The sequence below is a fragment of the Acinonyx jubatus genome, chromosome E2, assembly GCF_027475565.1.
Source record: "Acinonyx jubatus isolate Ajub_Pintada_27869175 chromosome E2, VMU_Ajub_asm_v1.0, whole genome shotgun sequence".
NCBI classification, from domain to species: Eukaryota; Metazoa; Chordata; class Mammalia; order Carnivora; family Felidae; genus Acinonyx; species Acinonyx jubatus.
The window spans coordinates 1,142,695-1,275,171 of NC_069396.1; the positions used below are offsets into that span (position 1 = coordinate 1,142,695).

The 132,477-nt window shown below is 65.0% G+C and overlaps 8 protein-coding genes across 18 annotated transcripts in view; 5 read left to right on the plus strand and 3 right to left on the minus strand.

Annotated features, from left to right (window-relative positions):
• TRAPPC2L (trafficking protein particle complex subunit 2L) overlaps nt 1-2,985 on the minus strand; it is a 4,059-nt gene extending 1,074 nt beyond the window's left edge. For 2 of the 3 annotated variants that reach the window (XR_008293741.1, XM_027076418.2), the window contains exons 1-4: nt 2,843-2,985; nt 1,220-1,392; nt 141-228; nt 1-5 (exon numbers count right to left, since the gene is read on the minus strand). The exon at nt 1-5 is cut by the window's left edge and continues 75 nt beyond it. Coding sequence is in view for 2 of the 3 variants with exons in the window: in XM_027076418.2 (XP_026932219.1) it covers nt 1-5; nt 141-228; nt 1,220-1,392; nt 2,843-2,875 (299 nt within the window). In the remaining variant the exon portion in view is untranslated. The remainder of the gene's footprint in view (nt 6-140; nt 229-1,219; nt 1,393-2,842) is intronic. The other variant, XM_053210876.1, reaches the window with a different exon arrangement.
• APRT (adenine phosphoribosyltransferase) overlaps nt 1-30,929 on the plus strand; it is a 50,626-nt gene extending 19,697 nt beyond the window's left edge. The window contains exons 2-6 of the mRNA XM_027076419.2: nt 28,496-28,612; nt 28,743-28,849; nt 29,944-30,077; nt 30,308-30,386; nt 30,630-30,929. Of these exons, the coding sequence (XP_026932220.1) occupies nt 28,533-28,612; nt 28,743-28,849; nt 29,944-30,077; nt 30,308-30,386; nt 30,630-30,772 (543 nt within the window). The 5' untranslated portion in view covers nt 28,496-28,532 and the 3' untranslated portion in view covers nt 30,773-30,929. The remainder of the gene's footprint in view (nt 1-28,495; nt 28,613-28,742; nt 28,850-29,943; nt 30,078-30,307; nt 30,387-30,629) is intronic.
• GALNS (galactosamine (N-acetyl)-6-sulfatase) lies at nt 3,002-28,012 on the plus strand. Of its 5 annotated transcripts, none has more exons than XR_008293738.1 (15): nt 3,002-3,157; nt 7,445-7,568; nt 7,883-7,957; nt 8,827-8,929; nt 11,512-11,655; nt 12,558-12,624; nt 12,713-12,840; nt 13,174-13,313; nt 15,067-15,170; nt 18,140-18,276; nt 18,945-19,047; nt 23,120-23,241; nt 24,940-25,057; nt 27,195-27,594; nt 27,766-28,012. XR_008293738.1 is itself a non-coding variant. In XM_027076414.2 (14 exons), exons 1-14 carry the CDS (start codon nt 3,002-3,004, stop codon nt 27,279-27,281), a joined length of 1,608 nt encoding a protein of 535 aa, XP_026932215.2. In that variant the 3' UTR covers nt 27,282-28,012. The 5 variants fall into 5 exon arrangements, 1 of the variants encoding a protein (XP_026932215.2); XR_008293739.1 differs by having other exon boundaries at nt 27,195-27,428; XR_008293740.1 differs by lacking the exon at nt 27,766-28,012 and having other exon boundaries at nt 23,655-25,057; nt 27,195-27,226.
• A 515-nt stretch (nt 30,930-31,444) lies between the features above and the next one.
• On the minus strand, nt 31,445-35,956 carry CDT1 (chromatin licensing and DNA replication factor 1). The gene is made up of 10 exons (XM_027076413.2): nt 35,603-35,956; nt 34,953-35,048; nt 34,725-34,879; nt 34,003-34,200; nt 33,763-33,908; nt 33,497-33,597; nt 32,870-33,058; nt 32,487-32,627; nt 32,213-32,414; nt 31,445-31,779 (listed from the first exon to the last, which is right to left on the minus strand). Exons 1-10 carry the CDS (start codon nt 35,831-35,833, stop codon nt 31,616-31,618), a joined length of 1,623 nt encoding a protein of 540 aa, XP_026932214.1. The 5' UTR covers nt 35,834-35,956; the 3' UTR covers nt 31,445-31,615.
• Nucleotides 35,957-50,392: 14,436 nt separating this feature from the next.
• PIEZO1 (piezo type mechanosensitive ion channel component 1) lies at nt 50,393-104,725 on the plus strand. Its single transcript, XM_027075801.2, has 51 exons — nt 50,393-51,084; nt 76,864-76,959; nt 81,407-81,529; nt 82,420-82,462; nt 82,589-82,727; nt 85,296-85,464; nt 85,597-85,810; nt 86,000-86,171; nt 86,271-86,384; nt 86,499-86,592; nt 87,308-87,408; nt 87,716-87,976; nt 88,470-88,581; nt 88,724-88,902; nt 88,974-89,122; nt 89,207-89,389; nt 89,764-89,870; nt 89,972-90,132; nt 90,276-90,452; nt 90,693-90,818; nt 90,980-91,180; nt 91,616-91,820; nt 94,113-94,217; nt 94,772-94,925; nt 95,147-95,390; nt 95,482-95,578; nt 95,680-95,851; nt 96,270-96,359; nt 96,434-96,528; nt 96,793-96,864; nt 97,336-97,436; nt 97,948-98,044; nt 98,124-98,180; nt 98,275-98,447; nt 98,532-98,638; nt 98,806-98,997; nt 99,081-99,339; nt 99,411-99,599; nt 99,735-100,108; nt 100,187-100,387; nt 100,475-100,622; nt 100,715-100,929; nt 101,022-101,180; nt 101,259-101,406; nt 102,790-102,978; nt 103,116-103,208; nt 103,294-103,466; nt 103,540-103,662; nt 103,790-103,869; nt 103,961-104,150; nt 104,232-104,725. Exons 1-51 carry the CDS (start codon nt 51,021-51,023, stop codon nt 104,479-104,481), a joined length of 7,737 nt encoding a protein of 2,578 aa, XP_026931602.2. The 5' UTR covers nt 50,393-51,020; the 3' UTR covers nt 104,482-104,725.
• On the minus strand, nt 104,694-112,409 carry CTU2 (cytosolic thiouridylase subunit 2). 3 transcript variants are annotated; one of them, XM_027076401.2, is made up of 15 exons: nt 112,235-112,409; nt 111,541-111,624; nt 109,160-109,238; nt 108,925-108,984; nt 107,818-107,878; nt 107,204-107,313; nt 106,785-107,080; nt 106,581-106,716; nt 106,293-106,424; nt 105,732-105,823; nt 105,533-105,627; nt 105,314-105,449; nt 105,123-105,189; nt 104,967-105,025; nt 104,694-104,826 (listed from the first exon to the last, which is right to left on the minus strand). In XM_027076401.2, the coding sequence occupies exons 1-15, from the start codon at nt 112,297-112,299 to the stop codon at nt 104,718-104,720; spliced, it is 1,581 nt and encodes a 526-aa protein (XP_026932202.1). In that variant the 5' UTR covers nt 112,300-112,409; the 3' UTR covers nt 104,694-104,717. The 3 variants fall into 3 exon arrangements, with proteins under 3 accessions (XP_026932202.1, XP_053065918.1, XP_026932203.2); XM_053209943.1 differs by lacking the exon at nt 112,235-112,409 and having other exon boundaries at nt 105,563-105,627; XM_027076402.2 differs by lacking the exons at nt 108,925-108,984; nt 109,160-109,238; nt 111,541-111,624; nt 112,235-112,409 and having other exon boundaries at nt 107,688-107,822.
• Nucleotides 112,410-112,482: 73 nt separating this feature from the next.
• Nucleotides 112,483-121,490, plus strand: RNF166 (ring finger protein 166). Of its 3 annotated transcripts, none has more exons than XM_053209947.1 (7): nt 112,483-112,725; nt 117,259-117,415; nt 118,491-118,577; nt 118,777-118,889; nt 119,219-119,333; nt 119,418-119,525; nt 120,453-121,490. In XM_053209947.1, exons 1-7 carry the CDS (start codon nt 112,571-112,573, stop codon nt 120,516-120,518), a joined length of 801 nt encoding a protein of 266 aa, XP_053065922.1. In that variant the 5' UTR covers nt 112,483-112,570; the 3' UTR covers nt 120,519-121,490. The 3 variants fall into 3 exon arrangements, with proteins under 3 accessions (XP_053065922.1, XP_053065921.1, XP_026932209.1); XM_053209946.1 differs by lacking the exon at nt 118,491-118,577 and adding an exon at nt 117,785-117,914 and having other exon boundaries at nt 112,485-112,725; XM_027076408.2 differs by lacking the exon at nt 118,491-118,577 and having other exon boundaries at nt 112,486-112,725.
• A 5,334-nt stretch (nt 121,491-126,824) lies between these two features.
• SNAI3 (snail family transcriptional repressor 3) overlaps nt 126,825-132,477 on the plus strand; it is a 12,611-nt gene continuing 6,958 nt past the window's right edge. Inside the window, exons 1-2 of the mRNA XM_027076407.2 lie at nt 126,825-126,960; nt 130,105-130,662. Of these exons, the coding sequence (XP_026932208.1) occupies nt 126,885-126,960; nt 130,105-130,662 (634 nt within the window). The 5' untranslated portion in view covers nt 126,825-126,884. The remainder of the gene's footprint in view (nt 126,961-130,104; nt 130,663-132,477) is intronic.

Consider the following 132,477-nt stretch of genomic DNA (forward strand, 5'->3'; position numbering starts at 1 on the left):
AACATCTGAGAAGGAATCGATGGTGTTAATTCACGTGCACACGCCGCGGCTGCCGAATTCTGGCTTCTCGGCATTTGGAAACAAAGCGAAAGAGAGAAAACGCACGAGCCCAGGAACATCCTGAGACGCCGCGCACTTACACTGCGGATCTCGTTGTCTCGAAGCGCCGTGTTGGAGGAGTCCACCACCATGACGAACTTCACCTTGGAGTTGGTCACGTAGCCGTATCTGCACGGCGGGTTAGGGAACACTCTTTCAATAGAGACTCTGTGACGGCACGAAAAACGGCACCACCGTGGACGGCGTGTGAGCAGAGGGCCAACTGTGCGCGTCCCTCGGCTCCGAAGCCACTTTGGCAAAATATCACCACCTTGCATCAAGAAGGACCCCGGACCGGACCAGACCTGCCCCACAACAGCGGGAAAGGACCACACGGACCATGCCAGGGGGGACTGCACACTTCCCTGGGGCAGCTTCTGGTGTTTACAGGAGAAGGACGGGCAGCTAAGTCTTCTCCCGATCGGAGCTCTGGGGGGGCCCACACCCTGGGGTACCTCAACTTCGTTCTCCATCACTTCCTGGCCCAGCAGTGCTAACTGCCAGTGCAGAAGCCCAAGAACCAGGCAGACCCTGCCTAAGGCACCCTCACCGCAACGGGCCACTTCCCCTGGTGGGACGGTGGCTCCCGGGCAGATGTCATCGAGGGCAAGCTACAGCACTGCTCGTGGAACGACCTCTGAACTCCACGGATGTCATGCCGTTTGTCCCCAGGGACTGGTCAAAACTTATGGTGACTTGTGGGGCTGGGCCTGGTGACAAATCTAGAATTGCTGTCCTTGCTCAGGAGCACTGGCCCCACTGAGACGGCACGGGAGGCAGTCCTCACAGGCGCTAAGTAAGAGGGCTCCTGCTGCTTCTGCAAACCGGACAAAGGGCAGGTGCAGACTGCCACACAGTTCCAGGGAATCCATGCCCAGGTCTTCCCACGTGACCCTCCTAACTACGTAAAAAAGGGTGTGAAGTCCCAATTAGCCTCAAGCTGCCCTAATTCTCTGCTGGTTGAGAGCTCTCGCTTTCTTTCCGAGTGATATTCCAAGATGTCTTTCGAGATCACCTGATCCCACAGTTACACCTGGAAGCCGGAGGCGGGATCTCTGGATGCAAAGCCCACGTAGGGAGACCGCCCACGGGACCAGCCCCCGCCAGGTGTGAAGGATACACCTTGTAGTCCTCTGTGGGGTACAGCAGGCCCAGGTAGAGCTCCCTCTGGTCCACCAAGGCCTTCCCCATCGCGGAGATCTTCTCATCCACCACGTCCAGGGACGTGTGCACCATGTAGTGGAACTTCAGCTCATTCTCTGTGGGGGCGCTGCGGATGTAAAGAGGGTAATTCTGCAAGAAAGGATGTCGGCAACTGAGGTGACGAGGGTCCGCCCCGTGTGCACAGGCTACGAGGACACGGCCACGGAGCACACGGACGACAAGAACCAATGAGTCACAGGAACATACTCTCATTCTCTAAAACCCATCGCGCAACCCTCCAAGCTGCTGTGGGCACTGCCTTCAGGGAACCCAGGCTAATCTGAGGTTTCCCTGTTGCCTGCATGGGGCATCATCAGCGGGGGGCAGGGGCAGAAGAACTGGGTTTGAGCACAGCCCGACTACAAGCCCTGGCACCTGGAGAAGTCGCTGACCTTTTGTGTGGGGCCCCGTCCTGGAGTGTGCTGTCCTCCCAGCCCACAATACTAGCTGTTTCCCGATTCGTCCTCACTGCTACCTGTCCACCTGGCAGAGGCACTCAGACGCCCTCTCGCTAAACGCTGTCGAGGCTCAGCTCAAACCTTCCTTCATCTCTGCACGGCCAATTCTTACCATTCCAACCCCAGGGGTTAATCGGGCCTTCCACGGGCTCCCACATGCCACAATTCACAGATTCTGTCCTGCTCTTGGTGCCGCACAGATATAATAAACACGATGCTCTCTCTACCCTAACGGAACTAACATCTAGCGAGAAACAGTCAACAAACCCACCCACCAGCAAATAACACGCTATGTGCTAAGACAAGGCTGCCCTTGAAAAGCTTCCCTAAGGATCACCTCCTAAGCCTGGTCTTCTGGAAACACAGAATACAATATAAAACCACGTGGACGGCCGTTCAGCCGTCTGAGGATTCAGAAACAGCCTTCTGGAGGAAAGGAAATCTAAGGTGACCAATGTACGAAGATGGCAGTGGGACAGAGGGAGGAGCGTTCCAAGTGCAAAGGCCCAGAGGTGAGAAAGCTGCAGGTAATTCCGTTGGGTCGGAGTGGTTCGGGGAGAGGGACATGAGACGACTAGAGTATTCTGACGTTCTCGCAAGGCAACAAGCCGCCACTGGCGAGATTTCCGGCAGGGGCGTGACACGGTCCGGTTAGCTTTAAAACTGCACCGTGGCTGCAGTGTGGAGAGAAGGCTGCTGGCGGTCGGGCGGGCGAAGAGGCGGCCGAGCGCGAGCGCCCCGCGCAGCAGGATGTGCAAGATGGGCAGCTAGGCTCGGGAGCGAGAGTCAACGGGGCCCGCGGACTGACGGGCGGACGGAAGCGGGGGTCCGGGGCCGTGCCCGCCCCGGGGCTGACACTCCAGCCGCCGCGGACGCGGGTCTGGGCGTCGCCTGTCCCCGCACCGCCCCCACCACACCGGGGCGCGGCGAGGCCCCCAGGCCCGTGCTCGCGGAGCCCTCTGGGCAGGGAGGGGGCGAGGGCGGGGGCCCGGGCAGGGGTCCCGCAGCCGCGTTCCCGCAGGCAGCCTCTCGGCGGGCGCCCGCCCGGGGCAGGAGCGGGACAGGCCCGCCAGCATACGCACCTCCTTGGCGATCACCGCCACGCACACCGCCATCTTGGAGGCCCGGTCGGGCGTGTCACGTGACCCGGCCGCCAGTCACGCGCTCTCCCTGGCCCCGCCCCGCCGCCCGGCCGGAAAAGCTGCCCGCGCCGGTCGGTTCCTGCCGCTGGCCCGGGCTCGATGGCGCCGGGCGCGGTTGCTATGGCGTCGGTTGCCGCGGCGACGACCTGGCGGCTGGTGCTGCTGCTGCTGCTGCTGCTGCTGCTGAGCATCGGGGGGCTCGGGGCCGCGGACGGCCCGCGGCCCCCCAACATCTTGCTCCTGCTTATGGACGACGTGAGTGCAGCCGCCGATCAGGCTCTGGGGGAGGACCCGGAGTGGGAGGGGCCGTGGGGGAGTTGGGGGGAGGGCCGTGGTGGCGAGAGACCGTGCGAGTGTCGTGGGGGAGGTGATGGGGGGGCCCTGAGGGAGAGAAGGGCCGTGGGGGAAAGGCCCGTGGGCTGGGGAGGGCCATAGGTGGGGGAGGCCGAGGGGGAGTGTGGGGTGGAGGACCGTGGGGGGAGGGCCATAGGTGGGGGAGGCCGAGGGGGAGTGTGGGGTGGAGGGCCGTGGGGGGAGGGCCATAGGTGGGGGAGGCCGAGGGGGAGTGTGGAGGGAAGGGCCGTGGGGGGAAGACTGTGGATAGGCCGAGGGAGAGTGGGGGGGGGGGGAGGTGGGAGGGGTCTGGGGAGAGGTCGTACAGGTGGGAAGGGCCAAGGGCCCTTGAAGGGAGGACCGTAGGTGGGGCAGACAATGGGTGGGGAAGGTGGGGAGGGGGCTGTGGGGGAGGAGGTAGCTACCCCAGGGCAGGAGGTGGGGCTATAGGTGAGGCTGTAGGTGGGGGAGGCCCTGTGGCACCCACCGGGGAGGGATTAGAGCCTGGTCCTGTCATCAGTAGTCTTACTGCAATAAAGTGGAATTGAAGTGGCCAAGTCCAGGCCGGCCAGGGGACGACTTCTTCTCCGCCCTCCCGCTCTGGAAGGACAGAGGGGCAGCCCAGACCGGCTCTCAGCAACCCCCCCCCCCACATCCCGTTGCCGTCTCCCCCTCTGGCAGCGCCTAGGGTGTCGGGGGCAGGGAAGGGGTGTAGAGCTGACCCAGGCCCCCTGCCCTGAGAGTCACTTTCTCTGTGTTTGGCCTGCTGGGTGCGCCCTGCCTGGGGCCGCTCCCGGCTTGCAGACACTTGTGGCCGCAGGTCAGGCGTTTGTGGGTCTGAGAGCGGAGGATGTTAGCTGCTGGGTGTGTGTGCGGGCCCAGGGGCGTGGCCCCCCCGGGCCACTCTGGGGGGCCAGCCCTGCAGGGGTTCGCAGGATTTTTGGCAGCAGGCTGAGCTGTCGGTGCGTCCCCTTGTGACTTTGTCACCTTGCTCTATCTGCAGAAGCTGGCAGTGGAGACTCTGAACTTAGAGTGGGTTGTCAGGGAAAAGCCGGAGCACAGAGGGCAGGCCCAGGGTGCTCGACAGTGCTCAGGCCCCGTCCCTCTTGTGACTTGCGCTCCTCAAACCCTCGGAAGGACTCCGCTTCGGTGTGAGTCGGCCGGCAGCTGCGGCCCTTGGAGAGCTTCAGGATGGCCACGAAGAGGCCGAGGCCAGGCTGGTGAGGGGAGCGTTCAGCCTGGCCCTGACCTCCAGGGAAGGTCAGGGTGTGGAGCTTGAGTTCCATCCCTGACGACAGTGACTTAATCGGTCACGGCCTGTAGCGAACCCTCCGTGAAAACCCCGAGCAGCGGCAGCTGAGGGGTTCCAGGCGGGTACCTCCATGGAGGTGCCGGGAGGGTGGCCTGACCAGGGGGCAAGCAGGCTTCTGCCCACCCAGGCTCCCCTTGGGCTGTTCCGTCTGTCTCATCTGGTGTTCCCGAGTCACACCCTTTAGGACAAACTGGTGTCAGGAAATACGACGCATTCCTGGGCTCTGTGAGACGTGGCAGCCAGTCCTTGGGTTCCGTCAGAAGTACAGAGGCCTGGAACACGCAGCTGGTGTCTGCAGTGGGGCCAGCCTGTGGCACTGAGCCCCTCACCTGTGGGGTCTGATGCCAGCTCCTGGGAGGTGGGGCAGAACTGGGTGGTTGGCACCCAGGAGCTGAAGAAGCAGTTGGTGTGGAGAACCCCCAGAGTTAGTGTCAGAAGTGTTGCGAGTAGGGGCGCCTGGGGGGCTCAGTCGGTTGAGTGTCCAACTGGTGGTTTCGGCTCAGGTCATGATCTCACAGTTCGTGAGTTTGAGCCCCGCATCGGGCTCTGTGCTGACAGTGCAGAGCCTGCTTGGGATTCTCTCTCTCTGCCCCTCCCGTGTGTGTGTGTGTGTGTGTGTGTGTGTGCACTCTCTCTCTCTCTCTCGTTCTTTCTCTCAAAATAAATAAAAATGAAAAATAAAAAAGTTTTTCGAGTAAAAATTGGGATTTCCCCAAAAGGCAGACAGAGACCCTCACGGGACCTTTGGACCAGGGCCATGGGCCTCACGCAGCTGCCGGGAAAAATTCAGGTTTCAGAGATTTAGCTCAAGAAAATGAACGTAAAGTCTCTCAAAACTTTTCCTTATTAAAATCATAATTTTTTTTTATAAAAAAAAAAAAAAAGAGTTCTTCAGCAGTCCTGAAGAAAAATCCCAGACACTTCTGTGGTTCTGCTCTCCGGGGGACACTGAACGTGCTGGTCTTCAGTGTGTGAACTTGCTCAGGGGATGGCTGCTCCTGAAGCAGGTTGTGGCCTCTCGGGAGACCCCGTCCCGATGGCTGTGACGGAAACTCCGCTTCCTGGGGAACAACATGTCTTGCACACGCGCCCTCTGTGTCTCCCTGCCTGTGCCAGCCCCTCAGAGCCGGGCCCGCCAGAGGCTGGTGTGAGCAGGCCCCTTGGGCTGGCCACACTCTCCTGAAGGCTCACCCTTTCGGATTCCTGCCCTCCCCTTCTGTCTCCGGGCAGTACACGCTCTCCTCGCCAGCGCCCGTAGCGTTTTATGTTGTAGTGTTTTGAAATGATCGTGTTTTGGGGACGCTGGGTCGAAATCCATTAACTTCTGTTTCGTTCTGCCTTTTTGAGGGGCTGCTGGAGGGCCCAGACGTGCACGGGTGACTGTGTTTTGTCGAAAGCGTGGCTTCAGGCCCAAGAGGTCCCAAGTGGTGGTGCGTGACCGGCACCGCGGTGCTTTCGCTTGAGGGGACTATGTGGGGAGCCCCCCACCCCCCGGACACCCGCCATGGGGCAACAGGAAACCGTCACAGCTGGCCGGGAGAGTCAGGGCTGGGCCTCTCGCGTGCAGGTTCCTCCTTGTGGCCTTGGGGTTGCTTGGCAGCCAGAAGTCCTCCAGACTTCTGATCCGCCAACGTGGGTTACTTGGGACCTGCTGATGATAATGACATGACACGCACTCGGAGTGACTCAGGCGACGATAGCAATTCCGTTTTTCCCAACCGGATAGGCCCAGCCACTGTGGCTTCAGGCCAGCAGGATCCAGAAGCACGCCCGGTCCCCCCGAGCCGCGTCTCCAGGCCCGGTTGCAGGGTGCGCTGCCTTGATGGCTCAGGTGGCTTGCCTGAGTCAGCCTCGCTGGGGAGGTCCAGTGCAGGGAGCGGGATGGGGGCAGGCGTGGCGGGGCCTCCTCGGCTCTCCCGGGTGGCGCCCGGCAAGGGCCAGGACCACGGACGGACGGCTGTGTCGGTGTCCCTCACCGGGCGGGCGCGCGCCCCAGGAGTTTAGAAGATGTTGGGAACGACTGCAGGGTCGGAGAGATCGAGCCCCGCGTGGGGCTCCATGCTAGCATCGTGGAGCCTGCTTGGGAGCCTCTCTCTCCCCGTCGCTGTTCCTCCCCCACTAGTGCCCATGTTTATGCGCGTGCACTCTTTCTCTCTCTGTGTCTCTAAGTAAGTAAATAAATAAAAAGAGTTATCCTTTCTGTCCGAGTCCTGGAGGCCAGAGGGAAATCGGGGTGGCGGCAGGACTGGCTCCCCCGGGCCTCGGGAGGAGCCTCTCCTGCCTGTCCTCTGGCTCTGGTGGCCCCTGGCCTTCCCGGCTTGTGGCCTCGGCCCTCAGTCTCTCTCCTCCCATGGCTTCCCCGTGTCTGCATCTCCTGCCTGGACAGGAGTCGTTGAGTTTGGGGCCCGTCTCCCCCCAGAGACCCCACATCTTAGCGGACGACACCTGCGTTTCCAAATAGGAGGCGTGCGTGGGGTCCGAGTGGACCTGACGTTCGACCCGGGACCGTGTGGGTGGGCCGCGTTCTGTACGTGCACCCGGCACGTGACAGGCTCTGGGGCCGTCGTGAATCGTGGCGCCGGCTGGCCGTTCCCCGGGTAGACCCGGGAGTGGAACCACGCGGGCGTGGGGCCATGCCGTGGCGAGCTTGGTGGGGAGCCTGGCCGCTTCTTCCTCGGCCTGGCTTTGCGCAGTAGGCTCGGGGGCTCTCGCTTCTCGTTGCGCGTAGATGTGTGTTTTGAGCCGCTGGCCCCGCGAGCGGGAGGCCGCCGGGCGCTGGGGTGGGGTCGGTGGGCTCTGCGGCTCGCGGGGCGCAGCGACGGTGGCTCTGGCTTTCCAGTCGCGGCTCCCCTGAGACGGAAGGAGGTGGTTCCACCTCTCCGTGCCGTCTCCTGCAGATGGGGTGGGGCGATCTGGGCGTGAACGGAGAACCTTCCAGAGAGACCCCAAATTTGGACCGGATGGCCGCAGAGGGGACGCTTTTCCCAAACTTCTACTCAGCCAATCCACTGTGCTCGCCGTGTAAGTTGGGGCTGGGCTGCGGGCATGAGGAGGGTACGGGCACCCGGGCGGCCCTGACTCCGCCGCTCCCGCCTTCCTTCCGAGCGGAGCGCCACAAGGGCTGGCAGGCGGGTGCGGCCTTTTCCCCTGGGGCCCGAGCCCCATGCCGTCATGGGGTTGGGAGGTAGAAGCCGCCTGTGGCCTCCTGGGACAGCCACTCGGGCTGCAGAGACGGCCTAACGTGCGGCCCTGGGAGGAGCAGGAGGGCCGGAGGGGCCGGCCGTGGGGCTCGCGTGGGACTCGGGCTCGCCACGGTTTCTGTTCTCCCCGCACAGCCAGGGCGGCTCTGCTCACCGGACGCCTGCCCATCCGCAACGGCTTCTACACCACCAACGGGAGGGCCAGAAACGGTACGCTACCCACCGACGGCGTCTGTGGGCGCGGGGGGCCCGGGGAGGAGGGCTGGGGCTGGTCACCGTGGTCACATGCGACCTTGCGTGTGCAGAGTGGTGCCCGTCACCTGGGCTCAGAGGTGCTGTTCAGGTTGTAGCACGTCGTTTGAAACAGACCGTTGTGGTGCTTCCGCTCAGGATAGTGCATTTTGGGGGCGCCTGGGGGACTCAGGCGGTTGAGCGTCCGACTTCGGCTCAGGTCACGGTCTCACAGTCCGTGAGTTCGGGCCCCACGTCGCGCTCTGTGCCGACAGATCAGAGCCTGGAGCCTGCTTTGGATTCTGTGTCTCCCCCTCTCTCTGCCCCTGCACCGCTCGCACGTGCACACTCTCCTTTTCTCTCTCTCAAAAATAAACATTAGCAAGAGAAATTTAAGACTGCGTTTTTTTTGAGTTTACGTATTCATTCTGAGAGAGAGGGGGCGCACGCACGTGCGGCGGGGGAGGGGCAGAGAGGGAGAATCCCAAGCCGGCTCCGTGCTGTCAGCGCAGAGCCCAGCACAGGGCTTGAACCCCCAAACTGTGAGATTGTGACCTGGGCCGAAACCAAAAGTCGGACGCTTAACCGACTTGAGCCCCCCAGGCGCCCCCAAAACAGTGCGTTTGAAGAGGAAGGTGGGGGTTGGTGGGCGGTCTTCTCAGGGACTCGGTGGAGGGCCCGCCCAGTCTCTTTCCGGCTGCAGCTGTGACGGGGACAGCCGGGCCCAGCACCCCTCCCTGCTCCTTGTACCCGGGCAACTTGGACGGTCGCGCTGCGGGGATCTCGGGGGGCCCTGGGGGAACAGGGGCATAGAGAGCCCGGGGAGCACATGCCGTATTGCCCTGCAGCCTACACGCCCCAGGAGATCGTGGGTGGCATCCCGGACGACGAGCTCCTCCTGCCCGAGCTGCTGAAGGGGGCCGGCTACGTCAGCAAGATTGTGGGCAAGTGGTGAGTCCTGACCCTGCTCTGGAGCGTGCCCCACGCCAGGGATGCTGGCGAGACGCTTCCAGGAGGCGGGTCCTCGGGTGGGAGCGGGAGTCCGCTGTCCTGCTCCCACGTCACCTTCCCGGCCGCACACCCTGCCCCCTGACCCCTGCTCGTCTCCCCTGGGTGCCTGTCAGTGCGGCTCGTTCGGCACGGGTGACACCGTGTCGGCAAGCACAGGTGCTCTGTGTGTGGGTGGTGTGAAGAGGCAGCGGGAGGTGACGGGCAGCCCCTCGGTGTGGGATCGCCGGGACCCGGCGATGGGACCCCGGAGGCTCGCGTTGCTGTGCGTGTTCGTGTCAGAAGCAGGGTAAACGGCTTCTTAGTGCCCGGGGTCCCCGGGTGCGCAGCCCTGGAGGGTAGGTGTGGAGGCCAGGTGTTCTCTCCTTCCTTTACCGAGTTCCGGGGCTCTTGGAAAAGAGCAGGCCGGCTTCCTACCGCCGGGAGCCTCTCCGGTTTTCCAGCCCTCGTGGCCCCCCCCGCCGCACCGGGGCCCCTCCGGCACTTGCTGGCACTGCTCTGCCCGGGACGGGCGCCTCGTCTGTGCCCCTCGGGGAGGGGGGGGCCGGGTGCACAACACGGTGGTCACGTCGATGGGGGGTCCACGGAAGCCAGAAGTAAGGGTCAGAAACGCAGGAGCTCCAGAAGCTGCCTAACGAACGCGTTCTCGCTCCCGAGTCCAGCCAGGAGCAGAGCTCCCAGCAGGTGGCGGCGGCAGGGCAGGGCCGGTGGGGCCCCGGTCGCCCGCAAGGCCCCTGGTGGTGCCGGGGAGACTGGCAGAGGGTGGGAGCGAGGCCTGCGGGACCGAGTCTGGGCGGCGCCCAGCCCGGCAGCTCCACCCTGCGTCCCCCAGGCCTCCCGGGCGGGGGTCCGTCACAGGGCCATACTGGGTATTGGCGGCCGTGGCCGGACTTCCCTGACCTTCCTCCCAGCGCCCCTTGTCCAGAATTCCTCAGCTCGACCAAGTGCAGGGGTGGGTGCGGCCAGGACTCGAGCGAGAGGCTGCTTGGGCCGCCCTGGGCCCAGGGGGCCGCGAGCGCTGCCACTGCAGGCTGAGCGTGGTCGCCGGACGGCTCCGCGTCGGCAGGACCTCGGGCGGGTGTTGCCGTCAGGCAGAGGCCGCGCGAGCCGGCGCAGGCGGGCAGGCAGGGGTGCCGCAGGCGGCCGCTGTGGCCTCCTCCCCGCTGGGGCTGGAGGGCGCTGTTAAGTAACGGGGCGCTGTAGCGGTGCGCCCCGGGAGGACGGGAGGCGCCGGGAGGGAGCGCGGAGCCGGCGCTTAGGTTTCTGCCAACAGAGAGGTCCCTGCAGAGAGGCGTGAGGTCGGCGCCCGCCGTGTGGCGTTCCGGAGGCAGAGCGTTTTAGAGCTAGCCGTGGGAGCCGGGCCCCGAGACCCACGTTTCCTGGCATCTTCTTAGACTCCGTTGCCGGGCACCTCGGCTCTGGCCCTGTGTGGCTGCCCTCCCCCAGCGCACCGCACCCTCCTCGAGCAGGTGACCGAGCCGTGTAGCGAGCTCACGGTGCCCTGGCATCCGCACGAGCCACCACGGCCCTTCGGAGCAGGGGCAGGGCTCCCCAGGGGCAGCAGAGGAAGGACCCTCTGTTGCAGGGACGCTGTGCGCGAGCTCACGTGGTCACGAGAGCATGTGTGACCCCCTTCCCCGGTGGGGTCGCCTTGCTCCCCAGGAGCACGGGGCCAGGGTGCACCACATGCGTCTAGCTGTGCTCAGGCACTGCCGGCCCCTCCGATGGGCATCTCCCGTTGGCAGGAGAGCCTGACATTCGGTGCCCCAAGAGGGAGGGTTGTCAGGGATGAGCGTGTGGGGCGGGGTCGCCTCCTCCTGATGCCTACAGTCCAGAGCCTGGTCCGGGGAGAAGCTCGGCCGTTGTCCCCCTGTGGACACACCCACCCGCATTTGGGGCCAGGGCGCTGGCTCGGTGAGCAGCCCCGGCGGGTCCTGGCCCTGCCCCAGTGTGTGATGAGGTCAGGTCCCGGCAGTCAGTTCACCCAGGGCCTGCCGGGCCATCTTTGGGGGCGTGATTATCGGTAACCGGGAGAAGAGGCTCTCGATCGATGACCGTATCCCGAGAGGTTGGTAATTACCTCACTGGGACACTGCCTTCCTCATACACTCGGGGAGGCTGAACCTACAGACCTGTCCCAACAAGTAGGAAAAGGCTGGAAGAAGCTGGAGTGTGGAGGCGGGGCTGCAGTCGGAGTTCTGGGTGGTTTCGGGTGGGTTTGAGGCATCCCACCCTGCGTCTTCCCAGAGCCCTTCCTCGCATCCTGGAGCCATGCGTGGGCACGCTGCTGTGCCTGGCACCCTCTGTGGCCAGTGCCTTCTGCCGTTGCCTGTTGTGGGGGGTGGGCCTGGCGCCCTCCTGGAGGAAGAGGTCCTGGTGTGTCTGGGGCTTAGCGCACATTGGGCACGGGAGCCGCACTTGTTTCCTGAAATGTTCCGTGAAGGCAAGGAGTTGTCGTCTGTGGTCAGAACTCTGGGGCACCGCTGAGCAGGGGTCCCTGAAGCGTCCTGGGTTCCTGTTTCTAGGCATCTGGGCCACAGGCCCCAGTTCCACCCCCTGAAGCACGGATTCGACGAATGGTTTGGATCCCCCAACTGTCACTTTGGACCTTATGACAACAGGGCCAGGCCCAACATCCCTGTGTACAGGGACTGGGAGATGGTCGGCAGGTAATGGGTCCCTCCCCCCCGACCCTAAGGACGGTGGCGCCCGGCCCCTGCCCGCCCCCCATGCTGCCATGGGGGCAGGACGGAGGTTCTGGGACCGCCCGCTTGCCAGCGTGCCCGGGCTCTGCTTTGTCAGCTGGTGGTTCTGCCCGGGGCTGAGGGACTCGGGGCCTGGGGTTGCTGCCTGAGCCACACCTGCAGGGGCTTAACCTGGAAAAGGTTAGAACCATGACGGCGACCAGAGCGCCTCCCCCGAGCAGGTGTGTTCGCACCGCAGCCACATCGGTATCCGAGGCTTGGTTCAAGCCTGTCGGCCGCGCTGTTTGCCTGCCCCGGATTGGCCCGCGGCCGCGCGCCAGGGCACCGTGGGGCTCGGCCCTTCCCTGTGAGCCTGCCGGGGGCGCTCTGCTCCAGGAACCCCTGGTCTGGCCTGTCAGGCCCTGGTCTCTCTTGGGTTTCACGTGGCTTCATGTTCCTTCCTTTTTCATTCTGTCGTGTTTTGGGTGGAAATTCTCGTTGCGTATCGTGGGCCAGAAAGCTAGGTGACGTCCTTGCCTCTTTAGTGGCCGTGTATTGAGACAGTCGCGTGGCTCAGAGCGCACAGCTCGGTGGTTACCGGCACGTTCTTGGTGCCGTGCAGACACGGCCCCCGTGAGCTGCCAGCGGCCCCGGGTGACCATTGACCCTCCTCTGCTGTCCTCTCCCCCTCTGACCTTCTCTCAGATGGGGGCTGCCAGGAGCCTCGTCCTCGAGCCGCCGTGGCCTCAGGAGCAGTGCCAGAATCCGCTCTCGTTTAACGCATCTTTGTTTTGAATGAGGCCCGTGACCGCCTGTGAGGTCGTGGAGGAGGAGGAGGCTTCCCTGGGCTGAAGTCTGGTTCTCGTCTGGGTCTGTGTCCTTGTCAGATACTATGAGGAGTTTCCAATTGACGTGAAGACCGGAGAAGCCAACCTCACCCAGGTGTATTTGCAGGTAATAGAAGCCCGGGCTGGGCAGGCTCCGGGGTTGGGGGCGGGCAGGCCGGCCTCCAGGGCACAGGAAGGTGGTGTGTTTTCCTCAGGAAGCCCTGGATTTCATCAAGAGGCAGCAGGCAGCTCAACGCCCCTTCTTTCTCTACTGGGCCATCGACGCCACTCATGCGCCTGTTTACGCTTCTAGGCCTTTCTTGGGCACCAGCCAGCGAGGGCGGTGAGTCCTTGGTCATAGAGACACAGACCCCCCCCCCCCCCCCCCCCGGCTGGAGGGTTCGTCTGTGCTTGATTACCTCCAGGGACGGGGCACTCGGTACCGTTGCATCTTTAATTAGCATTCACAGAGACTGAAGCCCTGTGCTTCTTTGACGCTGTCCCTCGGCCCGGGTTTCGTGGAAGGAGGGTTGCAGTGGTCTGGTTGGCTCTATCCTGGGGTGCCTCTGAGATCTGGAGTTCTCCTCCCCCTCTTCTCTGAATTCGGCCAGGCTGTTGTGTTGTCCGTCCCGGAAGTCAGGGCCTCGCTGCTTGCTGATGCCGTCTTTCCCCGTAGGTACGGGGATGCTGTCCGGGAGATCGACGACAGTGTCGGGAAAATTCTGGGCCTTCTCCAGAACCTGAGGATCGCGGAAAACACGTTTGTCTTCTTCACATCTGACAACGGTGCCGCCCTCATTTCTGCTCCTAAACAAGGTCAGTGTTCTCACACCATCTCCCGCCCGGCATGTCTGAGACTCTGTCAGGGACCCCTCCTGGGGGCCCTCGTCCAGTGGGAACCAACGGGACAAGGCCCGAGAGCCACACTTGGCCCGGGCCTAGTCACACAGGAGACCGGCAGGGGCCACCCGCCACGTCTCACGGCGCCCCCTCCGCCCCTGAAAGGCTGGGGCATCTCCAGGCCTCAGGGGAGGTGGTGTCTAGGAGGGCAGGGGTGAGCCCCCTGCCCCGGAGTGCTGGCTTGGCTCCGTGAGGGGGCCTCCTCAGGGCTGTGGCCCCTGGGGCTGCTCAGCGAGCTCTCGGCCTGCTCCGTCTCGTAGAGCAAGGATGTTCCACCCTGGTGTCCTGTAAGAGTCTCACCCCCCCCCCCCCCATCATGGCACGTCTCTTCGTCCCATTTTCCTTTAAAACACCGGAGCCTCAGCAGGGCCCTGAGTCACTCAGAGGGCTCTGGAAGGAAGGCTGCATGGATCGGGAAGCCCTCCGGGGACAGGCCTGGGTGGGGAGGTGCTGAGGGACCCTGTAGCTGGTGTCTGTGGGGCAGACAGGTGCAGGTTGAAAAGGAATCGTGTTTCGGTAACGGCAGTGGTTGAGGGTCCGGCCTGGCTGGTCTGGGGCCCCAGGCGGGCCATGTGGTGCCATCCGTGGCCCCTGGAGGGGCTCCATCCTTGGGCAGGCTCCCCTCGTACAGCTGATGGTCCCAGAGGTGGGGGCGGGGTGCCAGTGTCACTGTGGCGCCCACCCGGCTCGGCACCCCGGAGAGCCTCCCTGCCGGCCGCCCTCGCTGTGACCACCAGCCTCCCGGGCCCATCTTTGTGCCTGACTTACGGAATGGTTCACGTGCACGCGATCCACGTGTGTATTTATACGAGCGCAAATCTTTGTACTCCTCACACAGCTTGAGGAGCAGGACTGGGTGAGCCGTGGACCCTCGTCGGCACTCTGAGCCCCGTGAGCCCCCCAGACACAGCACATCCCGTCTTCCTCGCCGTCCCGGGATTCGCACGCCTGTGCGCGCAGTGCCTGCATACCCTCCACAGCTCCTCTCCCCAGACCTGCCTGCACCAAAGGGGTGGGGTTCGGGTCCGGCGTAGGAGCAAGCCCCAGGGGTTACTGCCCCGTTTTACTTTCCCCCATCTCAGGGGGGACCAGGGTTGAGGGAGCCCTGGGCAGCTCGTGCTGGCAGCCGTGGTCCTCCACGTGTCCTGCTGGGGACCTTCCTTTGTGCTCTGGGGCTGGCCGGCCGCTGACGCTTCCCACAGGTGCAGTTCAGGGACCACCTGCTCGGAGGGGGACTTCTCAGATGAACACCCCACGGGACTCGGGGTGATGCGTCTTAACTAGACCCCAGCCCCACACACAGGGGTGCTAAGAAGCCCCACGCCTGGCAGGTGACCGTAAACCCCAGTACCCTGCTCTCGGGGAACACGTTTCGTGGCCCTTGCTCACAACACTGCTCACGTTCCGAATCCGAGCGGTCGCTCAGCACCGGGGACACGATGTTCCGCTTTGAGGCGTTCTGACCTCGAACTTGAGCTGTGAACCCTGCGCCAGTCCCGTGTGGAGGTGCCTGCGTGTTTCGGCAGCATCGCCCCGAGGGGGCCGGGAGGATGGGGGGGGGGGGGCGGGCCGTGGCAAAGAGACGCCACCTGAAGGCGAGCGCCCAGCAGGCCGTGTGCCACCCTGGGAACCGGGGTGGCGTCTGACGGGCGACCCCCTGTCTCCCTAGGTGGTAGCAACGGCCCTTTCCTGTGCGGGAAGCAGACCACGTTTGAAGGTGGGGTGAGGGAGCCTGCGATCGCGTGGTGGCCCGGGCGGATCCCTGCCGGCCAGGTGAGTCAGAGCGGCCACCCCCCGGGCCTCCGCGGCGGTGAGACTCCCGGCGCCTCCCAAGGCTGAGGTGGCTGGAGGAGGGCGAGCGGGGCGGGCCGCAGCGCGTCAGGTGCAGTGCGTGGCCGGCCCGAGTTACAGCGAGCGAAGCAGACTTTATCAGAGCCTTAGCGTGCTAACGGATGTCGCGCACACCTGGAGGGCTCAGGGCACGCCGAGTTTCTAAGACCCTCATCTGGCCGCGGAAGCTTCTCCCCAGAGCGTGTCTCCCGGGCCATGGTTCCTCAGGCCCTCCGAGAGACGGCAGCCGCTGGGCGGTGTGTGCGGCGTGCAAGGGCAGACCGCAGCCTGGTGGCCCCTCGTGGCCGGGCCGGTGTGCGTCCTGCCGTCCCCGCTGGCAGCCTCTTCTCCTCGGAGCACCCGCTCTGTTCCTCCTTCAGCTGAGAACCACGCGCAGCGTGCTGTGTCCCTGGGCGTTTCAGTTCAGACTCCTGGTCCCGGGGGCGTCCAGGCTGACCCGTGAAAACACGCACGTCGCCCTGTCTTACCTGGCCTTTCTCCTCTTTTGATGAGCCCCAGTGCTGGTTTCGGGTCTGCCCTCACAGCAACACCACGAGGCCTCCCGTGACACCTGTGGCTTCTGTCACACCTGCCAGGCTTAGTGGTCTACACGACAGCCTCGTCCCTCGGGCGGGGGATCGGGAGACCAGCACGGGCCTCACGGGCCGGCATCGGTGTCACGGGCCCCGTTTCCTTCTGGAGGCTCCCGGGAGGATCCGTTTCCTCAACTTTCCCGGCTTCTAGAGGCATCCACGGCCCCTCCCTCCGTCGCCCAAGCCAGCAACGGCCCGTCGAGTGTCCCCTCGTCACGTTGATTCTGGCCCTCCCGCCCCCGTCCACCGTTAGAACCCTGTGGTGACACTGGCCTTCCCTGGGGATCCAAGGTCAGCCCCTGTTTTCAGGTCGGCTGCTTGGCAGCCTTGGTTCCCCTCTGCCCCGTAAGGAAGCGTGCTCACAGGATCCGGGGATTGGGGTGTGGACGTGGCGGGGGGTGAGTGGTGGCCTGCCTGTTCTCATCACCACCACTGCCACCGTCGTCGCCATCACCATCATCGTTACTGTCACCGTCCTCCTTCTCCTCACCACCGCTCCCGTGCCACACGTTAGCACACCGTGGCCGAGAAGAGGAAGTCACTTGTCAGGACCTCCCAGCTAGGAGGTGGCAGAACTGGGAGCAGAGCCCTGGTGTGGGGCACGAAGCCCACCCTCCGTGGCTCCCCACAGCCACTCCTCCCTGGGGCTGTCCACGGGGATCCCTGTCCCAAGGGGAGGCTCCGGCCTTTGGGATCACCCTCCACCCCTCGCGCGCCTGGCTTCTCACCCGTCTGGGCCCTGCTCCCGGAGGAGAATGTGCCTAACAGAGCCGTGTGGCCCTCCCTGCACTGGCCCGTGGCACGTGTTGGAATCGAACCGACAGCTCGCGGTGACACCCTGTCATTTGTGCCCGCGGCTGCAGATACTCGGCCCCCCTTTCGCGTCTGGTAGCACGACTTGACCAGTTACAGCCTTGTTTCCGGAGCGAAGTCTCGGGGGTGCTGTGAGAAGTGTCCGTGACTTCCTGCCACGTGCCCGCAACAGCCCTTCTGCGTGTTCTCAAAGACGTTCTGTGCACGTCGAGAGTTTCTGTTTTTCAGAACAGCTTCTGTGTGCTCCCGGCTGTCCCGTGCTCCCGAGGACGTCAGACACCCCGTCTTTCCCATCGTGCCACCCGCACGGCACCCTCCTCCCCGTTTTCCGCAGACGGTTTCTTTTCCTTTGTTGTGCCCTAAAAGAAGCGGCCAAGGAGAGAAGCCACAGGAACGAGATAAGGCCGGCGGCCGTCTCCTCCCTTCTGCAGGGAGGCTCACAGGCCTCGCACCAAACGCTGACCATCCTGCTCCCCCCGCACTGGGCAGCGGCACCAGGGACGCGAGCCGCCGTGGCCTGTGTGCTCAGTTGCCACACGGAGTTGCTCGTGGCAATGTCACGTGATAGCCCTGAGGTGGCAGTCCCCCGGGGCGCGGGAAGCAGTGGCTAAAGTCCCGCCAACAGCGTGTGCACGGGGGATGCCTGCCTCGCCAGACCTGCCAGCAGACCCCCCGGGTCTCCCCACGGACCCGGCCGTCACCCCCAGATCGGACTTGAGGAGAGCGGGGGCCGCCGATGGGAAAACTCCGGGAGACTCCAGAAGAGGCAGAGCCGCGTCCGTGGAGACCAGCAGGCGCCCCGATTCCGAGGACGCACCTCTCCTCAGGCCCGTCCTGCTGCTTGCATGGGGTTAGGCCGTTCGTTCAGGGCCAACGTAGCCTCTGCAAGAAAAGTCGCCGTCCCGTCTGCTCGCCTCCCGTCAGCCCCGGCCAGGCGCCCTCCTCCCTGCTGCTCTGGGCCTCGGGGGTCTCTTTTCCACTTGTGCTCAGACCTGATCTGGGAGGTTCCCAGGGGTTCAGTGTTGAGATAACGGTGACGGCCTCGAGAGGGCAGACGTCACCCTGCTGGACCTGCCGGCCTCTCCCCAGACCGTCTTTTCGCTTCTGTCTGGTTCTCGTTGGTAGCCGCTGCAGCTGTGAGGGCTCGGGATGGGCCTGGAACAGGGCCTCGGCCCGCTCCAGGGTCACGCGGGCCAGCTTGAGCCCCCGTTGGGGCCTAATCTCCCAAAGCCACTCTCCCAACGAGAGGGCTCCTCCCTCCTTTGCAGGGTCCCCAGGGGCGAGAGTGTGGCAGCCACGCGTGAGCCCGCCTGACCCCCAAGGACGTGAGGGGTTCCGGGAGGGGCTGAAAAGGCGGGACCCGCGGCGAGGTGCTGGGCCGGGGCGTGTGGCCGTGCGAGCGCGCACCAGGCGTGGAAGGCCGCTGTCTGCGTGCCCCTTGCTGCCCCTGGCGCCGTCTGGCCGGGGCAGGGCATCCTGAGCACGCCGCCGCCACGTCCCTTTCAGGTGAGCCACCAGCTGGGCAGTGTCATGGACCTCTTCACCACCGGCCTGTCCCTCGCAGGCCTGGCACCACCCAGCGACAGGGCGATCGATGGCCTGGACCTCCTCCCTGCCGTGCTGCGGGGCCGGCTGACAGACAGGTGGGTTCCAGCCAGGCGCTGCCTCCCAGCTCCAGGTGACGCACAAAGCAGGACTCCGTGCCTCGCTGGCTCTCAGCAGAGGGAGGATGTGAGGGCACCGGTGGGACTTTCTGTCTGGTGGACGGGATGTGTCCTGGCGCAGGAGCCCCGGTCCTCCTGAGACCGTTCCTAGCACCCAGGGTGCCGGGGCGTTTCCACGTCGGCTCTCAGGGCGGAGGGCCTTCATTCCTGCCTGTGATGGCTGGCACTTGTGCCTCAGGCCGTGGGAGGGAGGAGAGACTGTTCTCCCCAAGTCTCCGGGCACCCGGACCCCTGGAGCCCGGTCCCGTCCTGCGCCCCACCTCTGTCGGGTCCTTCCTGTCCAGGCTCAGCTTCTCTGCAGTGTGACACTGGCCCTAGAGCTCGCGTCTTGCTGGGGAGGGAGCACCAGAGCCCTGGTCCCAGCAGGCTGTCTGCCCCAAGATGCGGGCCACAGTCTCTCCCAGGGCCTGGAACCGAGGCGGCCGACCTTGGGGGCTCACCCCCAGCAGCCTTGTGGACCTGCTCCCCCGCGTGCCCAGTTTGAGCTCAGCACGGTGGTTTCTGTAGAATTTCGACATAACTGCACACCCGCAAGTTTCTCGTGTCACCTGACCTCCTGTCCCCACCCCACCCCCCTCGCCAAACAGGCCGATATTCTATTACCGTGGCGACACGCTGATGGCGGTCACCCTCGGCCAGTACAAGGCCCACTTCTGGACCTGGACCAATTCCTGGGAGGAGTTCAGACGGGTAAGGGGGCTTAGGGCGGCCGTGGGCTCCGCTTCCCACACCACCTTGTCCTTGGGAGGACACCTCGGGACCAAGCGGGCTGGCTGGTGGCCAGCCCCAGAGGCCTCACCGTGGGCCCGCCGTTAGCAGGGCTGGTAGTGACATGGCGTAGCAACAAGGACAGCTCCTCAGGAGCCTGGACTCCCCTCCTTGGCCACCCTACCCTCTCTGAGGCCTCCCAGAGCCCAGGAGAAAGAGTCCTCAGAACAGGCTAAGTAAGCCTCAGGTCAGAGGGCTCGGACCCAGGTGAACCGGGTTGCCTTCCCCCTGCAACCCCCAGCACTTCCTGTCTTGTCCCTTCCCCCAACCTGTCCAGGTGCTCAGTGGCCCCCCTGAACGGGCCGCTGTAGCGTCTGTGTCCCCGCGGCTGCCCGAAGGGCGTGTGGGCGGCTGCCTGGTCCTGCCCCTCCTGGCCCTCAGCCCCCACCTCTTCCAGGCATCACTCAGGGTGGTGCCCCCGCCCCTCTGAGCGTCTGGCATAAGAGCGGCTTTCCTTTTGGAAGGAAAAGCGGCACGAGTTAGCGACACACCCGAATACGAGGGCACTGTGTGCAAGTCAGGGCGCGGTTGCGAACGTAAGGGCTCTGGTGCCCGGCTGATGAGGCAGACGGCTGTGGCTGTGGGGCCACCACGCGCAGCCAGACAGCCAGAGCCCAGGACAGCGTGTGCCTCCTCCCGGGTGGCCCAGGGCCTGGCCAAAGTCCCTGACTGGCCTTCAGAAGCGAGGATCGGCACCAGGTGAGCTCAGCTGGACCGATTGAGCCAGGGCTTCTCTTCTGGACTCTGACCCCGGGGGTGAGCCCAGAGGAGTGTCCTGCGGGCCTCCAGACTCACCGGGGTAGCAGAACGCTGTTGGCACAGGGCATGACAGAGCCCTGTCCCCTGGCTCGTGCTTTTAGCACCAGCTCCCCCAGCACGGGATCTCAGCCCTGAGCCATTCAGCTCTCCCAGCTTGTGGCCTCCTCTCACCTCCTCTCCGTTCGTCCAGGGTCCCTGCCCCTACTCTCCCTGCCCCCAGCTGAGCACCTGACACCCTCTCCCCCCCCCCCCCCCCCGCCGTCAGGGCTGTGTGTGGTTCACCCCTTAGCTGTTCAGAGTCTCAAAGGCCACAGGAGCACCCGAATACCCAGAGCCTGGCCTCGCGGGGACCTTTGGGGTTAGCTGTGTGCTCTAACTTCTCCCTGCCCCCACCCCCGTGGCACACGTTGGCTTCCCAGGGCTTTCTAGGGCCCTGTTGCTGGTTGCTGGAGAGTCCAGGCGGTCCAGGAAACTGCCCCTCGGGCCTCCCTGTGGCTCCCTCCCTGGCCCTGCAGGCTCGGGGCACCTCTCGGGGCAGGGTCCAGTCCACTCTGGCCCAAGTGAGACACATTCCAGCTCCCGCCCAGGCCCAAACCCAGAAGGGCCGGGAGCTTCTTTCAGAAAGGGTGTTGGAAAAGTCCAGAAGGTCCTACAGGCAGAGCAGCCTGTGTGGCCTGTCCTGATTTGACCCCCTTTACAGCGGGGTCAAAAGTGTCAGGAGAGGCCGCTTCGGCATAACCAGGTGGGGGCCCGCCCTGCTGCTGGTGAGTCACACGCCCCTCCCCCATCCACAGTGCTCTGAGGGTTTTTGTGGAAGCTCCCCGGTTGGTTTGGTTTGCACGGCTTCATGTTCTTGGGAGACCAGGCACACAAAATTTTCTTCCCCCCTCCCTGTGCTACACAGGGTAGCGGCAGTGGGTTCACCCATCGGGGCTGCCCACACGGCTGTGCTGATGGCCCTTGTCCCCGCAGGGGTCAGTGTGGCCCAGGGAGCGTGTGAGGGTGGAAAGGGCCCAAGAGGAAGGGGCCCCCTGCCGCCACCGGCTGCCCTCCCTGCTCCCCCCAGCACCAGGGGGACTTCAGCGGCCCACGAGGTAGGACAGCTTTGTTCAGAGGCCACGTGCCCGCCCTGCTGGGGCCGCACAGCCAGGCCTGGGCTCCCGGCCCGAGGGAGAGAGAGGCCTGGGGTAGCGGCCCAGCTGGGGCCTGCGGGTCTGTGGTCCCTGGGTTTGGGGGTCACGTGCATCCACTCACTGGCTTCCCGGCTGTACGCCCGGTCCTGGGGCTCGCGGCAGGCTTGGGGGGAGAAGGGTGGAGGTCTAGAGGGTGGGCAGGGAGGGGGGCGGGGAGGAGAGGGAGAGGTGGGTAGCATCTTCCTAGTGCCAGACCAGGTGCCACTGTCCCTACAAGTGTGTGACCTCCCCAGCATAGAGGTTGGCTGAGGCCCTGGGAAGAGCTGTGTGCAGGGAGGGCGCATGTGTGCACGTGACCTTCTGCACTTGCGGACTGCATCGCACACGGCTAGCCGAAGTGCACGGTTCCAAAGAGCAGGCCTGTAGAGGAGTGCGCCCTGCTCCCCGCTCTGTGCGCTGCGCTGGGCTCTGAGGAGGGAAGGGGCCCCCGGCTGCAGTGCCCCAAGGGCAAGGCCTCCCTCCCAGAACAACTGTCACGAGAGAGATCCTATACTAATTAACGGGATCTTAATTAAATAGCTTATTTGATTTGCATCCAAATGATAAAGGGTGTTCTGTCTAGACTCGGTGCTTCCCCGACAGCTGCCCTGCATTTTCGTGCTGAGGGTGGCCCGTGGTTAAATCCGTGTCTGTTCCCCGTTACTTGTCCCAGAATCCAGAAGGCCAAGGAGCCACCCGCTCTGGAACCCACTTGGGTATCCGTGGATCCGTAATCGGTTGCCTTCGGCAACTTAGGTTGCCCTTACTTTGCCAGCCACTGACTCAGGAGTCAGCTCGGTGCAGATGAGTGGAATTTCACGGGCTCCTGGCCTCTCTGCTTTATTGAAAAGCAGAGTGTTAAGGGCTCCACTGACAGCTGCCCATTCCGGACACGGGCTCAGAGTGTGTGCCCGTCCACCACGCTGGCGCCTGCAGAAAGCCTTCCGGCGGCTCACGGTTGAGAAGCGAGCTCACGTGTCTGTCCCCCAGCCCCTGGTTGTGGGGTTAGCGTGCACAGGTCATGGCCACGTCACGGCCACCTCTCCAGACCCTGTAAAACCGGTCCTGTGTTGGCCGAAGACCAGTGTCGAGCTACCTGCAGGACCCTGAGATCACCAGTGCGTCAGGACGGTACAGCCGACATTTCCCGTCCCCGAGTCCAGGAGTCCCGAGAGGCAGCCTGTAAGCCTTGGGGACAGAGCTGCAGACTGGGCCGCAGATTCTCGGGGGAGCCCCAGGGCCATCCCAGGACGTGGACAGACTCCCATCGCCCCGTGACATCCCCTTTCAGATGCACATCAGAAGCTGCCCCTGAGAAGGAGCCGTGAGGGCAGAGGTGGCCTAGGGAGGGTGTGGGGCCGGGCCCGTCTGGGGGGCCGTGGGCCACACGCCTGAGCTTTGACATACGCTGGCGGCCTTTTCTGGTGTGCTCAGGCGTGTCCGCTGTGGTCTGTTTCGGTCCCTGCCTGTCACCTGGGCATCTGGGCCGCGTTTCCTCCTGGCTTCTCCTGACGCTGACGAGGCAAAGGAGTCTTCCGGGTGCTGAGTGCCGGGCGTGATGTCTGCCAGGCAGACAGGGTGGGGGAGCTTTGCCCCGGGAATCCGTGCCAGTCAAGATAAGAGCCGGGCTGAAGTATTTTGTGTGTTTTTTAAGTGATAACGCTTTTTTTTTTTAAGATTTTATTTTCTAACTAATCTCTAGACCCAACATGGGGCTCAGACTCACGACCCCAATTTCAAGAGTCTCATGTGCTACCAGTTGAGCCAGGCAGGAGCCCCTAAAGAGATTCACCTCCCGCCAGAAACGGGCCTGATTGCTCAGCAGCCCTGAGGCCCAGCGACGGTGGTGGAAAGGTGCCCCTACAGGACGGCCACCCTCCCGCGTGCTCGTCCCCTCAGCATTCCCTCGTGGAGCGTCCCGGGGTGCAGCACGCGGGTCACGGCTGCTGCCGGAACGGGATGGACTGGCCGGCCTTGCGGAGCTCGCGGCCACTGCCTTCCGGGCCCCCAGCGCGCGTGCAGGCACACACAGCACTCCCCGCCCTCCCCGCCTCTCGTTTCAGGGCGTTGATTTCTGCCCCGGGCAGAACGTGTCAGGAGTCACCACCCACACGCAGGAGGAGCACACGAAGCTGCCCCTGATTTTCCACCTGGGACGAGACCCGGGGGAGAGGTACCCCCTCAGGTGAGCCAGGGGCGGAGGCCTTCGGGCTGCCGGGGCCCCGGGCCGGCAGGTGTAGGCACTGACTGGCGGGCTGCGCGCTCTGAGCTCTGCTCTCCCCCACCCCCGCCCGCCCCCGTGCTCCCATCCCCCTGCTGTCTGGCTCCCGCCCCCACGGTCTGCGTGGCCCCGTCACGGGGCCCCCAACCCTAGCTGCCTTTTTGATGGCAACAGTGGGGGGCTGGGGGCCCGGGCGGCGCCGGCCTGGGAAGATCCACCCTGGGCCCCTTCACCCTCCGGGCCAGGACCGCGCTCCTCCCAGTGAGACTCCAGGATGAGTCGCTTCTTGGGACCTTGGTCCGGCTTAGAGGCCCGGGATCACGGGAAGGAAACAGATAGGTCGTGGGTGAAACCACGTGCCCCACGTCTACCTGCAGCAGAACCTCCTGCGTGGTCTTATTGGCAAGAGGGACTCTACAGAGGTGATCGTGGTGAGGGTCAAAATGAGATCACCCTGGATTAGGATGGCCCTAAATCCAGGGAGAGTATCCCTGGGAGACAGAACGGGATACGGACACGGGAGAGGCCACGTGGAAATGAAAACAGAGGTGAGGGGATACGGCCACAGCCAAGGGACACCCGGAGCCCCCGGGAGCTGGACGAGGCAGGAAGAGCCCTCCCCTGGAGCCTCCGAGGGGGCACGTCCCGCCTGTATCTCGGCCTCCAGCCCCCAGAACTGGGAGGGAAGAGATTTCTGTCATCAAGCCCCCTTCCGCGGCCACCGGTTACTGTAGCTCCAGGACACTCACTGGTGGGAGCTGGGAGCCCCTCAGGGCTGTCACACGCCAGGGAGGTCAGGAGCCCAGGGCCGTGTGCAGGTGGGGTCGAGGATCAGGCTCAACCAGGGGGAGGCTCGGAGCAAGCAGTCTGAGCCCGGCTCCTGACCCCGGAAGTAACTTCAGAGCCAAGACGCAGCAGGACCACGGGAGCAGGTGGCAGGGCCCAGCATCGGGAAGAGCCGCCCACTGCACCTCTGCTCCACCTGCAGCGGCCTTGACCGGCTCCTGGTCACCCGGAAGTTACGTGCGTCAGTGTGCACCATCCCCTCGGGCCCTTGTGCCCATGCTCCCGACAAGGAGACCCAGACCCAGGGTGGGACACAGTTCTGGGAAGAAGAGCCTGGAGCCACCGCCCGGCCCAGAAGGGCTCACGGGCAGACTGAGGGGCCTCCCGGGCTTCCCACGTGCGCTGGCACCACGGTGCCGAGTAAACTGACCAGTCAGCCTGCTGAACGTGGTTTAAGCCGATCCTTCCCAGTGCGTTTGGCCAGAATCGCGGAGACCTGCTTTGAGAAGCTTGTGGGTCTGCCCCCGCTCCACGGATCTGGGCCAAAGGGACCAAGAAGGTGGGGAAGGTGCCAGGAGCCTGCCAGATCTGGGTCTGCTCGGAGGTGCCCGTGACCCTGGCGGTGCCCTCGGTGGTGCCGGTCGAGGCTCAGGCCCGGTGGAGTGGGGCAGGAGGCCTGGCTGCTGTACTGTCACCTGGCTGTGCCTGCGGCCTCGTTTGTAGGGAAGGTTCCCCGAGGTGCACGCCTGCCGCGGGCCAGTGGCTCCAGCAGGGACGGCTCCTTCAGTCCCCAGGCCCGTTCCTGGCCTACTTGGGTGGCCTGCCTCGGCCTGCCCGGGCCTCCCTGCTTCTGTGACCTGGCGCTCTCACCTCTAGCTTTGCCAGCGCGGAGTACCTGGATGCGCTTCGCGGGATCACCCCGGTCGTCCAGCAGCACCAGAAGGCCTTGGTCCCCGGACAGCCTCAGCTCAACGTGTGCAACCAGGCGGTCATGGTAAGTGGCTGGCAGGCCACGGGCCGCCGGTGCCGGGGGTGTCCCGAGGGCCCCGTGAGGTCTGCACCCCCCAGGGCATCACTGTCCTCCCCCCACGGAGCCGTCTGGGACGGCCGTGAGTTCCAGCAGCCGGGGTGATCCCTGGGCAGCGTGGCAGGACCCCGGCAGACCGCACGTCTCCAGAGGCTGCCGGAGCCCCCCTGTGGCTCCCGCTCAGGCCTCACAGGTGTGACCGTTGTGCACGACAGAGACGCCAGACCCGTGTGGGGCAGGGACATGCCAGGCTGATGACCTGGAGGTCCCGTCGGGGACAGACCTTGGCTCCTGCGGGACCCGCCTGCAAGTCCTGTCCCTGTGACGGAACGTGTCTGTGCGCGCCCTGCTCCACAAAGATGGGCGATCAAGTGTCCCGGTGTCGGCAGCACCCCGAAACCCACAGAGCACCGTCGGGATGGCTTAGCCTGGCTTCCCAGGCTGTCAGCCCCTCCTCCCAAGCACCCCATTCCCCAGACCTACCACGTGATTTTGAGGAAGCTGTGGCCTGGAGCCCAGCAGGCTTGGGGGAGTCAAAGTGCAGGGTGGGGCCGACAGGGACAAAGCGTGCTGACCTTTCCTGGCGGCGAGAATGATCATGGTGCGGACAAGGCTGCCTCATCAGCCAGGGTCAGTGCAGGGGTGGTTTTGTCGCTGTTGTCCCCGTCTGGGGCTGTGTGTCCTGAGGCTCCCCAAAGAAAGACACTCAGGGCAGGAGCCAGCAGGGCCGCCTCCTTCCCTCGAGGGCACCGGGGGCTGTCCGGCTTCTGAAGTCACAGCAGTGGGGCAGGAAGGTCCCCGTTTCAGGACCACCACGGAGCCTTGGGTCCCAGGAGCCTGAGAGCCCCCCTCACGCCCCGCCCACAGAGGAGCCACGGTGCCCACTCCAAGCCCCGGCCTTAATCTTTCTGTGCAAGCCAGCTGCCCCCACCTGCCACATGCTGTCCACTGGGGAATGCTGTGCAGACACACACTGGGTCTTAGGGTGGCAGCGTCCTTTCCCACCGCCTGGGGGTGGAGGGACCCGGCTGGGGCACTGTCGCAGCTGGCTGCCCCTGCACTGGGGTGAGGGTGACCCTCTCAGCCCCACACACCCCACGAGTGAACCGAAGACAGACTGGAGCAGTGTGCAGTGGCCCCCAGACACCCAAGGGAGCACTGCCCCTGGAACACTGCACGGATCTACACGCCTGTGCAAAGCCCTTGGCCCTCGCCACACCCTGGACGGAGGGGAGGTCCTGCCTTCTGCCCTCAACCCCCAGCTCAGCCCTGCCTCCACTCTGTCAGGCCAGTGGGGACGAAGATTTGATGTGGTGTCTGTCCTCTGACAAGATCAGTCCTGTACAGCCCTTGAGTAGAGCCTTCTGTCGTGGTACACATGAGACACCAAGGTGCCTTTAAGAATCGTGGGTGCTGGCTCCTCCTGGCGCCCCAGACTGGCAGTCTGCACCCAGATTTTCCATTCTGCACACCCTGTCGCTTTGCTCTGCCTCAAAGGTTGAGAAGAGCTGCTTTCTCCAAAGCTTGCCCTGTCCTAGTGGCTGGCCACACCCTGCATGGGCAACCAGGGGCCATGTGATGCCATCTGGGGCAGGAGGGGACTTCCCCGGGGTTCTCCCTGCCATCGAATCTCTGATTCAGTAACACCCTCTGGGGCCCCCTCTCAGAAGAGTGCCCCCAGCATGATTCTGAGTCTCCCTACCAAGGCACAGGAGCACCCCATGGGCAGTGGGAGGACACAGAAAAACAAGGGAGCCTCCCTCTCTGGCGGGTGTCTCTCGCTGGAGAACTATGGCCATAAAGAGAAAGTCTGGACGTGAATACACATGGCCAAGTTGCCACATTGAGTCGTTGTGCTGAGACAGGCCAGCTCTTCCCCAGGTGACAGCTTTCTGTAGAGAACCTTAAGGCTGTAAGGAGTCTCCTCTGTTAGCCCTTCCTGAAATGTGGCGCTACGGCGGGGACAGGTGGCAACCTGGCCCGTGGCCGCCCATACCCTGGACCCTGAGGCCAAGGAGGAGATGGGGCATGGCAGGAGTCTGACACTACTGAGCCTAGAAGTGTTAAGAGTAACTCAGTGTTCTCTCTTAATTCTCCTTGCCAGAATTGGGCACCCCCAGGCTGTGAAAAGTTAGGGAAGTGCCTGACACCCCCGGAGTCCATCCCCGAGAAGTGCTTCTGGCCCCACTAGCACCTGCTCGTGTTGCAGCCAGGCCTGGGCTCTCCTACTGGCCCTGCCAATGCCTGCGGGGAGGAAGGCTCTGGCCCCAGGGCTCCTGAGCTGGAAGAGCCCCAACTGTTCTCTGCCCCGCCTGCGCCAGACAGACATTACCTACAGGTGACAGCAGGACCTGCACGTGCCCGCGGTCTCCCAGCCCTCCTCCTGGCCCACCCCAACTTGCCACGGCAGCCCACAGCCTCGGCCCAGCCCCAAAGCTGAATGCACTTGCTCAGGGCCCTGCCTCCATCCCGGGATCCGAAGGCGGAGCTGTCCCCTCCCATGTGTGAGTGCCACTGTCAAAGTTGGCCATGCCAATCCTGCTTGAGCCCTTGGCACCATCCTACTAGGAGAGAGTTGTGAATGTGGAAGGGGGTTTGGCAGCAGCCAAGGAAGGCCTCCCTGGTCCGGTGAGGACAGAGGGATGCTAGCACCTTCGTTTTAACACCTACCTTAGGGATGCTGTCCTGGTGCCCTGCATGGCAAGCGGGTTCCTCCCTTCCAGCCGCCCGTTACCTGGTGTGGCACGGTGCGGAGAGACAGCGAGCGGGTGTGGACGCCAACCTTACCCGCCCCGAAGGCGTGTGGAGCCGCCTTCTAGTGGGGTTTTCACGTCTCTGCCGTTGTGATGCCAGAGCTGTACCGTTCTAAGACTTGGGAAATGATGGTGAAAAGTTCTAGAATAAAGTTAACAGGCCTTTTTCTTTTTTTTTTTTTTTAATAAGGATTTGACCCTTTGCGGAAGTGGGCGGGGTGGGTTTCCCTCTGCCCCGCCCCGTCGCTGAGGCCGGGGGTGGCCCCGGCACTCCCAACTCCCGCGCGCTCCCGGAGGGTCTGGCGGAGCCGGCCCGTCCCCTCCAGGGCTCGGCACCCCCGCTGCCGTCCCCGTCCACCGGCGTACTCCTGCAGGGGACGCTCGGGCTGGGCCCCTCATGTTGGTGGCCGCGCGCGTCCGCCCCTCGCACCGCGCGGTAGGAGAGCGAGCGCGGCGGCGGCGACGAGCCGGACGGGGCGCGCCTGTTCAGGGCGCTAGAGCAACAACGCGGCACCCAAGATTCGGTGGAATACGGTAGTCCCTGCGGGCGACGGCGGCCCCGCCCACTGGCGCCTAGCGTAGGCGCCCCGCCCGCTCGCGCAGGCGCAGAGCCGCCGGCGCACCCCTGCCGCTCCCGGACACGCGCTCATCCCGCGCTCACCCCGCGCTCACCCCGCGCTCACCCCGCGATGGCGGACTCCGACCTGCAGCTGGTGGCGCGGCGCATCCGCAGCTTCCCGGACTTCCCCGTGCCCGGCGTGCTGTTCAGGTGCGGGGGCGGGCGCGGGGCGGGGCGGGGGGGCGGCCGCGCGGGGCCAGGCCAGCGAGCCCGCCGTCCCCGTGCGGGGCCCGGACCCGACCCGACCCCGGGGGTCACCAGGCCTGCCCTCGCGTGCCAGGGATATCTCGCCCGTCCTGAAGGACCCCGACTCCTTCCGCGCGTCCATCCGCCTCCTGACGAATCACCTGAAAGAGACCCACGGCGGCAAGATCGACTACATCGTGGGTAAGTGGAGGGGGCAGGGGCGGGTCCTCGAATCCCAGGTGGACCCTCCCCGGGCCTCCTGCCTGCCCCCGGCGCCGATGCTGTGCCCTGGGGTGTCTCGAGAGGCCCGGAGAGGTCGCCGGGTCTGTGCCAGGCTCCGCGAGGGTACCGTGGGCGTTCCTCCCCCCTGAGCCCTGAGCGGCGCGGACGGAGGGGCGACCCACGTTAGCTTAGGAGAGGCTTGGGGGGCGTCCGTCGGGGACACGCTGAACGTCGCACCGTGCTTGGCTGCCGACCCTCGAGTAGGCTGTAAGGATGAACCTGCTGAGCGGCACTTGGCCGCCTGAGGGTGGGCGCGTCTTTGCGGTGGCCGGCTGAGGGCAAGGTCACCCCATCGCCGTGCCCCTCGCTCTCGCCGACTTCCTGGTCCTCCGTTCTGGACTGGTGGGGCTACGGGCTGAGTATCCCCAAGGGTGTCTGACCAGAGTCCACTGGGCCAAAAACACTCTTGTTGCCCGTCTGTGTGTTGAGCTGTGGGCCAGGCCCTCTGCCCAGCACGGGGCTTCAGGGAGGACCCCAGCAGGCCGGGTCTCCGTGACCGCGCCATGCCCCGGCCCTCCCATGGCTCCCCGCTGCCCTGCGGGACCATGGCTTTTCACTTGACTGTGTCCTTCAGAGGGTTCCTTCCTCTGGAAGCCCTCCCTGGCAGCACCCCTAGGGGGTGGGGCCTGCGCTTCCCCATGAGTGACCGCGGGAGATAGCAGGCGATAGCCCGGGGCCAGCCCCTCCAGGGCAGATGCTGCTGCAAGAATGACAAGAGCCGTCTGAGTCCGCTCCTTAGTTATTAGCAGCCCAGTGACAGGCTGGCGGCAGGGCTGTGGGGAGAAGGCAGGTAACTTCCCTGAGGCCACACAGTTATTTCCGCTTCTGGGTCCCCGGCTCCTGCCCTGCAGCACCCAGCAGGCTCTGTGCACAGAGGTAGGTGCTCAGTCAAGGACTTTTAGCTGGAGCCAACAAAGCCAGGGGCTTCTTGCCATTGTCCGGCACTGGCCCCTGGGGACCCTCGTGCTCCCGTGCCACACAGCCACCCCTGACACCCCACCTCTGACCAACAGGCCTAGACTCCCGAGGCTTTCTGTTCGGCCCCTCCCTGGCCCAGGAGCTTGGCTTGGGCTGCGTGCTCATCCGAAAGCGAGGGAAGCTGCCCGGCCCCACGGTGTCCGCCTCATACACGTTGGAATATGGGAAGGTGAGTGGGCTGGGCACCGCCACCCGTGACCCTTGGGCTTCCTGAGGATATCCTCTGGGTCGGGTGTAGCTGCCGCGGCTGATGCCAACTCTGCCCGAGACGCCAGCCTAGCTCACGCAGCCAAGCGGCAGCTGGGTGGGTTGGGCTCTCGTCGGCACCACCTCCCAGGCTCCGCACACCAGGGCCGCGTCTGGAGACGTGCAGACCGAGTGCCTGCTTCCCATCTGCAGGCTGAGCTGGAAATCCAGAGAGACGCCTTGGAGCCAGGGCAGAAGGTGGTCGTCGTGGACGATCTGCTGGCCACTGGGGGTGAGGGTCTCCCCGCCCCCTCCCCCCGGCAAAGAGGGCCTGGCGCTAGGACTGCTGGGGGTGCAGGAAAGTGGCTCAGCCCACGTGTGAGACGTGGGTTGGGGCCTCAGCACTGTACAGTTTACGCGTGAGCGGCAAGACCCTGTGTGGGCAGGTGGGAGCCTCCTCCCCAGCCACCTCCTCCCCCTCCCCGCCCCCCGGCTGGGTGGGGCCTCATTGTGTGCCCTCTGCCGACCCACTCAGGAACCATGCATGCGGCCTGTGAACTGCTGGGCCGGCTGCGGGCGGAGGTGCTGGAGTGCGTGAGCCTGGTGGAGCTGACCTCGCTGAAGGGCAGGGAGAAGCTGGGGGCCGTGCCGGTCTTCTCTCTCCTGCAGTACGACTGACCCACCCTCCCCGCTCTGGCCGAGAGGAGTTCCTGCCTCGTGGCTGGCCGATGGCCGCCAGGGGGCGCTGGCCACCCGTCTGGACTTTTTTTTTAAACTTTTTTGCAGTTGCCTTTTTCTACCGCCCGGGGCCCTTCCTGCAGGTTCTGGAGGTGCCGAGGCCTGGAGCCGGTAGCTCAGGCCGGAGCCCCGGCCACTGCAAGGCCACCTACAAACACTGAAAAGAGGTGAATAAAGTGCTTTGCTAGAGTGGCTGTTCTTTATCCGGGGCCAAGAGGTGCGGGAATCCCACTTGGCGGGTTGGGCGGGCATGTGTCTGGCATTCTGTGGCTCTCTGCTCCCAGCTGCCTCTCAGGGGGCAGGTGCTGCCCAAACGGCCTCTCAGTTGCTGTGGTCAGTCACACCAGCAGGGTGGCTCATGACACTGTCAGTGGAGTGGGGCTGGCTCCTGAAGGTTCCAGGAAAAATTGGGCTCCGGGCCCCCCCTGCATCCCCCAGCCCTGCAGTCCGCCTCCCTCTTGTACGGGTCCAGCGGGGACACCGAGCTTACTGGGTCACCAGGGATTCCCATGTGGACATATCGGGGGCATTGTGCCAGCCGCCTCACCCAAGCTTGCACAGACTGCAGAGCCACCCCACTCCGCTATGCCCCAAAGACACCAACGATGACAGTCACCAACAGAAACCAGTTTAATGACAATATTCTGCAGGAGGGTGGGCCCACCACCCACACTAGCCAGGGACCCCGGTGGCGAGTTAGGAGGGGGAGAAAAGCGCACTGTGTTCCTAAAGGGAATGAAAGAGACACGGCAGGCCAAGGACCTAAGCCCAGGCCCGCGAGGCTCACCGTGCCGCCTCGGCACGGGCAAGGTGGGCCAGCCGGGCGAGGACACCTGCCAGGTCAGCAGCCTTGTCCAGCTTGACATAGGTGTCGGTGCGGACGTGGTGGAGGCTGAGCCAGTCGGGCAGCAGCTCAGAGAGCAGCTGTACGTGCTTCTCCATCTCCCCTGCAGACAGACAGGATGTGAGCAGGGCCGTGCGCCTGGGAGGGGGTACTGACCCCTTATGGGGGGGTCCAGACCAGTCAGCGGGCCTGCCTTAGGACCAGCCCCCCAACCCGCCCCGCAGGCCTGTCCAAGCCTCCAAGCAGCAGACCCAGTGGTGGGAAGGTGGAAGGGCTCGGGCCAGGGCAGTGACAGAATGGCCTTGCTGAGGAGCTGACCCTCCCACGGAGCCCAACACCAGGCCTGGAGGGGGGAGGGGGGAGGAGGCAGGTCGCCCTGCAGCCTGGAGGGAACCCACAGTCCCGTGGGGCCCGGCGCTGTCTGGGGGGGGTCTGGGGGCCGGGTGGGGGCTCGAGGACACCGTGCCCAGCCTCATCCTGAGCGGGGAATACAGGGAGGGGGCACAGGGAGGGCCCGGCCCCGCCCCTGCACACACCAGGGCTCAGGGCCGCACGGTAGCTGCCCGCCATCCTGGCGCAGGCCACCTCCATGGTGAGGGCGGGCTTGCGCTCTGACACGAAGACGCCACGCAGCACGCGGGCCAGCTCGGGCAGCCGCTCCAGCCGCTGCAGCCGCCGCTCCTGCTCCGGCTGCCGCGTCATCTGCGCCAGCTGCTTCTGCGCCTGCTTGCAGCGGATCTGCGGTAGGCCCCGAGAACGGTCAGCGGAGAGCCGGTCCCACGGGCCCCTGCCAGGACCCCGGACACTCACCCGCTCCAGCAGGTCCTGGGACACTCCCTTCAGGGCGGCAGGCGGGGTGGCCGGCGGGGTGGCCGGCAGGGCAGGGCCGGGGGACCCGGGGCTGCCGGACTTGGCCGTACGCAGAGCCAGGTCACTCAGGGCCTTTTGCATCTGAGGCAGTTCAGAGGGGAGAATCAGAAGGCCCCCCCCACCCGGCCCGGCCACAGGGAGGTCACCGTCTGCCGGCCCAGGCTCACCCTGAGCGTCACGGCAGGTGGCCGGTGCCCAGGGTGCAGCCTGCCAAGCAGGCAGCGCTCCATAAGGGGGGAGGGCACGTCCCACCACCCCAGAGGCGCATGGCCAAGGATGGAGCCTGTCGGGTGCCCGCCCCGCAAGCCCTAAGGCGGCCTCACCCTGGGTGACATCAGGCTGCGGGCACGGGCCAGCACCTCCTGGGCGGTGGCCAGCTTCTCCGTGGTGGGGGGCTGGGGCAGCTCAGCCGGCTCAATGTCAGGCACTTCGTCCACATTGAAGTGGGGGTGCCAACGTGTCAGCTGGTCCTCAGGCACCACCATGGGCGGGTTCAGGGAGGCAAGGAAGGCCTGTGTGAGGAGACGCGAGTGCCAGGTGAGCCCAGGCACATCTGCATTGGGGGGGGGGGGGGGGGGGGCAGGGCTGCTGCGTTCCTAGCCCGCCCAGTCGGGCCATGTTGGGCTCAGGTGCTCAGCTGGGCCAAAGGGCACGACACCCGGAACAGAGCAGCACTGAGCCCATCACGCGCCCCCAGGGCCTGAGGCTGCAGCCCTGAGCTCCCGGACCTCCACTGGGGAACCAGGAGCGGGGCTCTCGCCCAGCCCTGCACCCACCCCACGAGGCAGCCACGGAGATGGGTGAAGAGAACTCGAAGAGTCAGCCTCTCACGAGGGCCCGTCTCCTGCGGGGTAAGACGGAGCTATGACAGGGACGGTTCGGGGCCCAGCCCAGGGCCTGCCGGGGAGGTGCTTCCTCCGAGGACGGAGCCGGTCACCCCCGTCACTCACCCTGTGGTGCTCCCGGACGCGCTCCACCAGATTCTGGCCGAAGACCTGTCTGCGCCGCAGGAGGTGCGAGGCCGTGAGCTGGGGAGCCGTGCTGCCAGCCTCTGCGGGAAGACTTCAGGCCTGAGCCCCCCGCCCGGGCCCGCCCCGTCACCCAGGCCCCCAGACTGCTGGTCTCCGACGCCTCACGCCACGCCCAAAATCACACAGTGTCACTGGCGGGGAAACCGAGGCTCGGACACGCATGACCTCAGTCAGAGCGCGCTCACCCTGGTCTAGCAGCGGCTCAATGGTAAGCTGGTAATCGGACCTCTTGACGCCGTCCTTGAAGGTGGGGATGTTGCGCTCCTGGCGGAAGCGGTAAGAAGCGGGGTACACGGTTCTGATCTGGCCCACGTTGCGCTCCTCAAAGCGCCTGCGGGACAAGGTGCTGGGTCAGAGCGCGCCGGGAAGGGCACACTCAGACCGTACGGGCAGGGTGAGGCCCCCACCCTCTGCGGGCCACTCACTTGCGCATCATGTCCTGGACGCCCTGCTTAACCTTGGCAAAGGTCGCGGTCTCGGAGCGGTTGTAGAGCATGCCCACGATGGTGTCCATGCTGCGGAACATCTCGGCCAGCACCTGGTACTTGTAGGGCAGCACAAGCCCCGGGGGCCCCGGCTGGGCCAAGGCGTGGAAGCGCTGGTAGGCGGGTGCCTTCTGTCCGCTGCCAGGAGGGGAGCGAGGCCTCAGGAGAAGCACCAGACCCACACCCTCCAACACCGACGGCAGGCAGGCCAAATGGCCAGGGAGACCCCGGAGCCGGGGCCCGAAAACCGTCCCTGTTCCCGTGACACAGCACACACCAGTCCCAAAGCCCCGGCGCGCCCAGTCTCCCGTCACCAGCACTAGGGCTGGAACCAGGAAAGCGTGGCCTCACATCTCGCCCGGTCACCTAGGGAAGTCCTGGCTCCTTATCTCTACGAGGCACATATGACCTCAGGAGCTGGGGAGGACAGACATGGGCGCAGGAGACAAATACCCAACAAATGGCAGCTGTAGACGGCATTCCAAAGTCACAAGGGCCACTGAGGCAAGAACGGGCACCCTCTTATGGATGGAGGCTGAGGTGCAGAGCCAAGTGAGTGGCAGGGACTGGAAGGGGAGCAGCCCCCCCAGCCTTGTCCCGCCTGCCATCTTCCCACCAGCCTAGCCTTTCCCTGGGTGCCTGTCTGCCCACCCAGGACTCACCACGGCCCTGCTGGCTGCCCCTGGTCCTCCAGCACGCAGGGTTCCCCAGCATCCTTCCTCTGGGCACTTGCTTTCAGCTCCTGGGCCCGGGCCCCTAGCTCCCGTGCCCGCTGTAGGCACGACTTGAGTTCAGAAAGCGTGACTTTTGAGGAGGCCTGTGGACACAAGATGCCATCAGCTGGCCCGTCACCCCCACACCACTCTCCCTCCCCCCGGGGCCAGCCTCACCGTGTCCTCCTGGGCTGCCAAGCAGGGCAGCTGACCTGCTGAGAGAGTGGCCTCCTCTGGGGAGCCTGGGGCAGCCAGGGCACTGGGGCTCGAGACCTGGTGGACAGGACCGCAAAGGAGAACGAGTGAGGACACCCTGCGGTAAGAGAGGGTTTCCTAGTTCCCTCAGCGGGCTACACACCCGCTGCTGGGGGCATCAATGACAGTTTCTGCTGGAGTCAAGTCAGAGGGGCCAGGCCTGACCCCTCGCCCAGTCTGCTGGCAAGCTAGACACGCAGCCGCCCACTGCGCTCGGGCCCTCCGGCCCTAACTCCAGTACCTTCTGTCCCCACCCCCACTGACGTGCTCTCCAGCAGGCCGGCCCACCTGCCGGGTCTCAAGCGACCCGGCCCCGCGCTTTCTCTACCGTCTCCCACAGCGGCTCCAGGCCCATTCTCCGAATGGTCGAGTCCTCCCTCGCGAGGCTTCGGTTTACCGCGTGCATGCAACCCCCTAGTCCGCGCCCTCCCTCCAGGGCAAGTCTTTTTGTGGGCCACCCCGCCCTGTTTCCCGGCTCTCCCCTCCAAGTGTTTTCTCCCGTCGGTGCTCATCCACTCACCCCGCCCCCCGCCCCGGCCTCAGTTTCCCCCCTCTCCCTGCCGCGGCCTCACCGTGTCGGCCGGTAGCCGCAGCCGCCTGCGCGCGGGCGGCGCGGGGTGGTCGCGCGTGGGCTCGGCGGGCGGGCGGGCGCGCTTGCGGCTGCCTCCCGGGGTCCGGGCCGGGGTGGGGGGTGCCGGCTTGGCGGGGCTCGGGGTGCGCCAGGCCGGCTTGGCCCGCGGCGGCGCGGCGCGGGGCCCGGGGCGGCGGCGCGCGAAGAAGTCGGTGAGACGGGGCTGTGCCATGGCGGGACCCAGGGCCGGGGGCCGGGGACCCGGCGGGACCGAGACCGAGCAGAGTACAGTCCGGGGCCGGAAGTGGGGCCGCGCTCCGCGCCGATTTTCCCGCCGCGCGTGGCCCCGCCCCTCCGCGGGCGGAACCTTCGGCGCCAGGGCGGGATGCGGGGGAGGCCGGGAAATGGACTCGCCGGGGCGCATGCGCACTGGTACTCTTTTAGCCCGGCCGCAGCGCGCATGCGCCTTAGAGCCGGCCGCCTCCGCAGGGCTTGGGGATTTGACGACTCTCCCCGGCTGGCGGCGGTCGTCGAGCCAGTGCGGTCCCGGAGCAGAGAGACATGCTACGTACTTCCTGCTTGAATTGCAAGCGGTGCGCGTTGGACGACACTGGCCCTCCGCGGCGAGGCGCCCCGGGGCAGCCAGACCCCCGCACGAAGACCCCTGCGTCGGCTCTGGGTGCGAATCGTATGTCAGTCCCGCTGCCATGTTTTTAAAAGGAAGAGTGGCTTTCAGAACGGGATCAGTGGCAAGAAAAGGGGTGTTAGTCCCCAGAGCCTACGGCCGAGGTCGTCTGGAGTCCTGGAGACCCCGCTGCCCGGGAGGCGCGAGGGCGCAGCCGTTGGGGTGTCCTCCGAAGGCCGAGCGCCAGCTTGGGGGCTTTGTTCCTCCGTCTTCTCCAGGCTTTCCGTAAGGATCCGAGCGTTTGGAAAACAGAAACGACCGTTTCCTGTATGTCCCAGGTTCATACTTTGTGAACGGCCTGTAGCAAGTTATCGGCCACCCAGGGATCCGCGGACAGGGTTGCAACCAGCATTTTTAAGGCTAAGTGCTGTTCCATTTCCGTTTTGCTATTTGTGCTCTAGGCCACCACCTAAAATATGTGCCGTGTCGTTTTGTTTTGTTTTGTTTGTTTTGTTTTTAAGACTCTTTATTTTGAGAGAGAGAGAGAGAGAGCACCGAGCAGGGGAGAGGCAGGGGGAGAGAGAGTCCCAAGTGGATGCTAGGCTTGAATCCACAAAACCGAAACCGCGAGATCATGATCTGAGCCGAAACCATGAATTAGACGCTCAACTAACTGAGCCACCCCGGTGGTCCTGTAAAATAGGTTTCTTTTTTTTATTATTATAAAAAAAAATTTTTTTTTTAATGTTTATCTATTTTTGAGAGAGACAGACAGACAGAGCGTGAGCAGGGGAGGGGCAGAGAGAGAGGGAGACACAGAATCCGAAGCAGGCTCCAGGCTCTGAGCTGTCAGCACAGAGCCGGATGTGGGGCTGGAACCCACGAACCACCAGATCATGACCTGAACCGAAGTTGGATGCTTAACCCACTGAGCCACCCAGGCGCCCTGGTGAAATAGATTTTGTAATCAAAACAGTGGTTGGGGGTTAGAGGCAAGAACTGACCTCAGTTGAGGGGCGCCTGGGTGGCTCAGTCAGTCAAGCATCCAACTCTTGGTATTGGCTCAGGTCACGATCTCAGGGTTTTGTGAGTTTGAGCCCCATGTCAGGCCCTGTGCTGACAGTGTGGAGCCTGCTTGGGATGCTGTGTCTCTTTCTCTCTGCCCCTCCCCGCTCACGCAGTCTCTCTGAAAATAAATAAACTTAAAAAAAAAAAAAAAGAATTGACCTCAGTCAGAAGGGAACACTCCAAATGTAAGCTTGCTATGCGTTATAGAGGGAGAGTGTAGGATTCTGGGACTGTAATGGCATCACGAATTCTAGGCACAGCCTCTTCTTCAGACCAATGGTGATAAGGGGACTTTGTAAATATTTCTGCTCATAGCTGCTCATCAGGAGGGAGGGAGCTGTCTTCTCTCCCAGACACTGTGGTTCTCTATGCTCTGTTTCACGTTTAGAAGATAAACAATCCTGGTCTTGGAGAGGTACAGGCAGCTGAATCTAACCGCAGTGACTCCGATATCTGGCTCCCAGCCAGCGGTTTGGCCCAGTCCCTGCCCTCCGTAGATAAGCTGAGAAGCAGGAGCCTTCCCAGAGCCTCCAAAATGCTTAGGAATTTCTGCCAGCATTTCATTTGTCTTGCACCTGCCTACCCACCGGCCTGGAACCACAGCGTGCTGGCTAGGCTCGTGCTTCCCAAGAGAGCTGTGTGAGGGGATGGGAGGCAGGCCCTAGGGTCGTGACAAATCCGGGAACCCCCCCCCCCCCCCCGCCATAAGAGAGCACTCCCTGCCTGCCTGGCCACCACATGGCTGCGTGACTCGGCCACGCACTCCCAGGCACATTCTCCTCAGGGGGACTCCTGGGAGGGACATGCGTGGCCTTGCTGTGCTCTGGCCGGCTCCCTGGGGCACAAGCAGAGGCAGAAGCAGGCCGTGGGAGGCCTGAATAGCTCTGGGGATAGCTGCGTCCTAAAGGACCCTTCACAGGCTCTTGTGGGATCAGGAACGTGAACCTAAAATGTGTCTGCCCGTGTGAGGGGGGAGTCTGGGGACTGAACAGTGCTGTCTGCATGCACTGCCAGCAGCAAAGGGACACATGGTCTCCGAAGGCCAGCCAGCAGCCGGAGGGACACATGCCATACAGCAGGGGCCTGGGGACCACCTCCAGTGCTGTGGCCAGTGTCCATGCCATGGCGCTGCGTCTGGCTGTGCCTCTGTTACTTTTAATGTCATTACTGGAGACTAGGCCTTTTGGGGTGACTTAAGGCTCGGGGCAGCTCCTTCTTAAGAAATTGCCCACCCACCTACAATAATGGGGTCCACAGCCACCTCTGCAAGGTATGACCCCTACCTTTCGGTCACAGCTGATTGGACGAGAGGTGCACAGCTGAACCAATCAGATACTCTCCTGGGACCCAAGACTCTGCGTGGAGAGCTCACCCTTCTGTCCCCTCTGGTTGTGGGAAGCGAGATGGAGTAGGACGGCCACCGCCACCATGTGTGTGGTGACAGAGTGAGCAAGGGACCGTGTGGCCCAGGGACAGGCAGCCACACACAGCTAAATCAGATGGTTTGTAATGGTTTCCAGTGTGCTCTCTTGGGAGACCCACTGCCCTTCGCGATGGCCCAGGTTTTTATGAAGCAGCCTGTAGCCCTTCCCGAACATTTGCCTCTTTTGCTTAAAGTGCCTCTGCCTGGATTTCTGTTTCTTCCAACCCAAGGAGGCTTGACTAAAGCCTGGTCAAAAAGTTGATCCATATGAGGCTACGTTAATAAAAGCATAGAGTCTAGAATAAGGGAAGCGAAGGGCACGTGGGTGGCTCAGTCAAGTGTTTGACTCTTGATTTCAGCTCAGGTCGTGATCTCATGGTTTGTGAGATCGAGCCCCGCGTCGGGCTCTGCTGATGGTGCAGGGCCTGCTTGGGATTCTCTTTCTCCTCCTCTCTCTACCCCTCCCCTGCTGGCATTCTGTGTCTCAAAATAAATATTATTTTAAAAATAAAAGAAAAATAGAATAAGGGTAGTGAAAGCCCTTCTCTGCTGAGTTCTGCCCAGGCTCCACCTGAAATGTCACGTTGGTCTATAGGTATGGAATGCTAAGAGGTTATAGCCTGGCTAAAATGCCAAGAGACAGACCAGATAACAAGGGACTAGAACCCTTGTTTGTGGATGTTTACCCTGGAGAAACTGGGACATTGGCGCTATGCCTTCATTCATGTGATGAGCCAGTTTTTACTGAGTGCCGTCTGGGAGCCTGGCTGCTGAAAGCCCATTACAGGCTGTGCCATGAGGGTCCACTATGTGCCAGGCTGAGACCAAGACTGATGAGGCCCCTGCTCTCAAGGAGCTCACATTCTAGTGGACAGAGACTAGTAGAGAAATTAGTCTTGTTAAAATAATTTCAGAGCCGCCTGGGTGGCTCAGTCGGTTGAGTGTCCAACTCTTGGTTTCAGCTCAGGCAGGTCATGATCTCACTGTTCGGTTCGTGAGTTCGAGCCCCACATCGGGCTCCCCACTGACTGTGGAGCCTGCTTGGGATTCTCCCGCGCGCGTTCTCTCTCTCTCTCTCTATCTCTATCTCTGTGTCCCTCTTCTGCTTGTGCTCTCTCTTTCTCTCTCAAATAAATAATAGTAATTTCAGATAAAGAATTTAAAACCCAGTCATGAGATTGAGTGGGGAGCCTCTTTAGATCTGAGGATTTAGGGAGGCCTCTTGGAGATGACACCTGAATGGCAAGGAGTGACCACAGGAATATCTAATAAGAGAACAGAATTGAGAATAGAGTCCAGAGGGCCACCACCGTCATCATTTTAACCACCCTCCAAAAAATGATCAGAGTTGCGCTAAGTTCTGAGTTTGAGTTACAGCCACGGCTGACCACCTTTAACTTCCCTGGAGCCCATCCCACCCCCTGGTCTGTCACCACATCACACGCATGGCATGAATGGTGTCACCTCCACTGCTCTGCCCCGGAGCCATTTGCACATTACAGCCACCACCAGGGGTGTGTGGTGCCTGACAGTTTTCAAAGCAGTGTCACCAAACAGGGAGAGCTGGACTCTGTTGTGTGCGGCGTGCAGGCCTTGTTCCCCATCCCTGGAATAACCTATCTGTCTCACCCTCACGGCGAACCTACGAGCCACACCCCATCTTTGGGTGAAGAAACGGACTTGCAGGGCATAAAGCTGGGGCACCAAGGAGCCAGCTGCCCACGTCCTCCTCCGCCTCTCAACCGCCACTCTTCCCCAGGAGACCAGACGGGGCTGGAGAGTAATGGTGGCATTCAGGCTTTCGGTGATCCCCTGGACCCTGCAGAAAACCCCACAAGGTTTTCATGGTCTTGGCTTATAATGCATCATCCTTTACCAAGTCTGGAGGCAACTTCACCTTCCTTGAAGGCATTTGGGTCTCAGCCAGGATCAGCCTGCACTTGGCTCACTGTCCACCAGACAGCCAGCCTTGGAATCCGTGACGTGATCGGGCAAAGGGGACTGCTGCCCACTGGTCGAGTGACCTGGGAGGTCTCGGTCTCCCCTCCTCCCTGAGCCTCCCATGCCTCATCCTTATGCGGGGGACCTTATACAGAACGTGCTCTCGGCAGAGCCCTGGGAAAGCACACGTAGCTTCAAGCCCCCGTATGATAGTGACAGACACCAGCAACAGCACACCTGCTTTCAGAGGATGTCAGGGTGGGGATAGGGCACACTGTGTCCCGGTCCACATGTGAGCGTCCAGAGCAGCACGGCAAGACGGAAAGGTAGCGGGAAGGGCGCCTGGGTGGCCCCGTGGGTTGAGCTTCCGGCTCTTGATTTTGGCTGGGGTCGTGGCCCCAGGGTTGCGGGATCGAGCCCCATACTGGGCTCTGCACTGGGCAGGGAGCCTGCTTGGATTCTCTCCCCGCCCTTCCTCTCTCTCTCCACTGCCCCTCGCTGGCGCACGTGCTTGCTCTCTCTCCTCTAATAAAGAAATGTAGCAGGAGCCACAGGTGTAATTTTACATTTTCTAGTAGCTACATGAAGAAAATAAAAAATCAGGTGACAGTAATTTAAAATTTTTGTAAATATGTATTTTTTGTGTTATCCATTATATCTCAAATGTTATCATTTTGACAGGTAACCAATGTAAACTTTATCAACGGGCTGATTGTTCGCCACCATCAACATCGCAGTCAGCTCTAAGTCCTAGTACTAAGCATACTAAGTGCAGTCCGTGTTTTACAGCTTACAGCACATCTCAACTTGGAACGCGCTCAATTTTCGTGGAAATACTTGATCTTTATTTAGATTTCATGAAATTCAGAGTTGGAAATGGGTTCACGTGCCCAAGTTGTTCTAAATAGACTCCAGTTTTCCAATTAGCGACCGGAGCGTCTGAAATTAACCAACAGCGAGTGCAGGGGAGAAGCTCAGGTCCCAGCGGCCCTGTCCCAATCCTCAGGGCAGCAGGGGCGAGCGGCGCGGGCAGGAGGCCGCAGGGCAGGGCAGAGCCGGTGCGCGGCCCTGCAGGGCGGGAGAGCGCGGAGCGGGACGCGGCGGAAGACCCCGGGCCCCCAGCCCCAGGCGGCGCGAGAACGCGCAACCGCGAGACTGGCCCGCAGGTGCAGCCCTGCGCTGTCAATCACGCGAGGGCCGGAGGCGGAGGTACGGGGCGGGGCCTCGCGCCAGAAGGGGCGGGGCCGGAGACGAGTCGGCCGGTGGCGCGTTTCCGGGGACCAGGTTAGGGGCGGGGCTCCAGAGCTGGGTGGGGCCGGAGGGCAATTTGACAGCGGCGACGAGACTTCGGGACGTGGCTCACGGATGGGGCGTGGCCGGGAGGGAGTGGCGAGGCGGTGCCATCGGTGGGGCGGGGCTTGGTGGGGGCGGGGCCGGGACCGGGGCGCGCATAGCGATTTCCCACTCCACCGGCACTGGGGGGGGGGGGGCTGGCCCCGCTGCGGCGCGGGCCCCTGGAGGCCGCCGGGGTCGCGTGGGTCACCTCAGCCCGAGGGTTCGGCAGGTCCCGCTCCTCCTGCCCTGAGCTCTGCTGCCCTGCCCTCCGTGGGAAGGCGACCCTCGTGAATAGAAGAGCCCCGGGGAGAATGCCTGGAACCGCACGAGGACCCTGCGGGACCGTCACAGGCCGCGCCTGAACCCTGGGGGGATGGGGGGTTCGCTCCGCGGGGAAGGCCAGGTCCGCCCCCAGCAGGTGCCCACCTGGCCGAGCTCGCCGCGCCTCCCTGCTCCGGTGCAGAGACTGCCCTGGAGGGGCCTGTGTCACCTAACGATTTTGGGGGGCCCTGCCACAAGCCACTCCGGACCCAGGTGAGTTCCGTGTGTCCTGCGGGGAGCGCACAGCCCGGCCCCGACTAGGTGACCTCGCGGGGGCCGGGGGGGGTGGGGGCACGGCCAGTGTCCACTGGGAAACCTCACAAGGGGAGTCGGGAGGTGGGCAGGGGGCGCTCTCACGGCCTGCCACCTGCAGACCCAACAGGAAGAGAGGGGCTCGCCCAGCACGTGGACGCTCCTCTGCTGCCCCAGCCTGAGGAAGGACCTTTCCCCACCCCTCCGAACAGCCGCGCCAGGGAGAAGCCGCACGTCCACCCCCAGCTTACCGCCACACATTTAGCTCGTCACAGCCCTTCCAGCTTACCCTTTTCTCTTTGAAACCACCTGCCTTTCCTTTGTCCCCACACCTGCCTATGGTTTGGCTGCAGCATGTTTGTCCCGGACTGTAATTCTACTTTATTCCTTGATGTGTCCATCTTTCGCTGGTAACATAGCTGGCATGCTCTGTTTCTAAGGTGAACATCCCACACTTCACCAGGTCTACAGACCGGTGTTGTCAACCACCTTCCCCTGCACCAGCCTCAGCTGGCAGGAGCCCCCTGGGCGGGGGCGTCGCTTCCTCTGGGACCTGAACTTGCAGGGCAGCTCTCGGGGAGCCAGGACTGGGCCGGTTCCAGCAGCCTGGCCGTGAGGGGGCGCCTGCAAGGTGGTTCTGGCCGCACAGAGCACTTTGGGATTCTCTTAGGGCTACGGAAGTCTGCGCTCAGGAGAAGCAAGACCAGGTTTTGTATTTTGAAAGACTGTCCCAGGGGAGCCTTGGGTGGCTCAGTTGGTTAAGTGTCTGACTCTTGATTTCAGCTCAGGTCATGGGTTCAAGCCCCGAGTCCGGCTCTGCACTGACAGCATGGAGCCTGCTTGGGATTCTCTCTCTCTCTCTCTCTCTCTCTCTCTCTCTCTTTCTCCCTCTCTCTCTCTGCTCCTCCCCTGCTCTGCTCTCCCTCCCTCTCTCAAAATAAATAAGTAAAAATTATTTTTAAAACATAAAAAACAAAGACTGTCCTAGCCGAGGCCGAAGCCTGAGAGGTGGGAAGCAGCCAGAGGCTGAGGCCATTACCTGGGCAGAGCCTATGACTCTGGGGGCGCCTGGCTGGCTCGTTCGGCGAAGCGTGCAACTCTTGATCTCGAGGTAGTAAGTTCGAGCCCCACATTGGGTGCAGATATTACTTAAAAATAAAATCTTAAAAAAGGAAAAAAGCCTATGACTTTGGATTGAAGGGGTGGACTCAGGCTCAGGTCAGATGCTGGCTTGTCCACCGACCTGTGTGTGTGTGGCTGTGGGCACGTGGCTACACTTGGCCGCCAGGGTCAGTGGCGCCTGTGCCTGCCTGGAGGGCCGCCCTCAAGGAGCAAGAACTGAATGGTCACAAGTAACAGCCACAGAGCAGAATGGACCCAAGCACGGAAGGCCCAGACCCGGGGCTTTGGGCCTTGATTGGAGGGTGGACAGGAGTACCGTGCGGCCGGACAGGAATGGTCAGCAGGCCACCAAGGGCTTGTAATACCACAGAGCGGGTTGAACTTCCTCCTGAGGCTCGCAGGAAGGGAAGCGGTGAGCAGATCTGTGTTAACGGCCGTGGAGGACAGATGTGGGGCCAGAGGCCTGGAGGAGGCTGTGGTCTCTGCTGAGCGGGGAAAGAAGTGGGCAGGGAGGAAGGGCTGAGTGCAGCCCAGTGGGGCCGCCAGATGACCACGTGGGGCCTTGGGCAGCTCTGGCCTGGGGTGAGGGGACCCGATAGGACCCGATAGGACGGGAGGTCCTGAGCATTCAGACCCAAGAGGCAGGCTCGGGGAGCCTCCCCTCAGGGGCTTGGGTCACCCACAGGGTTTTTGGCACCCTGTCCCAGTGCCCCACTGCCTGTCCACCTGTGTGAAGCACACAGGCCTGCTCGGGTCCCCCAGATGCCTTGCTCTCTGTCACATCTCTGCTGGGAAGGCCATCTACCCCACCCTGGCAAACCTCCCCTCGATCTTGTGGGACACCTGAGCAGCCCCCTCGCCTGCCAGCCCTTCCTGACCGCCCAGGCGGTTAGCAAACTTGCTCCCACCGCACCGGCCCCCCTGGGATGTAACTGCCTGTGACCACGAGCCTGGGGTCCCCAGGGCTCTGGCTCAGGTGACTCTGCACCCCCGAGATCAACACGTCGCCTGCACGTGGAGGGCCACAGAGCCCTCCAGAGTGGGTGCAAGGTCGGCGCCTTTTTCGGATGCCGTTTTACGGCGCTGACCACCAACTGTGGCCGCTGGCAGCCGGCTCGGTGTGGCCACAGACGACAGAATCACACGGGCCCCCAACCTTGATGGTGCCCCTCCCATGCCCACCCTCCACCCAGAGCTCTGACCCCTGACCCTGACCGTGTGCGCAATGCAGAAGGGGAGTGTAGCTGGCCATTGACCCGTGGGTCTGAGTCCTCAGGTCCTCCCGTCTCCTTTCTCTGGTCCCGCCAGAGCCCCGGGGTGGGAGAGGACACCATTGTGCCCGTTCTTCTTTGGTCATGCTCTGCTCTCAGACGCTGGGGCCCTGCTGCCCACCGTCTACTTGCTGGAGGCACGCGGAAGTTTCCTCCCTTCCCTGCACCTGAGCAAGCTGGCGGGTGACTTCCACGAGCAGGACCACAGCTGGGGGCCATAGGTCAATGCCAAACCAGTGACATTAAGGAAACCCAGTCACGCCGAAGGGCCAGCAGGCACCTGCAGGAGCCTGGAAAGCACTCAGGACGGACAGAGCGGGGCCCTCGTCAGTTAACCCTGCACCGGGGAGCTTGCTGCAAGCGAGGGAGGCGTGGCCTTGCCCCGCACCTACTCCCCCCTCAGGCGGGCCCTGCAGTCCCCAGCCCAGAAGTGTAGGCAGGGAAAGGGCCCCGTCCAAGGCCAGCCAAGTCTGTGCACGGGCCAGGCACGCCTCCCCCACGCTCCTGGGAGAGCCAGGGGGCCACGGGCGCAGGCGCGTGAGTCAGCAGGCCTGGAGGAGGCCGTGGAGCACCGAGGAGGGCGGGGCAACCGCGCCTTTGACTGGGGCCAGGACCTCCCCCTGCTCACGCAGCGAAACCCACCTTGGCCCGGCTTGGAAGGTGGACTGCTGAGCCTGCCCTGTCCGGACCGCCTGGGTTTTCCGTCCCTGGATTCCTTCAGGGTGTTGCTAGGGGCAAAGGTCTCAGAATCTCCCCCAGTGACCAGAGGGAAGCAGGGCATTTAGACGTGGGCCGGCCTCTTGGCCGTGAAGAAATACCTCCTCTCCTCTGTGCCTTGGCACCTGGCCGGTGCTCCCCTCGAAGGAACCACGCCCCTGCACAGAGCCGCCCCGAGTCCTCGAGTCCTCGCAGCCACCCGGCCTCCCTGCCGCAGGGCCCCCCCGGGGACCGCGGGGTCCGGTACCACTCTCCGGGCTCCGTCCCCTAAAGTGTTAGAAACCCTCCAGTCTTAGTGCTTTTCTTGAAAACCTTTGGTGCAGCGTCGATCCCCGGCCTCAGATCCCAGCCGACGAATGTGATGACCCGTCCCACCCAGTCTTCGCGGCCCCTCACGGCGTATGCTGGGCACGGGCTCGGGCCGCGGGGTGGTCAGAGCCCGCCCGCCGTGCAGACGGCCCCGTGGGGGCCTCTTGCTCTCGCCAGACAAGGGGTCTGTCCACGTTTGACCTGTTCCCTCTTCTCTCGTTCACCTGCTTTGTGCAGGTTTTGATTTTCCACAGCTCCCCCTCTCACCCCAAAAACTGTCTGGATGCTGGAAACGACCCCATTTCCCAGGGGGAACCGTGCTCCCCGAGGTCAGGCGCCCTCTGCGACGCAGCCACCGGCCTCTGCTGCTCTGTGCCAGCCTCTCTCCCTCACCCTGTCCCCGTGGCTGCCGGGCACCGTCATCCTTCCTGCCCTCGTGGGCAGAGCGGGAAGGGCAGCAGGCACCGATGTGGGGCCGGCTGTGGAGGCCTGGCCAGAGCCCTCAGCCCCTTCCCTGGAGCCTCTCACCCCTGCTTGCCCCGTGGGCCTGTCAGCCGCGGGGACACCGGACACTGGTCCCACTCATTGCTGCGGGTCTGGGGAGTCCGCTGCTCGGGTCCGGGCCACCTGCTCCTCGCTCATCTCAGTCCCTCCCACCAGCCCGTGCAGCTGCAGTCGCTTTTACTGCTGAGGTGGGGGGAGGGCGGGCGGGTGGGAAACTGCTGACAGACCGCTAAATGCCGGGTTCACGTGGAAAATGCCGATTCCTCATCCGGTGACCTTCTCCACCAGCAGGTGTGGGTTTCGGGCCTCACTGGATTCCTGGTAGAAACACGCGAAGGGCCCCCCGCCACAGGCACCTGTGGGCACGTTTGTGCGTCGTGTGCCCCGACTCCCACCCTTGCGACGCAGCCCGGGGGGCCAGCAGCCAGGTCCAGACCCGACTCAGTGCCGCCGCTGACTCTGGGCCAGTCACGTCCCCAGCCAGGACAAAGAGCCGCTCCTCCCCTGGATCGGCCCCTGTTCTCTGTTTCCAGGAAGCGGGAAACTGAATGGGGATGTTCTCAGAGAAACAAAAAGAAATCATAACTCCCCCAAAGTTCATCAAGTCCTTGGCCGGGAGTCAGGAAAACAATATTCAGAAGGAGGAGGGAGGGTGGCTGGCGCTGCTGGGGAGGCTCCCGGGTGGAGGACTTGGGGTGGGCTGCCCGGAAAGCATCCTGCCCCTGCCTGTGTTTCTTCGGTTGTTGATGGTGGTCAACACCCGTGAGACGAGACTCCTCACTGCAGCCCTTTTTTTTTTTTTTTTTTAATGTTTATTTATTTTTGAGACAGAGAGAGACAGAGCACGAGCAGGGAAGGCGCAGAGAGAGAGGGAGACACAGGAGAAACAGGCTCCAGGCTCCGACCTGTCAGCACAGAGCCCGACGCGGGGCTCGAACTCACGGACCGTGAGATCATGACCTGAGCCGAAGTCGGACTCCCAACCGACCAAGCCACCCAGGCGCCCCTCACTGCAGCCCTTTTAAGTGGACGGATCCGGGGCAGCGAGTACATTCACAGTGTTGTGCAATCGCCACAACTGTTTCCTGAACTTTCCCATCTTCCCAGACGGAAACTCTGTCCCCGTTAAATACCCACTGCCCGCTCCCTCCCTCCCTCCCTCGGCCCCCAGGGAACCTCTCGTCTAGTTTCTGTGCCTACGAACTGGCCTCCTCTGGGTGTTTTACGCAAGTGGGATCGCGCAGTACGTCGCCCGTGTCTGACTTGTGTCCTGGGCACGCCGTGTGCATGGTGCGTCCCCACGGCCGTGCGCGGGGCTTCGTTCCTCCTCGCGGCTGGAAGGCGTCCGGTGTGCGGGCGGGCCGCCTGTGTTTATCCATTCATCTATCAAGGGACACTGGGGTTGTTTCCTCTTGAGATGAAATCTTTAGAGGCGCCTGGGTGGTTCAGTCGGTTGAGCGTCTAACTCTTGATTTCTGCTCAGGTCATGATCCCAGGGCCGTGTGACTGAGCCCTGTAGGGGGCTCTGCACTGATCATGGAGACTGCTTGGGATTCTCTCCCTCTTTCTCTCTCTCTCTCTCTCTGCCCCTCTCTCCCACTCGTGCACGGTCTCAACAGTGAGGGTAGCAGGGCTCTGAGCTGGGGGGTGGTAGGACCAAAATGGCTTTGGACTTGGAATGAGAAAGCTGGAATCAAGGCCCGGCTTGTTCGGTGGCAAATGGCCCTCCCACCCACACCCACGTGTCCTCAGCGGCAAAGGATGGGGACACGCGTTCCCGAGACGCTCCGCTGCCGGCAAGCAGGCTGGCCGGGAAGCTCTTTTTCTGAGAATCTGTCCCCGCTGTGTTCAATTTAAATTTCTTTTGTGAAATGTGATACTGTATGTATACAGCAAGAAGTCTAAACGGCCCATTCTGTTTCCTTCCCGCCCTGATAGCGTGGCCTCGCCCCTATGCTCTCTCTGTGTGTCTCTGCATCTCTGTCTCGGTGAGTCTCTGGGCCTGGCTCCTCCTTGCGCCTTGCGAGCTCTCCAGGGATACAGTGTAGCCTGGGCTCCCCACCGCCGCCTTCCTTGGCTGTCACATTGTATCTGAGAGACGGGCCTGTGGAGGCAGAGGGGCTACTCTCCTGCAGGATATGCTGTAACGTACGGAGCGGAGCGTCTCCCGAGGGCGGATAGTTAGGTTCGGTCCAGTCTTTTGCAACCCGCCAGTCTGGCACGCAGGCATTCTGTTCCATGCGGGGGCACACCTGTCCCGCCAGTTCTGAGGCTTCCCCTTCTCCTCGGCGCTGCTGTTTCGGGAGCCAGCCGGGAGGGTCAGCGCTGGGAGCCAGGTCCCCGAAGCTGTGCGGGGGCTGTGGCCCTGCCCGCTCTGGGACACCCCCCCCCCCCCGCCATCCTCGGTGTTCTCCTCACCCCACCTCACACCCTGCTCTTGCGGAAGGGTCTTAAAGCCCCGAATCCTAAGCCTTAGGAGGACTTACTGTAAAGGAGTAAACTTATTTCCCCTTGCATTTAAACCCTTTATACAAACGAGGTTCCACTGACCCAACATACGAAACTGTGGGCTCCCACTGAAGCCCTGGGGTGGGGGTGGGGGCACGCTGGTCTTTCTACCCACGCATAGATTTCAAACCCACTGGTTTAAAGGGTTCCTTAGAGGGGCGCCTGGGTGACTCAGCCGGTGAAGCATCCGACTTCAGCTCAGGTCACGATCTCACGGTTCGTGGGTTCGAGCCCCGCGTCGGGCTCTGTGCTTAGAACCCTCTCGTGCCAGAGTAGAGAACCCTCAGATTATTGACCTCACTGCCCTTATTTTACTCTTGCGGGCAGAGCCCGGAGAAAGGCAGTGGTGGGCCAGGACTCACACGAGGCTGGGGCGCCTGCCCTCTGTGCTGCTACTTTCTGACACGTGGACACTTCACTAGAAGGTGGCACACTGGGGCAGGAATCCTCCCCGAGAAGGTGGGGGGAGCTCGGAGGTTGGGGCTGTGGCCGTGGATGTGGAGACCATCCCTTCCACTGATGGAGGACATGAGTGTCCTCAGCGTGGAGCCCCGCCCCCATCTGCCCCCGTGATCTCCCCAAGCGCTGGCCAGGCTGAGGAAAGGGCGAGGGAAGGCGTCACCCGCCCTTTTATTCTGCCCATTTCTCACTGCTGTCCACTTGCCCTCCCGTCCCCCGTCCACGACCCGGTGTAGGATGCCCGTGTGGGCTAGCCTTTTGGTCATCTCTATTGATCTCGATGCCTGCTCAGAGACCTTGGCCACACCCCCCATCATGGGGTGAGCCGAGGGGGCCAGATTCTGGCTGCCCTTGAAGGTGGCTCCAGCTGTCTCCACTAGAGGCTGGGACTAGCCAGCATCTGCAGGCGGGGACTGGGACTCCCAAAGAGCTGGGCCCTATATCCCAAACCTCCCCAGCCTCCTTGGGGCTCTGGCCTTGGGGAGGAACCCCAGGGCTCCAAATCTCACAGGGTTCTAGAAAAAGGCCAGGGTCAGACGCGAAGCCAGCAGGAATCAGGGCAGAAACAAGCGGGCAGAAGCGAGGCGGGGGACAAAACCAGGCAGCGATAAACAGCGGCCTTCCCAAAGTTGGGCTCCCTGGCTTTGGCAGAGTCGGAGCAGGCCAGTGCTGGCTGCAGGCTGTCTGGCTCCCGACCACACGCACGGGTCCCGCTCCCGCCGCCCAGTCTGGGACTCAGGACCCGGGTCCAGCCACACTCATGTGGGCCCTTCTCCGCTCTCCTTTCCGAGCTCACCTCAGCGGCGGCAAAGGCCAAACTGAGGTGGCCTGGCCGACGTGCCCCGCACGCCCTGGACTCAGACCTGGCTTCTCCACCCGCGGGGACCGCGGGACCAGGCGGCCGTCCCTGCGCCTTAGCACAGCGACCCGGTGGCGGCCCCGAGCCACCCCGCGGTCCCCAGGGGGCGCTGCGCGCTCCCGTCCCCGGGAGCAAAGCGAAAGTCGCTCCGGCCACGCGGGGCCCGCTGGCGCGTGGGGCGCCGCCCGGGGAGCCGCGCGCTGGGGGGCCCTTTCCCCCGCGCACCACCCCCCCCCCCGCCCCGAGAGGCGGCGCCGCGGCTCTCGGGGCGCGGGCTCTTCCCGGGGCGCCTGCCCACGGGGGCGTCCGGGCCGCAGGGCTGGCGCGGCGCGCGGGCCGTCGGGGAAGCGCGGGGGCGGGCACGCCGCGGAGGGCGGGCGGCGGGCGGGGGCCGAGCTTATAAAGGCCCGGGGCGGGGAGGGAGCGCGCTGCCAAGCCGCCGTCCGGCCCTGCTCGGCCTCCGCCCGCCGCCGCCGAGAGCCGCGCGCTGCGCTCCTCCGCGGGGCAGGGCTGGCACCGGAGCGGGCGCCGCGGGCCGCGGGCCGAGGACGCGGAGGAGGCGGAGGAGGCGGCGCTCGGGTCGCCCCCCCGGGGGTCCTGGCCGCGGCGCGCGGCACGTGCGCCTCCCCGCCCTGCGCGCCATGTCCCCCTAGCGCCGCGGCGGCGGAGCGACCACCCCCGGCCGGCCCCGCGGGCCCCCCGGGCATGGGGCGGCACGTGCTCGGCCCGGTCCTGTACTGGCTGCTGCTGCCCTTCGCGCTCCTGGCCGGTGAGTGCGCGCGGGGCGCGGGGGCTCCGGGCCGGACGAGGGCGCCGCGGGCCCGCTCCCCATTCCCGGCGCGGACGCCCAGCGAGGAGATTCCCCGGGACGCGCGGCCCGCGGCGCCCGCATTCCAGACGCATGAGAGCGCCGGGGAGGGAGGGCGGCGGCGGGGTGGCGGGGGGGTGGTGGCACCCGGGAGCCGGGGGGGGGGGTGGGGTGGAGGGGAGGTGGCACCGGGGGGTCGGGGTAGGGGTGTGGGGGGGAGGTGGCACCGGGCGCCCGGGGTCGGCGGGTGGGGGCGGAGGTGGCGCCCGGGGGAGCCGGCCGGCGAGCGCGCGGGGGGCGGCTGGTGCCACCGCCGCGACGTGGGGAAGTTCCGGGCACCGGGGCGAGGGCGTGCTCACGAGGGAGGGCCGCAGCGCTGAGGAGGGGGCACCGATCTCTTTCCCTGTTTCGCGTTAAAAAAAACCAAAAAAAAAAAAAAAACCAAAAAAAAAAACAAAAAACGCGCAAACTTGCATCACGACTTCCTGACCAATCTGGGAGAAGGCGGGCTTCCTGCCTGGAGCTGTTTAATCTGGAGCCTCCCGGAGCCCAGCTAACCTCCCGACGGTTCCCATCGCTCAGATCGGCTCCCTTTCCCCTTCCCCGCCCCACCCCCGCGGCCTGGGGCAGGCCTCTGCTTTGGGAACGATAGTTGTTAAGTTTCTCCCTGCCCTTCCGGGCGCCCTGGCTTACTCTCCAGGGTCTGTCTAGGGCCGGAGGGGGAACACCCCCCAGAAGGCTCCGGCCTTAGTATTAGAGCTGAGGGTCCCCCACCCTGGCGTCCGTGTCCCTTCCGGAAAGGTCACGGGGTTCTTGGTGCCCCTAAGGCCCCCCCTGCCTTCTCTGTGCCCAGGGCAGAGTGCCCAGGAACTCATTCCACCCTTCACTGGCCCGAGGCTCCTCCACATGAGGCCATCTTCACGGGTGTGAGCTGGAAAGCAGTCTGATTAAATTCGTTCTCGGAAACATGGAATGATGTGCATTGTGAAAGTCTGTCTGTTGGGTGGAAATCTGTCCGACCGTGGTGGGTGGGGTGTTTTGATTCTGAAAGTCCTTCCAGGGCCTCTTAAATCGCTCCAGGTAGGCCCCTGCCAACTTTTGTTCTAGGTAGGGGTGCGGATCCCCCGGGGCCGGGAATGTGCAGGAACTAGAGCCCAGCCGCCTGCACTGCACTCAGGCTCCCAAACAGACCGTGTTTTGATTTGTCGCAGAGGGAGACCGTGAAACAGGGGAATTTTGAGGACAGGAATCAATGGAAACCATTGAGGTCGGAGAGGAGAGCTTGAGTCAGCCCTGTGTGGACAGGGCAGCTCGGGGTCTGCTCAGGGGAGAGTTCAGGGTCACCTGGCCTATACACCATACTGGCTGGCTTTCCTCCTCTTGCCTCTGGAAAGCCAGACGCACAAACAAACAGACCAGACCTAGCTAGAAGGGGTGAGGGGTGGTGGGGGGACAGGTAAGCTTCTCCGAGGGCGGGTTTATCTCTGATCGCCCTGCAGCACACCTGTGTCGTCCTCCGTCTGGCCTTGCCAGCTGGGAAAGGAACCCGTTAGGCCTGGGGGGGGGGGCACTGTGGAGGTGGGGCCCCTTCCTGAAGGACACACCTCCCCCCAGCTGGCGAGCTTTCTGGTGCACGATGGCAGACTGGTCCGGGAATGGGCCACAGAGTAAATATTTTCACATCATGAACTCTTCTGATATTTTTTCCACCCATTGAAACCTGTAAAAACCATTCCTGGGAGCCCGATTTCGGCCCACGGGCCAGAACCTGCTGGCCTGATAGTCAGGGCTCCTGGGTTGCCTGGCTCCTGGCTGTTCCCCGTGTGGGTGCTGGATGCTGGCTGTGGCTCAGGGTTCCCACCTGGGCCGTACTGGAGTCACCTGGGGAGCTTGTCAACTACTGATGGTGAATTCACGGTGCCCTTTTCTCAGTTGCAAATGAAGTCTACTTAAGAAAAAAACCCCTGACGCCCAAGCCGTGCCCCACGCCGATTCTGTGCCTGGGTGTAGGGCTTGGGCCTCAGCATTTTTTCTTGAGCTCTGGGGGAGGGTGTTGTGGAACCGACTGAGAGCTCTGCGGATGATACCTGAGACTCTGGAGGCTGGTCTCCTGTCCTGGGCGTGGGCAGCTCCCCGGGGACCCTCCTGCTGTCCCTCTGATGGCAAGACCGGCTGCCATTGGCTCTGCTGCTTTTCTGTGTGCCTCCTCGTCCTCTGCCAGGCTTTGGCTGGAAATGGTTGGTTCCGCGGTGTTCTGGAAGTGTGTGTGTGCGGATGCCGGGTGAGGCGTTTGGATGTTGGTCACGTGTGCCCCGTGCCGGCTCGGGCAACGGCCACAGTGAGGGCTCGGGCCGTGCTGGGGTGCCCCTCCGTTACCCCACGCCACTCCCTGGACAGCCTGACTCTGCCCCTGCACCATGGCAGACGCTCCCTGGCTCTCAGCTCCTCTGCTGGCCCTGAAGCCCTGGGGGTGGGGGGGGAGGGAGGTCCTAGAGCTGGAAGCTTCTAGAGAGATGTCCGGGCAGGACATTTTGTGATTCCCGTAGGATAGGCCACGCCTCCTGGCCCGGTCCTACCGGGGCAGCCAGAAACACACTTGGCTGTCTGCAGGGAAGGTGGCTACACCATGGTAACTCTTCACCAACTACGGGAAACCCACGTGGCGCGGCAGCCTGGCCTTGCCTGTCGGCCTCCCCCTGCACCCGGCGTCACCTGCACCACCCGGTCCCTGAGAAGCCTTGCCGTTCAGAATGGGGACACTTCCTTCTTCTCACCGTCACTGTCCCGACACTCTCGTGACCAGGCAGGCAGGGACAGGGGTGGATTCGCAGTGAGTCATTGTGCCCAGAACCAGAACCTGGGGCCGTCCCGCTCCCAGGCCCGTGCTCCCTGCGGGTCCCGCTAGGGAGGGAAGCACCCGGAGCCGGGTGGCCGCGGAGCTGGGGTGGCCCTGGGAAGACTGAGTGAGTCAGCAGGATGGAGGAGGCTGGGTGACAGGACCCCGGGTGTGTGTGCGCACACGTGTTGGGGGAGCTGGCCAGGGGTCACCTGCGCTCGTCCCACTGGCGGCGGGATGCGGAGAGCCCCCCGCCGGCCAGGAAGGGTCCTGCAGAGGAAGTGTGTGCGCTGGGGGTGGGAGGAGTCCCCGGTCTCAGATCCCGGCCCCAGGGCTGCTTCCTGGGCGGTGTCTGCTCTTCTGACCCAGCACTAAATTTGCTTCTGGGGCTCGGAAGATGGAGGGGAGGAAGAGTGGGCCTTGGGGACTCTGCCCTGATGGGCCCTGGGGGCTCCGAGCGCAGCTGCGGGGGACTGCCCTCCGTGGTGCGGTGCTGACACAGGGCCAGCCCACCAGAGGGCCGTAGACACCCCTGCTGCCGCAGCCATCTTCGGGGCCCGGCGTGAGCTTCCTCTTACAGGCAGCCACCCTTGACCACTCTGGGCCTCAGGAGTCTCCTCTGACTTAGCAGTCAGCAGAACGCCGCGTTTTTCTTTGCTGCCTGTTTTATTTATTTATTTTTAAAATGTTTCTAATGTTTAGTTATTTTTGAGACAGAGGCAGAGCATGAATGGGGGAGGGTCACAGAGAGAGGGAGACACAGAATGCAAAGCAGGCTCCAGGCTCCGAGCTGTCAGCACAGAGCCCGACGCGGGGCCTGAACCCACGGACCGTGAGATCATGGCCTGAGCCGGAGTCGGCCGCTTAACCGCCCGAGCCAGCCAGGCGCCCCTCTTTGCTACCTGTTTTAGAGATTCGTAGGCGTTACTTACGTAGGGTTCTTCCGTAACAGAGACCTTTCTCCTTCTGGTTCCCAGGGCACTTTCGTGCCTCGGGCCGCACACGCCCGCTGTGCAGACCCGCAGAATGTCTGCCTCCTGCTCCTGGAGGGGAGCAGCCGAGTGGCTGGAGCCTCCGGGAGAGGTGGGGCGGGGCGGGACCAGCTTCTCTCCCCTGAGCTCTGTCCCTACCCTCACCTTTGCACTTCTCTGAGTTTTGGGTGGTTTCCGGATGAGGAACCTCAGGGTTGGGGAGCCTGATTTACTCACCTGAGGTCACGCAGGTCGGATGAAGCTTCTTCTGTCCTGGCCTGATGTTACCTGCCTGCAGGGGAACCAGGACGGAAAGTCTCTGGGACCAGGAGGGGAGGCCTGGCTGACTTGGCTGGGGCCGGGTGGGGCGGGGGGTGGGGGGTATGTCCTGCTCTGAACTTGCCAGGCCCTCACCACTCTCTGGGCCTCAGTTTCCTCGCCTGTAAACCGGCTAATAAAAGTTGAAAGGCGGCACCCAGGTCTCTGATCTCGGTGGTGTCTAGGAGCAGGGGCGGGGCAGGCCTCCCACACGGTCCTGGTGGGCCGGAGCCCCAGAGCGCTTTTCCAGATGTGCGGCTCGCAGGCTGAGTGCTGGCGGTCAGCGGCCAGGTCGGGTGTCCGGGGAGCTGGGTGGGAGGGGCCACCGCCACGAGGGTCCCGTGCGCTCCAGGCTGCCGGCCAGCCACAGGCGGTTCCCCGGGGAGGGGGCAGTGTGGTGTCCTGGGCGGGCTGAGGGAGGGACGGAGGCTGTCTGCAGCCTGGCCCCCGGCCACCGCGCACGACGCCCACCCGCGCAGATTCCGGAGTCTTTCCCAAATTCATTCAAACTTTCCCTCATCCAGCTCTCGTGGGACAGAACTCTGGGCAGGAGCCTAAGTTCTGTTTTGGGGCCAGTGGTGGGTGTGTGTGTGTGTGGGGGGGGGTTTCGTTCTTCTCCCTTTCTGACCAGGCTTGCTTTCCTTGGCTGTGAAGGTCACCTGGGGCCCCCCCAGCGCCTGGCACTCTGGTCCGTAAGTGCCTTTGCTGGCTTTGTTCCTGTGGTGCCGGGCTGATCACAGATGGGGGGGAAACGCAGTGCAGCGGAACCCCCAAATAACACCTGTAAGACGCACCCCCCAGCAACGCGGCACAGAGCCAAGGCTGGGCTGGGGGGCTGAGCACCTGCTGGGGAGAGAAGTTGGCGGCCAGGCTGGGGAGGGGGCACCTGTCTGGAAGGAGCTGAGCCGCGGCCTGGAGGACGGGGGTGCAGGGGGCGGGGGGGGGGCGTCTTTTCTAGGCTCTAATCCCTTGATGGCAGCTGGTAGGAGGTGGGGGTGGAAACTGCGGAGTGCACGGTTGAGGTGGAGCCTCCCCGTTTTGATTTCCTGCTTCGTTTTCATGACACAAGTAATAGATGAATGCTTTCCGTGAAACAGTGAAATTTCAGTCAGATGAGGGAAAGTGCCCTTGGCCTCTGAGCCTGGGAAGCCACCAGGCAATGTGCTGTCTGCTCTCGTCCAAGCAGGAGTAGATCCGCCGCGGGGGCCGCGCAGCACTGTGACTCAGTCTCCCCTTCTGTCCTTCCCCGTCAGGGAGTCCCTCAGTTACTGTGGCCCCTGCTCTGGGAGTCCGGGCTGCTCCCAGGTCTCCGGGACCACATCGGTGCTGTCCTCAGGTGTGAGGACGGAGGAGGGGATGGGGACCCAGGGGTTTCTCTTCGTCCCCCGACAGATGAGGCCGAGGCCAGCCGCCCTGCGCCGTGGGGCAGCGCCCGGGCCAGCCCAGCCCGGCCCCTGGGTGACGCCAGGCCAGCCTCAGGCCGACGTGCGTGGCCTCCTGCCTCCGTGCAGCCGTCTCGCGGGGACTCTGCTGAGGGGGGTGGGTCGATTTTTCTGGTGTGTTTTAATAACATAATTATAGGGAGTATTTTTAGGTTCCCTCTAACGGGCTAGCTGTTTACCAGGCTCGACCTGCACACTGTGTTTCTCCCCGAGTATATATAGCCAGGCCACTGCTCCTTCCTCGGGCTCAGGCTAAAGAGGGACCAGGCCGCCTCAGCCACCTCCTGTGGTTTCCTCTGCCAGCAGAGCGGCGGCTGAGATGGCCCTAGAGCCAGCTGGCTCCGCAGGAGGGACAGGGGCCTCGTGGACGGCGGAGGGGGGGGGGGGCTGTGGCTGGGTGAGGGGCACGGTCCTCAGACGGCTCCCCGTGCAGCTGTGTCCCGGCAGCATCTGGGGGGTGTCAGCTGGCCGGTCCCTCCCCCAGCTTGGGAAAGAGCAGAGCTGCTGCAGGGGGGTGGGTACAGAGGGGCAGGGCAGGGGAGGGCCAGGCGGGGGGTCCCCAGTGGCCCCTGAGGAGGAGTCTTGATCTGTCATCCGCTGGAATCAGCAGGGCCTGTGACTGTCAGCTGAGCCCAGGGTCCAGTCCTGCCTCTGTGAGGACGTTTCCACCCCCGCCCCGCTCATTGATTTCTGTTCATGGTTGAAACAGCGTCTAAAGCAACACCTCACCGGGCGCCTGGGGGGCTCAGTTGGTTGAGTGTCCGACTCTTGATTGCAGCTCAGGTCAGGATCTCACAGTTTGTGGGTTTGAGCCCCATCCCTGCTTGGGATTCTCTCTCTCTCGCTCCCTCTGCCCCCTCCCCTGCTCTCCCTCTTTCAAAATAAATAAAGGAACGAGAAAGAATTCATCATTGTAACACCCTTAAAGAGGGTTTTAAGGGGAAACCACATGGTCCATCCCGGGGCCCCACCGAGCTGGTCTCTGTCTCTCTCTGCTCTCCTTTCCTGCGTGCGGTGGCGGGGGGGGGGGGGGGGGTGGGGCACAGCTCCCACTGGCACCTCCCGAGGGCCAGGCTGTGGACCGAGGCAGGTCTGTCTCCCTTGGATGGGGGTGGGGGGGTCTTCTCACACTCCCCAAAGGAGCACGTTGCCCAGGCTGGCCACGGTCACCCGTGCTGAGGTGCTGGGCTCCTCCAGTCTAGGTGCAGCTGGGACGTGGCCTACAAGCCGCCCTCACGGGTGCAGACGTCGCGGCCAGCAGCCCTGCCCCCTCCTGAACTGCCCCCTGGGCTACAGACCTTGTTCCTTGGCCCTGACCCTGAGGCTGTGTGGCCGCCCCTCCCGCTGACCGGTCACTTGGGCACGGACCTCTGTGTCATCTCTCCGACTTCGGTGTTCACTCGTGACATGGGGCCCTGGGGGTGCCGCCGTGGAGGGAGAGTGGCTGTTGGCACAGGTCGGCCCGCCCTGGAGCCGCGACCCTCGGGCCCATGCCTTCGGCCTGTTAGTGCATCACACGTGTCTCCCCTGTTCCTGGGGCTGATCTCGCCCCAGGCCCTGCCCGTCCTTTCCTTTTGCCCCCACGTGCCTGTGGCTGCCCTTCCCCAGGGACTTGGTCACTGCCACCATCTTTCAGTCTTTCACTCGGCAAGTATGTTTGGAGAGCCTGCTCCGTGGCCGGCTTTGCGGGTCCAGACGAGGCCCCAGCGGAAGACGGTCCTTGGTCCACGACTGTGTTTTTCACTGAGGCGTCATGTGACCGAGGACGCGAGCTTAAGGGTCCGTCTGGTGCGTTTGACAGTTGAATACGGGTCACGTGAGCGCCCCCCCACCAAGCTGGTGCTTGTGCCAGAGGCACTTGGCGGTCACCCCCCACGACTGACCTCTGCCCCCCAGGTTACTTCTGCTTGCCTTTGGGGCTCACGTCTGCGGGACCGCCTGCGCTGTGCGAGTGCAGCCCGGCACCGGTCATTGCTTCCGTCCGCTGGTCCTCGATGTGGACGCCCCCCACCCCACCGTCTTTCTGCTCCGGGTGGGTTACGTTCGCTCGTGCACACGGACGTGGGATTGCGGGGCACGGGGCGGTGGGTGCCTCCGGGAAGCCACCGCCGTCCCGGCGTTTCGTGGTGCCCGCTCCCGGGCCGGGCGCCCTCGCCAGCACGTGCTGACCTCGGGCTGTCCCTGCTTCGAGGGCGTGACGTGGGTCCCGTGGCTTTGGACCGCGCCGCCCTGACGCGAAACGGTGCCCCTCACCTTTGAGGTCTCCGTTTGTGACGTGCGTCTGACAGTCACCTGCTTGAAAACGCTGGGTGGCGGGTCTGTCTTTTACGCTTGACTTGCAGCTGTTCTTTGCGGGCCTGGATTCTAAGGTCTTGGTCGGTTTCCCTGCCTCCGGTTGCCGACTCTAATCATGCCCCTGACGAGGTCTGTCGAAGAGCCGGCGTTTGTAATTCCAAGCCCTGGTAGCTCGTGCCGTGCTCTGTTTATGTGGTCAGCTTCCCACCTCCGTCATGCGTGCTGTGGCCGCGGCCTGGGCGCCGGCCACGTGGCGGGCTTCTCGGCGTGTCCTGACCCGTGTCCTGACTCGTCTCCCGCTGCTCCCCGTGCACCTCCTGCTGTGCTCGCCCCTCGCGTGCCCAAGCCTCCCCCGGGGCCCCCGTGCCCGTCTCCAGGGGCCGCCTGCCGTGGCCGGGCCTCTCGCGCTGCCCTGGCCGGCCTGTTGTGAAAGTGACGGACGGTGAACGTGACTGTCCGGGCCTGCCGGCCCGTGTTCCCAGGATGCAGCGGACGCCTGCGGGCATCTTCTCCCGACCGACTCCCCCCCAGGACGATCTCCCTGGCCTCACGGGTCGAGTCCGGGACAGGGCAGGAAGGCTCAGGGCCGTAAGTGTCGCACACAGCATGCCCTGTTTGGTCCTCCCGGGGCCCCGTGAGGTCCTCGCGCGTCTTCCCCGCAGACCGGCCACCCGGGAGTCCCTGCGGCCCCATGTCCTGGATCGACACGGTCCTGCGGGCAGACCTCACCAGCCCAGGGTGAGATGGTCAGGATGGTTAGGGGCAGGGGCTCGGGGTGGGGGGTGGGGGTGCCCTGTGGGCCCAGGACTGGCACCAGACGGGGTCCTCGGGACCGAACAGTTTCTTTCTTCGGCTGCGGGCCCTTGTTGCTCTGACCTCGGCAAGGACCCTCCTGCTCCAGGTCCCTTCCTGGCCGTGGACAGTGTGACCTCCCGTGGACAGAATGACTCCAGCCAGCACGGGAACAACGTGCAGGAGCCTCGTCTGGCCGGGGGCTGGCTCCACGCAGAATCCTGGACATTGGGGGCGGGGGGGGAGGGGGGGCGGTGAGCCACGGATCCCGTGTCTCTGTGTCCTGTGCCTGAGGAAGCTGGGGGGACGCTAGGCCTTCCTCTTCCCTGCCCATCGGTCCTGCCCTCCGAGGCTGTGGGTGGAGACACTAAGGGGTAGGGGCTGTCCTCAGGCCTTCCAGAGTGAGGCCGCACGGGGAGGGGTCCGCACTCCATTCACCAGACCCCTGCCACGCACTCCCCCCTCCCCGTCTCCCCCGAAATGGCCGGGCAGAGCGCTTGCCACATGGCTCCCTGCTCTCCGCTGTCAGAGGGCATGTTATCCACTCGGTCTGTACCCCTAGGTTCCCTGTGTGTCGAGCAAGGGACAAGGATTGGAAGCAGAGTCACGTGCATGTGCCAGAGGGGACACGCCCCTCTGAAGGCTCGCTCTGAGTGGAGACCCCGGCCCCCCAAGCGGACGGCGTGGAGATTGCTGTCTCCAGAGGAGGCCCGAGAAGCTTCTGGGCCAGGCCGGCTGCACCATGTTCTCCAGCCTGGGGGACACCCCAGGCGTCGCGAGGGTCAGGAGCCACTGAGTCTCCCTTTGTGTCTCCAGGCGGTGTTGCCGGCACGTGGCAAGGCCCCGAGGTAGGGCTGAGTCACCCTAGTGCAGGATTTTTTACCTCGGTCCCTGGGGTTCGTTGCCACCCGCCTCGAAGCATGGAGAGGTGGGCACAAGGTCAACGGGCCGCAGGCAGAGTAGAATCAGGACGGAGGAACAGTGAGGAAGGGTCTCTACGGAGGGGGCGGTCGAAGGTGAGAGCCGGGACTGTAGGCGGGGGCCTTGACCTACAGGGTTCTGGTCGCCCCCCTCCCCTCGTTCCTTCTCGGGTCCCACCCCCATTGGCTCGATGGCCCGGATGCTGGGTTGTCCTCTCCCGTTGGCTCGATTCCATCGGGCGAGGGGCGGTCTGTGGCCACATCGTTCCCTGTGGGTCACACGTTTTATGTCCACTCCTTGTGTCTAGTCGGGTCTTTTGTCAGATTCCCGAGGGGACCTGAGGGGACTACGTGCCGTCTGTCACATTCTTAAGAGGAACCCTACCCCCGAGGGGGTTTGCTGTGGTCAGACGCTCCCAGCAGTGTTCCAAGGTCTGCGTTTTTCGCCTCTCCCTCTCTGCCTGTTTTGTTTGGTCCTCTCTCTCCCTGTCACACTAGTGGCCGTGCGGGGACTGGGCCTCCCACTGGGACGACCCCGGGCAGCACCTGTTTGTACTTGCTCCTGGCACTTACTTCTGTGAATCTGTGTCCTGCCTCCCCCCTGCTCTGTGTGCGGATGGAGAGTGGAGGGCCCCCTGGGGCTGCCTTGGGACCTCAGCTGCCCTCTGCCGGTCCTGAACACTGTCCCTGGGGCACCCCCAGGTACAGCCGTGCTGGGGTTCAGGTCGAGTGTGTGTGTCCCGCAGCAAGAGTCCTCAGAACCAGTGGTTTAGGGGCGCCCGGGGTGCTCAGTCGGTGAAGCGTCCGACTCTTGATTGCGGCTCAGGTTGGGGTCTCACGGCTTGTGGGATTGAGCCCCGCCTCGGGCTCTGTGCTGACAGCGTGGAGCCTGCTCGGGATTCTCTCTCCCCTCTTCCTCTCTCTGCCCGTCCCCCACTCGTGTGCGCACATGCTGTCTCCTGTCTCAAAAATAAATATTAAGAAAGCCCCACTGGTTCATGAGGCCACACGTAGGTGCCTGTGGAATGGAGACCGTGGGAGGGGAAATGCCCGGCGAAGCTTCTCTGTGCTGGCTCCGTCAGACCCCAAATCTGGCCCTGCTGCTGCGCGCCCTGGGACACGTCCCACAGCGTCTCTGAGCCTCGAGCTCCTCGCCTTGAGAAGCAGAGCAGACCTACCTGGTGTGTTGCAGGGAGGCCTTGTGGGGCTGCCCTGCCCTCCGGGGGCCTCCCTGTGCCCCAGTCGTAAGGTCAGCACCTGCCCGGCTCGGCCGGTGGCCCTTGGGGTGACTCACTGGGCGACGTGGGCCCCGGGACCTCGTTGAGCTGGCCGCCCCTCCCGAGCCCTCGCTGCCCCGGCACGGGTGGGACGGGGCCTCTGAACCGCAGCTCCCTGAGCGGCCCACGCCCCCCCACGTCCCGCGGGCCGTCCAGGGTGCAGCAGCGGGGGCCGAGCGCTCTGGCGAGGGACCTTTTCCCTGCAGCCCTGCAGGGCGCCTGTGCTCTCACCAGGGAGGAATGTGGGGCAGCTCGGGGACGTCCCGAAGCCGAGGCGGTGGCTGCTGGGGCTGCTGTCCCCTTGGGTGGGGACAGTGGAACCTGCTGGTCTGGCCGAGTCACGGGCTGGTGGGTGCTCCCCCAGGACAGCAGCGGGGACACCTTGCGGCTGACTTCGTGGGCCGCCGGCAGGAGGGTCCTTCCCAGCTCGGGACGCGTCCCGGCCCGGTCCGGGCAGTTGCATCTCCGTCCCCGCGTGGAGCCCGTGCTGGGGGGCGGGGCGCCCATCCTGACAGTTCCTCCTCTGTCCCCTCAGAGCGCTGGCGGCCGGGGAGTTTTCTGGTGCCTTCCCAGAAGGAGGCTCCCTGGCCCCGGACGCTGGGGACCGGCACCAGCCTCGGCTGGAGCCCCGGGGCAGAGGGCCGGGCCCCCTGAGGCAGCTGCCCGCTCTGAGGGTGCGGTTCCAGAGTGGTGATGGACGAGCGAGACGGCGGTGCCCTGCGTGGCCGCCGTGAACCCCAAGCCCCCCCGTCCGCACAGACCCTCCGAGGCGTCAGCCAAAGAATCAGCCTGAAAGAGGATGAGCAGACTCCCGGTCCCACAGCTGGAAGCGATGGGAGCGGGAGGTCGGCTCTGGGGCCCTGTGACCGGTCGGAGGGGCGCGGCGTGGGGCTGGCGTCAGGGCCCAGAGGACAGGTGTCAGGCTGGTCCCTGTGAGGGTGGAAATGTGTGCGCTTGGCTGGCGGTGGGAGCGGGGAGGGGCCCGGCCAGAGGAGATCATGTCTGCTTGTGAGCGGGGATGTCCTCGGCCTTGGGGACCTCCCCACGTGGTCCCCTCCCTGGATGAGGCGGGAAGAGTAGGTTTCCGCGGGCCTGCCGGGTGCCCAGTGAGTGCGAGAGGAGCCGGCAGGCCCGCCCGGCCCCGTCTCGGGCTTCCCTGGGCCACCCGCTCGCTGGGCCTCCGAGGGGCAGTTGGGGGAGGCCCTCGGGGACGCACGTCCCTTCTGTGTGTGAGTGGGAACTCTGCGGCAGCCTGGGGTCGGGGCCGGCCCATGCCCTGTAGACATCTGCCTTCAGGCCCCCTGGAGCCAGCATAGCCCAGAGGTTCAGCCCTGACCCTGAGGAGCTGGAGGGGCCTGGAAGGGCGGTCAGGTCGCTGTGGTGGGCAGCGGGAAGTAAGGCCCGGTCCCGGTTTTCACGGCTTCGGGCAGGTGGCCGAGTCTCCCGTCAGTGTCCGGCTGGAGCCCGGGCCCCGGGTGGGCGTCAGCAGGCACACGTCGTGTGAACGCAGCAGACGGTGCTAGTGAAGGGCCGGCCGCTTTACACCGGGCGTCATGCAGGGCAGCCTCTCGTGGGCGGGGTTGGTGTCCCCCTCGAGCAGGTGCGGACACTGAGGCTCAGGAGTCACATGGGCACAGACCTAGAGCCAGGCTCCGGCCAAGGCTGTGGGGACTCCAAAGCCTCGGGCCCGAAGCCATCGGGCTGCCAGGTCGGGAGGTCCCCGAAGGCTGTGGCATCTCTGGTACTTTCTGACCTGCGCGTCGTGGGCGGGAGCCCCACGGTGACATCTGTCTGCCCCAGGCAGCCTTCCTGCGACAGAGTCCGGCCAAGACGGGGTGGGGGTGGGGGGGCGGGAGCCGGCCTGCTTCTTTCTCACTGCCAGGAAGGACCCGCCGTCCCCGGCCTCCCCCGGGGCGGGGGTATCTGACCCTCGGGTGTGGCGCTGGCAGAGGGCGGCCGTGCCCACCGCGCGGGGCCACGGGAGCCCTCCCGCCTTGCGGGCGCCCCTTCGCCGCGGCCTCTCGGGACCCCCTTGCATGGCCGCTGCTTGCTGCGCCGTTCGGAATTAGATTAGTTTCCATAAAAACAGGATGCCGTGGGTGAGCCGGCAGCGTGTCCCTCTTTTTCCAGGAACTGAACATATAGCTTCAGCCAGGCCTGCCCCGTCCCCACCCGCTGTGTCCCCCAGGGCATGGGGAGCTGCGCCATCTGCTCTCAAAGTGGCCACTTAATCGTTTCTCCTCTCGTCTGGGGAGTGTACTCCGTCACCGGGAGCCGGTGCTGACCGCCGTCCGAGGCTGGCGGGGCGGTGACACTGACCGGCCCCGGGCCCTGCCCCACGACCACACGGAACTTCAGGCCTCAGTCTGGGGGCCCGTTGAACTGAGGCAGGGGTGGGGGGGAGCCGGGCCGGGGCTGAGGGCACGGCCGTCTCGCGTGCGGCGGGGGAGCCGGGCCCTGATGGGCGGTCTGCAGCTAGGCCAGGAGGGCCCGGTCCCGCCTGGTGCTGTCACTCACTGTCTGAGGGGCCTTGGCTTGTGACTTCCCTCCCCCGTGAGCGGGCCGCAGTGGGGCCTCCCTCCACCAAGGGCTTGTGCGGGGAGGCCAGCCCTGCCTCGGCCGAGCTGCTGGCACACACCGTGCTTGGCGCTTGGCGGGGATCTGGCGTACGGATGGGGGAGGGGCAGGGGGTTCCAGGGACGCCCGTTGCTTCCCCCGGGGCCTCTGGCATCTGGCCCCTCGGGAGCTCGGGCCCCCCCCCCCCCTCGGCCAGTGTGCTTTTGTTCTCTCCAGCCCCAGATGGCTGCAGGAATGTCCCCTTGGAACTGACCCCGATGGGATTCTGGAGCTCCAAAGTGGCTCTTTCTGGAAGGATATCCTGAATCCCAAGCGTGTTTTTGCTGGCGGAGGGAGAGGATCGCAGGGAAATGAGCCACGGGCCCCGTACTCTGCGCCGCCCACCCTGTGGACCCCGCGCTGGCGGGAGGCACGGAACTTGGGCGCTTCTCTGCGGACACACCTCACAATGCAGGCGACTCAAGGGAGTGTTTGCGGCCCGGGTTCCGGCCGGGGAGAGCCCCACTGCTCGCGTCCTGTGCCTGGACGCTCGGGGCAGTGGGGGCTGGGTCCCTGCTCCGGAGGCTGGCTTCCTGGGGGTGGGGCCGGGCCGGTTGTTATGAGCGGACCGTGTTGATTTTTCCCTCGGTCATTTCACGAGCTTGTTGAATTTCCAGAGAGCTCCTGGGGCCCCGGCACCCTGTCCTCCCAAGCCTGCGGCCACCTGGGCCCGGACTGCAGAGACAGGTGTTGACCGTCAGTGCCAGGTGGGTCCGTCAGAGGAACGGGAACCAGTGGGACGCAGACGGATGCGACATCCCGCAGGAGCACCGATGTGCCCGCGCGCAGACACGCGAGAGAGGAACACGTTTGCTCCGGGAACTGGCTGGCGCGGCCGTGGGGCACGCGGCCGGCTGGAAATTCAGGCAAGAGAGGAAGTGGCAATCCCCAGTCCGCATTCCACAGGGCAGCCCTGGAGAACGCCTTCTTTCCCAGGGGCCTGCTCTGTGCTCTTACGGCTTTCATCCGGTTGGCTCCGGTTGGCTCCCGGAGGGTCACGGGCTGCTCTTAGGGTTCGCGGGTTTCAACGTGAATCCTCGGAAGGCAAACCTTCCCCGCAGCTTGGCCAGGCTGAGGCGGAAACCACCACACGCCTGGCCCCCAAGGCCCGGTCCCAACCCTCCCGACCGGGCACTCGACCACACAGGTGTGCTGCTTTGCGCATGGCGCGTGTGTGTCTCGTCACATCGCCAGGCGCCCTGACAGCAGGCACAGTCCCTGACCTCCCTGCCTGATCCAGGGAGCAGATAACATATCAGGGTCGCCTCGGGACTGGCACTCGCTCACTAGGGTGGTGCCTTCTGGAGACAGGCCCTCAGCTGGGCGGGCGTCGGCTGGGCAGAAAGGTGGTCATGGCACAAATGCCTGTCGGTGCCCCATTTCACAAAGGGGACACCGGGGGACAGAGCGGAGGGGGTGGAGCCAGGACCTGACATGGTCCCCTGCTGAAGTACACAGACGTGATGACAGCCCCCTTCCTCAGCCTCCGGTGCTGCCCCCCCAAGTTCCCTCAGCCCCGGGGAGGGCCGGGCTCCAAAGGGCCTGCGTCCCCCGCCTCTCACCTGGCCAGCCACCCCGCCCCCCACCCCTGCCTGCCAACAGGAGGTGGCCAGAAGGCATTCCTCTCTCCTGCCGGGAAGGGCCCCCCCAGCAGGGCCAACCGGACTCTGCGGCCGTGTGTGCAAGCCACGCCGGACAGGCTGAGACTCGGGGTGCCGTGGGCTGGCTGAGTCACGGGGTGGGGCTCTGAGTCAGTGCCCCAACCCTGGGTCCTGGGCCCAGAGCTGGGAAGGAGATGCGGGTACCTGGTCTGCCCAGGGTGGACCCCCACATCTGGAAAGGCTGGCGTGGCCTCCGGAAGGTGGTAAGCCGCCCAGAGACTCCTCTGAAGCCTGGGCTGTCCGTGGGCCTGGCTGCGGCAGCCGTCCGTGCAGTGGATGCCGTCCTGGGGTTTGTGGGGAGAAGGCACTCGCAGGAGAGCGGCTGGAGGCCAGAGGATAAGGGACCCCCGCATGCAGGGAGCAGAAGGTCATTGTCCTTGAAGGGTGCTCCCAGGTCACGCTGTGAGGTTGGGTGCTGCCTCAGAAGACAGGATGGCCTCTGGGTTGTGATGCAGTCACATTCCTGGGTTGGAGGAAGGACACCCTGGGTCCTTCAGTTCACCAGGCAGTTTCTGGAGCGCGGGCCTTGGGTCTGTGGGGCGCGTCCCAGTCCCCAGAGACTCCGATCCAGCACCGACCGCGGGGCCCGGCCCCTCGTGACCTGGCGAGCTTGAGAACCTGCGCTGGGACCCCTACCTTAAGGACCCCCACTCTCTAGATGGGTTATGCTAAATGTTGGCCCGACGAGGACCTGACAGGAAAACACGGCCGCCTTGGTTGGGGCTGTGGGAGGACGTGGTCTCCTGGGGTGCTATGCTGCCCTCCTCTGGGTCTTCTGTGAGCGTGGTCACCTCAGGGCCTTTGCACTGGATCATCCTGTGTGGGATCTCCGGGCCTGGGTCCCCCCTGCCCCCAAGGGGAGGGCTTCCTGGAGGCCAGTCCCAGCAGCCCCTCCCTGCTGGCTCCCACGAGACTTGTTCTCATTGACTCATTCATTGTTCCTTTGTGTCCACCATCGTCCCCAGGAGACTGGGCCCCTGGAGGCGGCGCTCTGGCTCCTGTGCCCTCTGCACGTCACTGGGCTCATGACAGCCTGACACACGATGGGCCGGGTCGAGTGTGTTTATTATTTGGGGTCTGTGGCGGGTGTGGACCCTTGCCGCCCTGTCTCCTGGAGCTCCATGGTCCCCTCTGGCATCCGCACGGAGGACCGGGCCTCAGCGGCTCTGGGGGGGCTGTTGTCGAGACCAGGGGAGCGGCCCCCCATCTGGCAGTCTCTGGTGGGTGGTGAGTTCTGCCCGTGTGAGGCGCCAGGTGGCCCAGGGACAGGTGCACGGCTCGCGGTCCCCTGTGTGGTGTGGCCCTGGTGATGTCGGGCACCCCTGTAGGGGCAGGTCAGTCATCAACGAGCCCGGGATCCGGGGCGGTGGGGGGTGCGGCGCCCGCGGAGTCTCCGTTCGCCCGGAGCTCGCCATCAAACCCTGTCTGCTGTAGTCTGCTCAGCCCGAGAGGCCTCTGGACCCTGGGGTCAGCCAGCTGGAGGGCATCGGGACTTGTCCGAGACCCGGGGCCTCTCTGCACACTCGGACAACCAGCGCCGCGACCAGGGGGCAGGACCCCCTTGGGTGTTAGGACTCTGGTTCCTGCAGCCCCTCACCCTCGGAGAGGCCCCACGGCTGACCCCCTCCCCCCACGCACCTCGTCAGACCCTCAGTCACGTGGAGGGCAGGGTCACAGCTGCGGCCCCCGCCCTCTGGGTGAAGTGCCAGTGGGTCATGGAGGAAGCAGGTCCCGCTGGCCCGGGACCACCCACCCCACGGGCCACATCCACTTGGCACCCTAAGCTGGAGCTCCGGGTGTCACAGGTGTCACTCGCCCCGGCCTGAGCTGCCGGCCCGCTCTCTGCCCGGGGCCTGCGCCCGAGGGGCCGCCTGACCTGTGGGGTGCGAGTTGGCCGTCCAGGAAAGAACCCGCGGGGCACAGGGAACCACCAGGGCTGGGTCTCCACGTGGGCGCCCGGCGCAGGCCCCTGGCCACCTGGTCTGCCCTGCTCCGCACGGAGCCCCTTTCCCTGTGGCTGGAGGATGTCCTGCTGGTCCCTGAGAAGTCTTGGCGGTGGGGACTCGGGAGGGCGGTGACCTGAGGACGTGCCGAGGGCCCTGGACGGGGCTGGCCCATGCGGAGACCCACCCGGGGGGCTCTAGCCTGCCAACCCCCACGTGTGCCAGCAGCCCGCTGGGGGACGTCGTGTTGTCAGCTCGCCCCTCCCTGGGGCCCCTTCCCGGGCCAGGCCCCCGAGCTCCGAGTGGCCCCGGTGGGGGTTGTTGCCAAACCCCGTCCTCGCAGAGGTGGGTGGGGGCGCCGCGTGGGGCCCGGTCCCTAAACTCCATTCCTGGGCGCCTCGCCCCGCCCCCGGCTGTTTACCTGCAGCCTGTGGCCTGTGCCTCCCGGGAGGTCCCTCCCTGTGGAATGCGGCCCCGCCCGTGCCTGGAGTCCGGCCTCCTCTCTGGAGGGTTCCTCTGGGCAGGGTGGCCGGCTGCTGACCCTTCACGGGAACAGAGCCCGCGACAAACACGACGTCTGAGGAAACGCAGGTCCTGCCCCTGGGTGGGGCCGCCTGAGTCTGACGTGAAGGGATGCTTTGCTGGTGGCACCGGGCCCTCGGTGGGTGTCTGGGCAGTGTCCCGGGGAGAAGCACGGAAGAGCTGAGCCCCCTCCAGGCAGGGGAACGTGCTCCAGAGCTGGGGGCCAGGAGGTGGCCCCACTTGTGACACGTTGGGGTCAGAAGGCCTGTGAATGGTCGTAGAGGCCAGGCCACCCGCGCCGTGCACCCATCACTGGCTTCGAGGTGCCTGCCGTGCACGGCGGAGGCTCTTGTGGTGTCTGTTGGGTCCCCAAGTCCCCGGACACCATGCAGGTCATACCCCCACCCATGCTGTCCCTCTGTGCCCTGCACCGTCACTCCACAACGCCGTGCTCGCCTCGTTGAAGCCGTCCGCCTGGGGCTGCGTGTGGCTGGGAGGGCAGCTGGGCCGTGAGCCGTCAGGCGCCCCCAACCCGAGGACTGCGTGGGAGGACGTGGCAGGTGTCCCTCCTGTGGGGTCCCTCTGAGTTTGGCTCTCAGTGGCCGCCAGGCCCTCCTCAGGCCAGCCTCACGGAGCTGGTGGCGGAGGGGGAGGGGCCTGGCCGTCAGGTGAGCCGTAAAACCAGTGTCCCGGACCCCACGCTAATTAAACCTCGGCCGGCGGCACGGGGCCCTGGGCTCTTGGCTGGGCTCCAACTAGGTAACACGGTGTTCTTGGCCTTGGCCCGCGGGGACCCTCGCTGTGCCCCTCTGCGGACTTCAGGCCAGCCTTTTCCTGTGAGAGGAGAGGGTCCTCGGTAGGTCCCTGAGTTTCTTAACTTCGTAAACCGTGAGGGGCTCCTGTGGCCGTTTCTCCCCCCACCCGTCGCTGGTGCCCCTGTCCCCGGGGCGGCGTCTGGCAGGTCCCACCCCAGGACTGTGTGGCGCTCTGGGGGCCAGAGGCCCCAACGGCCGGCGTGTGGCCAGTGCTGGAGTTGCTAAGGGACAGAGTGCCAGGCCCCTCAGCAGAGCTCTCTGGGTGGGGTGCTGCGGGGCGTACTCTGGAAAGCATCTCTGGTGGGCAGTGGGCAGGTATTGGGGCGTCTGAGTGGAGCCTGGTCCCAGGAGGCCTGCGGGTGTGGCGGGCACAGCCCTCACTCCCCTCCTGCCCCTGTGCTCCGAGGTTCTGACCTCTAACCCTGCCTTCCTGGCCTTCCTATGACCGCAGATCTTGTCTCTAGAGGGTACGGGGTGCTTGGATGGAGCCAGCTCACTCCCGGGCCCTAGACCCATCCCCCCACCTTCCTCTTCCAGAAAGATCCAAACCTTTGGTCACCCCGGGTCAGGGTCTGGTCCCAGTTTGGGGACATGCTGCAGCCGTGGAGGCCGGCGGGCCCTGCTACCCGGGCAGCTCCAGCAGAGGGCAAGGGACAGCCCCTATGCCACGTCTGTCCTCCTCCTCCTCCTCCTCCTCCCCCACCCGCCCGCCCCTGGCACAGGCCAGCAGGGTGTTACGGGCTTCTCCTCCAAGCCAAGTAAGGCAGGGTGAGCACAGCCTGGGGGACAGCAGGCAGGGGGAGGGTGGCGGGGCTGGGACCAGGACCCCCGCCCTGGGTTGGCAGCTGTCACCTGGGACTCTGACCTCCCGTCCCTGGGCTCCACCTGGCCTCCTAGGGGCTTGGCCCTGCTGGCCACAGATGGCAGACCTGGAGGTGTGGGCCCCGGGCCAGGAGCCCCGGGTCTAGTCCCGCCCGCTGCCACAGTGCCCTGGGGACTCAGGCGACTCAAGCCCTTCCCAGCGTCAGCCCCTGGCGTGAAAGGAGAGCCCGGGTCACACGTCTGTCCCCTTCCACGCTGTTCCTGCCAGGCTTTTCTCTTTGGGGTCACTTCACTTGTGAGCAAGTCCAGGACATGTGAGAATGTTCTCCCTAGGAGGAGGGGACTCCCAGGGCCAAGGACCCTCCTGCACGGGCAAACGCCAACAGCAACTGGGCATAGACCTTTCCGGGACTTTTTGTTCATCTACGAGCCCAAATCGGGTTTCTGTTTCTGTTTCTGTTTCTCTCAAGAGGAATACTGTGCGTGGACGGCCGGCTGCCATGTCCCACGGTGCCCGGCCAGCCCCCTCCTGCCACGTGCTGGGCACCGTGCCCACTGCCTCGGTCCCCGGAGGGGCACAGCGGGATCCCTGTCACGTAGCAGCCGAGGACGCGGGCACAGGGAGGCCTGTCTCCCGTAGAGCTGGGCAGAGCCACCAGATTTCAGACCCGGCCCTTTGGCTCCCATTTTCACCAGGGGGGAGACCGAGGCCCAGAGGGGGGTGGGGACAAGTTTGCTTGTCCATGGCTCTCTTCCTCCCAGACCACTGGGCTGGCGGCCTCAGCCCTTCTCCCTGTGACCCAGCAGCCCAGCCGGGGTGCTCAGGGCCTCACCCCTGCAGGGCACAGCTCGCAGAGGAGGAAGTGCCCCTCCCTCTGCCGTCCCGGCCGCCCCTGCGCCCGCAGCTGCCCCCTCAGACCTGCTGGTCCTGCACCGGCCCCCACCCCCCAGCCCCCACCCCCGGCCCTTCCTGACCTGCACCGAGGGTCACCTGGGCCTGCACCATTTCCAAGTGGCAGGGTGTCAGCGCCGGTCCCCGGGAGCCCCTCAGCTTCCTCACCTGCAAAGTAGAGGCAGCCATCCTGCCCGTCGTAGGTGCCCGGGACAGTGCTGGCTGTGGCTCGTCCACCCTGCCCAGGCCCCTCGGCCTCTCCCTGGGACACTGTCCTTCCAGCTTGTGACACTGGTGTGGGCTGTGGCTGGAAGTCAGAGCCCCCGCCCCGTGTCAGCCATGGCGCCCGTGAGCCCTGGTCCCCGTGCCCACGCCGGCCACCGCCTTCCCACCCTGCTCTGCTCTGCTTGTGTCACCGGCCTGTGGCTCACTGCTCAACCTGGCCATGTTTGTTTCCTCCCCGCCAGTGGTGCCGGCCACACCCCCTGCAGGGTCACTGAGGACCCTGCCGGCAGGTGAAGCGCCCGCCCGTCCCCCCGCCCCCACTTCCACGTGCAGATGTCTCGTCCACCCTGCTTTAGAGATGGGGAGACGGAGGCTCGGAGCTCCGGCTCCCTCAGGAGGGAAGGGGTGGGGAAGGTCTGGGCAGTCTCCTGCCACCTGCCACCGGCCAGCCCCAGGGGACAAGGCCCAAGACCCTGGAGCCTGATCTGCAGCGTGGGCCCAGTGTGGGCCTCCGCGTGGCGTGAGCGGAGCAGTGTGTGATCGGCCCCGAACCTCCCCTCCCCTCCCCTTCCTGACCTGCACCGGCCGAGACCCCACTTCCCTCATTGACAGGCCCAGCGTCTGGTGGACCGCTTGCTGGGTGGGACTTCGGGGCTGTGCGGGGCTGCGTGAGGGTCTGTAAAGGGTTAAGCATGCGCTGGCTCAAGGGTGAGGGGGCCTGGCAGGAGGGAGTCCTTTCCTGCCGGGCGGGGCTCTCTTCCCCCCACCCCCAACCTATTGTTCCTGGCTCAGGAAAAGGCATATTTCCCCCATGAGGTCACAGGCCAGCCAGGGCTGCTCTCCTGGGGAGGTGGGAGCTGCCTGGGCAGAGCGGGGGGCCCTGTCCCTCCAGCCGGTTCTTCCTTCTCTGCTTTAGCCTGGGGCTGACGGGCACCTCCTCCACCCTTCCCCGAGTCTTGGCCGGCCTTCAAGGCCAAAAGAAATGCCACCTCCTCCAGGCCGCCTCCTCTGCGTGCACAGGCACAGTGAGGCCACGTTCACGGCACTCAGCCCGGCAGCCTCGATGGCCGCACGGAGGGTCCCAGAAGGCCCGGATGTGGAGCCAGGAGTCCAGAACTAAGCCCCGGCCGCCACCACCACGGAAGCCTTTCCTCTCTGAGGCCTGCGTCCTCCTCTGGACGGAGCGCATCGCGAGCGCTGGCCCGAGTTCTGCTGTCGAGCCCGGTTTGCCTGTGCTCCCTTGCTGGCCTCTTGCCCCGACCCCGGTCCCTGCTCCCAGGGGAGGGTGGCCGGCCCGGCCCCCGAGCCCCCTCTGCCACTCCGCCCACTGAAGGCAGCGGGCCCGGCTTTCCCCCACTCACGTCCCCTGGGTCGGCGTCACCCGCCCGCCTGGTGCCAGCTTTGGCGGACGAGTGAGGGACGGCAGCCGGGCCTCTGCGAGCTGGCACCCTGCGGCGGGCGGCCGGCTGAGACCTCCCGGCACCTGGGAGCCTCGTCGGTGTGGCTGGAGACGCCGTCTCCCACCTGGCTGTCTGCGGAGCCCAGACCGGACCTTCTGCCAGGCAGATCGTGCGTGTTGAAATCGAGGGCCGCGGTGGGTCCCTCTCGGGCCGGGCCGCCCGGCAGTGCCCCGCCGGCCGCGCCTCTGGCTCTCCATCTCCGATTTCCTGCTTCGGGCAGATAAGCTTCTCAGAGATTCTTTCCCTTCTGCTCAGCCTGGTGTGGGAGAGGCCGGGGCTGTTTCCCACACTCTCAGGCTCCGGCCCGCCTGGCCCTCAGGTTCTGGTTCCTGACATCCTTCGCTGAACTCAAATGTTTATTTTCTTATTTTGGTAAAAGACACAGAACATAGGGGCGCCTGGCTGGTTCAGTCGGTAGAACATGCAACTTTTTTTTTTTTAATTTTTTTAAATGTTTATTTTTGAGAGAGAGCGAGAGAGAGAGAGAGAGAGAGAGAGAGACAGCACGAGGAGGGGAGGGGCAGAGAAAAAGGGAGACACAGGATGTGAAGGAGGCTCCACGTGAATTCAGGTCCCATGTCAGGTGTAGACATGACTTAAAAAAAAATTAGGGGTCCCTGGGGGGCTCAGTTGGCTCAGGTCATGGTCTCTCGGTTCGTGGGTTAGAGCCCCATGTCGGGCTCTGCTGACAGCTCAGGGCCTGGAACCTGTTTTGGATTCTGTGTCTCCCTCTCTCTGCCCCTCCCCCTCTTGTGCTCTTGCTCACGCTCTCTTTCTCTCTCTCAAAAAAAAAAAAAGACCCGGAACACGAAATTGATCATCTTAACTGTTTGTTTGTTTTTTTAACGTTTATTTGTTATTGACAGTGAGAGAGAGACACAGAGTATGGGCAGGGGAGGGGCAGAGAGAGGGGGAGACACAGAATTGGAAGCAGGCTCCAGGCTCTGAGCGGTCAGCACAGAGCCCGGCGCAGGGCTCGAACTCACAAACCGCGAGATCATGACCTGAGCTGAAGTCAGTCGCTCAACCCGCTGAGCCACCCGGGCGCCCCTAACCGTTTATAAGCGTGTGGTGCAGTGGTTCAGGTGCAGTCTCCATACTGTGCAGCCGTCCCCACCACCCAGCCTCAGAACTTTCCATCTTCCCCAAACTCCACATCCAGGAAGCACCACCGTCGCCTCCGCCATCCTGGCCTCGGGGTCCTGCTCCCCTAGAAACTGCTTCTGCCCCCGGGAGCCTCTACCCGGGGGCCGGAGCAGGGGAGCCTCTGGGAGGTCACGGGGTGCGTGGTGGGGGAGGGGCCGAGGACGGGTGCAGGTGGCCGGGGTGTCGGGAGGATGGACGTGGCTTGGCTGGGACGAGGGAGTGCCACCCTCTCTGGGGAGCCGTGGCGGGCCGCCGTGGCTGAGAGAGAGAGAGACGACCTGGGGGCTGGGAAGTGCGGCCCTTGGGGCACAAAGAGGAACGTGAGGAGCCTTTGCCTTAAACTCATTTCCCTCCTGCCTCTTGGGCCGGGTCGGATGGATTTTTTTTAACGAAAATGTGCGCTTGCTGTACAACGTCGTATTTCTGGTCGAGCCGGTGCCACGGCCAGTGTATGATGGAGGGGGCGGTGCCCAGGCTTGGGGTGGCTCCGGGCGTGGAAGGTGACCTGGAGTGTCCCCCCCCACCCCGGGGTTCCTGGGGCCTCCGCGAGGCTGGGGTGATAGGAGGGGCTTAGTCAGCGGTGGGTGGGACCGACTCGAACCCCGGCCCTGCACCTGGTCCTCCGTTCAGTGTGGCTCTTGGATGACCCTTCAGGCAGGACGTGCAAACCCCGTCACACAGACGTGGGAACAGAGGCCTGGAGCTGCCCACGGCTGCACGGTCAAGGGTCTGCCCCCCAGGCCGCGGCCCCCCCTGCCCTCCCCCGCAGCTTCTCTGCTTGCCCAAGGTCCCGGCCTGGGGACAAGGCGAGGACAGGGGACAGGCAGAGGTGTGCGCAGCCCCTGCTGGTGACCACAAGCCTGGGCGTGTCGGCAGGTTCTCCTGGGTCTCAGCGGCCTGTGTTCTCCGGGAGCCCCTCCTTCATCGCAGCCTCCAGGGATAGGAGGGGCTCCAGCTAAGGCCTGTCTGAACAGCAAGGGAGGCAGAATGGACCCCGGAGGAGACCTGTGCTCCCCCCTCCCCCCACCGAGGGAGGAGGGATCTCCGTCGCCACCTGGTGACCGGAAGGTGCAGACCTGGCCACGCCCCCAGGGGTCCCCCTGCTTGAGACTCAGGTCGGGTCAGTGGCCTCCTCCCCGAGGCACTGTTATTCTAGCTTATCCTTTTCCCAGAGCAGATGCCACCCCTGCGCCCCCCCCCGACCCCCCCCAGGAGGCGGTCTGTGCAGCCAGATGGGCAAGTTCAAGTCAGCTTGTTTGGGCTCTGGCTGTCCACACGGCTGCCACCTGGACGTCCGAGTCCTTGCGGGGTCGCGGCTCACGCTTGGGGGCCGGTGGGGGGGGCAGAGAGTAGCTCCCGGGACAGCTTGTAAACTCTGCCTCTGGTGGGAAATAGAGCGGGCTCCGTCGGCTTAGCCACACGCGTCTGAGCCGCGAGGCCGGGTTGCTCAGGAGGGGACGGATTCGTGGTAGGCGCCGCTGCCCTCGCGGGCTGCGCCGTCCTCCCAGGCCGCTTGCCGCCGGAGGTGGTGGAGGAACGGGCGGCAGGGACGGCTCCGCCCCGGGGGCCCCTCCGGTGGTGCCCACCTGCCCTGCCAGCCCGCTCTCGGGCACCCCAGGAAAGGCTGAGTGGGCCCCCGGTTCCCTGGCGACGGCACCCACATCAGGACGTCATCCCCTGACAGGCCTTGGTTCCTGGGGCCCGGCCCAGCCCCGGGTCCCCCGGCCCCCCGGCCGCCCTCGGTCAAGGTAGCGTCCAGCTGTGCCGGGTGGAGGGCGTGGGGTCGAGGGCAAAGGTGGGGACAGGCCGTGGGCACACGCGCGGCTCTCAGAGGCGGAGACAGGAGCCAGGCCGCCGGCTGGGAGCCCCACGATCCCGCTCACGGAGAAGTGGGGCCGAGAATCGGCGGGGTGGCTGGCATGTCCCTGCGAGCATGCGAGTTAGGGCTCTGAGCGCTGACTGCGGAGGTCAGTTGTGCTGTGTGCACCTGAAACTGTGGAATTTTACAAAGGAAGGAAAGTCAGCCACGTTGTCACTGTCCGCCCGTGGGAGGAGGGCACCCCTCGGTGCCCCTGAGACACGGGCGGACAGGACGAGGCCCCAGCATCTATCTGCACAAGAGGATCACAACATGGGACGTTGGTAAAAAGAACTAGTTGTAGGAGGACACAGTGTGACATTGTGTGTGCTGAGTGACAGGTGACACGTGTGGAGACATGGCGTGACAGCGGACATGTGCTCTGACGGGTGACACGTGTTTGGGGACACGGCGTGACAATGGACATGTGCTCTGAGCGACAGGTGACGTGTGTGGTCTGGACACGGTGTGACAGCGTGAATCCTGAGCGATGGGTGACGTGCCACACGCTAAGTGAGGTTGCTCACACGTGGAAGGAGGCAGCCGGCCTCACAGGGTGACAAGCAGGCAGCGTCTGGGGGGGATGCTCTGTGGGGGCCGTACCGAGGCCCGGGGTTAGAGCGATGCTTAACGGGGATGTCCAGTGGACTGGGGGGGATGATGTTGGGGGCTTGATGTCGGGGGGATTACGTCCGGGTGATATTTAGGGGGTGATGTCTGGGGTGATATTTGGGGGGCTGTGTCTGGGGGTGAAGTTTGGGGTGATATCTGGGGGGCGGCGTCTGGGGGTGACATCTAGGATGGTGTTTGAGGGGTGATGTTGGGAGGCACTCTACAGGGCGATCCTTGGGGGGCGGCGTCTGGGGGTGTCCGGGGCACGGGCTGGGCACCCCGCGTGGCTGAGCTGACCGCCCTCTCCTCCCCTGCAGCCTGCCTGTGCCGCTTCAACGCCCTGTCTCTGGTCTACCTGCTGTTTCTGCTGCTGTTGCCCTGGTTCCCGGGCCCCTCTCCGCACAGCGTCCCAGGTAAGGGCTTGCAAAGTGGCTCCTGCTGGGGGGCGGGGAGGGTGGGGTGGGGACTCGTCCACAGGACCAGCCGGGCCTCCAGGGGCCGGGGTGCCGCGTGCTCCCCGGAGGCCCCAGGCAGTTCAACGGCCGGGGTAAAGGAAGGGTGGTCCCAAGCTCCGTTGTTTTCCATTGTCGACCTTTGGCTAAGTTCAGAATCTTTTCTCTCGCCGTGTGTTCTGGGGTCTTGGACGGATCCCCCCTTGTCCCTGGGGCTTCCCGGGCACTGTGAGACGGGCCGTCTTCCTGCGGGCTCCCTCTCCTGTTCCCCACGCCCCCCCCCCCCCCCCGAACCACTGTGCCCGTTGAGGCTGCGGCCAACCTCTTATATCCAGCCACCCCTGCCCCCACCCCCCGAAGTCAGGCTCCTGCCGTCTGCGCGAGCTCCGTGGGGTTTGGGTTATCGCCAGCCACCCTGTCGTGTGGGTAGCTGGGCACTCGAGGCCCCGTCTGGGGTCCTGAGCCCCTGGAGGGTGGGCACGTAGTCTCCTGTGTCCACCAGGCACACAGACGTAGGGAACCCAGCAGGGGCTGTGCCCACAGGAGGGTCTGGAGGCGGGCTCACGGCGCGGAGCCATCCCAGAAGGCCGTCGCCCCGTCTCGGGAGCCCCGTGCGGGAGGGCAGGCAGGCCCGCTGTGAACAGGTGCGGACCTGCAGCCAGGTGACATGGGGACAGATGGAGTCCAAACTCACCCTGGGCTCCTGCCTCCTCTGTCCGCGTGCATCAGTGTCCATACCTGTCCCAGCTGTTCAGGGAGGGCAGCGCTCAGGGACCTGCCCCACAGGCTGCTCTGCCTCCTGTGGGTGGGAAGGTCCCCTTGGAGCTGGAGGGGGGACGGGCCCCCAGGCTTGAGTGAGGGTCCCTGGGAGAAGCGGGCCGTCAACAGCATGAGCGCCAGCGCCCGGCAGAGACGGGTGAAAAAGTAGCCCCAGCCGGGCCGAGGTCCGTGTTGGCCGTGACAGCTGAGGACCCGTGAAGGGAGGCAGACCACAGGTGCCGCCTTCTGAGGCGCCGGGTGTAGCTGCTGGCTGCTTCCGGGCCTCGGAGGCGTCTGAGCCTCTTGTGGCCACTGGAGCACAGCCTCGTCCCTCAGGCGGGGGGTCGGGAGACCAGCACGGGCCTCGCGGGCCGGCATCGGTGTCACGGGCCCCGTTTCCTTCTGGAGGCTCCCGGGAGGATCCGTTTCCTCAACTTTCCCGGCTTCTAGAGGCATCCACGGCCCCTCCCTCCGTCGCCCAAGCCAGCAACGGCCCGTCGAGTGTCACCTCGTCACATTGACTCTGGCCCTCCCGCCCCCGTCCACCGTTAGGACCCTGTGGTGACACTGGCCTTCCCTGGGGATCCAAGGTCAGCCCCTGTTTTCAGGTCGGCTGCTTGGCAGCCTTGGTTCCCCTCTGCCCCGTAAGGAAGCGTGTTCACAGGGTCCGGGGATTGGGGTGTGGACATCGAGGGAGGGGGCAGGTGTCATTCTGCCCCCTACAGGCTGGCTGGTCACCCCTCCCTAGCCTGTGACATCTGGTCCAGCTCAGGCCGCAGGGTCTATACCTCCCACAGGTCCTCCCCCGCCGGGCGCCCCCCTCTTCCTCCCGTCCGTCCATCCGTCCGTCCATCAGGCCCACCATCCGTCCACCCGTGGAGCCAGTGCCTGTATTCGCGGGCCGCCCGATGGGCAGTGGGGGGAGGGGTCCGCTGGGGAAGGGGTAGGGAGCGCTGCGGAGACTTTCCTGCCTGACCTCCGTCTGTCCATCTGTCCACCCTCAGCGGCCCTTCAGGAGCAGGGAGGCTGCCTGGATTTTCCGAGTGGGAGAGAGGAAAGCAGGGAGGTGCCGGGGCGCCTGGCATCGGGTTAGGGCTGGCTCGGAGGCTGGACATCTGGCGGAAGGTCTGACGCCGCCTGGGCCCCGAGGGTGCTGACCCCTGGCCCCGGCCCCTGTCCCCGTGCCTGGGGGTCAGGGCCAGGCCATCTGCTTCACATTTAGGGACTTGACACCTGTCCCGCCTCAGGACAAAGCCCACCCCGGGGCTGGCCCCGCCCTGCAGGTATTCCTGCCCTCTCCCTGGGGGTGGATGGCGGTGTGAGTCCCCAGGGACTCCTGTCACCCTCCTGCGCCTCCTGTGAGAAGAACCTCCTTCCCAGGGCTCGGGGCTCAGGCTCGTGAGGTGCGCCCTGTCCTGTCCCCTTCCTACCCCCACCTCCCTGGAGCCTTCTGGGTGTGACTGCGGGCGCTCCTCCCCCAGCTTCTTAGCACACTTCCTGGAACATCCCCAGGAGCCGCTCCAAGGGTCCCCCCCACCAGCCCCGTGCACCCAGGGGCCGGGTCCCATCAGGAGAGGGGGCGTCTGCAAACAGCTGGCCCCAAGAGGGTGTGCGAGTGAGGCCTTTGGGGGTGGGGTGGGTGGGTGAGGAAGGAAGGCCCAGAGGGCTGAAGGGCGGCGGTCGACAAGGTACCCTCCCTGCTGAAGGCAGGGACGCCCCACAGTGTGGGGGATAGAGCCGCCGCTATGGGGGTCGTTTTGGGGCCGCAAGCCCGGGATTCCTGCTGTGGGTCAGATTCTTTGTACAAACCCCCTCTGGGGAGCCCCTCCCGCTGCCTCTGCCCCCCGGGTCCACAGCCCGCCAGCCCCACTTCCTGGAGAGCCCGACCCCCTGGTCCTTTAGGGTGGGTGGCTTCTGCGCGCCTCTCCCCTGCTGTGGACACGGTGGGGGTCGCGGCCTGTGTCTGCGGGCCTCGAATGGCCGGGCGAGTGGCGTTCGGGCCCCAGGACAGGAGCTGGCGGAACCTTCCGGGCCCCCCGGTGCCCCTTCCCCGCCCGCTCCCAGCTCTCGGGGCCCACCCTCACAATCCTCAGGGGTTGTTCCTCTGCCCGCCCCGCCCCCGGCAGGTTCAGGAGCCCCTCGCCTGCCCCCCACCCCTGCCCCGTCCTCCCGCCGCCCGAGCCGAGCTCAGGTGGGCAGTGTGGGAGATTGTCCAGGTTGGTCGGTGGTGTTGGCCGGATGCGCCGGGCCTCCAGCCCCTCCCTGCTCCTCCCACGTCTGGCTTAGCCAGCCCCCACCTGGCAGGGAGCTACAGCCACACGGCCAGTGCCCTGGCCCCTTTGGCTTGGTGGTGGCCTGTGGTCTGGGACACGGCACGCCCACCCAAGAAGTGAACTAGGTGTGAGGAGGGGCGGATGACGAGGGGAGCGGTGACAGCTGGCGCTTTGCCAGACGTCCAAGAGGGGCCGGACGGGACGACGGGCGGGGGCACCCTCCCGCCCAGGGGTCTCGAGCCTTGGGCTCGCCCCTCTGACCCCCGGGTTCTTGTGTGTGCGAGGAGCCCAGCAGCCTGGTGCTTGAGGCTTCGGCTCCCGTAGCGCCTGAGGCCAGCCTGGGCGTCCACGGGGGCGGCCAGGTGCTCCCCCACTGCCTCCTGGTGGGACCTCCTAGGTGTGCAGGGGAGGGGCTGCCCGGGCGAGCAGGGCAGAGGGGGGCTGGCCCGGAGGGAAGCTCAGCCTTCTCAGCCCCTCGCCCCTGCAGGCTCCTGGCAGGGGGGGCACAGCGGTGGCTCCCCGCAGGCTCCCGCACAGTGCCCACAGGTAGCCCGACCCCTCCTCCTGACGGGAGGCCCGTGGCCTCCCCCTGATCTTGGCCCGGTGCTCTGAGCAGAGCCGGCCCGGCCAGGGCCGACGGCCAGACGTTCCGTTCATTTTCCATTTCTCCTTCCCAGTGCTCCGCGGCCCCACCCTGCCCTCCCCTTCGCTCACCCCTGCCCTACCGAGGGTCGGGGGCCGGGAGGGCCCTAGAAACGAGTGTCAGCGAAGCCGTCCAAGTCCTGCCTGGGCCGCCCCCAGGAGCCCCTCGCCCCCTCTGAGTCTCAGCCAAGCGAGGTGGGGCAGAGCGTGGGCAAGGGCCGGCCCCGGCCTCCCCGGCGCGTGTGCTCACACGGCACTCCAGGGGTCTCACCCGCTGGGGGCCACCCCTGGGCGAGGGGACACAATTGAGCAGGGGCTCCGAGCGTGCCAGCCTTGGGCAGGAGAGAGGGACGCCTCTGTCCCCGAGCCAGGGCTCCGCTGGCGGCACAGTGAGGATCTGGGGCGAGCCACGCACAGCCCGAGTCCTGAGACGGGGCTCGAGCTCAGCGTGGGGCCCTCAGGGTCTCCGTTCCTTGCCCGGAGGGTGAGCTGCTCACCGCTCAGAGCAGGGTGACCCCAGGGCTCCACGAGTCCTCCCCGGGCGCAGGGTCCGGCCCCGGTCGTGGGGCCATGTCTCTCCAGGGGCAAGGCACACGGGGTGCTCGTGTGGGCCTGTCCCTGCCCGAGCTTGGAGTCTCCTGGCCCGGCTCCCAGACTCCGGTGGGATGTGGGTCCCCCAGGACGGGCGGAAGAAGGCCCTGTGCTAGCCTCGCCCCTGCCCTCTCTGCCCGCAGGTCACACTGGTCGCCTCCTCCGAGCCCTGCTGCTTTTCAGCCTCCTCTTCCTGGCAGCCCACCTGGCCTTCCAGATATGCCTGCACACCGTGCCCCGCCTGGACCAGCTCCTGGGGCCAAGCTGTGAGTTTCCACTGGGACCTGGGAAGGGGGTGCCCGGGACAGCTAGCTGGGGGCCAGGGGAGAGGGAGGGGATACCGCGGCCCCAGGAAAGGCCGGCCGCCCCGCCTCAGCAGGCTTTGCCTAATATGGGCCGGCCCCTGAGCCCGTCCACGATTTCTGTTCAGCCCACGTGGCCCGTGTTAAGAGCCAGTGACACTTGGCCTGGGGCTGGGCCGAGTGAGGCACGGTGCTAATTCTGGACCCCGAAATCTGGCCCTCGGGGCAGCCTTGGCCTTCTAGGCCCCTCTCTCTGTCAGCATCTTCCTCTGGCACCTGGAAACGTGGCCATGGGCACCAGGGGCCCTCAGTGTCCTGCACCCCCCCCCCCCCCCCGCCCCGGGCCCCTCATCTTGCGGGCAGTTTCCAGCCGACACCCACCCTCCCGGCTCCGGAAAGGAGTGGCCGCAGCGCCCTGGACTCCAGACATGTGAACCGCGGGCGCCCGGTCCCCACAGCTAGCGTTGCCTGGCTTGGCTCCCCCGCCCTGCCCGGGCTCCTGATTTCGGGTGACTGTGTCCACACCGCCGTCCAGAAGGGGGTGTGGAGTGGAGTCCAGGGCCAGGTGGGCGCGCCGGTCCCGCTGCCTGGGAGACGGGCCTCCCACGCGGACCCCGGGGAGCCGTGGCCTCGGCTGGGGGTTTTGAGTGCCCAGCCTGGGCTCCTGGCTGCGAATCCCCACTCTGCAGACAGACCTCCGGGCCTTCGGCCCCCTGGCTTTGCCTGGCTGAGCCTCAGTTTCCCTGCTAGTAGAGGCAGCATTTTAGGAGCAGCCCAGTGGCCAGGTGTTCGGTGATTCCTGGCAGGGCCGTGGGGCACCGCCTGACCCCGTCCCCCCGTGCCTCTCTCCACAGGCAGCCCCTGGCAGATCTTGTCCCAGCACGTAGGGGTGACGAGGTAAGCCCTCTCCCTGCCTGGGGCCTCCAGGCCCTGGGGTCCCCCCTTCCCTTCCTGTCCCCACCCCCCCGCTGTCTGGCACCTGCCCTCCTGACCGATCGGTGGGCACTTCCTGCCCCTTCACAGGCTGGACCTGAAGGACATCCCCAATGCCGTCCGGCTGGTGGCCCCTGACCTGGGTGTCCTGGTGGTCTCAGCCGTGTGCCTCGGCCTCTGTGGGCGCCTGGCACGGGAAGCCCGGCGGAGCCAGCCCGCCCAGGAGCAGGTGAGGGCCGTAGGTGGGCCGGGTGCCCACGTGCTGGGGGCAGGGCTTCTTGGTCCTTCCGGCCGTTTGAGGCTCTGTGACTGTTTCATTTTTATACAGACGTGCACTTTTTAGTTTAAGGGTCGGTTTGTGTCCATTACGGAGAGCTGAGGCCTCAGGGGTGAGAGAAGGCGTGTGTCCCGTTCCTGGGGCGAGGGGCTACCCTGTGAGCCCCTCAGCCTGTGTGTTTGCCAGACCCGGTCCTAGGAGGGTTCCATCTCGGGGGAACTTGTGGGGATCCCACGCGTGTCTGTGCCTTAAGAAACCGTTCCTGGAGGCCACGGGGCAGTGGGGAGTCAGCAGTGCAGGGGGCCGACCTCCTGGCCGCCAGGGGGCACCGAGGGTGGATGCCACTCCCGAGGGAGTGTCGATGGCCTCTAGGCACGGGGTGGGGGGTGGCGGAGGTCCTGATCTAGAGACTGTCCTTGGGGTGTCCTGCTCTGGGAGCTTTCCCTCAGCATCAGGCGTGAGGGTCAGGGCCCCTGATGTCCCCCACGGCTGAAGCCTGAGTGCCCTTCTGCCCCCCACGAGGGCTGTGGTCTCGAGCCCCGCCTGGCCTCCCACATGTGGCCTCAGCCTTGGAGCGGCAGGGCCCGGGCCCCGGGGCTCCGTGGGATCTGTGACTGTCCGGGACCCTGGCACAAGTGTCCCCTGCCAGGGAGGCCCCAGGGCCTATAGGCTCCTCCCACCCACCTCTGCAGGTCAGGGGTGACCCAGGCTGCCCTGCTCCCACCCCACGGGGCCAGGCTAGGATCCCACTTTCAGAGGGTATAACGGGAGCCTGGAGGTCAGGTCGCTTTTCCAGGCACTTGTGGCGGACGAGCCAGGGTTGGGACCACCCTGCCGCCTGCCCTCGGGTCACCCCTCTCCTGGCGACCCCTCTCTACTCCCACAGGCATGTGGGCCCCAGGGAGCCACGGGTGGGAGCCACTGTGTGGGCCCCAGGGAGCCGTGGATGCCTCCGCTTTCCTTGTTGGTGGAGTCAGGGCTTCCTGGAGCGGCTCTGCCAGGAAGGGGCCAGACTCGATCCTGAAACCTGGGGTAGGACAGGAGGGGGCCAGCCACCCATGTTGCCTACACCCTCACAGCACAGCACTGCCCTGGTCGCTCGGGGGGCCGGACTCCGGTCTGCCCGGCGACCGGGACAGGTCACCTTCCTGTGGGTGTCCTCGGTGGCACATGAGAGAGCCTGTGCCGTCTTGCTGGCCGGGGTGGCCGGTGTAGACAGACCTCAGAGCGAGGGGCTGGGGGTACCCTCCGCAGGCATGTCTTAAAGCCCAGAGCCACCCACACGTACGCAGGACAGCGTACGAGTGCGGCGGTGCATCCTGACACGATGTCATGTGCCTCTGCAAGCACACTCTGAGGGGGTGGCGCAGGGGGAGGGACAGAGAGAGGAAACTTGTGCTAAGCCTCCTGTGGCCGCCTGAGGGGCCTGCCGAGTCGGGGCTGGAGCCAGGGCTGGCCGGCTGGACGCCCCGAGCACCTGCCTGTCCCCCCAGCGGCTGCCTCCGTCCCCCCCTCGCAGATGTTGACTCCTCAGAGGCTGGCGGACACTTTCCCAGGGCCTCGGCCAGCTGTGCGCGGGTGGGAACGCAGGCCTGGCTGCTGTGCCTGCCCGCGAATGCCTCCCCCACCCCTCAGGGCCCCGCGCCCCCTGCTCTGAATTCTGGGGTCCCAGCCGTCCCGCGCCCCAGGTCCCCCTGGGATCACTGCTCAGGGACTTCTCCCTATGGCCTCCCCACTCCCTTCCTGCCCTGTGAGGGCAGCACCTTTCTGGTCCCACCCCCATCTGGCAGACGGGAAACAGACTCAGAGAGGTTAGGTGACTTACCCAAGGCCGCACAGCCAGGAGGCACGAGCTGGGACACGAGCAGGTCACCTGGCTCCTGTGTACTTAGTCTGGACGCCGAGTGCCACCCCCTGGGAGAGGCCCGGGCGTGGCATCCAACGTGCAGGTGGGACATGGGGAGAGCGGGGCTGGGCGTCCAGGAAACAGCTCCGTTCTGGGAAACCTTTGAGTGGAACCGGGGATGGAGGCCCGGTCTCTGTGCGGCCTCCTGCCCCTGGCTCTCCAGGAGCCCCACAGGCAGCAGAAAGGGAGCGGGATCAAACCGGGTGCCCCTCACGGTCTCCTCCGCGCCCCCGTTTCTCTACCCACGAGGAAAGTGCTGCTTCAGCCACAGGACCGTGAGGCACAGACGTGAAGGTGCTCTGTAAACTGTGAAGGGCAGTGACATGGTGTATTTTCCCTAAAAATCAGCACCCGGGCCTTTCAGGACCCAGGGGCTTCGAGGGCGTGTGCCGGAATCTGCGGGGCCTGCCCTGCCCTGGGGGTCCCCCTGATCTAGAAAGGGAGGTAAAGAGGCACTTGCGGGGTTCCGGAATAACCCGGGGCCAGCCGTCACCACGGGCCGGGGCCGGGCCCCACCTCCAGGAGGGCCTGTGAACTCGAGGGAGGCCTCCTCCCCGCTTGTGTGGCCCGAGTGCGGTGCACCTGACCTCTGCCCCTCCCCACGACCTCGGCAGGACGATGAGGACAGGGAAGCGGACGCCGGCTTCCCGGTGGGGCCTCGCGGAGCCCCCGTGCCGGCCCCCAAGCAGAGGTCTCGGCTGGCCACCCGGTTCCAGGTCACGGCCCACTGGCTGCTGGTGGCCGCCGGACGGACGCTGGCCATCCTGCTGCTGGCGCTGGCAGGTACCTGCTGGGCAAGGGGCGGGGGCCCCGGCACCAACCGGCATGCGGGGAGGGGTCTCGGCAGCCCGCCGGGCTCCCCACCGGCCGCCACGTGGCCCGGACCTGACGCCTCCGCCCCGTCCCGTCCCGCAGGCATCGCCCAGCCCTCGGCCTTCTCCGGCGTCTACTTCCTGGTCTTCCTGGCCACCTGCACCTGGTGGGCCTGCCACTTTCCCATCGGCCCCCTAGGCTCCAGCACGCTCTGCGTCATGGTGGGCTGCTTCAGCGCCGGCCACCTCATCTGCGTCTACTGCTACCAGACGCCCTTGGCCCAGGCCGTGCTGCCCCCTGCGGGCATCTGGGCCAGGTGAGGTCTGCCTGCGCTGGCCCCCTCCCCCCTTCCTCCCTCCCCCTCCCTCCTCCCCCCTTCCTCCCTCCCCCTCCCTCCTCCCCCCTCCCTCTCCCCTCCCCCTCCCCTCTCTCCCCCCCCCCCCCCTCCCCTGGCCTGGCCCTGGCTTCCCGCGGCCCGGCTCAGCGGCTCGCCTTCTCTGGGCAGGGTGTTCGGTCTCAAGGCCTTGGTGGCCTACAGCAACTGCTCCGGTCCCAACGTGCTGGTCCTCGATACCAGCCACGACTGGCCCGTGTACGTGAGCCCCGGCGTCCTGCTGCTCCTCTACTACACCGTGACCTCACTCCTCAAGCTGTGCACACACCAGCCCCTGGACCAGGTGGGTTTCCTGGGCCAGCGCCCCCCCCCCCCCGGGGTCCTCCCCCGCTCCGGGCGGCTTGCTGGGGCGGGGGGCTGAGCTCCGTGCCGGTCCCCGCAGAGGAAGGAGGCGGCCAGGCGCGACGAGGAGCAGGAGGTGGAACTGACTCACGTGGATCAGTGGCCCCAGGGCCGGGCCGGGGCTGCGGCCACGAAGGAGGAGGGCGCCGCCCAGGTAAGGAGCCCGCGCCCAGCCGTGGTGCCGGAGCCTGCCCGCCCCCCCCACCCCCCCCCACCCCCCCGCACCCGCCCCGGGCTCGGCTCACCGGGGCTCGGCTTGCCTCTGCAGCGCGTGCCGCCCACGACCATGGGGTCAGACTGGGAGACCGACAGCTGCACCGTGCACGACCTGACCGGCCACAGCCCCGTCCGGCGGCGCCCCCGTGAGTGCCACACTGCCCGTGGCTGCCCGGGGACGCCACCTGCCTCAGGCACGCTGGTGCTGCCCCCTGGTGGCCGCCGGGTGGTCTTGTCCTGCTGACCTCTCCAGCAGTGCCGTCTGGGGCCCCCCCCACCCGGGGCCAGGATGTGGGGTCCCGCCGCTGCCTGAGACCTTGCCGGACCTCCTGGTGTCCCACCCCCTCCCCATTTGCCTCCCGGTTCCCAGAGGGCTGGACTGCGCCCTGTAGGTTGGCCCTGCGGTCCAGGCGGCCAGCCGCCTCCTGGGTGGATGTGCCTTAGAGCCGTGTCCACAGCGGCCCCGTGGGGAGGGCGGGGCGCTTTTCTCTTTCTCCTGAGGCTCGATTTCCATTTCGCGCAAGGCAGGAGGCGAAACCGCCGGCCTCCATAGCTGGCACCCCGGGGACTTGCCCTGCGCACAGAGCCGGACGGGAGTCGGGGCCATTTTGTCCGACCTGTCCTTTCACAGTCTTGGAAACCAAGATGTGGAGTGGGGTGAGGACTGCCCCGGGTCCCGCGACACGCCGGGGACAGTGTCAGTCGGGAGCCCGGTCCTTTGCCGGCGTTTTCTGCCCCCGCTGGCCACCGGCAGAATTACTGGGCAGAGTCTCCTGTGGGTGAGGGGCTCTGGCCTGTTGATGTTGGAACTGCCCCGGCTGGGGTCTGGCCCTCTGGTGACCTCTGACCCCCACCTCTCAGTGCACCCCAGGCTGTCGGAGCCTAGAGACGTGTCTCCCCTGTACGGTCTGGGCCATCTCATCATGGACCAGAGCTACGTGTGCGCCCTCATCGCCATGATGGTAAGGAGCGGCTGGCCTGGGCAGGCCCGTCCAGGGGGCCCTTGCTGCTGGTTCCCTCGTGATGTTCTGGGGGGCGGATGGCGGCCTGAGTTCCGCAGAACCCGGTGCCTGGTTGCCAGAAACGGAGCCGTGGCCTGCTGGGCCCAGGGCCACGCTGTGGGCGCGCGTGTGCGTGTGCATATGGGTAGTGGGTGGGTGCATACGGGAACCTGCGCCCTGCGCCGCGTGCGCGCCCTGTCCCCGGGCCGGCGGGGGAGCGGGCTGGGTGCGTGCCCCCGGCCCACCGGCCCCTGGCCCCGCCGTCCAGGTGTGGAGTATCACCTATCACAGCTGGCTGACCTTCGTGCTGCTGCTCTGGGCCTGCCTCATCTGGACGGTGCGCAGTCGTCACCAGCTGGCCATGCTCTGTTCCCCCTTCATCCTGCTCTACGGGCTGGCGCTGTGCGGGCTCCGCTACGTGTGGGCCATGGACCTGCGTCCCGAGCTGCCCACCACCCTGGGCCCGGTCAGCCTGCGTCAGCTGGGGCTGGAGCACACCCGCTACCCTTGCCTGGACCTTGGCGCCATGGTGAGTACGCGCGGGGCCTGTGCTTCCCGCACGAGCACCCGTGACGGCGCGGAGTCCACTGTCCGGCTGTCAGCACGGGGTGCCCTCGGGCCGGTCCAGAGCGGTGACCGAACAAGTGTCGGGGGGATGAACGATGACCCTGTGTCGTCGGGGGCGCTGTCCCTGGGTCCCTGACGCGGGTTCCCCTAATGTCACACGTCCCTCTGGCGTCTGGCCCCGGGTGCCCCTTCTGTGTCCCGCACGCCAGAGTGTCGCCGGGTCCGGACGTCTGTGCCGGGTCGTATGTCGTCCCGGGAGCTGTGTGCGCGCGCACGTAGGCGTGAGGTCACGTGAGCTTGAGTACGCGCGCCCGCGTCCACGCTCGTACGCGACAGGGTCCTACTGTGCCCCTGGGGAGGCGGGCATCGGCACCAAGGGGCTATCCCCTGGGCCCGGGTCTTTGCGGGCCGGGCGCCGGGCCGCCGGCCCTTGGTGACACCCCCGCCCTGCCCAGCTGCTGTACAACCTGACCTTCTGGCTCCTGCTGCGCCAGTTCGTGAAGGAGAAGCTGCTAAGGAAGGCCAAGAGCGCTGCCGGCCTGCTGGGGGTCGCCGTGGCCGACCCAGGTGAGGGGCCGGCCGGGGGTGGCCGCGGGGGTCGCCGCGGCCCGCCGAGATGAGGGGCGGGGGGCGGTCAGGGAACGGTGCCCCCCCCACCCGGCCCCGAAGCCATGCCCCGGCTGCCCCCCCTCCCCGGCCCGGCCCGCAGAGCCCACGCGGACACGGACGCTGCTCCGGAGCCTGGGCGAGCTGGTCACGGGCCTGTACGCCAAGTACTGGATCTACGTGTGCGCCGGCATGTTCGTCGTGGTCAGCTTTGCCGGCCGCCTCGTCGTCTACAAGATCGTGTACATGCTCCTCTTCCTGCTGTGCCTCACGCTCTTCCAGGTAGTGGGCGGGCAGGGGCGGGGGCGGCGGGGGGCGCCCCAGGCCGGGCCTCACCGCACGCCGCCCGGCAGGTCTACTACAGCCTGTGGAGGAAGCTGCTCAAGGCGTTCTGGTGGCTCGTGGTGGCCTACACCATGCTGGTGCTCAGCGCCGTCTACACCTTCCAGTTCCAGGACTTCCCCACCTACTGGCGCAACCTGACCGGCCTCACGGACGAGCAGTGAGTCGGCGGGCGGGCGGGCGGGGGGCGCGTCCCGGCGTGGGGCCCTCCCCGGCCCCGTCTGACCGCCGCCCCTCGTGCCAGGCTGGCGGACCTGGGTCTGGAGCAGTTCAGCGTGTCCGAGCTCTTCTCCAGCATCCTGGTCCCTGGCTTCTTCCTGCTGGCCTGCATCCTGCAGCTGCATTATTTCCACCAGCCCTTCATGCGGCTCACCGACCTGGGGCGCGCGCCCCCGCCCGGCGCCCACCTCCCGCGCTGGGCTCGAAGGTGCACCCGCCCTCCACGGCCGGCCCCTCTCCCTCCGCTGCCTCTGGGCGTGCGGACTCGGGTGCAGGCTCCCGGGGGCCCGGGGTCTGCAGCGTGTACCACCACCCCCCCCACACATACACACCCGTACAGGGAAGGGCCTCATCCCCCGGGAAGGGACGGAGGCTGCTGGGTTCGGACGGGAGGGCCCGGAGCAGGGCGATGGCCTCGGCAGCCCCCTCGGACACGGCGGGCCCGCGGTACCGGGTGTTCCTCCGGCCTTCGGGTCACGGGGGTAGCACATCGGCCGGGCCCCAGGGGAGGCCTTTGTCCGCCCCGGGGAGGGAGTGCCCCGGGGTCTGGGGCGCGGAGTGATGCCTTGGGGCCCACCCTAGGCAGGACGCGGTCAGCGGGACCCCGCTGCTGCAGGAGGAGGAGGAGGTGGCCAGGGAGGAGGGACTGAGCGGGGCCGGCCCCCAGCAGGCCGTGCAGGTCCCCGAAGGTGAGTCAGACCGGCAGGCGTGGGGTCCCTTCACCCAGACCCCTGCGAGCCCCAGGCCCGGGGACCCTGGTCCCCGAGCCCTCACGGCCCCTCTCCCACAGCCGCCACCAGCAAGTGGGGCCTGGTGGCCGAGCGGCTGCTGGACCTGGCTGACCGCTTCTCCGAGGTCCTCACCCGCGTGCAGGTGTTGGTGCGACGCCTGCTGGAGCTGCACGTCCTCAAGCTGGTGGCCCTGTACACTGTGTGGGTGGCCCTGAAGGAGGTAAGGGAGGGATGGGGCGTCTCCTTTTTCTGCAGTGGGGTCCCCTAGAGGCCGGGACCCTTGGGTGGCAGACCGCAGGGCCCCTGGGGAGGTGCCGCTCCATCCGCCCGCCCGCCCCAGCCCCCCACCCCCCTGCCTTCCAGGTGTCGGTGATGAACCTGCTTCTGGTCGTGCTGTGGGCCTTCGCCCTGCCCTACCCCCGCTTCCGGCCCATGGCTTCCTGCCTGTCCACCGTGTGGACCTGTATCATCATCGTGTGCAAGATGCTGTATCAGCTGAAGGTCGTCAGCCCGCACGAATACTCCAGCAACTGCACCGAGGTGTGTGGGTGGCTGGGCCGCGTGGGGGAGCCCGCCAGGCCTCCTCTCTGTTCCCCTCCTCGTCCCCAGACGCCCCGTCCCCGTCCCCACTGAGGTCGGTCAGAGCTGAAGGCCACACGCGTCCTGGGACGGTGTGGTCTGGCCCCGTCCGGAATTGTGGCTGGGGCGGGGGGGGGGGGGGTCCCTGGGGTGGGTGTCAGCTCCCAGGTGGGAACAGGTGCTGATTCTCCCCTCCCCCAGCCCCTCCTCAACAGCACCAACCTGCAGAAAACGGAGATCAAGCAGTCCCTGCTGTACCGGGGACCCGTCGACCCTGCCAACTGGTTTGGGGTCCGGAAGGGCTTCCCGAACCTGGGCTACATCCAGGTGAGTGCGGGGCCGCGGGGGGTGCGGCCTGCCCCAGGTGAGTGCGGGACGGGGGGCCGCGGGGCGGGGGGTGTGGCCTGCCCGTGTCCCCCTCCCCAGGTGAGTGCGGGGCCGGGGGCCGCGGGGCGGGGGGTGCGGCCTGACCGTGTCCCCCTCCCCAGAACCACCTGCTGGTCCTACTGCTGCTGGTGTTCGAGGCCATTGTTTACCGGCGCCAGGAGCACCACCGTCGGCAGCACCAGCCGGCCCCGCTGCCTGCCCAGGCCGTCTGTGCCGACGGCACCCGCCAGCGGCTGGACCAGGATCTTCTCAGCTGCTTCAAGTACTTTGTCAACTTCTTTTTCTACAAATTTGGGCTGGAGGTGAGGCCCGGCGTCAGCCCTCACCCCTTACCTGGGCAGGGCTGAGGGTCTGCGTCCCTCTCCACGGGGCCTCTGCAACTTGCTGGCCCTTGTGGGCCACCCGGGGGGGCACAGAGCACACACCTCTGAGGGCCGGACCCCCGGGCTCAGTCGGCGTGTCCTGGGAGAGTAAGCTCGGGGGCTGGACCCTGACTGGAGACTGGGTCAGAGTCTCCACTGAGCCTTGGAACCTCCTGAGATGTGGTTCCCGCCTGCCCCCCCGCCCCCCCACCACGGCGGACACGTGTCCAGCTCTCCCTGCCTCCACGACAGCAGTGTGGGCCGTGGTGAACTTGGGCCGCTGCCCCCACTGTGCTCTGAGCCTTCCCGGCTGGAGGTAGGACCCAGGAGGTCCCCCCAGCAGCTCACTGTGCACCCCGTCCCCGCCGCCCCCAGATCTGCTTCCTGATGGCCGTGAACGTGATTGGGCAGCGCATGAATTTCATGGTCATCCTGCACGGCTGCTGGCTGGTGGCCATTCTTACCCGCCGGCACCGCGGAGCCATCGCCCGCCTCTGGCCCAACTACTGTCTGTTCCTGGCGTTGTTCTTCCTGTACCAGTACCTGCTGTGCCTGGGCATCCCCCCGGCCCTGTGCCTTGGTGAGCCGGCGGCCGTGGGCAAGCTGTGAGGGTGCTTCCCCCCCCCCCCCCGCCCTGCTCAGGGCCTCCCCTGCCCCCTTCCTCGGACCCTGATGGCTGCAGCATCCCTGGGGGGGTGGGGCGCTGGCCACCCTCTCGATGCTTTGCATCCATTCCCTTTCTTTCCCCAACATTCTATTTTGAAAAATTTGGAACGATCAGAAAAGGTGGAGGTAGAGAGCAGGGAGCAGCCAGACCCCGCAACCTGGGGCAGGGGCCACGCTCCACAGTCCCTCCCGCACAAGCCTGGCTTTGGCCTCATCCTCCGGGGGTGGCCCTGGTGGCTTTTGGGTCCGATACAGGACCCTGCGTCTGCCCTCGGCTGCGCTCTGCTCTCGCGCCCTCTGGTCTGGGCGAGGTTTCGGGAGGGGGGGCCGGTGGGCCGAAGCCGCGTTTGTCGGGCGGTTCCTGCTTTGGCAGGTGTGGCTGTGTCCTGTCCTGGGAGTGCACTTGTCCACGTGGCCCTTCCGTGTCTGCGGCCCACGTGGTGTCGCGTCCGCCTGCTCCGGAGTGCGCCGCGGGCGGGACCCGTAGGACCGATGTTGTCCCTTGATCCTGGCGCGCTGGTCACGTGGCTTTCTCTCACGTGTTCCTAGGCCGACCGTGGGCCCCGGGACGTCTTCCACCGCCACGGCGGCTCCCAGTTGGCCCCCGGAGCCCCTGAAGCCGCTCTGAGGCTTGAGCCATGGTTGTGTGGGTGGTGACGGTGGGGGAAGGCCGTGGGCCAAATCCTTGCCCTGCGCGGCCACCACCGACCTGACCGCTCCTGACTCTGGCTTTTCCAGAATGTCTTGGAAACCAACCACAGGGCGCGTTACCAAACGCATTCCAGGTTCTCGCCGTCCTCGTCTCCGCCTTGTCGCCTGTTTTGTGTGCTGGCTTCTGACTTTGGACGCAGACTTGCAAAAGTAGCTCCCTGACGTGAGCCTGACGCAACCCAGTGCGGGAGCTCAGGTGTGCGCGCTGGTGCGGCTCTGGCCGCGGCCCCGTGCGTGCGCCCGTGTGTCGGTGCCGGGCAGCTCCCCGCGTCTTCGCCTTTCAGCACCTTGGAACTTTTGAGGGGTGCTGGGCTGTGACCCTGTGGGTAGTCTGCTGTCCTTGTGAGACCGGGTGACAGGGCCCTCTGGCGGCTGGGACGTGTGGGTCTCTGTGCCTCACACGGGGCCAGTGTCTCCTGTCCGGTGCCATTCTGTCACTCGGGTGCAGGGCTGGCTGTGGGGTGTCTCCCCCGAGACTCGGCACACGGCCTGTTTCTCCTGGACCTTTCTGGCTAACTGCAGCCTCCGCGGTGGGTCCCGCTGCGGGAATTTCTCTCGGTTTTCTAGTGGTGGCTTTCTGTGTCTCAGAGTTATGGGTGGGCATCTTCCGTAAAGATTTCTGTCCCGCTCATTTGTTGAGTTGCGAATTTATATCCTTATGGGCTCTGGATGCTGCTGTTTTTGGTTCCACTCGAGGCCTGGCGTCCTCTTCTCGCTGGTCCATGTGGGCACCGCATTTGCCCTGGGAGTCCCCGCCCCCAGCGTCCTCTCCCTGTTCCCCCCCATCCTCTCCCCACCCTAGCTGTTCCCGCCCCCAGAGTCCCCACCCCATAGAGTGCTCTCCCGGCGCCCCCCCAGGCTTCTCCACCCTGCGGTCCTGCGGGCCCTTTGCAGTCCCGATGTCCGTCCCAATGCTGAACTAGGACCACACCCCATGTCGCCGGGGGCTGGCTTGTTTTGCTTGGCGAACGTGCTGGGTGTGGTGCTTCCTGGTCCTCTCTGCCCGCTGAGGACTGGCCGTGCCCTGCACGAGCCCATCTCCCCTCCGGCCCCTGGAAGGCAGCTGGTTTCTCACGTGGGGCTCTCTGGAGTAGCGGGGCCAGGAGCGTCGGGGTGCAGGGCTGTGTCTGGGCATAGTTCTCACTTCGCGGAATTGACCGCACAGTGTGGTTCCGGTGTTCGTTCCCGCCGGTGACGCACGCGGGACGGCTGTCGTCGCTGAGTTTGTCTGGGCCGTTCTGATAGGTGTGTGTGGGAGCCTCGCTCTGGGTCCTCTGGGTCCGCCGCCCCTGCAGGCCCGTTACTCCCAGGCTGGGGTTCACTTCTTCCTCTGGGCCCGGGCCCGTCTGTGCCTGAGAAATGCATAGGTAGGAACACGCTGGAATCTCGCTCCCGAGACTCCAAGAGACCGTGTGAACACGTGGGCAGGTGCAGGGATGAGGCCTGTGGGCAGGGACTGGACACTGGGGTCCTGATGTGCACCCTGCGCCCACAGACTACCCGTGGCGGTGGAGCCAGGCCATCCCCATGAACTCCGCGCTCATCAAGTGGCTGTACCTGCCCGACTTCTTCAGAACCCCCAACTCCACCAACCTCATCAGTGAGCGCCTGCGGCCGGGCCCCAGAGGGCGGGGAGGTTTTGCCTGGGGGACAGGCGGCGCTCAGGCGTAGGCCCGCCTCTGCCAGCGTGGGACACCGTGTCCGGGCCTCACCGGCGGCCAGTCCCGTGGTTCCCCAGAGGGACCTGTCCCCACAGGGGCGCCCACTTCCCCAGGCCCGACTCCGTGTGCACACGCAGCCACGCACACTTGCCTCTGCTCGCCGTGTGCGTGCAGGCGTGGGTGCGGGGGTGGAGGCAGGTGGGACACAGGTGGACGGAGGGACAGACGCGGGCGTGCCTCCTGACGCCTACGTGGTGTGTGGCTGGGTGCACATCGGCCACACTTCCTGACGTGCGTGAGGCACAGCTACACGCGGGCCTGTCCCCCGCTGCCCACGCTCGGCTGTGGCCCTCGGCCCGGTGCGGCCCCCGCAGGAGCACACTGGCGCTCCTCTGCGGCCTCGAGTACGGGACCGGTGCCGGGCGGGCCACGCCCCGCACAGCTGGCGGCCCCCCGAGGCGCGGCGCAGCGGCCGACTCCCGTGTGCCCGCAGGTGACTTCCTTCTGCTGCTGTGCGCCTCCCAGCAGTGGCAGGTGTTCGTAGCCGAGCGCACGGAAGAGTGGCAGCACGTGGCTGGCACCAACACTGACCGCCTGGAGGTGCCGCAGGGCGAGCCCGACCCCGTGCCCAACTTCATTTACTGCAGGTGCGTCCCGGGCACGGCCGGCCCGCGGCCCGCTTGGGGCCGGGGCCGCACGGGCAGCGCGCCTGCAGGCCTGGCGGGTGCTGGCGGCGGGATCCCCTCTGCCGGGCTGAGGGGCGGGCGCCGACCTGGCAGCGGGGGCGCGCTTCACCGGCTCCCCTGGGCCGAGGCTGCCGGGAGGAGGTGGGGCCGCCCAGGCCCCGCAGTGACGCCCCGTCTGGCAGGTCCTACCTCGACATGCTGAAGGTGGCCGTCTTCCGCTACCTCTTCTGGCTGGTGCTGGTGGTGGTGTTCATCACGGGAGCCACCCGCATCAGTATCTTCGGGCTGGGCTACCTGCTGGCCTGCTTCTACCTGCTGCTCTTCGGCACCAGCCTGTTGCAGAAGCACACGCGTGCCCGCCTCCTGCTGTGGGACTGCCTCATTCTGTACAACGTCACCGTCATCATCTCCAAGAACATGCTTTCGGTGCGCCCGGCCGGCCTGGCCCCGCCCCCCGCCCCCCCCCCCCCCCCCCCCCCCGGGCCCAGGCTGACCCTGACCCCCCTTCCTGCCCCAGCTCCTGTCCTGCGTGTTCGTGGAGCAAATGCAGAGCAGCTTCTGCTGGGTCATCCAGCTCTTCAGCCTCGTGTGCACCGTCAAAGGCTACTATGACCGTGAGTGAGCGGGGGACGTGCTGTGGGCGGGGCTCGGAGACACGCACCGCTTCCGGGGTTCCGCCCCCTGACCCTGACCCTGACCCTGCCGCGCACCGCAGCCAAGGAGATGCTGAGCCGGGACCGGGACTGCCTGCTGCCCGTGGAGGAGGCCGGTGTGCTCTGGGACAGCGTGTGCTTCCTGTTCCTGCTGCTCCAGCGCCGCGTGTTCCTCAGCCGCTACTTCCTGCACGTCAGTGCGGAGCTCCAGGCCACCGCCTTGCAGGCCTCCAGGTCAGGCCCCACCTCGGGCCCCCCGGGTTGCGCGGCACCGCCCCGCCCCGCCACGTTAACGTGTCACTCGGGCGACTTCCGAGGGCCTGACCCACCCCAGCTCTGCCCCTGGCCGGCAGTTCGGCCCGTTTTTGCCCCCACGCTGGCCCGAGGGCGCACGGCTGCTGGGTGGCCTCCCTGCCTGGGCTGTCGAGCCGGGCATCTCCTGTCCCCCACGGACACCTCTTGGGTGGCTTGTTCCCCCCCCCCCCGCCGAGAGTCAGGAGGCAGCAGGAGGGGGCCCTCTCCCTCATCCCAGCTCACTACAAGGGGACAAGGGGGGCTGTGGAGCTGGAGGGACCTGGGTGGAGGCTGGGCTCAGGCCACAGGTCGGGGAGCCGTGCCCCTGGGGTGCCAGGGTGACACCGCCTCCCCGCAGGGGCTTCGCGCTGTACAACGCGGCCAACCTCAAGAGCATCGAGCTCCATCGCAAGGCGGAGGAGAAGTCCCTGGCCCAGCTGAAGAGACAGTAGGTGCCGTCTGGGTGGGGGGCCCCGGGCTCTCCCACCCAGCTCGGTGCTCAGAGCCGTCCCTGCCCCCCAGGATGGAGCGCATCCGCGCCAAACAGGAGAAGCACAGGCAGAGCCGGGCTGGCCGCAGCCGCCCCCAGGAGCCCCAGGGCCCCCCCCAGGAGCCGGGTGAGTGTGAGGGGCTCGCAGGGCCCCGGCGTCCGTGCCACTGGCGCCCGCTCCTGTCTGGTTTGTGCCATGTGCGCCCATCTGTCCTGTGCCACGTGCTCACCGTGTCCCTGTGGGCTGCGGGCCAGCCTGCCACCGTCCACCTGCACTCGTGGACTGTCCTCTGCTCCCCACGGCACCGCGAGGCCCCCTCTGTCGGGGGCGCTGCCCACGCCCTCCCCGCGCCTCGCCCCACCAGCTCACGCTCGCCTCGCCCCTCCACAGGGCCTGGCAGTCCACGGGGCTCGTCCCCGCCACGGAGGCAGTGGTGGCGGCCCTGGCTGGACCACGCCACAGGTACCACCTCCTTGGGCCCACTGTGCCCGGGCCCCTCCTCTCTCAGCTGCTGTGCGCCCACCTGTGGCCATGCGCCCTGGCCTTTCCCCATGTGCCCTGTCAGCCGGCCCTCCGGCCCCACCCCGCCACGCAGTAATAACAGGCTGGGCCTCGGTTCAGCCAGGTCCCCACGCAGGCTTTGTGCTCCCCTGTCGCTCAGACTCTCACGAGTCTGAGTGTTCATGCTGACGCCCACCCTCGTGTTCTTCCTGTCCCGTCTGTGTCCCGTCACTGCTCTGGCCTGGCCCCAGCCTCCAGCTCCCGTGGCTGTCCCCCGGGATGGTGGGAGGCCGAGGGAAGCCATGCTGGGTGCCACGGCCCGGCACATTCCTGGACCCTTCTGACACTAAAGAGGACTTGAGTCTTGGGGAGGGGGGTGTGGAGCCCGAGCCCCTGTCGGGGAGGACAGTTCTCAGCCCCACCTGCCTGCAGTTATCCACTCGGGGGACTACTTCCTGTTCGAGTCTGACAGTGAGGAGGAGGAGGAGACCCCTCCCGAGGACCCCAGGCCTTCGGCACAGAGCGCTTTCCAGGTGAGGTGGGAGGGTCGCCTGCCTGCCTTCCCCTGTTCGTGGGGCGCGGGGGGAGGAGAGACCCTCTTTAGCCAGCCTGCCCAGATCCTTTCAGACCTCCAGAGCCCACAGGTCACAGGCACACGCAGGCCGCGGGGCGCACAGGTCACAGGCGGTGGCTCGGTGGGCCTCCGTCCACGGTCTCCTGACGTCGCCGCTGAGCGTCCAGGACTTGAGAAGGGGTGTGCGTGTTTGCTGGAAAACGGTGGGGTCCCTCGCCTACCCCTGGGTCCTCAGTTTGCAGGAAGTGGCCCTGGCACCGAATGCCAACCACGTGTGCAGGGTGTGGCCACGTGCCCTGCCCCCACGGCACAGCCCCACGGGACCCGCTTCCCACCCCCCCTGAAGCAGGGAGCTAGCTGAAGGCCCCCAGCCCGGCCTGGTCCCAAGCTCCCCGGGAGCTCTGAGGTGGGCTGAGCGGGACCCGACGTCCCGGGAGGCGGGGTGCTGACCCTGAGGACCCGGCCCACAGCTGGCGTACCAGGCATGGGTGACCAACGCGCAGACGGTGCTGAGGAGGCAGCGGGAGGAGCAGGCGAGGCAGGAACAGGCAGGGCAGCCGCCCGCAGGTGAGTCTGGGGCGCGCGGGGCGGGCGCCGGGCGCCACGGGGCCGCAAGGCGCTGACCAGCACACACCCCTGTGCCCAGGAGGCGGCCTGGGCGCGGAGGCGGAGCCGGTGGAGGGCCCAGACCAAGAGGCGGCTGGTGCGTGGGCGCGCCCAGAGACCGGGGGGGCGGGGGGCCGGGGGCCTCCCACCGGCAGCCTCTGCAGCGCCCCTCTCCCCTGCCCCCGCTGCAGGCCACAGCCACGTGATGCAGCGGGTGCTGAGCGCCGTGCAGTTTCTGTGGGTGCTGGGGCAGGCGCTGGTGGACGGGCTGACGGACTGGCTGCGCACCTTCACGCGGCACCACCGCGCCATGAGTGACGTGTTGCGCGCCGAGCGCTACCTGTACACGCAGGCGCTGCTCAGGGTGAGCGTGCGCGCCCACACCCCCGAGCCCCGGGCCGGCCCCTCGCTGGGGAACTGCCACCCTGAGCCTCTCGCTGCCCCGCAGGGCCAAGAGGTACACCGGGGCCTGCTGGACCAGCTCTATGCCAGGGGTGCGGAGGCCGCACCACCAGGCTCCTCGGGGGCCCGAGACGCACCCGGTGCGGCGGCAAGGTGGGTGTGGGCTGGCGGGGCTCAGGAGGCGGCCGGGACCCGGCGGACTCGGGCAGAGCCGCCCCGCTGTGGGCGCACGGACCAGGAGGCGTGCGGCCTGCCGGCCCCAGAGCCCGGGCAGAGCAGAGGGCGGGCTGCCTCCCTGTGACCGCCCTCGCCTCCCGTAGTGGGCCGGGGGCCCAGGAGCCACTGAGCGCCGCCACGGAGGCCACCGGCGGCCCCCTGAGCACGGGGTGCAACGCCCGCAGCAGCGGCGAGGACGCGACCGCCGAGCCCGGGGCTTCCCTGCACAGCTCCCGGGAGCTTCCCGCCGGTGCTTCCACCCGGACCCGCACCGCCAGCGAGCTGCTCCTCAACAGGTCGGTGCCCAGGGTGGCCGGTGCGGGGGGCTGGGGGGGCGGCGGGCGCTGGTGCGAGAGGGCCTGGGCGCGGCTCCCCGCAGGCACCTGCACATCCAGGAGCTGGAGGAGGCCCAGCAGTTCGAAGCGAGGCAGGGCCGGGCGCTGCGGCTGCTGCAGGCCGCCTACCAGTGCGTGGCCGCCCACTCGGAGCTGCTCTGCTATTTCGTCATCATCCTCAACCACATGGTCACCGCCTCGGCCACCTCCCTGGTGCTGCCCGTGCTCGTCTTCCTGTGGGCCATGCTGTCCATCCCGAGGCCCAGCAAGCGCTTCTGGATGACGGCCATCGTCTTCACCGAGGTGGGCCGTGGCCCAGGGGGGCGGGGGAGAGGGAGTTCTGGCCGTGCCATGCTGAGCCTCCTCCCCTGCAGGTGACCGTGGTCACCAAGTACCTGTTCCAGTTTGGCTTCTTCCCCTGGAACACCCACGCGGTGCTCCGGCGCTACGAGAACAAGCCGTACTTCCCGCCACGGATCCTGGGCCTGGAGAAGACCGACGGCTACGTCAAGTACGACCTAGTACAGCTCATGGCCCTGTTCTTCCACCGCTCCCAGCTGCTGGTGCGTCGCCGGGGACGGCAGGCGGGCACCTCCCGGCACACACCCCACCTGCCGGGAGGCAAGCCTGGATGTTGCGGGTCCCGGGGTACGGCCACGCCAGCCATCTCACCTCTCTCCGCCCCCACCCCCCTGCAGTGCTACGGCCTCTGGGACCATGAAGGGGACCAACTCTCCAAGGACCACGAGCGCGGCACTGGGAAGAAGGGGGTTGAGGAGGAGCCGACGTCACCAGGACCCCAGGGAGAACCAGGGGTGGCTGGGGCCCTCACCCAGTACCACATGCAGGCGGAAGCAGGGCATGGGCCCCCAGAGCCTCCCGTGGAGCCCAAGCCCCGAGACCCAAAGCCGATCAGCCTGCGTTTCAGGAAGAGGAGAAGGGAGAGCACAGAGCCTGTGGAGCCCACAGCCATTGGTACGACGGCCCTGTCCCTCCACGGCCACTGTGGCCCAGCGGGTTCCCACCTGGAGCCGCGGCCCCCGCCGCGTTCCCGGCCTGCCCCACGTGGCAGGTGACGCAGCCCCGGCTGGCCCACTGCCAGCGACCTGGGGACGTCTCTGTGTTCATCTCAGCCTGCTGGTCCGTAAAGTGGGGTGATCCAGCCCCCTGGGGGGTGGTCTCGGGGTGGCCGGGAGTCAGAGCTGGGCCTGGAGCCCCCGGGGCTCCCGTCAGCAGTGGCTGCTCCCACAGAAGGCGTCGTGGCGGCGGCCCCGGGGAGCGAGAGGTGGAGTCGCCCCCGGGAAAGGGCGAGAGCCCTGGGGCTCCGACTGCAGAGCTGCTGCCTGGCCCTGTGAGTGACCGTGGCAGCCCCCGGGCCAGGGCGGGTGGGAAGGCGCAGCTGGGGGCCCCGGCGCACTGAGCCCACCGCCGCCTGCAGGGCCCAGAGCGTGTACCGGCCCCTGCACTGCTTTTTCCACGACATCCTGCACACCCAGTACCGCGCGGCCACCGACGTCTACGCCCTCATGTTCCTGGCCGACGTCGTTGACTTCATCATCATCATCTTTGGCTTCTGGGCCTTTGGGGTGAGCAGAGCCCAACACCCCCTCCCCCCCCCCCCCCCCCGCCACCACCCCCTTCCCCCCGCCACCCCCTGACCTCTGCTCTCCTGGCACAGAAACACTCGGCAGCCACAGACATCACGTCCTCACTGTCAGACGACCAGGTGCCTGAGGCCTTCCTGGTCATGCTGCTCATCCAGTTCAGCACCATGGTCATCGACCGCGCCCTCTACCTCCGCAAGACTGTGCTGGGCAAGCTGGCCTTCCAGGTGGTCCTGGTGCTGGCCATCCACCTCTGGATGTTCCTCATTCTGCCCGCGGTCACCGAGAGGTGGGTGTCTGGCCGGGCCGGCGCTGGGCCCGGAGACCTTGGGGCTCCGGCTTCAGGCAGGGCGCCCTGACCTGGCCTTCCCGCCCCTGCAGGATGTTCAGCCAGAACGCAGTGGCCCAGCTGTGGTACTTCGTCAAGTGCGTCTACTTCGCCCTGTCCGCCTACCAGATCCGCTGCGGCTACCCCACCCGCATCCTGGGCAACTTCCTCACCAAGAAGTACAACCACCTCAACCTCTTCCTCTTCCAGGGGTGAGTGTGGGCGGGTGCGGGGCGCCGGGAGTGGGGCGGTCTCCCGCGGGCTGTCCTGATGGTGCCCGCCCTCGGCAGTTTCCGGCTCGTGCCGTTCCTGGTGGAGCTGCGGGCCGTGATGGACTGGGTGTGGACGGACACCACGCTGTCCCTCTCCAGCTGGATGTGTGTGGAGGACATCTACGCCAACATCTTCATCATCAAGTGCAGCCGAGAGACCGAGAAGGTGCCCGGGCCTAAGGCGGGTAGTGAGGGACACTGGTCACTCCCCACTGGGGCAGATGGGCCACACGACAACCAGGTGGTGCTGGTGGTCCCCCCCACCCCTCACCTGGGGGCTGCCAACCCACGACCACATGAGGCCAGAAGGTGCCTCTTAGAGGGAACGGTGAACTTGACCCTGTTGGGAACAGGCAGCTGACCAAGGTCTGAGCAAATACCCAGAAGCCTGGCCTCTGGTCTTGGGCGCGAGGGCTGGGAGATGGGGTGGGCACCAAGTATCAGCCGAGGTCCCGTTAGCAGCTTTACTGGGGGACGGTGGGCGCAGAACCTGCCCCATCCACCCGTACAATTCAGCGATGCATAGCACGGTCACAGAGCTGTGCCACTGTCCCCTCGGGTCTAACCCCGGCCCAGGGCTCCAGCAAGAACCCCTCGCTGCAGGGATTTGCCTGTTCCAGAAGGTTCGTGCACATGCAGTCACGTGCCCCATAGCCCGGGTCTGGCTTCTTTCGTTCTAGGGGGTTCAAAGCGCCGTCCGCGTGGCCTGTGTCAGGACTTGGGGTTTTCATGGCCGAGCAGCTTTTTATCACGTGACTGAGCCACCTTTCTTACACCACCATTCCAAACTGTGAAGGAGGCTGGGCTTCCGTTTTGTTGATAGCAGCGAGTGTTGCTGTGGATGCCTCAGCCCCTCGGCCGCCCCACTCCCCCCCACTGCGGCGTGGGGGCTGCCGGTCTCCCCACGTCCTCGCCAGCACTTGTGACTGAGAGGTGACTGCCTCAGTGCAGTCTTGGTTCTGGTGGCCCTGATGGCTCGTGGCGGTGACACTCTTCTCCCGTGCCTGTTGGTCGTCTGCTTTGCCCCTTGCGTCCCTGGGTTGTCTGTCGTCTTATCGTTGACTTACAAGAACTTCTTTTCTGGACGCTATAGCCCCTCTCAGGCAGGATTTGCCCCGAAGCCTCCCGTTCTGCGGGCTCTCTCTCCATGGTCTCTCCCCCTCCCCTGAAACACAGGAGTCTTTCTCTGACGTCCAGTTTTCTGCTGGTGATCGTGCTCGTGTGAGGTCCGAGAATCTCTCACCAGATCCTGAGGAATGAAACTTTGCCCCTGGGAGTTTTACTGACCGTCCCATCTCTCTGGCGTGTCGGTGTCCATTTGTCCCAGCACAACCGTTGACGAGCCTATCCTTTCCTCGCTCGGCGCGAGGGTCTGTTTCTGGGTTCTCGGCTGTACTTGGCCGGTGTCTGTGCACGCAGAGGCCACGCTAAGTGCTGTTCCAGGCTGTGGCCGCGTGAGGACGGCCCCCGGAGCAGCAGGGGGTGGGGGTCCGGGACGGGGCGGGGGGCGAGCAGAGCTGAGGCCCTGACCCACACCCTGCCCCCCCAGAAATACCCGCAGCCCAAGGGGCAGAAGAAGAAGAAGGTGGTCAAGTACGGCATGGGCGGGCTCATCATCCTGTTCCTCGTGGCCATCATCTGGTTCCCTCTGCTCTTTATGTCCCTGGTGCGCTCCGTGGTCGGCGTCGTCAACCAGCCGATCGACGTCACCGTCACCCTCAAGCTGGGTGGCTACGAGGTGAGCCACCGGTCTGTCCCAGCCGGGGAGCAGGACGGTGGGCCAGTCCCACGTCACTCGTCTTTAGAGTTCCACGCGGCGCTGGCAGCCAGGGGCCGAGGGGCTCCCTGCAGCGTCACGCCGTCCCCTCACCGCAGCCCTTGTTCACCATGAGCGCGCAGCAGCCGTCCATCGTGCCCTTCACGCAACAGGCCTATGAGGAGCTGTCCAGACACTTCGACCCGAACCCTGTGAGTGGGCCCCGGGCTGCACCTGCGGGGGCGGGGGGCGGGGTGGAGGGGGCCGCCGCTCGCTCAAGTGCCGCCCCGGGCCCAGCTGGCCATGCAGTTCATCAGCCAGTACAGCCCCGAGGACATCGTCACGGCGCAGATCGAGGGCAGCTCCGGGGCGCTGTGGCGCATCAGCCCGCCCAGCCGGGCCCAGATGAAGCGGGAGCTGTACAACGGCACCGCCGACATCACCCTGCGCTTCACCTGGAATTTCCAGAGGTGCGGCCCGGGCTGGGGCAGGACCCGGGTGGGGTGTGGCCCGCCGTGGGTCACGCTGTGTCCTGGCCCGTAGGGACCTGGCCAAGGGCGGCACCGTGGAATACACCAACGAGAAGCACACCCTGGACCTGGCTGCCAATAGCAGCGAGCGGAGGCAGCTGGCCAGCCTGCTGGAGGGCACCTCGGACCAGTCGGTGTGAGTGGGGGAGAGCACTGGGGGGGCGGGGCCTGCCAGAGGGCACCTGGGACCAGTCGGTGTGAGTGGGGGAGGGGGCACCGGGGGGCGCTGGGCCTGACTCGCCCCCCCCCCCTTCTCCCTGCAGGGTCATCCCCAATCTCTTCCCCAAGTACATCCGTGCTCCCAACGGGCCCGAGGCCAACCCCGTGAAGCAGCTGCAGCCCAGTGAGTGTGTGACAGCGAGTGCATGCGAGTGGGGGGTTGGCGCCACCCCGGGCAAGGGTGGGGGCCCTGACGGACCCTGGCTCTGCCCCAGACGAGGAGGCCGACTACCTCGGAGTGCGCATCCAGCTGCGGAGGGAGCGCGTGGGCTCGGGGGCTGCCGGCTTCCTGGAGTGGTGGGTCATCGAGCTGCAGGACTGCCAGGCCGAATGCAACCTGCTCCCCATGGTCATCTTCAGCGACAAGGTCAGCCCGCCCAGCCTCGGCTTCCTGGCCGGCTACGGGTGAGTGTGCTGCGCGCGAAGGCGGACGGGCGGCGGTTGCAGCCTCCGCGGCCCAGGACTCACCCCGCCCCCGCCTGGCAGGATCATGGGGCTCTACGTGTCCATCGTGCTGGTCATCGGCAAGTTCGTGCGTGGCTTCTTCAGCGAGATCTCCCACTCCATCATGTTTGAGGAGCTGCCCTGCGTGGACCGCATCCTCAAGCTCTGCCAGGACATCTTCCTGGTGCGGGAGACGCGCGAGCTGGAGCTGGAGGAGGAGCTCTACGCCAAGCTCATCTTCCTGTACCGCTCGCCCGAGACCATGATCAAGTGGACCCGCGAGAAGGAGTAGGAGCCAGGGCCCCGCACCCAGGCAGGAAGGAGCCACCCGGCAGACCGCCGGGCCCCGATGCTGCTGCCGGAACGAAGGAAGGAAGGAAGGAAGCTGTGGCCCCTCCCCCGCCCGGCTCAGGGCACCTCCTCGTCCCCGAGGGCCCCACGCGGCTGGCACGCTGGGCTGGGGCTGGGGCGTCCAGCCTTCCCCTCCCCACGAGTACTGTAGGGTTTTCTAATTAAAAGTATTTTTATTTATGCGATCCGCGCCCCCGACTCTTGGTGGCCCCAGGCTCGGCTCTCGGCGGTTTGCATCTCCTCAGCACCGTTCTCCACCAGATACTCCTGGATCTCCTGCGAGGCCCTGGGGGAAGCCACACGCTGGGAACCTGCCGCCAGGTGCAGAGGCCCAGAAGGACCCTCCCCGCCCCCCCCAACACACACACACACACACACACACACACACACAAAGGGGGCTCCCCCAGCTGGGTGGCTAGCTGGTACCTTTGGCTGCGGAGCTGGGCCTCGGCCAAGATGTAGGGTGGCAGGAGGTCCAAGGAGGGCTGCGACAAAGAGCACCGCCGTGGGTGAGGGGCCGTGAGGCACAGAGCCCCGGGGGTGGACCTCTCCTGTCCCCACCCGTGGGCGGGAACCACTCACCACATCCTTCATGTTCGCACGGCAGCCATAGCACAGCTGCTCGATGACTTGGGCTCGGGAGTCCTCCCTGCAGGAGCAGAGCTGTACGTGACCACCTAGCCTGGGCCCTGGAAGTGCCATCCCCCGCCCTGGACAGCTGCGTGGGGCCGGCCGTGGGGCCGGCCGTGGGGGCAGGACGGGGCGGGCCTTACCTCCCGCAGGGCCCAGCCCCCCGGCAGCGGTCCTGGGCACCGCCCGCTTCTGTGGGTGCTCCAGCCCCAGCCCGCGGGGTGGGGGGCTGCGTCTGGGAGAAACCGGAGGTCTGGGCCCCAAAAGCCGTGGCACTATCTGCAGGCAGAGAAAAGCTGAGGATCCTCTGGGGACCGGACCCCGCCTCCCACTTGCCGGGGCCCCTCCCCCTCCACACAGACCAGCAGCGTCGACGTCCAGCGTGCACATACAGAGCAGGCAGCGGGGGCCGGCGGCACAGCCGTCGCGGGGGGCCTTGACCAGCTTCTCACTCGTCCTGAGGGTGTGGCAGACAGGGCGCAAGGCATCGTCAGGCTGGGGCTCCGCTCCCACAACCTGACCCTGGCACGGGTGTTCGTGCACACGCGCGCGCACACACACCTGTACACGGTGCTGACGGTAGACGGGAACTGGGCTTGCAGCCGGAGCAGGAAGCCCTCCATCAGGCGGTGGACGCTGGCCTTTTCGGGGGCCTAAGGGGAATCAGATGAGGGCCGCAGGAGTGGCACCCCAGGCCGGGCCGAGGGGCCACAGCTTCATGCTGGCAGCCCCCACGAGCACCACGTCAGGGCTGGAGTTGGCCGGAGCACCCGCTTCTGAAGCGTCCCGGTTGCTGAACGCAGTGGCTTTCACAGATCGTGCCGTCAGATTTCTCCAAGATCCGTCCTGCCCGTCCTACACCTGAGAGCCCTTCCCGGAGATGCAGGCACCTGGGGGCCAGCCACCCCACCGCCCCCCGGCACACCCCCTCTTCCTGGAGGACAGCAGCCCACCTCTGCACTGCGGGGGAGTGCCCTGCGTCTGCTCCCAGAATGCCGGGCACGCCGCTGTTAACACTGAGGTCTGAGAGCCAGTGTGGACACGGCTCAGGTCACCAAGGGGTGCCGGCGACCTCTGACCCCATGCCGAAGGGCGGGGGCCCGCCCAGGTCCTGCAGCTCACCTTGGTATCGATGGCGGGGGTGAAGACGGAGGGCACAGCAAACAGGCGATTGTAGAAAGCGACCTCCTTCAGCGTGTGGTCGCGCATGGGCCGCACCACCACCACGTCACCGTGACGCTCATCTGAGAAGCCCTGCGGGGGGCGGGGGCACGTCCCTCACCACCCCCACCAGACGGGCTCGCAGTCCCTCCTTCCCTGCTCCGCGAGGGAGACCCCGGGGCTGACTCTCAACACTACTTCCAAGTGACAGGGGTCAACAGGGTCCCTGAAAGGCCTGCACCCGCGTACCGTGTCCCAGGCGAGAAAGGCCCCTCTGCCCAGTGCCAGGCTGGTCATGAGCTTGATAGCCAAGCGGGTACAGCTGTCTCCTGTCATCACCTTGGAGTAGCCATGGGTCCGGGCCACGTGCAGGATCAGATGCGTCCTGGAGAGCACAGGGTTTCAGGGTCCAGGTGAAGCCAGGCCAAGACCCCGGGAGGGCGGGGGGCTTACCGCAGGGTGTGCAGAAACTCTTCTTTGGCCGTCAGCGTCTTCACGGAGCCAAACAGTCGGGACAGAGCCTCGGTCTGGGCGGCTGGCGGTGGCCCCGCTGGGTCCTGGGACTCCTGGGTGCCAGGCGGGCTCAGCCATTCCTCTCCCTGGGCGGGGCTGGGGCTGCCCCCTGCCCTCTCGGTCCCTAGCGTGTGCTGCTGCTGGAGGAAACTATCCACAGCCACCTTGTAGGTCCCCACGGCCCCCACTGGCTCCTGGGCAGAGCAGCGCAGCACCGACGGTGACAGACCGAACACCTTCCGGGGCAGGGGGACAGCGTAAGGCCCAGCCCACCTCTGCGTGCCGCGACTCAACAGGCCCCTCGCATACACCCCAGGAGCCCACCCTCCAGGGGCCTTATCAGACACAGGCCCGCCCACCTCCTCCAAGGCGACAAAGTGCCACGGGAAGCCGAGGGTCTGCAGGATCAGCTTCATTTCAGCCACAGTTTTTGCTCTGTCCTCCGGGCTCTGCCCACAAGCCGCTCCCTCTGAAAAACGGCAGGCGGGAAGGAGTCACGGCTATAGAAGAGCCGGAGACAGGACGGGGCCAATGCCGTGTGAGACATCCTACGTGGCTTTTCTGCAGGAACAACAGCTAACCTGTTCTCCTGGGGGAGCATTTCAGAGCGGGCAGTGGGTTCACGGTCATGGCACAGGGAGGTGTGGGGAGGGGAGGCCTGACTAACCACAGTGCCAGAGATCCACCTGGGAGCCTATCTCAAGGGAGCAAGGTGGGGGGCAGGTTAGCGACTGGGCCCTGGGGAAGCGAACTTGCCCATCCCTCTCGGGGCCCCTCCGTCTCACTTGGGGCCCTTCCGGCCTGACTCTGATAAAGCTGATCGTGGTAAGACAACAACCGTGCCTTTCTTGCCGGACACGCGTGGTGTCTCCAAAAACTGCCCCCAGCAGGGCCTTGCTAAGGTCACAGCACCCGCTGTCTGAGTGGGGCTCATCCTGAGCAGCGGGGTAGGGGTGAGGGTGGCCACACGCACCATCCACGTAGATGACCCCCGGCACGAAACGCAGTCGTTTGGCAGAATCTCGACTCAGGCCCTGGAAAGAAAAGGGACAGGAGCTCAGCCCCCCAGTTAGAAAACACAGGACAGTTTCCCGGCACAGACCATTCTCTACCTCGACTGAGGCCCCCTGGGAAGTGGTGCTGACCCCCACCTGGGGTGGACAGGCCATTCAGAGGAGGTGCTGTCAGGCCCCACAGGGAGGCCATGCATGCGTATCTCACTGCCCCCGCATGACCTGCTCCTCACGAGTCAGTCCCTCCCTCCTGGCTACGTCCCGAGAAGCGGCCTACCCAAGCACCTCTGGCCACCGAGAGTGCGACGGAACAGCAGAAAATCCAGGCACTACCAGTCAGAGGGAAGGGGGCCACCACGTGCCAGACAAAAGGCCAGGTTCAGTGGGCCGTGACGCGAGAGTGGAGCACCAACCAGATGCACCACACCGGGGACCCCAGGACAGACCGCCCCCATGGCCGCAGCCCCTCTAATCTGCGCCTCTCAAGGGGAACGCCCAGGGTCTGTGTGTCCCAGCCCCGGGTCAAGACCCCCAAGGCGGCCAGCATTCTGCGCAGGCCGCCGACTGCCTGGAGCCCAGCTCTGCACCCAGAGCACCTTCCTCACTCTGGCTCCCCACCCGACTTAGCCACCGGGGGGCCCCGCTGCTCACTCGGGTCTCTCCTTAAACTTCGCAAGGAGGCTGCCCATCCCCAGCCAGGCCGGACCCCTTTTGGGTTCCCCAAGGCACCTGCTCCTATGTCACAGTCTCGTCCTCCACCCAGGACCGGGGGGAAGCCCATGACCTGACAACACCCCAAGCGATGCTCCACCGTGCCGCGACACCGTTCTGGTGATAATGACTCTACACGGTCAGCAAAGTACTAAACTGAGGCAGAGCTGGGTCACTCCAGACGCAGCCCCAGCACGTGCACCTCTTGTACACACATCGAGGAACCCTCCGGTTGTCCCGGCTGCTGGCGGGCTGCTCCCACAAGCTCCAGGCAAGAGCCCCTCAGGGCAGGGCCCCCGACCCTGGAGCTTGGCTGGGCAGCAGCAAGGCCCCTGGAAGATGCTGGAGGGATGTACCTCAAGGACCTGCCAGACCATGGAGCTGGATGAAGGCCCCCCAGACCATGCCAGGAGCACCTAAGGGAAAAGGAACGTCGCTGGAGGGCACCGCATCTCCAACAGGAGCGTGTCCACCGTCCCCCCCACCACCCGTGCACGACAGTGGGAAGGGACACAGGGATTGAGAGCCAGGGCCCGGGGGGGCTGGGCTTTCCAACTGGGGACCCCACAGAGGGGTCACCCCACACGCTACCTTCTCTCCTGGAAAGATGAGCCGATTCTTCCCCAGCACGGCTCTGAACTTGTGGACGTAAAACGCCCTGAAGCAGTCCCTGCAACACAAGCAAGCAGCAGCTGCAGGGGCGCTGCCCGGGCGGCCCACCTCCTTGCCCAGACGGGGAGGCGGCCCGAGACTCTGCCTGGCGTTCCCCTTCTTTTACCAACTTCCGGCTTTGACCGGAAGCATCTTGACCAAGGCTCTGCCCAGCAACTGCCAAGGGAAGCCAAGCTTACGGGGTTCTCGCCAACTGGGTCTGCCCCGCGATCAGCCCCACACTGCAAGGGAGGCCTCCCTTGGTCCCCAGCTACCCTTACTCGTGTGAACTGATGCCTGGGGGGCTCGCAGCCCCGGTGCCACCCGCACCCCCAAACGCTCAGGAGGGCCCGGCTGGCAGAACAGACGGACACAGGAAAGTGCAGGGCAAGGCCAGCCCGACCCTCCCCTAAGCAGAGTTGAAGGTCCCTTCCGGGACCCCCATGGGGAGAAGTACTATCCCTCTGGGTGAAGGGGGAGCCCTGAACAGGCTGTGGGGTGAGGGCGTCCCAAAGCTCCACACTGGCCCAATGAGCTGATCCCATCTGGACCAGAAATGCCGGGAAGCTCGTGCCAAACGCACAGTCCTGGCTGCTTCTTCAAACCTACAGAATCAAAGCGCTCAGAACCACAGGCCTTGGGAATCTGTGTTGATGATAAACCTCCCAGCTGGTTCTCATGTTCACTAGGTCAGAAGTGCTCAGCCTTGGCCACAGGTTAGAATCACTCAGGCCAAATACAGCAGAATGTGCCAGAGTGAGGCCCAGGCACCTGCATTTGAAAGCTCCCTGGCAAGCCCAGCAGGGAGTCAGGGTCAAAGACAGCACCCTGAAAAGAGGGAGCAAGGTGGCTCCGTTACAACTGCCCCACACCTGGGGCTGCACCCCTAAATCTACTTTCTTTTTCCCATTAAGACACATCAGTGTCTACAGCAATCCCCACCCCCACCGCTGAACAGACACCACAAGGAGGGGTGACCCCGGGTCCTTTGTAACTCAACTCAGTGTTTAATAAAATGTTGGGACCCTAGGTGACCAGCCATGGGCAGTGACTCCCAAGAAAGTCAGGCGTGGCAGACTCCTGAAACCAACAGATGCTTGACTCACTCCCCACTTCACGGGGCACAAAGAGAACCCTGTCGCTGCCCACAGGCAGGGGGGAGCTCTCAGCCCAGAAGGAGCTGCTGTGGCCTCTTCTCTGTTTAGAACAATCATCACTTCTTAATATTTTTTCTTTTAAGAATTTATCTGACAGAGAGGAACAGAACAAGCAGGGGAGGGGCAGAGAGAGAGGGGGGACGGAGGATCTGAAGCAGGCTCTGTGCTGACAGCACAGAGCCCGATGTGAGGCTCAAACTCACAAACCGTAAGATCATGACCTGAGCTGAAGTTGAATGCTTAACCGACAGCCACCCAGGTGCCCTGGAACAATCGTCACTTTTTGATGTTCTAAGTGATTAAAGCTTGCCTTCTTTGCTTAAAATGTATATTCTAGTGGCACACACCAAGTCCACTGGGTTCCCAAAAGATGGCTGGGGAGGAGAAAGTTTTAGGGAAAAAAAGAAACAAAAAGCTCAGTCCCTTCAGTTTCCCTTTTGGAACATTCTGGAAAGTAGAGTCTAAGACTCTTGGAGACTAATTTTAAAAACATGAGCTGGTCACTCGTTCAACAAAGGTTCGTCTCCCACCCAAAGCACGAAACGTCCGCAGCAATTAACACAGATAAACCAGGAGCCTGGTCCTGCCCTCATGGCGCTGTGAACCCAGGGGAAGCAAACAGGTGTTGGAGGAGCTCTGATTCACTGCTGACAAGTCAGGGGCCACAAGACGGCCTCAGAGAAAACAGAGCATGTTCATAACAAGGTCCTCTGGGAATCAGCCTCCTCTGCTCCCCTCCAAAGTCCCGCCCCCCCCCCCCCCCACCTCAGAGCTTGAAGAAAGCTGCAAACCTCCCTCCATCCCACACAAGTAAAGTAAGTGGCCCTCAGAGCAGCTGGCCAAGATCCCAGGATGCTCTAATCTGCCCCGAGATGCTCATCCTGACTGTAACTCACCTCATCCTCACTGCCAACTGTCCCCTTAAGAGCCATCAGATACCTTCCTGCCACTGAATCCAGAGCTGGATAATGGGAGAATTATGGGGTGCCCGTGCAGCAAACCAATACCCCCACCCCCACTCACCAGAGTCACCGGGAGCGATGTTAGAAGTACAAGTAAGGTGATTACATGCTCTTTAAAGCAAGAGGTCAAGACACAGAGATGGGGACAATCCTGGCTGCCGAGTCACCCCGTGTCTGCCTCCCACCCACCTCCACGCCTCACCTGCAGAAGGCGTCTCCGGCTCGGATCACCACAACGGGTACGCCTTCCTTGCACTTCACACACTTCAGCTCACGGCTTCGAAGGCTTGGGGGAAGAAGGAGGCAAGAACACAGGTTGCAGACCTCCCTCCGGGCAGACTCTGGGGAGGCGGCGGCCCGTTTTCTCACCCCAACCTGGCGTATGAGGAGTTCTTGAGGGCAGCTGTACACACACCAGCCAAGGCTTGTGCCTTACCCTAACTACCAGTATGAAAAAAGACGACGGCCGTGGAGGGTATCTTAGTCTGCTAAAGCCAGCTCAGGAAAGCACATAAAGGCCACCTGTCAATCTCGCCAAGGCAGGCATGACACACCACCGCTTGCCCCGTGTGGATCTGGAGGGGAGAAGTGGAACCAGTGCGTGGAAGCGACAGGGAGGCCGACCTCCTCTTCGACTACGGAAAGTTCGGTCAGCGCTGGAGCCGTCCGCACTGGCGGCCAGAATTACAAGTGCCAGGGGGCAGAGGGAGCCCCCTCCTGGGGTGTTCACCGCCAGCTACACGGGCACTCCCCGGGTGCCGCGGAACGAGGTGCAGCCCCCGCTTGGGACGCCAGGGCTTCCGGGCCCCCGGCCGTCTCCTGGCTTCCCGGAGCGCAGCTCCCCGGGCAGACGGCGCCGGGAAAGAGAGGGGCCGGTGCGGACGCCCGGCTCTCACCCAGGCCGCGGCGGCGGCAGTCCCTCGGGCGCCGGGTCCCCGTAGTCCTCGCCAACCTGGCACATGGCGGCGCTGAGTCCCACCGTAGTAAGCGGCGGCGACGAGGAGACGCGTCCTGATGACGTCACCGGGACGCCCTCCGGACTGCGCTCGGCCGGCTGGGGGCGGAGCGCGCGCTGACGGCGCCAGCACCGCGGCGCCGCGGCCTTGATGAGCGGGCCCGGGGCGGGGCGCTGCCCTGATGACGTCAGCGCGGCGCCGTCGCGGCCGTGACGCTCCGAGCTGGCCGGGCCGGGCCGGAACAGGGGCAGCGGCGGCGGCAGGCCTGGCCCCGGGATGGCGATGTTCCGCAGCCTGGTGGCTTCGGCTCAGCAGCGGCAGCCGCCGGGCGGGCCGGCGGGCGGTGACAGCGGCCTGGAGGCGCAGTACAGCTGCCCGATCTGCCTGGAGGTGTACCACCGGCCTGTGGCCATCGGCAGCTGCGGCCACACGTGAGTGCGCCGGCCTCCGGGAGGCCGCGGGGCCGGGACGCCGCTGCGGGGAGGGGATCCGCGCCCGCCCCGGAAGGGGCCCGAGGCCCGCGGCCGCCGGGCGCAGCCCGGGAGCCAGGCGCGCGGAGGGCTCGGGCGGGGGCGCGGGGCTCCCTGCGCAGCGCCGTCCGGGTTCGCCCCGGCCCAGCCTCCTGCTCGCCAGTCCCGGGCGACCCGACCACCCGGTCGGCGCACTGGGCGACCTGCAGCCCTTCCCGGTCCCGGGGCCCCTGGGGTCTGCTGACGGCTCGCGCGGACCTATCTGGGTCCTCGGAGGACGGAGGGCGACCTCTGCGCCAGTCGCCTTCGATCCGGTCCACCGGAGACCGGGGTTGGCATTTGTAAATAAATGTCTTGTGGTTTCTGTTACCAACTCCTTTTCGGACCCGCTGTCTGCTTGTCTTGACTGCAGAGGACAGGACTCCCCTAAAGTTAGGAGAGGGGCTTGTTTGGACTCCTGCGATGTTTTCTTTTGTTTTGATGGAAAACTTGAGTCTTAACCGTCATTGAGCAGCCAGGCCGTCCTGGGCGACCAGGGTTTCCGACTGCACCAGGGCCTACAGTGGGCTCCTGCAGGGTGTTTCAGCAACGGAAACCTGAGGATGTGGCTCTCCTCCCAGCTGAGAGCTGCGCTCAAGTCTTCTCGGAGCTGCCAGCCTTGTTGGAAGGGAGCCGAGATCAGGGTCTACTCTGCGACTCTCTCCTGGCTGAATAGAACAGCTCTTGAGTGAAATTAGCAGGGCGGGGAGCGGGTCGGGAGGGCTTGGTTGGCAGCACTCGGGGCTACGGAGGAGGCCGGGCTTTGTCTTTGGATTTCATCCCCCTGGCACCGGCACTTACCCAGCCCTGGGCCACAGCATTCCAGTCTCCTGGTGGGCACAAATCTGTGTTCTCTCTCTTTTTGTCTAAGTAAGTCTTTTCTTAAAATGTGGTCTTTAGAATTCAGCCCTATACAGGATTGCTGTGGAAGCATCATCTCCTATAACCCCCTCCCCGACCCATGTTCTTCTTGGCAGAATCTGAGCTCTCTCTCCTATGTCTAAGGTGGTCCCGCCAGAGCCTCTTCTTCTACAGTTTCTTCGTAAAAGACTTCCTCCCTAGCTCTCCCTGCTGGCTTGTTTTCTTGGCTGTTCTGTCTCTGACTTTTCTTCAGCTGCTTCTCTGGTGTCGTGGAGGCACATGTGCAAATAAACGCAGGTTCAAAGGCTCACGCTTCACCTTAAAAAAGATCTGCTGGTCTGGTTATCTCTTCCGCACAGCTACCTAACTGTAAACAGTCTGCCTCCGCAAAACAGGTTCTGATGGTGAGAGCGGCCGTGTGTGGGCAGCACCGGACAGAAGAGGAGAGGGCACGGTGGGGGGCTCATGGTCACGAGGCCCTCAGTGAGGCCTGTGGCAGAGCTCCCAAGAACTCCCCAGGAACCCCAGAGGGAGCTGGTTATTTCTCATGCCCCCGGGACATCCTGGGCAGTAAGTCACATCTGGAACCAGAAGCCTCGTGGCTGTTTATTACCCTCTGATGCCGTCCCCTAACAGCCTGTATCTGTTTGGGTAGCTCAGCCCCGGGCTCCCTCTGGCCTCTGGCCGCCTTTCATTCTCTTACCAGCGCTGTCCATCGGTCCTTCCACCTCAGTGTCCTCACCAGCAGCCCATGCCCACAGGTCTTAGAAAAAGCAAAACACTGACTCTTAAGGGTGGACACAGGGAATGACAGACTTGAGTACTCTGTGTGCCGTGGCCTCTTGGGGTAGGTGCTGCCATTCTTTCTTTGGTACAAGAGACCGTGTTCCCAAGTGTCACGGCAAAGCCAGAGTTTGTGCCCAGGCGGTCAGGCCCGGGCTGGCCTCTTAGCCACGCCCCCTCCCCCAACCAGTGCTGTTACAGCAGTGACCTTAGAGACCCTGGGGACTGCTGAGCCTTACAGCCCCCTGCCCATCGGCACCCAGACCAGCGAGCAGGCTTCTCTGGGCAGAGTCCCAGAGTCCCTGCCTGGCTGTCAGCGAGCCTGTGCTTACCTGGGTCTGCACATGGGGACCACGACGTGAGCCATCGACACCATCCGAAAAGGCTGTGGAAGCTGGGCTCTGCCTCAGGACAGCTCCGGGTGCCTGAGGGCCCGGCCTGCTTGCCTTCTTGGGCCCCTGAGACACTGGCCTATCCTGGCACACCAGTGCGTGCGGGAGGCTGGGGCGGGAGTGACACATCGCAGGTGCCGCTGGAGTCCATGTGCCGGCCGTGTGGCTTCTCCAGTTGGGCCCGCGGGTCTGGTGTGGGAGAGCAGACCCCTCGGCTGGCTCTGTCCGTGGACAAGCCCCTTGGCATCGGCCCCTTGGGCACGTGCGGGCAGAACCTCCTTGGAAGAGGCGGGCACTGCCTGTTGCCACTCAGCACACCACAGTCAGTGTGGACACCTGGCCGCGCGGGCCGATCACAGAGAGCGGCCGGGTTCAGGCGGGGTCCACGTGCCTTCTCAAGACACCCGAGCTCCCCCGCCTCCTCCCGCTGGCACAGAGGTGCCCTTCACACAGCCTGTGCATCTCGTCGGAGTCGTGGCCCTCAGGCCTGCCCTGGACCCTGCCTTCCGCTGACGACGTGGTCATGGCTCGTCCCGAGTGCTCCCGTGGCCTTGCCTTCTACGCATGTTTTCACAGCTTTGTTGACATTCAGTCTCATGTGCACAGTTCAGGGCTGCCTGGAGTGTGCGGTGTTGAGCAGTCCTCTCCTGTCAGCCCTCGATCCCTGCTGTCTCCCCAGGAAGAAGCCTCACCCCTGTTAGCAACCAGACCCTGGCGCCCCCGCCCCAGAAACCACCAGTCTACATTCTGCCTACGGGTGACGGGTGGGTCTGTTCTGGACTTTTCACGCAAACGGAATCATACACCACACGTCCCGAGTGTGGTGATTCCGAGGCTCACCCCGGGGCGGCGTCCTCCAGTCCTCCACTCGTCCTGGGTTCCTTCACCTTCACACGTCTGTGGTCTGTGTGTCCATCACCCACGGACAATATGGCTTGTTTCCACCTCGTGGCTCTCGTGGCGATGCTGCCGTGGCCCCCACTGGGATGGCAGCTGGGCTCTCCTCCAGTGACTGGGTGGAGAGGGCGGCCTCCCTCGGCCATTAGGCTGAGCAGACCCTTGAGGCGGTGAGAGCGCCAGCTCTGGGCGGGTGGGCGCCTCGTTACACGCCTGCCAGGGGTGCCTGGGGAGTGCGCACCGGGTGAGGTAAGGGACGGGCGGGCGCTGTGGGGAAAAGGCTGCTGGGAATTTTCTTGGCCTCAGGCCGAGCCGGGCCTTCTCACATACAGTGTGAGTGCAGATGCTGATGAGCTGGGGTGGGGGGCGCCCCAGATGCCAGCGTGTGGGAGGACGGCCCAGCCCTGGGCAGCAGGAGTCCTCAGCTGCCTTTTCCTGGGAAGGAGGTGGGAGAACGCCGACCGCTTAGCTCAGCGGAGTGGTCTGTACCCAGGGGAGCCCTCTCCTCCCGTGTCCCTCCCACCCCGCCTGCAGGGTGCACACAGGTGAGAGGACAGCTGGCCTCACCCTGATGCCCTGCAGTGTTTCTCGTGGGTGTGGGCCTGGCCCCGTCTCGGGGCTGAGCGCTCACTCCCCTGGGGCTGTGGCGGCTCTGTGTCAGCATCTGCACATTCTAGGTCGGCATCACAGCTAAGCGGTCCCCACGGCGCTTCCTAAGAAGCTGGACCGACGTGGTCCTGCGATCGAGTTCCTTCTTGCTGCCCCCCTGGCTGTCTTCCAGCCTGGCGTTCCCACTGCCTGAGTGACAGGCAGCACTGAGGGGGTGGGGGGCGCGAGGGCTTGCTGCCGTGGCCCAAGCACATCTGTGTCCCCTGGCTGTCCTCGTGATGTGGCATCTCCAGGACAGTGCCAGGAGCTCAGGGCTGCAAAGAGCCTCGGGTGCCTGAGTGCGTGCCCAGGGCCATGAGGATCCCTGCTCAGCAGTCAAGACCCTAAGCAAGGCCCCTCTGTTGCCACGCTCAGGCACCGTCCCACGGCTGGTGACACTCAACCTGGACAGCTTTGGCCCTGCCTCGTCCAATGAGTCTTGGCCCTTGGAGCCCTGCGGTTTCCTCTCCCAGAACTTTTCATGATCTCACTCTTGAGAATTTTGTGGGTGGAGTGTCTCCAGGGCCCTCTGCGCTGCCCCCGCATCCCCAGAGCAGCTGAGGCGCTGTCACCACATGGCCGTGAGATGGGCAGGCTGAGCTCTCCCGCCGCGGCTGGGGCTTTTGCTGGGCGCGGTGCCGCAGGGCCAGCACGGGTCCTGGGGAGCCCGGCCACTGCTGCACCGGCATCCTGGGTATGGCGGCGGGCCCCAGAAGCCCACAGCTGGGAGGGGACCTGGGCTTATTTTTTAGCCAGAGGGCAGCCGTCGGGTCAGTAGGATTTAGGAACAGAAGTGACTGTCGCCAGAAACGCGCCGCTGACGGCAGAGGGGAGCTGCCCTGCGCGCTCAGGCCGGTGTCCCCTGCCGCTGCAGGTTCTGTGGGGAGTGCCTCCAGCCGTGCCTGCAGGTCCCGTCCCCGCTGTGCCCGCTGTGCCGCCTGCCGTTCGACCCCAAGAAGGTGGACAAGGCTGCCCACGTGGAGAAGCAGCTCTCATCCTACAAGGCACCCTGCAGGGGCTGCAACAAGAAGGTACCCCCCTCCCAACCCCCCAGGGCCTTCCCGGGGCGATTGCGGGCTCTGGTCCCACTCTCCCACAGAGAGGAACTGGGCTGGACTGCTCCGCCCCTCCCCCACAGCACCACTCACTTCCGGCCTGGCTGGCCACATCCCCCCACCTCTCTCCCCACCCCCTGCTGCCTGGCCCCGGGTCTTCCGTGGTCGTGTGGCTGATTTGGGGAAGTGCAGGCCGGGGGGCGGGGCCCCAGGCCTAATGGAAGGGAGCATCTCTAGTACTGAATGCCCCAGCCCTGGGGGGCACTCGGTGGCCTTTGTCACCCACCCTGGCCTGCCTTTCTAGCGGCCCAACCCCAGGAACGGATTTTGACTTTAATCTCTCAGCTCGGCAGGTTGTACCAACTTACCACAACAAAAAGCAGCCCCTGGTTGCTTTGTTCTAAAGGTCAGGGTCTGGGCGCGCAGGGGCCACCCTGGGTTCTGCAGTGAGGCTCCTTGGCCTCTTCCCTGGCAGGTAGGCCTTCTCCCCCCCTCCGAGAGAGAGCAGGCAGGGCCCTCCCATCGTTTCCAGTGTGCAGTGGCCCTGCCCTTCGCCCCCGTGTTCTCAAATGTGTCCACGCACGCAGGCCATGGTGGTGGCCCGAGCAGAGCTGGGAGCCAGGCTGCCGTTGGAGGCCCTTCTGTTACCCTGGACAGCTGGGTGGGATGATGGCCCAGGGGTGGGTGCTCACACCCTCCTCGCTGCTCCCTCGGTCCTGTGAGCGAGCTTTCCATTTGTGAAACCTTTCCTCTCGGCCTTTGGGCATTGACGACGGGTCACGATTGGTGGCTTTTACCGGTGCCGTACTTATTCCTTTTCTGCGGTCATTTGCTCGATCCACACCGAGGCCCCTTTTCCCTGCCCTGAGCCGGGTGTCCCCCATTGGCCAGAGTGTGTGACCTGGGCCTGGCTGAGGAGATTGTGCTGTGGCTGGGTTCGGTGCAGTCTGGTAAGGAGTTCTATCACGTTCGTCTATGAGAGAATGCTGTTCATCAGTTTCCGTTATGAGGGCTGTTTCCCCCAAATAAATGCTCTTCTGGTTTCCTCAAGGACTGCCCCTGCCCCTCTGCAGCCCCCAAGGGATCCCAGCTGAGGTGTGTTCCTGACTGGTGGCTGGTGGCCGGATGGCTTGAAGCCGTAAGCGCCTGCTGGGGGGGTGTCCTGACTCTGTGTCTCGTCTCCAGCAGAGACACCAGGCCCCTAAATGAAGCCTCTCGCTGCTTACACAGCACTGCTGGGCCACGAGCATCGGGGGCAGGGACTGGCCTGCTTGCTCACTGTCCTCCCAGCCTCTGGAGCCTGACCCCGACCCTCTTCTCTGCCTCCCTCTTCCTAGGTGACGCTGGCCAAGATGAGGGTGCACGTTTCCTCCTGCATGAAGGTCCAGGAGCAAATGGCCAACTGCCCCAAATTCGTCCCCGTGGTGCCCACATCCCAGCCCATCCCCAGGTAAGCACCCTGCTCCAAGTGCTCAGAGCCCCTGTCCCTTGTGGGGGCAGCTCCCAGCCCATGTTGCTGTCCCTTGAGGAGGTAGAAGAGGCTGTTGTGTCCCCTCTGTGGAGGGGCCACGCAGGCTCACAAATCACCTCCCAGCAGGGGAATGCCGTCCCCAGAAAGGCCAGGGTTGGACAGATGCCCTCCCAGGGCCATAGCCACATTGAGCGAAGGGAGGGGACCCAGAGTCTGGGGAAGAGGGTGCCGGGTGAGGTGCCCAGGGGTGGGCAGGGCCCAGGAGGGCAGTGGGAGTGGCCCCCACTCACCTCCCCCCACCGCCCCAGCGCCGTCCCCAACAGGTCCACCTTCACTTGCCCCTACTGTGGCGCCCGAAACCTGGACCAGCAGGAGCTGCTGAAGCACTGTGTGGACAACCATCGCAGCGACCCCAACCGCGTGGTGGGTGGAACCCCGCCCCCGCCCGGACCCAGGGAGGGGGCTGCTCCCGCCCGAGCGCTGCCTCAGTAGGGCCCTCTGTTCCAGGTGTGCCCCATCTGCTCGGCCATGCCCTGGGGGGACCCCAGTTACAAGAGCGCCAACTTCCTGCAGCACCTGCTACACCGGCACAAGTTCTCCTACGACACCTTTGTGGTAGGTGCCCAGCCCAGCTCGCGGCCCCGCCCCATTCCAACCCAGCCCCGCCCCTGGCCCCTGCCCGCAGGCCCCCCCAATTCTCACCCAGCTCCGCCCCTGGCCCCCTGCCCGCGGCCCCGCCCCATTCTCACCCAGCCTCGCCCTGGCCCCGCCCCATTCTCGCCCTGCCCCGCCCCTGGCCCCCTGCCTGCATTCTTACCCAGCTCGCCGTGCCCCTGCCTGAGGCAGCAGCTTGGAGGAAGCTGGGCACGACTTCTGGGGGCGGGGGCCACCTATGTGTGGCCCCTGGAGGGCCTGGGGGCTCGAGCTGCACTGAGCAGTCCCGCCAGGGCCTCCTTTTGTTCTGCTTGGTCACCCCGCCCCCCACTGGGCCCATCAGCCCTCTTCCCAGGCTTTGCATGGTGGTGGGCTGGGGACTAAGTGCCTGTGGGAGGGGACAGGCAGGCTTCCCTCCTAGTGCCTGGAGAGGAGCTGCCTGGGGCCTTGTCCCTCCCTCTCCCACCTGTGGCATTTCAGAAACCTTGTCCCACTACCCCCCCCCCCCCCCCCCCCGCGGCCTGCAGACCCTCCAGCACCCCAGCTGTTGGGGCTACTTGCTTTCAGCCCTGTCACCCCGTCCTAATTGCCAGGGGCCCCGGACATGCCCTGCCCCTCTGCTCAGTTCAGAACCCTGGTACCTGTGTCTGAGGAGGAGGAGCTCACACCTCCCACAGACCCGCCTGCGCCCAGCGTCCCAGCCAGGTGTCCGAGTCAGGTGTCCCTGTAAAGAACGTTGGGAAGCCAGATGTGGGTCCCATGCTGGGCAATACTTTGACATCCCTCGGGGCTGTCAGTAGAGTGACTCCGCGACTCTGGATGCGGCTGTCCCGTCTGGGGCCCCGAGAGGCCACTGCTGCACCCCCGTCTTCACTTCCTGTCTTGCAGGACTACAGTATCGATGAGGAAGCGGCCTTCCAGGCGGCCCTGGCCCTGTCTCTCTCCGAGAACTGAAGGCACAGCCCAGCCCCGGGACCTGAGCCTTCCCACCTTGGGGGACGGGGCGTGCGGTCTCCCTGAGGCCCAGTGCCTGCGTGGGAGTGGGAGTGCGCCTCGGGGACCAGGCGGGGCCTCCGTTGTCGCAGGAGGGGCGGCCCCCGAGCCCGTCGGGCCGTGTCCTCACGGGGCGGCCACCAGTGCTCCTGGCCGGGCATTGCTGGTTTCTTCGGTGCTTCGAGCTGAGCAGGTGGCCCTGGTAGGGCCGGCTCGTTGGGCCTGGGAGCAGTCGACTGTCTGTCTGTCTGTCTCAAAGCCATGATGTCCTCCCCGTACGCACGGAGACCCGTCCTGCCCACGCTGCGTCCCGCAGGCCTGGCCGCTGCACGGGAAGCGCGGGAGGGGAGCCCTGGCCGGCATCTGGCAGCGCTTTCCCTTTGCGCGCACGGTACTGGCTTTTGTGATACCTGGAGATTCTGGCCTTTTTCTACGTCACCCAGTGTGAGAACCTTTTCACATTTTATAGAACAGCTACTCTACAAACCGCAATCCCGCGTTTGACCAGGGGCAATAGTATTTTTATGGAACATTTACAGAATTATATTTTTTAAAAAAAAGCAATCAAAAATAAACAGTGGTGGGGTCAGTGCAGGGGAGGGAAAGAGGCGGGCAGACCTCGGAGCCCTAGCGCGGCCGCGGGGCTTTGCTGGGGTGCGCGCAGGACCGCGGTGGCCAGGGTCCCTTTCATAGTCGCCAGGAAGAAGCCCCCAGTGCCCCCCTGGCTGCTCACAGTGCAGGCCTCCTCCTGCCAGGGTCCTGGCCTCGGCCCCGCTGTCACCTTCCCAAGCGGACCACGGACCACGGACCGTGTAGGCCACCCCGGGGGATGATAGGCGGGGCTGGAAGACGCCATCTCACTCTTTTCGGTTCACGGCATAAATTATTGCTCTTTTAAAAAAAAAACGTAAATAAAACGTTTCAAAGCATCTATAGCAACCTCGATCTGTGGGTTCATCTGGGAGCATTAACGGTGGTGCTGCACCCTTGTTTAAGGTCTGCAGGGGTGTGTGTGTCCCCACACAGCTCCGCTCAGGGCACCTGCTCCAGGCCCCTCCTCAGGCTTCCCTCACCCCGAGGTGCTCGCTCACCAGCCTGTTTCGGCCTGTCCCAGATACGTGCTCGTTCTTGAACCACGTCTGGTCCCCCGTGACAAATGTAGGCAACCCTAGGCGCGGGTGGCTCTCACCTCCTTCCTTGTTGTGAGATGCAGTCCCCTGAGGCCGGCAGGCTGGTCTCATTGAGGCTAGCTCTGAGGCCCGGACGTGGCCACAGCGGCCGGCACGGGGTCTCTGGGAGGCCCTTGATCAGCAGCCACTGTCCCCACGGCTGGCTCCTGCCACTCGGTGGCTTCCCTGGTCTTGCCTGGTGCTCTCGGCCCCAGAGCCTCATTCGGTGACTAGAGGGCAGAAGGAGCCGTTTAAATGTGAACCAGGGGTGCCTGGCTGGCTCGGTCGGTGGAGCACGTGACTCTTGATCTCAGGGTCATGAGTTCGAGCCCCATGTTGGGTGTAGAGATGATTTAAAAATAAAATCTTCAAACGTGAAATGTTCACCCAGAGACGGTGCTCAGGGCCACCATTGGTGCCACGGGCTCCTGCTGTCCCCCACGTCACTCGGGCCTTTGAAAGCCGACAAATATCACCTGCTGGCCAGTGTCCTGGCAGCTGGTGGTCGGTGTGCGGCCACACTCCTGCCTCCCTCTCCCTGGCTGTTTCCAGGCTGCCTCCCCAGGCAGGGCTGGGTTCTGGGTTGTTCTTCTAAGAAGGTGGGTCTCCCGAGCTTGGAGCCATAGCAGGGCCGGGCACACGAGCCTCCACAACGGTCACTCGGCAGGAGAGTGGTGACAGGCTGGCCACCCCCTAGCTCCTTTGTTAGGAGCCTCTAGCCCCACCCTTCCCTCTTTGACCCCACTGGCCAAGGATGCCGGTTCCAGGGAGCAGGTGTGGTGACGAGTCCCTGCCTCCACCCGAGGACACCTGTGGAGCTGTGCCCCCTCCGCGCAGCCGCGGGAGCCACAGGACAGCGTCCACATGTGGCCTCTCAACCCCCTCCACCCCAGGCCCAGGCCACATGGGACCACAGAGAATACACCACCGACCAAGGGACTCATGTCCAGGATAGTCTGCCCAGGGGGGAGCATCAGAGTGAACCCTAACAGGGCACGCGGGACACAGGAACCCATGTCAGCAGACCCCACGGTGTCGGGGAGGGGATGCTCTGGCTCAAGTCCACAGCACGATCGGCCTCCCTTGTACTTTGCGTGAATCCCACGTGCGGCGGGGCTGTCCCGCCAGGCCCCCGGGGTTTTCGCGCCACACACACGCTTCAGGCCGAGAGTTCCTGGAAGTCATGGTCTCCCTCCCACCCTGATTAGCGCAAGGGCCGACCGCCCCCAGAGTGTATCTCCACCTCTGCCACACAGAGGGAGGCAGCCCCAGGCCCGGGGCGCCCCCGCACCTTCATGGTGCACGCTCCCCAGCGCACCCCGTGGCCTAGAAAGCGTCTCTGGACCTACGACCTTCTCTGTCAGGAAGGCAGCCGGCGGGAAGGCGCTCCCGGGAACTGGCCACTTCTCATCCTGGCCTCGCGGGAGCCGATGGCCCAGGCACTGCGCCCACGGCGTCAGTCGGCCGGTCTCCAGTGCAGGCCCAGACAGGATGAGCACTGCCTGCACACGGCGGGGACGTGTAGCCCTGTCACTCTTCTCACGCCTGTCCTCGGCGGCCTCCCGGAGTTCCAGAAAGTGCCGTAGCCACCACCTGGTCCCAGGGTGCCGAGCGCCCTGGAGAGCTGGGCCCCCTGCCCTGACCTCGCCCAGAGAGGCGTCGTGCTGGACACAGCGGCCGGTGTGCCAGACCAGCAGAAGAAGGCGCTTCGGCCCCCAAAGACCCACTGCGGGCTCCTTCGGGCCGTGCCTGGAAGTGACTCCAGGCCCTGCAGCTGTTGGCTTCCAGAAAGCCTGATCCAGGGAGCCTGGGACCTCGGACCCGGCAGGCTCCTCTGGGCGCCCCCAGCATGTCTGGCCCGTGGGGCTTGGTGCCTTCGGTGCAAGTCGCAGTGAAGATTTGAGCTGCCCGCAACGTCCCTCCTGAGGGCCTCCGAGGACAGGCCACCCTCACTGGCCTCTGCCCCTGGTGGCCTGCCGATGTGTGGATGCTTGGGGGGTGGGGGGTAGGGGTCCAGACCCTCCCTGTGACAGAGGACCGCCTGCTGGGACGAGGGGCTGGATCCAGCCTGCGGACAGACAAGAACCTCAGAGAGGAGGTGGGGGGGGGGCAGAGCTGGGAACCCTGCTGAGGACCCCACGGACTGCTCCCCTTTAGGCCCTGGGCACCCTGCTGATGCCTGATGCCTGTGTCACACGGGAACAGCTCCTGGGGCCTCACAGACACGTGTGCACACACACGCACACACACGGGCTGTGAGGACACAGCCCAGCCCGCACGTGCACCCCTGCTCGGCCCCCCACTCATTTCCATCCTTCCGCCCCAGCCCCTAGGACCCCTCCCAGCACCCAATCCTCTGGCATGCCCCAAGGCATCAAGGACTCCACTGCGTGTCCTATAAGCTGTGTGGGAAGGGACAGCATCCCCCCTCAGTGCCCTCATCTCACAGGGGATGTGTCCACCGGACCCCAGGTTAAGAACCACCACCAGCTTTAACAATCAGGCCTCAAAACTAGTTGTGAGTCCCCCTTTGCTGGTTCCATCGGTTGGTCACCGATCCAACCAGACGTTGGGAGGTTGAGCATTTAGTCTGAGTTTCCACAAGGCCATGAGCTTGGGTGGCTGTGAGGTTGCCCCAGGTCAGGATGTCCCAGCCATGCCCCCCCCCCCCAAAGAACGCTCCATGCACTGATGCAGGGGCTGGTGCTCCCAGGGCGAGGGGCCATCTGTCCCGAGCCCCAGCGGTGAGGTCCCGCCGCAAGCAGCGCTCCAAGAGTTTTGGTCCCTGGGGCTTGGGCTTCCTGCACCTGATGGCACCCGAGGGCACGGACGCTAACCCTCCTCCAACCCCCAGGGATGGGCATGCCAGGGGCCGCACTGTTTGGGGGGTTCTCGGTGCTTTTCCATCTAGTCCAACAAGCACCGCGGGACTCCACCGCGCACGTGCCACAGGCAGGCACTGTGCAGGAGCACCGGCTGGCTCCCACCTGGCCCCCCTCTCGGGGTGCGGTCTGACAGGGTGCGGGGCCCTCCCAACTGGGTCGTGAAACCAAATCGGCTACAATGTGAGCTCGCAATGGAGATACATACGTGGAGTCAAGCACTACTGAATTATTCTTTGGAAGGCAGAGAGTACAGAACACACGCACACAAGGAGACTAAGTAGAATTCTAAAATCTGTGGCCCTGGAAGTGCCTACCCTAATTGGAAGCTGCTGCTCAGGCAGGTGGGCGGGGCCGACAGCCTGGCTCTGGGCCAGCTGACATCCCCAAGGTCCTAGGTGTCAAGGGAAGAGCACAGTGATTTCTTCAGGAAAGAGAGGGCTTTGGTCCTTGCAAGTCCTGCTCTGGTTGAAAGAGGGGCAGTTCTGGGAGGCCAGTGGGGAGTGCGTGGGTGGGTGGGCGGATGTGAGGCTTCACTGGGAGGTAAGGCGGCCAGGATGAGGACAAAAGGACAGGAAGCAAGAATGGGTGGGGACAGCTGCGCCCCTCTCCAGCACTGCACAGGTGTGGACACTGAGGTCCTCCTCTGTGGGTCCTCCTCGGGTCCAGCCCAGACACAACACTGTGAGTCCCAGCCAGTGAGTGTGTATGACCCCAAGGAGGGCTGACAAGTGGGTGGGGTCACTTACTATTGCAACCTGTCCCCCAAAGCTGTTCCAAGGACCCTTGGGATCCCAGAGGCATTTCCGGGATGAGATTAGGAACACGCCAGTTTCCCTAAATAGTGTGAGTAGCTCTATGGGGATGAGGGAGGGCATCTTGGCTGGTGGCCACACAGTGGGTGACCCGGTGAGGAGGGACAGTGTGGGTGCAGGGCTGGCCCAGGTATCTGCAAGCCTTATCTATGCCTGGAAGGGGAAAGAAGGAAGAGAAGGTATAAATAGAAAGCTTGCGAGGCCACGGAACAGGTGAATAAGCAGAATGCAGCCACGTGTCCTCTGAAATCCACACACACAACAGCACGGTGCCAGGCTGTGGCCCACAGGAGAGACGCGTGCCTTCCGTCCGCACACCACCTGCCCTCCCATGCTCTCACCCAGCAGCAGACAGGGGGGCACACGTCTCGTGTGTGACTGGCAATGTGGGCCTGGGTCCCCATGCCCCCGCTTCCTGACTTCTCAGAGCCTCCATTTTCTCATCTGCAAAACTGTAGGGACCTAAGACACTGTGTGACACGGCCCTGTCCCCCCGCTTCTCCACAGGTCCCCATCAACTTCACCTCGCCCAAGCCCACAGTCACATGGCACCTGGACCTCAATGGCACTGCCAGGCAGGCAGGCCGGCCAGCACACAGCCATGGAAAGGCCCCACAGCTGTCGGGGACAGGCTCGGTGCTGCGTCCACTCGCCCAGGGAATGCCCTGTCTGACCCCTGAACTCCTGAAGCGTCCACACCGAAAGGGAGCGTACACTCGGACGTGGCTTGAACGCGTCATTGCCGCACAGGAGGGACATGGCTGCCCAGGGTCACAGACTGGGCAGAGCGCACGCACTTCCCCCTCTTTGACTAAACTTCCCATGACCGCGGGTCGGAACCCCTTGCAATCCCAGAATTCCAGGCTGTGTCCTTTCTCCCCGCCAAATGAGCCTCCTGGAAGCTTGGGCCACCTCCTGGAGCGCTGTCCCGGGAGGGAAGGAGCCCTCCCCAGCCTTCTTCCCCTGGGAAAGGCCTCTCGCCCCCAGGCCGGCTGACCCCCGCCCCCGGCACCACTCTGGCCGGTCAGCTGGGTCGGCTGTGGAGTTCAGGGCTCGTGCTCACCAATCCTACCGTTGCGGGTTTGAGCAGGAGGTGGGGCGAGTGTAGCCAGCTGCGGCAAGGGCTCTGCGCGCGCCTCCACCGCCGTGTGGACTGGAGCCCGGCGCGGCTTCCACCCAGCCCTGACCTCCGCCCTTTAGTCCACGGCGAGTGGGTGTGCCAGGCCCCAGGGGTCGGTGTGACTCGCGGAGCGCGCCAGGGCAGTCCCGTGGGGAGGACACGGCGGCCACGCGCTCCCTCCCCCGCGGCCCGCGCACCTGTCCTGGGCGTGGCCCCGCAGCCCCGCCCCGGCCGCGCCCCGCGCTGGTTGGCCCAGGCGGCGCGCTATGCTAATGAGCCAACCCTCCGGCCACCTGCCGGCTGCGCTGCCCGCGGGCGCCCGGCGGACGCGCAGGGGGACCATGCCGCGCTCCTTCCTGGTGAAAACGCACTCCAGCCACAGGGTCTCCAACTACAGGCAGCTGGAGACGCAGAGAGGTAGGGACTGCCCGGCTCCCTAGCCCCGCCCACGGCTCGGACTCCCGTCCCAGGCCGGGGGAGAGGAGTTACCTCGCCAGCCAGTGGAGCGGGGACGAGACCCCGGGTGGGTGGAGGCCTGCGAGCGCCTTGTCCACGTCGGGGGCCTCGGCCTCGCGTCGGGAAGAGCAGGCGGGGATTCCCTCCCCACTTAAGAGAAGTTTCCAGGCCCCCAGTCAGTCTGGGGGCTCTCCCCCTATGGCCTGGCGCACCCATCCCAGCTAAGGGAACCCTGGAGCCATCTTCCTGGTGCAGGAGGTGTGGGAGGGGTCCCAGGGATGGGTGGGGAGAGAGACGGAGGGAGGCTTGGGGCTGCTGTCCAACGGCTCCTCCAGAGCATCCAGAGGGAAACAGAAGAGACCCGCGGGCTGTGTGTGCCAAGGCCCAGCCCATGAGCCTTCCCCCAGGCCCCTCCTCACCGCCCCGTCGGTCACCTTCCCCCCCCCCCCCCCCCCCGCCCCGTCACCCCTCACCCCAGTGGAGGTTGTTCAGGACAGGCTGGGCTGAGGGGCTGCAATCCTCCCCCCTCCCCCCAGGTGGCCCAGGGAGACGTAGGTCCAGGGCTCAGGACTGCCCATGTCCTGGAGGCACGAGAAGGTCCCGGGACAAAGGTCTCTCGAGAGTGATCAGAGCCATCACCTCACAGCCCCTGAGGTGAAGACCCTCCCCTGAGGAACTGCTGGGTAGCTCAGGGGGAGAGGGGAGAAGGGACCCGGAGGAGGCCCAGGAGTGGAGGGCACCCCGCTGATCCTTTCCGAGGCCGCTGCCTCCAGGGGGTGCCTTCTAGGACTGGGGTCCCGAACTCTGCATTTTGAAAACAATTTCACAAAATGAAATAGAACGGAAGGCATCCGAATGCAGTGCTCGGGTAAAGGAAACTTTCATTTTAGATATATACGTGATGGGAAATGGGAGTTTATGTGAGCCTGGTTGTTAAAGCTTAACACCTGTTGTTTAGAGCCCAGTCACCGAGTGCACCCCCTACTTTACTCTTTGAACATGAGAGAGTGTCAGAGAGCAGCCCAGCCCTCCAGCACTCTCCGCTTCCTCCGCTCCTCTCCTCCCCCCTTCGGATGAGGGAAGAGGCTCCCGCTTGTTGAGGCTACCCAGGATGTTGCCCTAGGATAGACCCAAGTGCTGGGTCTGGGGCCCCTCCCTCTCTCTTTTCAAATAAGTGCCTTTTCAGGCCTCCCCCCAGGGAGCCCCTGAAGTGGAGGGGACTTGAAAGTCTCTTCTCCCAGGAATTTGAGTTACAACAGCCCCAGAGGGTGTGTGGACGCATCTGAAGGGGCCAGCAGAAGCACTCGATCAGGGCCACAGGCATAGACGGCCCTCCCCTGCCCTCCCTCTGGGGTGGCCCCCAGCCCCCAAGACCGGGTTTGGCTCTGGAGCCAGGGTAGTGGCTGAGTCTCAGAGACTTAAGAGAGGTGACTGTTTTTCCCAGTAGAAAGCCCCCAGTGAAGTGGGGTCCTAGGCTCTCTGGGTATCCCAAGCCTCTCTCTCCAGAACTTCCTTGGACTTTGTCTCTTAGCCTGACACTGCCCAGTCCCTCTTTCCAGGAGGACAGAAAGTTGGCATGCTGTTTTATAATTGGGGGGATTAGGTTAGGGGTGAGGTCAGGATAGAGCGGAAGGTGGGAAGTTTCCTTAAGTGTCCCCACTCCTCTATATCCTCACCAACACTTGTAATTGGCTATTTGTAATTCTAGCCATCCTAGTGGGCACGAAGCAGTATCTCGCTGTGGCTTTAACTGGCATTTCCTTGATGGTTAATGATGGCAAGCATCTTTTCTGTGCGTGTTGGCCATTTGTGTAGGTATATATATATATATATATATTTTTTAAGTAATCTCTATGCCCAACGTGCGCTTGAACTTGAAACCCTGAGATCAAGAGTCACATGATCTACAGACTGAGCCAGCCAGGCATCCCGCCATTTGTAATTTGTATATCTTGTTTGGAGAAACGTGTATTCAGATACTTTGCCCATTTTAAAATTACACACACACACACACACACACACACGTATATGTATATATATATACATATACACATATATGTGTGTATATATATACCGTTGAATTGCAAGAATTGTTTGTATATTCTGGATGCCATCGATTTAACAGATACATGATGTGCAAATATTTTCTCCCATTCTGTGGGTTCTTTCTTACCCAAAGCCTTGGCATGAAGGCAGAAATGGGACCAGAGATTTATTTCAACACATCTGGAGTAGGAAATGGGTTGGGGGCTGTTTGGAGATTTGGGGCTCGGAGAGAAGGCAGAGCGTAACTCCTACCTGCCAGACTCTTTACACTGGGGCCCTGCCGCTCATCTGGTCAGGCACAGGCATGCTGGCCCACAAATCCGGGAGCCACAGCCTGGGGACAGGCTGCCTCTGGAGGCCGTGTGGCACCACTGGGGACAGCCATCCAGCCACCCGGGAGCGTTGGCACTCACATCACCATGGGTGGGGGGTGATGGGGGTGACTGGAGGCTAATCAGTTGTCTTCACGTGGCCCACCGCCAAATGTCTACTCTGAATTCGCGCCTGCGGGAGGCTGGTGAGGCTTTGCTGTGAGCTGGGCCTGAGGCGGGGCAGGGGTCAGGGAGGCCTGTCCTGCCGGGCCAATAGGGGGGCCTCCGTCAGCCGTGAGAGCTATTCTGGGATCCTGTAAGACATTTCCTTTGCTTTTAAAGAGGAACTGAGGGGGCGCCTGGGTGGCTCAGTTCGTTGGGCATCTGCCTCTTGATTTCGGCTCAGGGCAACTCAGGTTGCTGAGTTCGAGCCCCCCATCTGGCTCTCTGCTCTCAGCTTGGAGCGGCTTCAGATCCTCTGCCCCCCTCCCTCTGCCCCTCCCCCGCTCGCGCTGTCTCAAAAATAAACATTTAGAAACATCATAACAATAAAGAACTGAGGCCCCTCCTCTAGACCCTGTGGTCACTTCCCGCGCTGACACTGGCCTCGCCAGCCCTTCCCCTTCGTGCAGAACTGCTCATGACCTAGAACACAGGCTTGCAGCTGCACCAAGAAGGGCAAGACTGAGGACAGAGTGTGGGGGCTCATGTCCACTTTCACGCTCTCTCTCTCCCTCCTCCCTTCTAGAAATTAATGGCGCCTGTTCTGCCTGCAGGGGGCTGGCGGTGCCCCTCCTCCTCCCAGACAAGGCGGCCTCTTCCACCCCTGGTGACCCTCCCCTGCCGTGGGACCGCACCTCTGCCGTCTGCCCCATCTCCCTGCCCCTTCCGCGTACTGAGGAAGCTCGGGGGGCCTCCGGGCCAGATCCCCTGGAAGGCAGCCGGGCGGACCTCTGGACCGGCCGGGCCCCCAGCGAGCCCCTCAAAGACAGCCTGAACCACCTCAACCTGCCCCCGCTGCGGGTTCCGCCCACGCGGTGGCCCCCGATCGCGGGCCCGGACGGGGGCCAGGCTCCAGACAGACTCCAGGCGGCCCCGGGGGGCCTCGGGCGCCCGCACTGCCACAAGCCCTGCCACCTGCGGGCGCCCCGCTGCTTCACCTGCAGGTTCTGTGACAAGGAGTACGCCAGCCTGGGCGCCCTCAAGATGCATATCCGCACGCACACGCTGCCCTGCCTCTGCTCTGTCTGCGGCAAGGCCTTCTCCAGGCCCTGGCTGCTGCAGGGCCACATCCGGACCCACACAGGTGGGTCTGTGGGCAGGAGGGCCCCGGGCAGGGGTGAGGGCGGGACCTGGGGGTCAGGCAGGGAGGGAGGCCTTGTAAACAAGAGGAGGGACGGCCACACGGCTTCTGCTTCCCTGCGTGCTGGTTTCCAAAGTCCCACAAACCAGAGGCTCAAACATCAAAAATGCCCTCCGTCCCAGCTCCTGAGGCCGGAGTCTGAAATCCAGGTGTCACAGGGCCGCGCTCCCTCCAGAGGCGGCAGGGGACGGTCCTTCCTGCCCCGTCCACCTCCCGGGGGCGCCTCTACCCCCGTCCTCACACGGCCTCTCCTGTGTGTGTGTCCCAACCTCCCTCTGTTGTAAGGACACCAGTCCCACTGGACCGGGGCCCACGTGCTCCAGTGTGACCCCATCTTAACCTGATGACATGTAACCTTGATGACAAGACCCTATTTTCCAAGTAAGGTCACCCTCACAGGTACTGGGGATTAGGACGTGGACGGATCTTTTTTGAGAGACACAATTCAAGCCCCACCACCTGGCAAAGCGCAGGCTGCTCGGGGCCGTGGAGGGTCTGACTTCCCACGTTGCACGCCCTTCCTGAGCTCTGGAGCAGCAGGAGCGGCACAGGGAGAAAGGCCTGGCCTTTGGTGGCAACCACGGGGGTCACACGGACGAAGGGCACAGACGAGGACTGGGTCTTGACGGGGGGCTGCGACCCCAGGGGCAAACCCATCCCTGGTGAGAGCGCACCAGAGCTGTGAGCTCAGACCTGAAGGAGGCCTGGGGGCCTCAGCACGTTGTCCGTACATCAGCCACCGCTGCCCAAAGGAGCAGAGGGGGGCTGCCTGCCCCAGGGCAGCTGGGGGTTGAACCACACCTCGCCCCGGCCCAAGAGAGGGACAGGTGGGCACAGAGAGACCGAAGCCCAGGGATAAGGCTCACCGGGCTGAGGCCCACGGCTGAACACACGCCCCCGTCACTGGAGCCTCCCCAGCCCTGAGCCAGGGCTCTGTAAGTAGGACTGTTCTGAGTCACACCCGGGGGAGGCTGGAAAGAAGGGTTTTGCGGGAGCCTTTCTCCGGGTGGAAATTCCAGTCAATTTTCCTCAGCTCCCCCCCCACCCAGGGATGTCTCTGAGCATCCCACATCACACCGCCAGGGGCTCAGTGCTCCTGGTCTGGGGGCCCAGAGGGTGGGAGGCCCTGCAGGAGGCTGGCCGGGGGAGGGAATGTGCCTGGGCGTTGGGCAGCAGGGACGCTCTGGGCCCAGGGGGACTGCACGCTGGTGTTTCTCAGGATTCTATTGGGTGTACGACTGGAAGTCACTCCACGTGGGCGGAAGAGAACAGGTGACCTTTAAGGATCTTTTTACACTTGTTAAGGTTGTCCTGGGGGCCCAGCTCCCAACAGAAGGGCTTTGTCCAAATCCCTGGTCGCCCTGCTTGGAGGTGGCCCAGAGAACACGAGGGTCTTAAGCTGTTCCGAAATGCCTGCCTCCGTCGTAAGGGCCGGGGCTCGCCTTCCCGGGAGAGTCTGCAGGGGCCCAGCCGCTTTCCACCACCGGCCTTCCGTGGGCAGGGACAGCTGAGGGCTCCCAGTGCTGCTCAGGACCAGATCTGGGCAAAGGGCCCCAGGAGGGCTCTGGCAGAAACAGAAAGATCTAGCAAAGACCCATGCTAGCTCTTTCCCCTTGGAGAGGGCTTTAGATGTTGCAGTCCTGCCCAGGGGTGACATCCCACCCTGTCCCCAGGCAGCTCTGAGCCTGACCGTGGATGTGGACCTCGTGGCCCTAGGGTTTCCTTCCTCCTGGGGCAGGTGCCGGCCCCCCGGCACGT

Excerpts from the sequence above, each read along its gene's own strand:
- GALNS (XM_027076414.2), top strand. The coding sequence starts at position 3,002 with ATGGCGCCGGGCGCGGTTGCTATGGCGTCGGTTGCCGCGGCGACGACC. Across the intron at positions 12,625-12,712 it reads TCACCCAGGTGTATTTGCAG|GAAGCCCTGGATTTCATCAA; the intron begins GTAATAGAAGCC and ends TGTTTTCCTCAG. Across the intron at positions 12,841-13,173 it reads GGCACCAGCCAGCGAGGGCG|GTACGGGGATGCTGTCCGGG; the intron begins GTGAGTCCTTGG and ends CTTTCCCCGTAG.
- CDT1 (XM_027076413.2), bottom strand. The coding sequence starts at position 35,833 with ATGGCACAGCCCCGTCTCACCGACTTCTTCGCGCGCCGCCGCCCCGGG. Across the intron at positions 34,880-34,952 it reads TGGCAGCCCAGGAGGACACG|GCCTCCTCAAAAGTCACGCT; the intron begins GTGAGGCTGGCC and ends TTGTGTCCACAG. Across the intron at positions 32,628-32,869 it reads GCAGCCTGATGTCACCCAGG|ATGCAAAAGGCCCTGAGTGA; the intron begins GTGAGGCCGCCT and ends GAACTGCCTCAG.
- PIEZO1 (XM_027075801.2), top strand. The coding sequence starts at position 51,021 with ATGGGGCGGCACGTGCTCGGCCCGGTCCTGTACTGGCTGCTGCTGCCC. Across the intron at positions 100,109-100,186 it reads CGGCCTGCCCCACGTGGCAG|TGGGGTGATCCAGCCCCCTG; the intron begins GTGACGCAGCCC and ends TGGTCCGTAAAG. Across the intron at positions 101,407-102,789 it reads GCAGCCGAGAGACCGAGAAG|AAATACCCGCAGCCCAAGGG; the intron begins GTGCCCGGGCCT and ends CTGCCCCCCCAG.
- CTU2 (XM_027076401.2), bottom strand. The coding sequence starts at position 112,299 with ATGTGCCAGGTTGGCGAGGACTACGGGGACCCGGCGCCCGAGGGACTG. Across the intron at positions 106,717-106,784 it reads GAGTTTCTGCACACCCTGCG|GACGCATCTGATCCTGCACG; the intron begins GTAAGCCCCCCG and ends TGTGCTCTCCAG. Across the intron at positions 105,628-105,731 it reads ACCGTCAGCACCGTGTACAG|GACGAGTGAGAAGCTGGTCA; the intron begins GTGTGTGTGCGC and ends CCACACCCTCAG.
- RNF166 (XM_053209947.1), top strand. The coding sequence starts at position 112,571 with ATGGCGATGTTCCGCAGCCTGGTGGCTTCGGCTCAGCAGCGGCAGCCG. Across the intron at positions 117,416-118,490 it reads GCAGGGGCTGCAACAAGAAG|GACTGCCCCTGCCCCTCTGC; the intron begins GTACCCCCCTCC and ends GGTTTCCTCAAG. Across the intron at positions 119,526-120,452 it reads TCTCCTACGACACCTTTGTG|GACTACAGTATCGATGAGGA; the intron begins GTAGGTGCCCAG and ends CCTGTCTTGCAG.